At 32.8% G+C, this 144,179-nt stretch overlaps 2 protein-coding genes across 3 annotated transcripts; one reads left to right on the forward strand and one right to left on the reverse strand.

Moving 5' to 3' along the window:
• The first annotated feature begins 42,676 nt into the window (after window positions 1–42,676).
• Window positions 42,677–90,721, forward strand: LOC129225656 (dual serine/threonine and tyrosine protein kinase-like). Of its 2 annotated transcripts, XM_054860129.1 has the most exons (18): window positions 42,683–42,980; window positions 59,111–59,310; window positions 60,934–61,062; window positions 62,791–62,991; window positions 64,341–64,720; window positions 67,191–67,489; window positions 68,690–68,842; window positions 70,434–70,537; window positions 71,235–71,297; window positions 75,817–75,951; window positions 76,604–76,834; window positions 77,315–77,390; window positions 82,481–82,637; window positions 83,465–83,627; window positions 84,727–84,810; window positions 85,538–85,787; window positions 87,452–87,607; window positions 90,188–90,715. In XM_054860129.1, the coding sequence occupies exons 1-18, from the start codon at window positions 42,857–42,859 to the stop codon at window positions 90,262–90,264; spliced, it is 2,982 nt and encodes a 993-aa protein (XP_054716104.1). In that variant the 5' UTR covers window positions 42,683–42,856; the 3' UTR covers window positions 90,265–90,715. The 2 variants fall into 2 exon arrangements, with proteins under 2 accessions (XP_054716105.1, XP_054716104.1); XM_054860130.1 differs by lacking the exon at window positions 75,817–75,951 and having other exon boundaries at window positions 42,677–42,980; window positions 90,188–90,721.
• A 1,857-nt stretch (window positions 90,722–92,578) lies between these two features.
• LOC129226190 (probable NADH dehydrogenase [ubiquinone] 1 alpha subcomplex subunit 12) lies at window positions 92,579–107,334 on the reverse strand. Its single transcript, XM_054860789.1, has 4 exons — window positions 107,177–107,334; window positions 97,180–97,262; window positions 95,624–95,696; window positions 92,579–92,878 (listed from the first exon to the last, which is right to left on the reverse strand). The coding sequence occupies exons 1-4, from the start codon at window positions 107,269–107,271 to the stop codon at window positions 92,713–92,715; spliced, it is 417 nt and encodes a 138-aa protein (XP_054716764.1). The 5' UTR covers window positions 107,272–107,334; the 3' UTR covers window positions 92,579–92,712.
• Between the last annotated feature and the right edge of the window lie 36,845 nt (window positions 107,335–144,179).

A 144,179-nucleotide genomic window follows, 5' to 3' on the forward strand; every position in this document is an offset into this window, starting at 1 on the left:
TGTTATCTAAAAGTCTTCAGATGAATCTTAATTTATAAAGCTATTTGATTAACATGAAAAGAGTTTTAAAACTTCATGCAGGTTTGGCTTTCTGGCGGCAGAAACTAGTTTTTGCCGTGCCAGTGGCAGAAACTGGTTATAACCAGTAAAAACTGGCAGGATCTTGCAAAAACTGAAAAATCTTTAATAACTCAATTAATTACTAAATGATATTTGTTTAAGTAAACTAAAAATAAAAAAAAAAAAACTTGATTTCATCATTTGAAAAAAAAAAAAATCTTATGCTATTGCCCTTGATTTAGTTTGGAAAGGGAACTTTTCAATTGCAGATGCTATAATGTTTGGATTAATGTAACAAAGGACGAAAAATCATATGGGTGCTTAAGAAAGAGGAGTGAAATACAAAATTAAACAGGCATTACTGATTGTAATTTGCTTGCTTATATGCTTCATCTGAATTGCTTGGGGTTGAAATTATCTCGTGCTTCAAGAAGAAAGTGCCAGAATTTTACTTGCCAATATTGAAGTAGATTTTGTACCTAATGTCACAGCTTTGCAAAACAAACTGACCCCATCTCTCCAAACTTATTTTTCCGGTCAAATTTTTACCACTACCCCAGTTCCTACATGGTGAACCAGTTTAAAAAAATATACTATTGATGAAAGTTTCATGAACATTGCTTGTTCCTTGATGCATTGCCTGCTAGCTCTTCTGTTGCAAGAATATTCTAAAGTTTCTCATTTGTGCATATTAAATTGAGAAACTTTAGATTTTAGAAAACATCTTTTCTAAAAGGTAACTGCAGTATCCAAACAATGAAACATTTGCATGAAATACACCGCCAGCTCAGTCAATTCCAGCCGAGGATTGCAGTTTCGTGCTTATTAGCACTCATCAGCCCGGCATAGGAGTGACTGAGCTGGAGGTGGAAAACCTCTTAAGGAAGCCTAGAGTGCCAAACAAACTGGTAGCTAATATAGAATCAGCACTGACCAGACGAGTGACCGAAACAATGGTTCGGTTCAACTCGAAAATTGAAGACAAGGCAGGTATATTCACTAAGATACCACCATAGCCAGGGCTAAGGTAGAAATACATGAAATACACCACCAGCTCAGTCAATTCCAGCCGAGGACTGCAGTTTCGTGCTCATTAGCACTCATCAGCCCGGCATAGGAGTGACTGAGCTGGTTCATAATGAAACATTTGATTTTGAATTGTGATAATGTTGTAATTAAATTGTGCTTTGGTTAAAAGTTAATTATTTTTTCCATGCATTTTCTATTGAAGGTCAAAAATTAATTTTTTGTCATTTTGTGAGTATTTGCCAGTTTCTGCTGCAAATGTGACAGAAAGTGGTTTTTGCCATTCCGGTTTTAACCGGTTTCTATCAGTGGTTTTAACCGCCTCGGCAGAAACTTGCCAACCCTAACTTCATGACATGTTGAGGCTTTTTTTGAAAATGAAATTATTCGTCACCTTGCCCCTTATGCGTGGCAAGATGAAGATTTCATTTCAGAATGAAATAAATATATTTGCAATAATGGAGCATCTTGCATGCAAAATAATAGTTTCGCGTTTTATCGAATACAAATCACAACAGTAAGCAATAGCTGAGAAATACGTCGAAAAAGCGTTATCGAGGGCATGACGGGAAAAAAAGTTTTTAGTGGTCTGAAAAATGCTAAATCCAATGCTTGCAATCGATGAGTGATGAGCTTTATAAACCCTACCAGGGCAATATAATTTCCTGTGCAATTTGCAATAGATGCCGAGTTCGTCAAGAAGTTGGTCTCCAGAACGGATCCTTAAAAGGTAAGGAGCTGTGTTTAAAAATCTGAGAAAAATACTTTTAGAAAAGTTCAATTTTTCGTCAATATAAATGTATTTTCTAGAGCTAGAGGTTTTCTATGACAAGAGAAATCCATTACTTATCTAAAATTGTGGTACCCCTTGTAACTTTTTTTTCGTCTTGTTGCATTAAAACAGCCATCGAAGCGTTATTATTATTTAACAAAAATCGATCGAATTTTCCATTTTGTCGAATTTTTAGGCTCATTGCGTGATTGGAAAGTACTATCCGATTTCAAATCTTTACTAGTTGTATCTTTTAAATCTGTACTATAGTTCAGTTGTAACTTTTCCGCCTTGTAGCATTGAAAACAGCATTGAAGCAAAAAAATTTTTTAAGCGCAAAGAAATGGTGAAATTTTCTATTTGCTTACATCTTCAGGCTTGTTTATTATATCATCCAATTTCAATATTAAAATAATATTAATAATAATACTAATAATAATAATCTTTACTAGGGAAATAATAATTTTCTTTCCACCGTCCACCCTAATATGTATCCTAGTAGCAGCTGTTTTATCATTCTTTCTCTCCAACCAAAAGGTATTTGTTTTTCCTGTAAAAATGGCTTGGTATACAGGGATGTCCACGAGGGGGGGGGGCAGTGACGTAACTACAGTATTTGCCGCCCTGGGCGGCTCCTCAATTGGCAGCCCTTTCAGTTTGAAGCAGCGAATACATTAAACTGTAAAAGGTGTTGACAATAAAACTAGAGAAACTTTACTCAAGAAAAGACTTATTTTTATTCCATATTCTTGCAAAAGAAAAATAAAGTGAAGGGGGGGGGGGGGTCAGAACCCATACTTGAAAAAAATTGCTACATTTAGGTAAAAAATCCCAATTTCGGGCAATTTTAATTTTAGCTACGTTAAGTGAAAAGGCGGGTTGGAGTTAGCTCCTGTTTTTTTTTTTTTTTCTTAAAATTAAACTCTCTTAGTGTTTCTTGGTTGACTTTAGAGGGTCGGAGGCACCGCAAGGAGATTTTCTGAAATTAAAGTTTTAAAATGCAAGCTTATATAAACTATTTTGGAGACGTTTAGGAAATTGGGAATGTTTAGACACTTAGATTGAAAATTTTAAGGTCTGAAATATGCAATTTTCAGCCATCTTCGACCACGCAATTATAAGCGTACTAGCAAAAATACTCGGCGTTGCCTGGGTCAGTAATAATTATTAGAAAAAATTGTTACTTGCTTTTGTTTTCTGTTTTAAGTGAAAGAATTTAAAACACATCTTTTTGACGTGATTAAAAATCGAGTTTCTTCCTTACCCATAAAACTAAAATAGCAATAAGTATAAAGAACAAAGTAGTATTGATTTAGAAACGAAAGCACTATATTTAAGCATATACAAATTTAAAAAACATGAAATTAATCTTCTCATGTTTAAAAAGATTAATCTGTTGATACTTTTTTTTTAACATGGAGTCTAAAACCTTCTCTGTATGGCTAATGAAGTACGAAGTGATAAAAAAAAAAGTAGCTGCGCTCGTAATCCCATTATACTTGCTTTAGTTATTTCGGGAAATTTCAATCATTGTGGCTCTTGGTACGATTTTACCGAATTTGCGAAAGTCGTTTCGGGGTACCTTCGATGATGCTCCCCCATTCTTTCCTTACTTTGTATAACGATATGATATTAATTTTCCTTACAGAGATATCGTCGCCAGATGCTGAGATACTTTTGGTCACCATAAAATGGCGCTAAACAGTTTCATCCGAAATGTTACCAAAATAAGTAATAAAATTTGGTGATTGTTTGAAATTGTGCAAAAAGGAAAATTAATGGAAGTTTTTGTACTGTTTATGGATTTGCCTAATTTAGTTGCTGGATTATTTAACACAGTAAAAAAAGTCTTTTGAAAATTCTTTGATTGGCGATATTTTGTTTACATGGTGAAAGCTGAGAAACATTATGACGTAGTCTTCGGCTTCAAAAACAGCAACGTTGAAAAAACTGCCAAATGCATCAGCTACGGAAATCTTTCTGCATAAATTTGGCGATCTGCTGGTTGTTTGGATAATGAGTAAGTGTTCAATCAGCATAAATAATAATAAAAACCATTAATTACATTGAAGTTCCGTTTAAATGGAAAATCATCAGCCAAATCATGTATTATTTGCGAATCTTGTGCAAAAATCTTACTTCAAGATTTTACTTGAGAAAAGCCTTGAACAATCACGAAAAGCAAAGAAAGTCAACAATACAACAATTGTCGCTATCGACAGGGAGTTGAGATGATATACTAAATACTGTATTGAGTTGAGGAAATAAGCCTTCGAACATGGATCTGAAAAGCTCATAATTCGTTTTTTATTCTACTTAGAAATTTCGAACAGGTGCCATCTTCAGCAGAAAAATCAGAGCTTTCGATGGACATATAATGTAAATATGTGCAAGTATTTTTTCATCCCAATATTAGAGAATTTATACAAAAATTGTGTTTTATTGCCCCCCTAAGGGGCTTTGCCCCCCATAACGGGACGAAAACTACCCTATGTGTTATTCTGATGCATAAGCTATATTATTGTAAAGTTTCATCAAAATCCGTTCAGTAGTTTTTGCGTGAAAGAGTAACAAACATCCATGCATCCATACATCCATGCATCCATACATCCATACATCCATACAGACAAACTTTCGCATATATAATATTAGTAAGATTCTAACGCAGTTGTAGGCGCTAAGCGAGAGAGTGGCACCGGAGTTTCTTATTCAAATAATTTTCTAAGTTGATTTTCAGGGAAACTTTTGGTGGAATGGGGAGGGTTCGGGTGCTTTTTTTTTTTTTTTTTGGAAATTTTCGGCACCATACTTTTAAAGACGCATTTGCAAGCTATCTCTGCACCAAAAATGCTGTGGAGTTAGGTGGCTCTCTCCTGGAATTTTTCTGTAATTGACGTCCGACTTCGGGCTTTGTTTGATAATGCTAGAAAGAAGAAGGGGCAGAGAAAGGTTCACCTCCCAAAATCTTTCCTGAAGGTTAAATCTATTTTAAACTACCTTCGAGAAGGAAAAGTTAGTGGGCTCGCCTACTGAAATTTCAAAGAACGAAATTTTATGCTACCTTTGGGGACGTTAGGAAATGGTGTGAGGAGTTCAGAGTCCTTATTGCAAAAATTTTCGAAATCAAAGTTTTAATCTTTAGAGACAATATTTGAGAAGGGGGGTGGAGGTATTGCGGAATCTCTCTCGGAAAAATTCCGAAATTGAAGTTTCAAAACACATTTTCGGTTATCTTTGATCACGTTAGGAGATCAAGGTCAGACAGGGTTCAAGTGTCGTTTTCACAAATTCATATTGCAGTTTTCAAAACATAATTTTAGGACATATATTGAGACTTTAGAGGAGAAGGTGGGCTTTTGTTCCAGAAATGTTTTCGGAATTTAAAACCTAAATATGTACTTTTAAGCTGTGTTTGCTGACGTCGGAGAAAAGGGCAGGTTTTGGGCTCTTCCCGGAAATTTTTCGACATTGAGGTTTAAAAACGTATTTCTGGGATATCTTTGGCAATGTTCGGGAAAGGGATGAGAAATTCGAGAACTCTCTGGTCTAAAAACACATTTTGAAGCTCTCTTTCGCGATGTCAGGCAACAGAATGGAAGAGGGAGAGGTCCCCATCGGCGAATTATTTGAAGCTTAACAAACTAAAACGCAAGACTGTGGTTGGCCAAGTTAACGAAACCAAATGATATGGTGAAAGATTTTCTACTCTCTAATGCGAGAAAACAGAAATCCTTCTCTGCTTCCTTACAAAGTAGAGAACTCTTGTATTGAATGAGAAATCAAAGCAAACTCTGAAATATATCAAGTTGCTCTTGTAAATGGGCAAGTTTCGTGTACCATTTTACGCCTCCCCCTCCCCTTCTTACTGTTGTCACCATTTTCCTGAAGTAAACAAAGAGGAATTTTTTGTTTTATGAGGAAGTTTTCAAAAAAATCTTTTAAAATCAAGTACTAACCTTTTTTTATAACTATAACCTAACTATATAACGAAAATTCGAAAAAATGCATTGTCTTCTTCCTCTAGGAGCTAATCTCTACAGTATGAAAAAACATTGGTCCCATGATTTTCCACTGTCCGCTCCCCCCCCCCATCCCCGGAGAAAACAAGGAATTGTACTGATATGCTACCAAGAAAAACTCTAGCTTTGTATCTGGTAGTAATTTTACTCTGGTAGTAATACGAAAGTCTTACATTTCAAAGATATTTTATTTTGCTTACAGTAAGAGATTAAACTCATAATTTACTTATTAGGAAAATATGTTTATGTTCTACCAAATCAAATGGGTCAATTTGCCGCCTCTATAAAAGTGCTGCCCGGCGTGGACCGCCATCTCCGCCCCACCCTAGCTACGCCATTGGGGGGGGGGGGGTGTATGTGTATGAAATATGTGTATGAAAAACAGGGTAAAATATGACAAGGGGGGTGGGTAAGGTAAAGTTCGGACATCATTTATGGACAACCCCTTTAAAGAAAAGGTTGATGATCCCGGTTTACGTATTTTTGCAGCACATTGTGGCAGCACGTGTTTCTGTGTTCCTTGTCGCTCGCTGTGTGTCCGAGATTTGAAGCACATTGTAAAACATGTTATTCCTTATTTACTAAACGTGTTCTTATCTATATATTCCCCCGATAGGCAAAACGATGACAGAATCCACTTTAACCAAGATAAAAGGCCCTTTAATCAAAAGGTTATCATCATATCTCAGGAAATTTGAGAGTCCTTCACAAAATTGGCTTGAAAAACGTGTAATGGATTCCGAAAAGCTAAGAAATGACAAGATTGTTTGTCATCCAACCCTTTTTCTTTGATATTTCGAAAACATATTTATTTGTTTAATGAATCTTCTGGTTAAGATATTTGTTCTTAAGTTAGAAAAAGGACCAAATAAAATTCAATCAAACTTTGCAAGAAATGGAGATATGTTCTTAGTAATGTGAGTCAATTTGCTCATTTAAGATAACTTATCACATGACAGAGCTGAATTAAGTTGTGAGCGAATTTAAGATAGATAGGGATCTATTTCGAAACAATAACTAATGCTTAGAGCTGGGGATGAGCGTTCTTGCATCATTACATTTTTAGAAACCTTCACCGTTAAAAATAGTTCGAAATTTAACATTAACGTACAATAATATTTGTCAAGGATGCCTAGTTTCACGAATGTTTCAAAAGATTTAAGAGGTTCGCTCGAAATGTATCAAGTATTTATGTATTTTCGTTCCCTAACTGGAAAATCGATTTACAACTCAAGCGAAGGAAATAATTCTCAGAAATCGAACCCATGACTTTCGGCTTGGAAGATGAAGCTTCTACCACGGAGCCACGGAAATCCCCCTATTTCAACAATGAAATCATTATGGGTAGCTTGAATAAAGGCTTAGAAGTATATTGTAAATTTAGTATTTTAAAATGTTAATGCAGTCCCAATTCTATGGAAGTTCCAAACGAACTTTATCTATCAGATGCAGGAAAAATTCGTTTGGTACTAATATTTTAAATGTGCGAGTGAGTTTTCACTACCAAAATTGCAAAGAAGGGCTTATGTTTGTGGTTTTTAAAGGATAACTTCAGTAATTTGAGTCTCACAGAGATGAGCCCGAGCTAAGAACACTTTCGATTAAGTCTTTCGAACAAAAAAGGATTGATCAAAATCGGTTCATCAGTTTAGGAGTTACGGTGCCACAGACAGATCAACACCACCTTAAATACAATGTTTGTGTTTCTAGAGTGGTGTTGGACAGATACTGTAAAAGCACTTATGGGCATTCCACGAAAAAGTGAACCCTTTATCCCGCACGTGACGGTTCATATATATTTCATTAAAAAGTAATAATTTTAAAGGGTAATGACCAAATTTCTTGCTTAAGAAATCACATATAAGTTTGTAATTTTTAAGCAGAAAAAAATCAGTTCATTAACATTTTAAAGTACTATTTGTGATGAAATATATGAGGCGTCACGTGCGGTACCAAAATGACCGTTTTCCGAGGAATAGTCCGTATATTTTCGTGAACTGTAAGTTCCGCAAAAATAAAGACATCTGATTTCAGGAGCTGAAAACTTTACGAATTTTATGTATGAAGTGAATTTTCTGTATGGCAAATACTTTGCGATGCTAAAATTTTTACGACCATGACAGGCTCGCGAAAATAAGTCACAAATACACAAATCAAACTTATCACCCCCTTCCTTGTTGTGTCAGGGGCTAAAAATAAGAAAACTAGTTTCAGGTAGAGTTTTGCAGGTAGAGTTTTGATCTTACTACATGCTAGGTGTAAAATGGGATAGTTCTGAGGAGGTATTGCTCAACTGCAGAATGCAATGTAAACACGTGATTTTGAAAATCCCCACTATTGGTTAAAAGTCGGCTCATTGTATTTCCATCGTAAACGCTCAATGTGTTTCTATCATGCTATTTATTCTTTAAGTTTCAATTGCTTTATCTAATATTAAAGCGGAAACTTCAAAACAATTGTAGTTTGATTAAAATATAAAGTATTGCAAAAAAGCAGCAAGTCTATCCGAAATTTATTTTTGGTTTTCCATTCTTAATCTTTCTACTTCATTTAAATGCAATTAGCTATCACTGTTATTTATTTGTTAAGTTCAAGTCTGTTTTAAGTTTTTTATCTAGTTGCTATAACCTCGAACAAAGAGTTGGCCCTATCTTCATTTAAGATTGCCCCCAAAAGATTATCATTCCTGAAACACGATATGATTGCATTTTTCAGCAATGTCTCCCCATTCATATGCCCTGGTTTTGAAAGTCTGAATTGTATTTGAAGGTATTCTAGTGCAACGTCTACACGTTTCTGTGCTATAAATTTATATAATAGTAGTACAAAGTGAGGCCTGCTGGGGCGGCTCGAACATAAATTTTTGGGAGGGCGGAAATTCTCTATTAGACGAATGATGATAATTTTGCTGAATGGAACTCCGAATTTCGCCAAATGATAATTTTGCCGAACAGAACTCCAAATTTTGCCGAATCATCAGATAAAACTTGCCGAATATGAAAATTTGTGGAAGGTCAGTGACCTCCTGTGACTTCCCATTGGGCACCCCTAAGGGAGGCGTTTGATATGAAAAATAGCTCAACCTATGAATTTTCAAAGTTTTTTTAAATTTTTTTAAAAATAATAAGTATGATAATTTGCTGCCAATACTATCAAGTCACCAAGTATTTTTAACCCCCGATACACAAAGGAAGAGGGTTATAAGTTTGACGTGTCTGTGTATCTGTGTATCTGTGGGTCTGTCTGTAGCACTCTAGCGCCTAAACGGATGGACCGATTAAAAAAAAAATGTTCGAAAGAAGAGCTTATCGAGAGTGTTCTTAGCTAGGTTGAATCTTTGGATGACATCAATTAACGAAGATATTAATTAAAACCTCTAAAAGGTTTTACAAGATTTTTGCAGTGAAAACAGTTGAAAAATTTTAAATTTAATACTAAAATAAAGAGAATTTTTTTCTGGGTCTGATAGAATGTGTTTGGAACTTTCATGTTACATATAATTCGAATTATAACGTTTTTTAAAGCAGATTTTAATAACGGCTAAGCCTTTATTCACGCGATTGATATCCGAATTAATTGTTGGCTGACAAGGAAATTAAAAGCACAGTGATTTAAAATTTTTATCTGTTGCCAGTTTCTATTTAATAGGAAATAAAATACTTGACATTGATTTTTAATAATATTAGGCTTTTGAAAGAATTTTCAATTTTCCCTCTTGATTCTTCAGTTGCGTCTCAATCCACCACCACACTAGAGTGACTAGTGTGGTGGTGGATTGAGTGGTGACTAGTGTGGTGGCGGGCCCCGGATAATGTAGTAGTGCTCAGTCGGGGGGTTTTAAAATTTTTAATTTTACCGTTGTGGAAGAAATTACTTTCTATCAGGTCGGAAATAAAATTGTTGTATCTATGTATGTTTGAATCTATCTATCCAATTCTGCCATCGTTTCTCCTGGTGAACGACAAGGAACTGATAATCGAACCAGGTATCGATAGATTCGTAATTTTTTACGCAACATGTTTGGCTACGTTGCATAATTATACGATTTTAATTAGCGGAGACATGTATTAATTAAAAATGTTTTTCTCCCTCCGTTTTTCCTAGGAAATCCATTGGTAGTTCGCCTTTTTCGCTTCTCCTTTCCTTACTTTTCAAGGCTTTATCACTGGCAGGGTGCCTGTTTTTGGCGGAAGTGGAAAATCAAAAAGGTGCGTTTTTTGTATGCTTTTGAATTGCCTCATCCAATCTGTTAGAAGAAAATTAAAGACGAGCAAAACTTGGAAGGACTCCGACGAAAGTAGGCCCAGATAGAGTCATGCCCGCGCCGAAAATTAATGTACTGCCTAATAATTATTGTACTACCGCAGGCAGCAAGGAAAGGGCGAAGTTCCCAGAGTACACCACCTTCAGCGGTGTACACTAACGGGCTACAGGCGAGTCACACGAGCCGCCGCTGTAGGCTGCGAGGTCAAGGCGGCTAATCTATTCACCCTGGCGGCTAGTAAGGTTTTAAAAGTCTGCCAAAATTTTAAGAAAAGCTTCAAATTTCAAGACTTTGCGAGAAATTGATCATGCAATTTCTCCGTCTGCATCCATATCTACAAACTGTGAGAAAAATATATAGCGTCTTTCATTGCTAACTGAAAGACGCTAAATTTGACTACTTTTAGCTAAATTTCGACAACATTAAGACCTCCTATTTCGATAACGGGAACACGAGGGCAAATGCGTCCAGAAGCAATGTTTAACAATGCCCTTTCGGTTGCACATATTTATTTATTTATTTATTTTTCACTACTACATCCTCGTGTGGTTTTCTGGTCAGTTGTGAAAAGCCTGAGAACCACTGGGAAAGAGCATGGTGTAAAAGTGAGATTAGTTTAACGATGTTACTTTTAGTTACACGATGAGTTTAATTGAAATTTGAGTAGAGCATAAAAAAATTAAAAATGAGATAAGATCGATTTACTTCTAAGCCAGCTCAATCCATGTTATGTTTATCTGTAACTAATTTGACTAGACTGTTAATTTAAAAAAGAAAACACAAATGAAGTACACTGCAAAAAAAAAAAAAAACTGCAGTACTACTAGAAAATTTCTAGGGAGCTGAGATTCCATAAACTTTTCTAGAAACAAAACATGGTCATTCTACGGGAAATGATAACTTTGTCCCGCACATGACGCTTCATATATTTTATTAAAATAATCATTTTAAAATGCAATGAAATTTTTTTTTACTGCTTTCCAAACTACAAACATATGTATGATTCCTTTAGCAAAAGATTTCGTCGTTACCTCTTGAAATTTTTACTATTTTTTTATGAAATACTAGAGGACCCGACAGACGTTGTTCTGTTCAAACTTTAAATTGAAAAGTTAAAAAAATTCAACAAACTATCAAGTGTTTGAACCGTTCTGTTGAAAAAAAATAAGTAATAATTTTTTTAAAAGCTGATTTGGTGTCAGAATGCGTATTTTATTACAACTTGATTTATCTAATGCCTACTGAGCAGTTGTTTTATTAACAATTTTTTCTCCCGTACTTGATGGTTTGTTCCTTCAGCCATACTCAAAGGCTAAAAAGCTTCCTCAGATATTAAGTGTAAAAAAACTAATTATCCGTCTAGAACAAAGCGGAAACCCCGCTGCAACACATCCCATTTGAAAAAGAATAAAACAATCGAAAGGATATCGTTTAAAAAAATGATAAAGGTAAAAACAGTTCTCTGAATAAGCGAAAATCACTCATTTTCCCCCTCCCGATGTAAAACAAACATATTCGTCAAGTAAAATGATTAAATACTCGGTATAACTATGATATCCCCCCCCCCAAAAAAAAAAAATTAAGCGCCAAATCTGGCACTCCCTACGGACTTTTTAGGGTTGCTGTTTCTTATTTTGGTGTTGCCAATTTCGTTTTTTTTCAGCCTTTAGGTTTTTGCTGTTACCAAATTTAGTACTTTCTTATATTTTGTACCATTTTTTGAGTTTTTTTTTAACGTTTTGTGTCAACAATTTTTGGATTTCATATATGTTTTAGCGCCATTCCATTCATTCGCCATTTCTTTATGAAGTGATCAAGCAGATGCTTGACTTGACTTGCTGTATTTTGCTGCAAATATATTGTATTTTCCAATTATGTTTTTTTTCTATTAATTATTTTTATCTTTTAGTTTTCAATATGCCTACTGTATATAGTGTTGTTGAAAAGTTTCAGGGAGTTTTGAGTCGGAAAATTGATAGTTGTTCTTCATTTTCGTGGGGTAGACCGACAGTTGGAAGGCCAGGTATTGTTAATTGTTTATTTGTTCATTTGGCTCAGGATATGCAGATGTTAATTGATTTTTTGATGGAGGTTGGATTGTTGAAGGCTGCAGTGCGTAAGAAATGTGAGTCTGGTATGAAACAGAAGTTGAAGAAGTTGAAGTATTTTGCTTGGCGAGAAAAAAAAAGTCGCCAAATTTCTGATTTGGGGGGGGGGGGGTATATCAAAGTAGTTCCAAATACTCTTTAAAAACGCAAAACAGTTCTTTGCAATTTGAAATATTTCAACAAACAAACAAAAAATACAATAAATTACATTAACAGTAGCTTCAAAATGTAAACAAAGGATCACGCAACTCTATTGTTTATAGCCAAAGTCGCCAAGCCACCACGTTACTGTAATCCAGCCGATCAGTGAGCGAAGCGAACTCCGACCGATTAGCGGTTCGATCTTTTGAACGGAAACTTTTTAAACTTCATATATTGCCAAATTTGTTCTTTTCACCAAACTTTCCATTTCACTGATCTTTTGTGTACAGAACTACCCTGTTGTAATTTATCTGGACGAAAATAAAATTCGTTTCGTCTTTATATTCCATCATCTTTTCCTTTAATAATATACTGATAGTCGACCCGTGCGGAACTCCGCATTGAGCTTCGAATCGTTTCATAAGGCATTTCGCTCTTCAAAAATTTCAAAGAAAGAACATTATGAAGAAGAACCGAAAAAAAATAAGCGCAGAAGAGAAGGTATGTAATTTAAAGACATCAGTAACAAAACCTCGTTAAATACAACGTTGTGATAATTTGATCATCGCTCACCTTTTGGTCGTACATATTTTCAATGCAAACATAAATATCATTAAAAGTGGCTGAGTAATGACTCGTGAAAAAGCAATAATTGTGCATGTGAAAAAAAACAGGTTGTGGCAAATACAGTCCTGCCCATGTGAGCATCTGACAGGAAAAAAAGAAACATTAAAGAGATATTTATTGGCACGGATTTGAATTGGCGCCATTCTGATTAACAGCCCGACACCCCAACAAACCTAGCAATTGCGCCTTCCTTTTCGAAAGCTATTCATTGAAGGAATGCGTAGTAAGAAACAGCAAAAAAAGCTTTTGGCCAAAAAAAAAAAAATAATGATAATAATAATAATAAGGTCATGCTTCTATATTTTGTCATTAACCAGCATACGATTTAAAATTATTCGTAAAGCATGGAATTTGATTAAAGAATGACGAATGTCTCACGTAGGGATAGAAATAAACATTTTAGAAAAGTAAAAAATTAGATTGAAAATAAGTGTTCTTATCTTTGAATATTGAACTATTTCACATAGAAGGTTGCTTTAATCGTTACGGCTTAAATGTACGCACATGTTTCTCTTTTAATCGAACACTTAAAATTCAAAACCAAAACCAGTTGAACTGAGTCCGTTTTTTTAAGTGTAATTTTTCGAACGTAGACAAAATGTATTTTTTGGGTGAAACTCGGAGTTTTAATTTGGCGCAGAATTTTTTTCATTTGTATAAAAGGTCGAACACTGCTATTAGAAAAATCTACATTTCAGCTTACAAAGAAAATGTTTTTCTGCACAAAAAGGATTCCCTTGAGGTAAATCTTATACTTTTTTATGCTTACATTACGTTTAGTGGTCTGGACGGAGTCAAAGCTTAAAAAAAGGAAGAACATCCTTCGATTAACAGTCAACTTATCCGAATAATAACTGTAGCCTGCATAAAGGAATCGAAACACCAAGTAGCATTCCCACTGCAGTTATTTTATTACGTGTGTATGTTATGAGTACATGCAATGCGTAATACTAATATAAATTTAATATTATGTCGGACAGCCCAAGCTTACCCGAAGTTCAAACAGTTTATAGCCGAACGCTCTACCGAAAAAAATTTATCAATTTAACCGAACAACTAAGTCCAGTGCTTTTAAGCTTTATTAAAATATAAACACACACACACAGGCTTTTTTTTTTTTTTTTTTTTTGCCGAAAGCGACGTAAAAAATTGGAAAACTGCATTAGAAACTTTGCTTTAAAAAAAAAATGCATAAGAACTACAGGCTGCATCAAGGTTTTGAAACAGCAAGGGGCGTTTTCAAAAACTTGATTTTTCGACCGTAAGTCTATTTTTCTTCGTTAGCCAGCCTGATAAATTTTAAAATGAGAGGGGAATAATATATAAGGTAACATATTGAAGGGAAATGTTTTTATTTTTGAAAATTTTTACAATTTGTTACCGCAGGCTGCTTGAACCGTTATGACTTAGATGGCAGCACGTGTTCATCATTTAACAGCACGGTTAAAATACAAAATAAATTGAACTACGCTCTTTTTTAAGAGTAGCTTTTCAAATGTAGTAAAAATGTGATAAGCTTTTTTTTTTTTTTTTTTTTTTTTTGCACCAAAAAGAAAAAAATATGTATTTTACCCATCAAAATGAGGTAGTAATTTTTTTTATTTGTACAATGAGTCAAAAACTCATTAGAAGAATATATATTTCAATATACGATTTATTATTTTTTTCTGAACAAAAAACAATTCTATTGTAGTCTGAAATCTTGAACCTGTTATTTATATTTTCACTTACATTATGCTTTAATTTTCTTATCAGAGCCAAAGCTTCTAAAAAAAAAAAAAACCCGTACAATTCAGAAGTACTTTACCACAAAACCACAACACTTTTTCATAACAGTAAAGTGCGTTTCCGACTCACTTATTCTATTCCTCATATTTGTTATTCACTTAATTAAGTATTCGTGTAATGCACGATATTTCTCTAATTTTTTGATGCAGATTGTCCGGACGTGGGGCCCGAACACGCATTCTCCTGGTTACGAGGAGATCGCTCTGCCGATCAAGCTATTCAGCTCTGTAGGTCATAGTGCAAGTTAAAGTTATAAGTTTAACCGAAAGTCTCATTCTGGTTCTTTAAAACAGGTTTTTCGGCTCAAAAAACAATTTTTTAAACCGTGGGTCTATTTTTCGTCAGTAGCCAGCACCATAAACTTTAAAATAAGGTGTAAATCAAAGAAATCGATCAAGAATTGAGGAAAATCTGGCGTAGAAACCAAAAACAGGCTACAGAAATAATATATAAGGATAAACTTTAAAATAAGGTGTAAATCAAAGAAATCGATCAAGAATTGAGGAAAATCTGGCGTAGAAACCAAAAACAGGCTACAGAAATAATATATAAGGATTAGTTTCATAATCCTTGAAGTATTCTTGACTTTGGTGCCAAAACTCAGATGGATTTCAGCCGAGAAACAAATGTTGCTAAGTACGGTACTTTCTGATCATTTGGTTAGGAAAACCTAAAACACCGATCCGGTCCCATAGTTCAACTACGACGACAGAACACACGTTTTAAGTGTACCTTCCAGTACTTTACTTTAAAATATATCTCGGGACCTAAAATTGCTGCTTTCAAGAAATGTGAACGCTTCACCTCTTTCTCTAAGTTTTATCTCTTCTCACACACAATTCAGTCTTCAATATTACAGTAGGAAATTTCATTACGAAAAGCAGAGTTAGCTTTCTTATTGTCCTTTGGCAACGGGTGAAATATTTATTTCAATTCTCGCTCAACAATAGGTTAAAATAAATATTTATCATTTGAAAGACAAAACCATCCAATGTTTAAATTAATTAATTAATTAACAAAAACGTTTCCGATTCGATCTATCGCGCTTCGAAACCATGCTTGCCACAACTTAATTGCACATAAAAAATTTGATCAAAATCGGTCCAGCCGTTAAAAAGCCTTATGGTGACAAACGTCCGCACAGAAGATTTTTATATATTAAGATAAGAACCGTCACATGCGGGACAAAATTAATTTAATTTGGATTAAAGTAAATTTTTTATTGAAAAATTTCGTTGACAGCAATTTTTCTTCTTTGTATTGCGCACCTTACATAAGGGGCTCACAAAAATCATAAGGGCTTTTGAATGTTTTGTGTTTAGCATGTCCGGTGAAGCTACGCATGTACTGTTAGCTGAATTGGACCAGATGGTTATTAGAACCAAAATGGACCCGTCCCAATGTAGTCCTATTAACCAGAATCGAATGTATTTAAATTAAAATGTATTCTGGCTCGCGGGGGGGGGGGGGGGAGGGAGAAAGATTCGTCTTAATATGAGATAAAAGGCCCTCGAATAAAATAAAATAAAAGGTTGGGCACTACTGAGTTAGACCAATATTCAAATATTCTTTGTTGATTACTAATTTGAACTATGTCACAAACACAAACTGGAAAAATAATTATAGCAGCTGTTCCATAAAATTTTATTATTTTTATGGCATATTTAGTTTATGAAAAATAGATAATAAATATAGGTATAGCATGATGTAATGCAGGAGTGCCTACTTAAGGCAGGAGGTCATGGTGCAGACTGCTCCATTAAAATGTTTGGGGCAGGTATTTTGAGGGGCATTTTTCTATTTTGGGGGAGGGTGGTCTTCTGGATCTTGGGGCGAAGGATGGGCAATTCCTGTACAATGCCTAACTTATGATGAGTGCCGACTTAGACCATTTTTCGACTTTTTTAACCGGGTGTTATTGATAAGATTTACGAAAAAGGATTCCTGCTATTTTTTTCAAAACATAGTAAAATGTATCGTATTATGAAGTGCTTTCTTATTGCATCATGAATAGGCACTCAAAAGTTTATCTTGCAGGACAATTGGAGAATAAGAAACATATTATCAATTCAAAATGACGTTTTCCCTCATTCCACCAAAATATTTTCAAGAATAGCAGTTCTTTTGCGAAAGTCTCAATCTATTAAGATTATTGTATTTTTTCGTTTTTGAGATGATAAATTGATTTTGATAAAAGAATAGAACTGTGATATTTGATAAAAAGTGTTTGATTGACAAAGAGTAAACTCGTCGAGATCAATAATTAAAGAGTTGTGAAGTTCATCGAGCTTTGTGTTTGGAATTTATACCCAAAAATGCTTAAAAGACGCGTTGGAAAAAAAAAATGTGCGCCGTAAAGATACACGTTCTTTTATCTTTTTTTTTTACATTCTGAACGTTTACTTCACCCGCACGTTTTCTCTCACGCCACGCTCTTGTTTTTTCTGCGCCTGACTTAAACATATTCACAGTAAAATAGTATATATTAGTGCAGAAAATAGATTATAACTAGCAAACAATACTTGAAATCTTGATAACTAAATAATACCTGAAACCATTGAGCAAAAATAAGATAGTATTGATATAATCGATACACTATAATACCATTTATATAATTGATAGTAAAACTATTACATATCGATACTCGAAATCCGCCTTTTATTTGTACCTATAAACGATGAAAATAATAGTAATTATAAAATTAATTTTGTTAAAATTTCTATAGAGTTCAAGCAAAATGATAAGTCTAAACTCCTTAAAGCAAGTGATGCCGTTTTTTTTTTAAATTTATTATTTGTAGTTAGAGAAGTAATGAAAAATTACTTAATTTGTGGACGTCAAGGTTGTCACTTCCGAGATACTTGTTTCCAATTATATTGCATCTCAAATTCAAATGCAAAAATCAATGAAAGCGATGTTAATGATAAAAAAAAAAAAAAATGTGAAAAATTTGGATCTGAACTACCATTAACGTACACTATGTCTTTTGATGTGGAAAAAAGCTTCAACCGCTTTTTGAAGGTGAAACGACGATATTATGACCAATGAATATTCTCCGAAAGACATAAAACGAAAGAAAGACGATTCGACAGTTCAAAGGAATTTAACAACTTTTTTGGCATTTTAGAGAAATTAAAAACAGGCAAAGCAAGTATTTAATGATTTTTTTTCTTTTCACAAACCCACGATTGCTAATTGTTTTCACTTGACCGTCCTTGATGTTTGGTTCCTTTTTCAAGCCGTACTGTCCTCTGCAGTCGCGACTCCTGGTCGGTAGCACCATGTCCTACACACGCCACGCTCATACCCATGCACAATCACACACAAACACACACGCACACACACAAACCTACACATACACACACTTAACCGCCCAAGAGGAGGGACTTGGGCCGTTTCTCGAAACAAGTGAGTAGGGTAGTAACCAATAAGTAAGGTCATGTCGCAACTCGTGATTGCGAAAAACATAAGTTGAATTAAAAGTTTCAGAATTCAAATTCATTATGAGCTAAAACAGTTTTGTTTTAATACATCTGCTAGTTTTGTCCCTAGTCAAAAAAGAAAATTAGTTTCTTGCAAAAACACTGGTTTGTGTAATCTATTGATTTTCAGTTAGCGTTACTTTAATGAACCCAAGTAATCTAAAGCCTGAGTTTCTTCGTGCAACACCAATTCATGCTTTTTTCTATGTTTCTATTAATCAGCAGCATTTCATCGAACTTCCTATGAACCCGTAAGAATGTATGAGTCCCAAAAGGATTAATCTGACATTAATTGTTACGAAAGTGAGCATAAACATCTGACATGGATGTTACTTTCTTTGTAAAAAGAATGAATGTCTCGCTTTTTTTTTTGAGCACTCGGTTATAACGAGCAAATTTCTCGATCCCTTTGTGCTCGCTGTAAGCGAGTTCGTCTGTCTTACTGAAAGAACGTTCAGAAATTAATAACGAGCTCGATGTTCATAGTTCATAGATCGTTTCGTGGACTATGAATAGGGAGGTTCTTCTTCATTTTTATTAAATTTTAATCCTTCGTAATTATAAGAACTCGAGTCTCCTACCTTTGTATGCACCAGACAAAAGGTTTTTACTCTCTCCAAACGAGCTGATGTGTGCATCACATGACTTCCTTTTACTCCAATTTAATGACAATAGTGCCTTGGAGTAAGCAAAAAAAACACTTTAAATATTTTCACCCAAAGTTTATTGCGAACCGAAGTAAAGAAAACGTTTTATACAGATAAATTTCACCAACACTGGCAGTTTTAATGTGATTCAATGGTTAACTCTCTAAATATCTGCAATAGAGACCACATTAAAGCCAGATTTAAAAAAAAAAAAAAAAAAAAAAAACCCGCCAAATTTGGCGACAAAAGTTGGCAATCAATAGCTTGGCGTCATATCGCCAAGTGTGCATTGAAATTAACAATGATTTTACCTCAAAAAGGTGTAAAAAAAACCCCTTTGGAACATCCGAATGCAACCAAAAGAAGAGGTTCACAACTAGACCCCACGAGGAGTCTACGTTCCAAATGCGTTTTTTTTTATTTTTTAATGTCGTTTTTTCTTTCTTTTTGGTAGTTAACTTTTTTTTTCTTTACAAGATGAAGCTTGTTCCAATCTTCTTAATTAATTAAAACAGGAGGTATTAGCGTTTCTGCTTTAGCAAAAATGTCAATCTAAACGTAGTTCCAGCCTGGAGATAAGAGCAAATATGTATTTGGAGTCTACGAATTCGAAAGCGACTATTCAAATGTACAAAATGACTGCTTTGCTTTGCTCAGTAACAACTCAGCACCTATAGCAGTGGATTTTGACACAAGTTAGTCTAGACCTCGAGTAAGAGGGAGCTCCAAAGCGTTTTTTTTCTCTCTCTTGTTTCCGTGTGTTTTTTTTTTTTTTTTACGATAATCTTATAATGCTTATTTTTATCAAGTTCCTTTTGTCTTCGGAGTGGGCTGGAATTTTAATTTTTTTCTTATTATAATGAGCTTTTGACTTATAAATTTTAATTCTACGGGGGTGCGAAATTTTCATTTTGTTCTATCGTAACGCGTGTTTTAATTTGATTCTTCCCAACAGACCTTTTAAATATTCGCGAACCAAATTTGAGTGCGAAACAATCTTCGGGGGTTGGTAAGAGTCAACGAGAAGGAGCTACGAGTTATTGGTAGGTCGAGTAATTTGAAGTTCCGACGGCCTTTTCAAGAGTTTGAAACCCAATTAAAACTTCGAGATAAAGGAATATTCGAGGAAAAGGCTTTGTGTTTTCGAGTGTCGACTGTTATTGTTATTTTTGAAATATTAGGGTAGACCGGGCGGGTTTACGCAGTGCCCTTTCTGCAAAACGAACTGGACAGCCAGCAGTCATAACTGATTGATTGAAGCTGCTCTCAAGCACATTCTCACAAGTGTTTGAGCATCAGTCGAACTTCGGTTTAGCATGCAGAAATAATAATCTGTTTTCTACCAAGCTGAGTAGGTTTTGAGTTGAACGTTTTGAAGCTTATTGTGAGTAAATAATACTTAGTTAAGATAGAACAAATATATAAAAATGCGCAGAATTTTATCTTTTTTGAGAATTGTACTAGGGATAAACTGAAATGTTAAAATTTTCACATTAAAAATAAACCCAAACTTGCCGACGGGGCAAGTTTACGCGTTGAGTTCGGAGCACCTTTAAGCACGTTCTTGCGGTGTCTTATTTCTAAACGTGCCCTGACGCTTTTTTCGCTCTGAACTGTCTCAAACTTTTTTAGTATTTTCAGGCATTTTAGTTTTGAAAATCACCATTTATTTTTCATTTGAGTTAAAAATTCGTATCTCATAGGTTACAATCATGTATTGCTGTCTTCATGCCCATTCAGCTTTTACTTTATACACTCTTCAGTCTGTAATAAATTTGCTTTATTTTAACGATGATAAGACATTATGTTCAAAACAATAACAAAACCACTCTAGGTTTCAAAATAAATATGCGTAAACGTGCCCCGTCTCCGTGCAAGTTTACGCAACCGACTTGGATTCAAAAATAATTTTTTTAACGGTTAAAAACACGAGCTGAGCAACAACTAACTATACCAATTTCAACTCCATTAATTGCTTTATAAAATCGCCATGTCTAAAATGTCCTAAGTTAAAACATAAAAATTGGAACATTCATTGAAAAAAAATCCGCGTAAACGTGCCCCAGTCTACTATACATTGAAATGCAGTTTTTTTTTTTTTTTTTTCATTTTCTAAATACAAAATATCAAACATTAACGTTTAAAACCACGATAGAAGTTCTCTCGCAGACAACTTTCATTACATCCACGTTCTTCTTCTTAAGCTACAGCCTGCAACAGGCCAAGGCCGTCTGTAGAAGTAAGAACCTTCCAACAGACCCGATCCGATACCATCCTTCGAAAGTTTTTTTTTTTTTTTTTTTTTTCATGAAAATGATCACTATTCTACCGCGGGCAGGTCAATGGCAGTAGATTCACAAAAAAAAAAAAAAAAAAAAGTTTTAGAGATACATTTGAGGAAATGAAAGGCTTTTTCTGCTTCTCAATAACGTCAATAAAATGTTGAAATATCGTCGCCTCAGAGCAACAGTAAGATATCTAACTCCAGATATAACACTAAGATATTTTACTGTTGCTATGCGGTGACGATATGAAAGAAAAAAAAAATGAAGAGAGAAAAAAAGAACTTTTCAACAAAAATAAATAAGGGGTCGTCCAATGATTTCACTCTTTGAGGGGAGAGAAGGGATCGTGAAAGTGTGCCAGTTTGTAACAAGGGAGAGGAAAGTGGTAAGGGGCCATTCATTAATTACGTAAGGATGATTTTGGCAATTTTTGACCCCCTTCCCCAGGGGCGACATTTCAACATTTCATTGGGGGGTCGAGTTTTTTAAACATGAATTTTTCTCAGTGTGGAATAAAATGCGAGTACTTTTTTTTTTAAGTAAAGTCATTAAAGAAATTCAAATTTTAATATCCACACTTTTAATTTATTTTATAGTCAACTATAACAGAAAAGATCTTGATACTACCGTTTCTGAAGTAAATTTTTAATACACGATTTTTGGAATCCAGAAGAAGAGGAAATCTTGGTACTATATTCCGTCAATATCCAGTGGCATGCTCTTGGCAGTATAGCTGAAGATGAAAGTCTTGCTTGACCCATCATGCACCAAAAAAAAAAAAAAAAATCTCTAACCTTCTGAGACACGAAAATGACCTTTCACAGTTGATTGGAATCGGTGAAAAAATAATTGAAGCTACAAAGTTATGTTAGAAAACGCATCTTTAAAATTTTTTTCTTAAAAAAAAAACCACGCAAGTTTAAAATTTGTGCTCTAGTCTTCATTTTTCATCATTAAAGTACACTGGCTCTTCGCAAAACAATTCTATTTGCTTCGTTCAACAACTTTTACTTGTAACTGAAATACTTTATTTATCTTTTTCAATAACCTGCACATTAAATATTGAACTTAGATTTATCACTAAATCTTGTGTTAATTTCATTAGAAACTGAGTGAATCTATTATTTGATACAAAATATTGAGTCAATCATTTGACTTTGCATCACCATGTGGATTTTTGTCACTTTTTTATTTATTTATTTTTAATATGTCCAATAAATCCAAATTAACAAGAAGCTCTTAATAGGAGCTCAATCAAAAGTTCTAACTTTAACTTTTGAAGACCATTTTGTACCTCACCCAGCAAAAGTATCTGTTGATGCACGAATTTTTTTCAAAAATAGCGTGCCTTTTGTAAGAAGTTTCTATGAAAGTATGCAATGTATTGAACTGCTCAAATATGCCTCTTAACAGGTGGAATCAATGTTCACTCACTAACTGAACGTATATTTAAAATATGAACGCAACAATGAACTCAAAATACCAAGAAACTTCTCGTAAAAATCGGGCCAGTCACACTGCACTGCCCTTTCACATTAGAAGCAGAAGCATCATCTTAACACTGCACTTACAAGTATGAGGCATTTAAACCATATGAGGAAATTTCTTCTTTAGTTGAAACAAACTTATTCACCATCTATTTTTTTTATTATGAAAGTTCTGAAAATGATTCATGAATTTCAAAGTTTTTATCCAAATAGCGAAAAACACTTGCTCGTGGCTGGACAGGTCTCGAGTTTCATCAACTTTTACTAAAGATATTCTGCAGATTTTTTTTTTTTTAACTTCCTATTGCATATGATCACTGATTTGAACGTTAGGTAAATTGAATTTCCTGATTTCTTAATATTCTGCGCAAAATATTTGGGGGTGCAACCGCCCCCTCTTGCTCCCCCTATTTGCCGCCCCTGCCCTCCCCCCATTTAAGGGCACGTAAGAGTTTTCAAACACCTCCCCCCTATTCTTACGTAAGATTCCATTTCGTTTTTCAAAATAATAAAATAACGAATCTTACATCACTGGAATCGTTATTAAATTCCTATTATTTTATAAAACCTTTTTGTGTAAAGAAATATTTACTAAAAGGTTAAATCTAAACTTTAATAATTTTTCGACATTGTTTTTTTTTTTTTTTGTATATGATGCGATACTAATTAAAAATAAAGCATTCCATACATAGTGCGATTCTTTTATTGTATTTTACACTATTCATTCTTTGTAAAACAAGTAAAAAACAGCTCCTCTTAACGCGCGTTTTTTACCTTCCAGACTCAAATAAAATATGACCCCTGCCAAACCACTTGGCCGCACGGCTTCTAATATCGACTAGGAAAATATTACGTAAGAATGGGTTTGACCCCTGCCCCCCCCCCCCAAATAAGGGTATGTAGAGATTTTTCCAGCTCCCCCTCGGGACCCTTACTTAATTAATGAATGACTCCTAATAACAAGGGTGATACGGGGAGAGGGTCAAAAGGCAGAAAGAGAGAAAAAAATGACATCATTTAAAGATAGCCCGTATAGTAAGCATGTTTGCAAAATAAAACTGAAGTTAAACATAACAAGGATGCAAAAAAGTGAAATGCGAATCATTCGTTAGATATTGCCGTTTACCTGGCCAGAGCCATCACCGTACTAGAGTCTAGTGCGGTGATGCCTGAGCAGTATTATGATCTCCATTGTTCTCGTTTCTTTCACTCGTCCGAAATGAATTTAACTGCTCTAAAAATGTCGAGGAGTATTTTCACGCCTTAAAAAAATTCCTATAGTTAAGGCAAACTGGCAGCATCGTAAATGCTGTGATTAAGATCTGCGTAGCCTTCACAATCAATTCTGCTCAGTAAAGTTTGCTAGGCCGACGCATCAGCTTAAATTTAGCCATTTTGGATCGGATTTTTCATTGTTGCGGAGCAAGGGTTACCACAGTAAAGTTTCGTGTTTCGCCAAATTTGCCGTAAATAATATTTTATTTAGTAAACAATTCACGTGTGTGTAGCTAAATTGCTCGCAGTGAACAACCAGCAAACAATCACCAAACGCAATAATTCACCAGAAAAGGCAACCACTCAAACACGCGCTCCGATCCAAAATGGCTGATCTTAAGCTGATGCGCCAGCTCGTATATGTAGGGGGCTACATAATTTTTTTATAAAATAAAATATTATTTTTGGAAAATTTGGTGAAATCCAAAACTTTGCTGTGGTAACCCAAGCAGTGCAACAATGAAAAATCCGATCCAAAATGGCTAAGCTTAAGCTGATGCATCATCCTATCTATATAGCGGCTCTAGCTCTAACTGTAGATATGTCTCTGGTATTGAGTTTTTCAATGTTGATTGCAAAGTAGTAACGTTGTTTTCGTTTCTTTTACTCCGAAATGAATTCAACTCCTCTAAAAATGTCGAGGAATGTTTTCACGCCTTGAAAAAAAAAGAAAAAAAAAAAAAACTAGCTATATTTCCAGTTAGAGGCATAGTGAATTTTGCAATGTTGATTGCAAAGGTAGCAATGTTGTATACATTGCTGCCTTTTTATCCACTTCTAAATTTTATAGACTCGCTATTTGAGTGCTTTTGTACCGTAGTCTGTGTTGTATGACGAAATTTTTACTTGTTTATGCAGCTGCGAATGATGAGAATTGAGATGGTTTCTGATATTTGTCGAGCATTACACAAATGCAGAAGTTGAATTTGTGACTGAAATCGAAGCTGAAATGAATCTGTTAGTCTTGAAGTTCATATGAAATACGGAAACTGCTGAAAGGCAAAATGAAATTCAGGTAGAAATGAACAAGCCTACTTTTCTGCAAGTCAACATGGAATTTGTGGACCACCGGACCTCAGCTTCGAATCGTTTTAAAAAATCTTTTGTATTAAATTTTAAAAAGGAAAATAATAGATAATAAAAAAGCAATAATACATAAAATACATATTTCGTTTTTTTCGTTAAAAAAAAGCAAACAAAAACTATTTAAGAACTGAACCGTTTATTTCAAAAACCAGTCAAGCCACACACACACACAAATTTCGAAAAAACATTTTTACCTTCGTATTAAACTTTTTATATGATGATTACAATGTTTTAAACTAAAAGGGATACATATTAAGATATATTTCCTTCAATAAACAATGTTGTAATCATTATTGAGTTTTATATTCGTAGATGCTTTCCTAAAATTAGCAATTTTGTCGATTGACTGTTTTTTGAAATAAACGATTCAATTATTACTTCTAACGCACGTAAGTACATATACCATTTTTTCTTTTTCCTTTTTTTTGTGAGATATTAAAAACCTCTAATTATTTGATAGACGTCTAAGGAAGTTGTTTCCAAATCAGATTTTTTATTTGGGAAATTCATAAATGACTTTATACGCATCACTGATTTGGTGATTTCTAAGCTCAGTAAAAGAGTGAAAACTGCTATAACCAAACAACCTGCTCAACCTAAAACTGCACTTTGATGTCTGAATCTTCTTTGAGATTCTTTCTTCAACATTCGATAACAAAGGAAGCTACCTTTTGAAGAAGAATCTTTGATTACAATCTAATCTGAAATTTCAGATTCCGAAAGAAGAGTTACTGCAACTTCTCTTACCAGTGCATGTTGTATCAGATTACTGAAACAACTACCGCATCACGTTTGAGTTTCCATTTTGTTCAAGTGTTGATTGCTTGATGCCTGCAATACCAGTAGTTTTATATCTTTTTTTTTTTTATTGGCTGCATCTGGAAAATTTTTATTTTATTTCTTGTTTTTCTTATTATTACTATTATTAGTATTTTTTAGTGATTATTATTATTATTATTATTATTATTATTATTATTACTATTATTATTATTGTTATTGTTATTATTATTATTATTATTATTACTATTACTATTATTATTATTGTTATTATTACTATTATTATTATTATTATTATTATTACTATTAATATTATTTCATATTATTATTATTAATATTATTCCATATTATTATTATTGTTTTGAAATTACAAAAGAATAAACTCGTTATTTCAATGTAAGATAATCAAACAATAAAAATTAATAATTTTTAAAGTAATTACGAGAAATAGCTGTCTTTTGGACTGAATATTTTAATTTGTACGCATTTCGTTCCAGAGCTTATTCTCATTTAAAATAAAAATTATCAATACTTATGAGGGATGCTTTTTTAAAATTTTTACTATGCATATGAAACACGTATCGTTTCCTACTAATGTAGGTGAAACACAATATTTTGCATCTTATCATCACCTAATGCGTTTGATGAACTGAGCTGCAGTAAGTCACACACATGCAGATGAATAAATAATTACACACATATACATATATGAATAAAAGTTAATTGCATCTTTATATGCACTATATGACCAAAAGTATTGGGACACTTTCAAATATTCACATTTTAAAGAGACTCTCAAGAAATAATTGACCAATTGCTTTGTAACTTTTGTCACATGAAAGGTATGCTCCAGCTGTCATTTTCCAATAAAAGTTACATCACCCGCGCGTTTCAGGGATCAGTAACAAATTGAGGAAAACAAAAATGGTTTTTGATCATCATTCATCGTAAAAAGATGGGAATAAACTGTAAATTATACAAATAGTTAACAATACAATAGTTAACAATATACAATTATTCTACATATTTTTCAGCAAGTATCACTGATGTTCACGAAGATATGAGCATTTCTTTCAAAACTAAGAATTTTATTTGAAGGTTTTTGGCTCATAACACGCAAAGTTTTTCATCAAAGCTTACCAAACTTTCGAAAAACTTGACAGCATATACAAGAGAAGCGTAGTACTAAAATTTGAAGTTAAAATGTTGAAAATTTGATAAAATATGGACACATTTAAAATAATTAATTTTTCAGCGAAGGATAGCAATTTGTAACTTTTTTAAGAATCTAAAACCCTCATTTAGATTTTTCAACTCATAATAAAGTTCCAGTTCAATATCTTAAAACTACAGAAAGTTATCAACGATCTAATGAGCCGAATTTCAAAAATTCTTGGATCGGCGACGATCGCGAGGGGTCGATCGCAAATAATCTGTTTTTATAATGAATTACAATGGAACGATTGCAAGCAAATGTTGCAAACTTGCAAACGACCCCTCACGAATAGTCGCCTATCCAGGAATTGTTGAAATTCGGCTCATTAGATCGCTGATAACTTTCTGAATTTTTAAGATATTGGACTGGAATTTTATTATGAGTTGCAAAATCTGAATGGGTTTTAGACTGTTAAAGTTACAAATTGCTATACTTCGCGCATTCGCATTGAAAAATTAATTGTTTTAAATGTCCATATTTTATCAAATCGGTACGGATCTGCGTACCCGCAGACCTCGCAGTGCAGGGGGGCCCTCTATCTAAAGAGGCTCAACGGCCCAAGTAATTGGTTTAAAAAGCTAGCACTAAGACTTATAGCGTTGCAAATATACACTACAGAGTTTGTTGCAGGGGGGCCCGAAATTTATAGATCCAGGCCTGGCCATGGCCTAGTTAGCCTATTCAGTAACGAGACCCTGTGAATTTTTTTGTTACATAAGTGAAATTAATGATAGCGAGGAAGAAATAGAACTTGAAAATGAAGATTTGTGGTCACTATTTTTCTGCTTATAATGCAGGTTCCCATGTGCCTCGGAATCGAATTGCTTCTAAACGACTCTCTCGACTTCACATAATCCTTTTTACGAGAAAACAGTATCCAGCAAAAAACATCTAGCATCCAGCACATAACATCCAGCATCCAGTCCCTGACATTTATTTGAATTTTGAAGACTTGATTTCAAATTATGGTTGCGATAAAAGCCATTAGTAGAAACAATAAACCCAACAATTAGGGCCCTGTCGCAATTCGTAATTTCAAAAAAACATTATTTGAATTCAAGATATCAAAATTCATTTTTTAAAATAAACAACTACACTTTCAGGGCTTTTTTAACTGAAGTGTAATTATGTTTCAAAGATTACTAGGAAAAATTATCTTTTAATTTTATTCAATAATAAATCTGACACAACAAAATTGATTTTTTAAAAATATGTATTCATGTGCACGCAAAAATCAATTTTATTGCTTAACTGCGTAATATCTTTCATTCTTGATTGCATGCTCTAAAATTTTACAAATGGATCCTTCATTTATGTTTCATCACATTTGGAGCCTGAAAATCTAGAAACTACTTATCTACTTTTGAGTTATTTCTGTTTAACATATTTGATTAACTTAACCAAAAGTAAAGAGTACACAGCTAAGATCATTACACAATGAAGGAAATACGTTTTCCTTGACTCGGAATTGCACTCGCGTTGACAGACCTCAATTTATTAGCACACTGCGCTTCCTCATAATCGAAGAAAAATGTGTTTCCTCACCAAACCAGCGTCTGATTGCTGATGTGTTTATTGTTTTCAAAAATAGATGAAAGATTTGCCAATTATCGGCGACTATGCAAGATATTTTTCCTTTTCAGCATAAAAATAGATTTAAACGTAACTCACCCTTCGTCTCAAGTACAGAGTATCGGAAAAAGATCTTTATTAGCTTTCAACGAGTTTTGATAATGAGTTTATCAGACATTTTGAAGAAACTAACAAGATGATTTTTTTTATATATGGAACTGCACGTCAGAAATTCATATAGTGTTTAGTTCCTCAAAAAGATAACGAAGCGTTTCTTACATGTTAGCGAAACGGAAAGAATTTTTTGAAGTTGCACGTATCCTTGGTTACTTATAGAAAGTTTGCTAACTCAACTATCCTCTGAAAGATAAAATATGAATTCAGAATTTTATCTGATTGCAACTAATTCTCGTATGAAGAGGTGTGTTGGAAATCAAGATACAAGTGAATAGAAACCGCTGGCACAATTGCCCCGATGGGAGGTCACGGGAGGTCACTGTGACCTTCCAAAATTTTCCATATTCGGCAACTTTTGAATGACGATTCGACAAAATTTGGAGTTTTATTCGGCAAAATTATCATCATTCGTCGAAAATCAGAGTTACGTTTGGCGAAATTATCATAATTCGGCGAAATTTGGAGTTCCATTCTGCAAAATTGTCATCATTCAGCAAAATTTGGAGTTCCAATGAGAATTTTCCGCCTTCCCAAAAATTTAAGTTCGGGGATCCCCTGGGCGCTGGATGCTCCCGATATCGATATTTGCTTTTGTTGTTCATAACAGGAGACTGGAATTATACATTGAGTCCCATGGGCCATGACGCAGAGTACGCCATTGAATTTTTTTAAGAGGATAGGGGAGGGGATTTGAGAGAGGTTTTGATATCATTTGGAAAAGGGGGGGGGGGGATCCTCGTTCGATGTTTGGAGCTCAATAAAATTTGAGAGAGGTGCGCCATCACCCTGGAGGAGGGGGGAATGAGCATCCCTGGAAAATTACTCATGTTTCGTAGTTAACTTCCCAAGTAAGATCGACTCAAGGTTTGTCCAACTTCCTAAGCTCAACTTTTAAGCAGAGCCTGAATACTGAATAGGAGAACTAGAGCCCACGTTTTTAGGAGCCGCTAAATGCCTAAAATTAATTTAGCCAATGGCTAAAACTGTTAGGTTTGGCTACCGGGGCCCCGGAAAAAGGATTGGCCTAGGGCCCTCGAATATCTTAATCGCATACTCTTAAGAAGGAGATACTTCCATATCCTTAAGATAGCTGTTTATTTATATGCATCTTTTAACTTCATGATTGATTGGATCAGTTGGTGGAAAAGGAAACAGAATATCAATGGAACAAATCTAGATGCTTCTCCTTTCTTTTGGATGAATTGAGCTGTAAAATTTTGTCCATTGCTGCTAAAAAATATGGCCTGAAAAAGACAGCATTGCTTAGACCAGTGGTGCCGAACCTACTTCCCGCGGACCAAGCGTGGCCAAGCACGGCCCGTGAAGCTGATCCATGGGGCCCGTTGTTATGTTAAATATTGCGAATGGGAATATTTTGGAACTTTCCAAAGCAGCCGATTATCTTCATTTTGCATCGTTACAAATTTAGAGTCAGATTTAGTCAGAAATTAATTTCTAAAAATCAAATGGGAACTTCGTTAAGCATGTAGTAATGACAACAGCAATTCTGGGTTTGTCATTTTCTTTCCATGAGATGTGGCCCTCGGGTAAAGAAGGTTGAGCGTGCGATAAGGAAACTCTTTTCCAAACCCTAGATGTGTTCCAGACCAGGTATTTACATTTGAACAAGAAAAATCTTTGGCAGAATATTTGATTATTGTCTCCAAATTGTATCATGGATTAATAAATGTTGGGTGCAGAAAATTGGCATATCAATATGTAAAAGCTTCAGAAATTACCAATATACCAAACGGTTGGAATGAAAACTGTCAGGCTTGACCTGACTGATAGTGCAGATTCATGAAACGAATGATTTTGAAACTGCTTAGAGGCCATTCATTAATTACGTAAGGATGATTTTGGCATTTTTTTGATGTAAGGGTACATAAGATTTTTTACACGCTTACCCCCCCCCCCCCCCATTCTTACGTTTGATTCCATTTTGTTTTTCAAAATAATAAAATAACGAATCTTACATCACTGGAATCGAAATTAAATTCACTATTATTGAATGAAACCTTTTTGCATAAAGAAATATTTACTAAAAAGTTGGAATCGAGACTGAATGTTTTTTCGACATATTTTTGTATATGATGCGATAATAATTAAAAATAAAACGTGCCACGTGTACCTTTATGTAATTAATGAATAGCTCCTGACACCATATGACATTGACCATGTCACACTGCGAAGTGCATATTGTATTGATTTTTTGGAATGTCTTTCAAAATATAATGTTCACTGCTTGGCAACTGCTAAGGAACAATTACGTTTTTTGGAATAATTAAGAATAGATAATGATTACAGAAACAGAACGAAGTATGTAGTTAGAAGGAATGATACGCCTTTATTATAAGTACAAAATAATACAGATATTACTGCATTAATGAAGTGAAAACTTAAAAAAAAAAAAAAAAACACTTAGATGATTTTCAAACAACCACAAAAAAAAAATTATCTAGGTCAGAATGAAGGAGACATGAGAACCTTAATATGATGCATGATTACCAGGGACACTAATGCACATCTTACATCTTTTCCACTCTCCCCACTAATTATTGAGGAGTGCTTGGGGGATGTTTTCCCATTCCTCTCTCAAGGCGGATTTGAGTTCTTGTACTGTTTTGGGAGGGACGGTTCTTCGCGCAACACGTCTGCCAAGATCCTCCCAGGCAAGTTCAATAGGGAAGTTTTCGATTATTCAATTTTATTTTTATATGATAGAGTAACATGTATGAACATCATAGGTGAAAAAAAATTTGCGATACGATAAGTGGTTTTTTTTAAATTAATTTTTAAAATTCAAGCTCTTGTGACGTCAAATGGCATAGGAAGTGACGTCATCCCCTCTTCCGATAGGGGAGAAGCGAAGGTCACGGATTCGACTTCGAAGACGAAACGTAAAAGGCTTTCTCCTCACATTTAACTCCTCGCGTTTCTGGAACATTAAACCTCTCATCCTCTCGAAAATATTCGAATAGTCTCATTGTGTTACTTGAGTAAGATTATTTAGATTGTGCTTTAACGATTCCGGCCTCCATAGTGTGTTCAAAAGGATTATTGAATTTCTAAAAAATAAAAATATCAGCGCGCTCAAAATGTTCCTAGCGAAAACAAGGGATCTTTGGCGGAAGGCTGCCCATTCGCGCCCTGTGACGTAGGCTCGTGACGTTTCAGAAGCGCGCACTTTTGCACGTGGATTTTTAAAAATTCATTAAAAATCAACCACGGTGTTTTAAAATTCGGCGATGGTGAATTTTTTTAGTTTTGAGGGTCAATTAAAAATATCCAATAGCCAAAATATGAACATTTAATAGGTCGCAACTTCCCTATTGGATTTAAGTCGGGAAGTAAGCAGGCCATTGCATATGGAGAATGTTTTCACTTTGCAGTGTATCTGACAATTCAATGCTCCTGTGTGACCGTGTATCGTCGTTCGTAAAGAGAAAGTCTGGACCTACAGCCCCCCTAAAAAGACGAACATGGTCCAGCATAACTTCTCTGCAATACATTTGCGACGTAACGCTTTAATGTGAAGCGGTGTTCTGCCATTGTGCATGATGCCCGTCCACACCATCACGCCTGGGCCGTACCGATCATGTTCGCAAACAAATTTTTGTGCATAACGTGTTCCACGCTCTCTCCACAGTAGTTGATGACCAGAATCACTTGTCACACTGAAACGAGATTCGGTCTGAGAACATCACTCTAGACCAATTTTGACGATCTCAACCAACATGTTCCTTACACCAGCGTAATCTCTCTTGACGATGGCGTGATTGAACTTGGATGCAACGTATGGGCCAGTGTTGCCAGATGGTCAAATCCAGATTTCCCCAATTCGCTTCCAACTTTTCCCAAAAAAGCGGTGTTTTCTATCAAAATTCCCCAAATTCAAAATTTTTTTTCAAACTAATATTTTCATAAAATGAATCGATTTCCTCCAATATTTTTGTCTCTTGAAAAATTTTTTTCCCCCAAATAGACAAATTTTCTTATAAAATTCCCCAACTTTTTTTTCTTCCCATTTTCGCTTTTTTTTTTTTGTCTTCTTTATCTTTCTTTATCTTCACTAATAATAAAGCTAAATCCTCTCTGTCTGGATATCTCTCTGTCTGTCAGGATCTTTCTGACGCGCATAGCGCCTAGACCGTTCTGCCGATTTTTTTGAAATTTGGCACAAAGTTAGTTTGCAGCATGGAGGTGTGCACCTTGAAGCGATTTTTCGAAAATTCGATTTTGTTCTTTTTTATTCCAATTTTAAGAACATTTTCCCGAGCAAAATCATCATAAGATGGACGAGTAAATTACCAAGCTATCACAACATGGAACCGTTGCGTGGGCAAGCCAATTAGAGAGAAGTTCATCATGCATTATTTGTAAATATACAGGGGAAACAAAAGACCTTTTAATTTTCTACTGCGGGCAAAGCGTGCGGATACCACTAGTCACAAATACAAGAGCCTGACCGAAAGATAAGAAATAGACAATTTTTTTTTTTTTTTTTTTTTGCTTGCATTGACTACTCTGCTTCTTTATGTACATTTAAACTATGATTTTTGTACATATTTATCCAAGAACATTCTTTATCACATTTTTACCCGTTTCACGTATCAACTTGTTACTCACGCAGAACATTAATGCGAATTCCATAGCATAGGTAATATTCCGCATAATGCGAAATGCGAATTCCATAAAGTTGAGCAAAGCTAAACCAACGCAGTTTGATACAAACAATGTAACTACTACTTCTTGACTCGAATCCAAATACGAAAAAAATTCTTCCCCCCTCCCCGAGGTTTTTTTTCCCCAGGTTTTCCCCAAGAAAAAAATTTTTCCCCAAAGAATTCCCCTCAAAACCCATTTCCCCAAAATTTCCCCAGAGAGCACCAGATTTCCCCAAAATGGGGAAATTTCCCCCAATCTGGCAACACTGGTATGAGCTTCCGTTCATACAAACCAACATTATTTACTCACCGTGAGCGTGAGATGGTTCTTGCAGAAACATGCGTACCGGTAGCGGTTGTAAGATTTGCAGCTATATGTCCAGGAGTGAAATTTCTGTTCCTTTTTACCACGAGGGATTCATAGCAATCCTCGGAAGGTGTAGTGTTCCTACCACGACCCCCGTCATGCTTTTGCAAAACATTTCCACCTTCAGCGGCCTTCTTTAATTCGGAGATGGCACTTTTTGATACACCCCTTACAGCAGCCACAGTGGTGACACTTTGACCTACTTCCAATCGTCCAACCGCTCGTCCATGATCATAGGTACTCAAATGATGTCTTGCTGACATTTTACTCTTAAATATTTCAAGAACCAAACAGAATTTCAGAGAAAAACCTTTTTTAACATCCGCACTATTTTTGTTGAAAACCAAACAGCGTGAATTTTCGTACGAATCTTGAGCGTGCATGCACTTTCTTTTATACAGATAACGAGTCCTGTGGGCGGTGATTCCAAGCTCGTCAGCTTGCGAGATCGAGATTTTCGGTCACGTGATGAGTTGTGACGTAGAAATGTCGCAAAATAGTATTCTGATCTACTCAAACATATCCGCAAGTTAAGTTCGAGTAGATTAGAAAACTACTTTGCGACATTTCTACATCACAGCCAATCACGTGAGCGAGAATCTCGATCTCGCAAGCTGGCGAGCTTGGAATGACCGCTCTGATCTACCACGCCATCTGAACTTGAATTTGTTTCCATTGGCCAGCTGGTTGAGGTACAAATTTGCATAAATCACTTGTTCCTTAGCAATTGTCAAGCAGGGTAGTATAGTGGTTTTTGTAATTATTTCCAACTGTGAAGCAATAAATGCAACTGATTTCGTATACAATAGTTTGACTCTGACTCATTTGACTCATTATTAGACCCTTGGCAAGTCTCACTTGACCCTGGAGTTGGGGTCCAGTGGGACAAAATGTATTTAGCAAAATAGGTTCAAATTCATATCGAAAAAAACGGTTATATTTTCAATTTTTTATCCCTCAATTGAGACATGTTTGCATTTTCTGTACAAAACAGATTTAAAGAACCTGATAATGTTTAATCGTTTTATTAGGTACTAGTAGTACCCGCACGGCTTTGCCCGTAGTTGAAAATTAAAAGGTCATTCGGTTCGCCTGTATATTTACAAATAATGGATGACGAATTTCTCGCCAATTGGCTATGTTCATTCGCTCTCCCATTCCACGTCATGATAATTTCGTAATTTACTCATCCATCTTATAATAATTTTGCTCCGGAAAATGTCCTTAAAATTGAAATAGAAAAGGAACAAAATCGAATTTTCAAAAAATCGCTTCGAGGGGCACACCCCCATGCTTGCAAACTAACTTTGTGCCAAATTTCATGAAAATCGGCCGAACGGTCTAGGCGCTATGCGCGTCACAGAGATCCAAACATCCTACAGACATCCAGACATCCTCCAGACAGAGAGACTTTGAGCTTTATTATTAGTAAAGAAAATGCAGAATGTGTCCTGTTAGCCATCAGTTTACCAGCCTTTGTCAACCTTTTTTGACCCGCGAACCGGATTTTTTTTTTCCGCCATGCTTTTTTTTTTCGTTTGCGAGGGGAAAAAACTTTGCAATGCATATCTTTAAAAAAAATATGTGGACTTTTTTACAGACCAGTGAGATTTTTTTTTATTCTTTTCTTTCTTTTTTTGAAAAAAAAAAAAAAAAATTTTTTTGACTTGAAGACCGTTAAATGCAAGTGAAATTTTTTTGCAAACAACTGAGGTTTTTTTTAAAACAAAGTATAGAAATAATAAAAAATGAATAATACATAAATAAAGCTTTAATTAATGTAAAAGATCTGTTACAAAAATGCTTTAATGTTAAGAATAAGATACATTTTTGTTCTAATTTTACAGAAGTAATAAACATTGCTGAAAAATCATAGAAAGGTACAAAAATTACTCGCAAAATTCAAATGGTGTATAGAATATTTGGTTTTTTATCATCATAGTGTTTTTTAGAGAAAGAAATATTTTTACCGTGGACGAGCGAAAAATCTCTGAGAACCGGTCAAATAGGCGGACCGATGCCGGTCCGCCGGACCTCAGGTTAATAAGAATCGCTGGTTTACCTTATCCATTAAGATTTATTACATAAAGAAGTTAAATACGTGCACTATTTTTGGACTTCAAAGCTACAATAAAAGTCACTGACTCAACTGTAAACATATTTTCAATGGAAATGTTACGTTAGGTAGAAGGAATTGGCGGAAAACATAAGCTGTGTAACGAAAGTTCGGAAACCAATTCGCGGCTAACTCAAAGAAAATGCATGATGTCACAACAAGCGTATGGATATTGTCAATGTGCGTATGAGATCAACATTAGAATCTTTTTACTTCACTAGTTCGTGACTCAAGCGGACATCGGCTTTCCCGAATATCTTTTTCTTAGAATATTCATAAAATGTGAACTGAGCGAAAGACAAAGAAGCTGAAAAGAGCAATTGCTTTTGGAATATTTATTTTGTAATACAATGTGTCAACATCTCATAAAAATGAGTAACACATACTTAACTAGTTATATTGCCAGCTCTTTCGGAGAAAAAAACTAAAAAAAAAAAAGATAGACATTTCTTCTCCTTTTTTTGTTGAGCAGTTCTCCAACACTAGTGTTGAGTTCATATTTATGTTTGTTTCTACTCTTTTGCTATTTTGTGGTTTGGAAATAATTGCAGTTTTTATTGAACGACTAGGGGGTTCCTCCCACTGCTCGCCAACCCCCGTTCGCCACCTGCAGTGCCTCAGTGCCGCCTGCGGCGGGTGACAATTGAGTTTTTCAATGTTTTTTACAGGGCTGCCGAGTCAGACAGGAAAGGAACGACTCCGAATGCTAGATTTTGTAACCTGCGACTCCTACTCCAACTCCGGATTTTTTTTCTTTCATTTTTCCACCTCATGGGAGTGGGGAAAAACCCCTCCCTAAACACAGATAGACATATTAATTCTTTTCATGAACTTTTCGTGTCGTATTTTATTGTAAGCCTAAGATGCATGCAATCCTAGAAATTCAATTTTAAAATCAATTTTTACAATAGTTGCAATTTTGTAATTACTCAAATATCCTTTCTTTTTTTCTGTAATTTAAGGAAGGATTAATTGGCACCTTTTTCAATGTTTAACAAAAAGTTATCCATCAAATTACGTGCTCTCAATTTTTTTTTAAGTGTAGCACTGGAGGAAAAAGCTTTCCTGCGAGGTCAAAGAACCTTTTTTGCGAGAGGGCAGCCCGGAGAAACGCATTCCGGAAGGGGGTGACACTCTAAGTTAATTTAAGAGTCCATAAAAAAAACAATTTAATTCTGAAATTTTTAACCAATAAATCTTAAATTATATTTCAGACATAAAATTTCGACAGCAATTGAGCACAACATTACGAGGAGAGGCCGGGTAGCATTTAAGCATACGGTACTCGAATTTGGACATGTCAATAACACGCGCTCTTCATTGGTCGAATCCTCTGCCAATCAATTGCCGTTCACTGGAAGTGATGCGAGAACGTTAAGTCCGAATGTAAACATCGTGTTATAAACTGTTTATTTTTCATTTTTGAGAAATAAATTGTTTTGTTGAGAAATAAATTGTTTTGCTATCTTTTTATGTTTCTCGAAAGCATAATGGCCGCAATTTTGTTCTGATTTTAAAAAGAAGGTTATGTTTGAGTGGCAACTATTTTGTTGTTTACATTGTGGATTTCTGTTGCTTGCGATTCGAGTATACTTCTTCATTACTTTTTTCTTTAATGAATTTTATGCATAAGTGGCGTTTTGTTTTATGCATGGATTGGATCATTGAGAATATTCATTTTTATCTTATTGTTCAATCATTGCTAAAGTGAAATTTTCTAGAAAATAATCTTATTATAATTATTTTTCAACGTTACTACGAATCGTTATACCAACTGAAACTCGAGTGATGCAATAACTAGAAGCAAACTTAAAAGAGACATTAAAAAGAAGATGATTTAAAGGTCAGCAAAATAGCTCAGAAAAGGTTTTTTGGAATAGTTTGCTAGACATATTCTTTATACTATATTTAATTTCTGTTCCATGCTGTCACAAACTTTAACGGCTAGAATTGTGTCATCATTGTGTGCTAGTAGGGGCTTGTGTGTATCCGCGTTTTGTATCGCGGGGGCGGCTACAGAAGAGGCCATAGGGCATGCCCACCCCTCCAATTGACCACAATACTATCCATCCTTTGTGTTGAAATATTTTATGAATAAAGTGTAAAGAATTACAATAATTGATTCAATTCATGAATTATCTTGAGTTGTAACGGTTACCTTTTCTTTTTTTTTAATTGTTCATAAAATTCATTCGTAAAGTTATTTGGTGCCTTATTGCTAACTAATTTGGTGCTTTTTATTGATACCTAAGCAGTTTCAAAATTTTTTTGTGGTCAAAACTCTAAAAATTTGTCAGCATCATCCTCCACCCCCCCCCCCAAAAAAAGGTAGTTAGTAGCCGCCCTTGGGTATGTGTTTTCTGAAATCCTGTGATTTGACACAAATTAACTCGTTTTTTTAAAGTAAGGTTTAGTTAAGCTTTGAAAAAAAAAAAAAAAAAGGTACGCAACCACAGATAACTTGTAACCATCCTAACGAAAATTAATCTTTCTTAATAAGGCTTTAAAACAACAAGCTACAGCTATTATTATTATCATAGTTATTATTTTCATAGGAACATTTTTTTCAGTCAAGCATAAGCAAAAAATAACCACAATTGCTTAAATGTAAAAAAATAAAAAATAACTCCTTTTCCGGTTTTAATTTCATTTTATAAGAAATTTTATACATAATTTTGATGTTTAGCTGTGTTTCCTTTTGTCAATTCAAACATTTTGCAATTGATTGATTCAACAATAATTTAAAATATTTTAACACCAATGGCAAGTTTTGTACTAATAAATCCTGGAATACATGACTCTGTAGTTCAACAGTTTAATTAATCAAAATTTACTTTGAAATATATATATATATATATATATATATATATATATATATATATATATATAAATTAGCAAAAAATAATTGTTCTTTAATCATTTATTAACACTACAAATCTATAAAAAACATAGCTGCACAATTTGATTTAAAAGTTCATAACATATTTAAAAAAATCTTTGAAAAAAAAATCAAGGTATTCAAAGTTAAATTAAATATTTTAAAAAAAGGAGGAAGGAAAAAAAAACTTACCAGCAAACGAACTTTTGACCTGATAGGCATAAATTTCTCGTGTTCCACTTAGTATTTGTTTTCTTTCAAAACTCTTGGACCCAAGTATCTATGTCTACCTCGGACGTGACGTTGCTTCTTATTAAGATCTTTTCATCATTTTCTACAATAATATTGCAAAACTTAGCAGGTAGATGTTCGCTTTTTATTTTCATGGAGAACGAGAGCGAATCCATATCCAGCCATCTCAGAACAACATGGCGCGCGTTTCAGTGGCGGCGGAGCGAAAGGCAATTGATTGACAGACGATTCGACCAATGAAGAGCGCGTGTTATTCACATGTCCAAACTTGAGTACAGTATGCTTAAATGCGGCCGGCATTACATGCGTCAGGGGCGAATTTTCCACAAAATGCGGCGGTGTACAGCGTCGCACGAATCAAAGGACGCGTAAGCGTCCCACCCGCGAAGAAAACCAAATGTCCACAGCCAAGAAAAACGAAATAAAAAAAATGCACGACTAAGGACAGTGTACACGACAGAACAAGTTGAATTTTTAACCCCTCTGTATCATAGCCCCATGGAGACTTTCGGGGTGAATTTTGGTATAGTCAATCTCAAGTATCCGAAATCATGAGGGGAAAGATATTACAATTGCTATTCTCCAGGTTTTTTGCGTTATTTTTTGACAGGATTATTGCCGAAACGAAAGAAACGGATCGAGTTGAAATTTCGCACACACATAAAGCAGATCCAACAGTTGCATAGATCTTCTGATAGATCTAAATTTTATATATATTTAATGCAAAGTTCATTGTTTCGGTGGAACTTTTTCCATTTTTTTGTAACTATTAGTCTTATTTAATGGAGTGCTGTATTCAACTAGGGGCCTCCGCCCCCTGTTCGCTGACGCTCACCAGTCCCGAAAGATTGCTGCGCAATCTTATTTGTTTCTCTGAGGTTTTATTTGTTTCTCTGTATCGTCTTTTAGGGGACTCAGATTTAAAACATGCTGCGGTTAGAACAAAATGAAAATCATGCGGCTCCCGCAACAAATAGAATTTTTAGTAATGAGCGCATTATAATTAGAACAATATAAAATTATGAACCCAGACGAAAACAAAAGAAACGTGATGAAGATACGTAAAACAAAATTATTAATTAACTGTTTAAAAAGTAGTTTGAAATCCAAATTCTAATCTATTGTGTCTCATAAATCTTCTCGCAGTTATGATTTTGTAGTTTTCATTGTATAAAGGGAATGGATTAATTTCAGCGGACGTGACTCGTATCTAGGCATAAAATTCAGTTATCTTTGTTTAAAGGTCCGGGCAGGGCCTGATCACCCAAAAGGCTCAGGAAGCTTGAGTTTTCCTTCGGTATTAACAGAGGGCCCAAAAATGACTTACAAATTTCACTTTATGCTTTTGAATGTATTTTTAAAAATATTCAAACATTAGGACTTGATAAATAAAAATTTTGAAAAAATTTTAAAAAGCGAAGACACAGTTCATAAAATGTGGTAGCAAGCTATTTTCATCTGTGGAATTTCCCCAACGTGATACAATATACTTTTAAGACGCTTGATAAATTTTATAAAGTGATAAATCTGAAACAACTAACCACCCTTATATCCTACGAGTGGGAGTACAAAAATATGTAATGTCCAAAAGTGCAATATGACGGGGAGGGGGGATTGTTAAACTTTAATTGGAAGTCTGCTTGGACCGTTTTGTTAAATAATACCTATAGCATTATTGAGTTTTGTTTCAATATGCGTAGAATTTTTAGAAAATATGTACTGAAAACAAAAGGTGTGGGGCCCTGAAATGAGACGAAGCTTCCCCTAACTTCAGAGGTTAATATGGTCCGGGACACATTTTTCAATAGAAATTTGTTTAATAGTTCAGAAGTTCTGAGTTTTGAAATTTTTTCCACTAATTCACCATCTAGCAAATCCTAGCCATAAGCAAAATCATGACATAAATATTTAAAAAAAATGTTTTATTTAAATTTAACTTTTTTTTAAATATTATTTTCAATTTTTTTCAAAAAATCATGCAAAAATATTATTTTTATCGGTTTTTGACTTATAAGAGTTTGCATGCCAAAAATCGGGAAAAATTGGATTATGGAGAAACGCGTTTAAAGTTTCAAAGTTAAATATATAACATTTGTTAAATGCATGAGACAAAAATAATTATATCTTTTGTTCTAATTAAGATAGAAACAAGACTCAAAGGTCCTTTTAGGCAGAAAAAAACGGAGAAGTTTCTTAAATGATTAAAAAAAGGGGCAAAAAATGACGAATTTTGTGCTGCGGATCCCTTAAAACTCTTTATCATTTATCATATTGTTCTGTTTTCTATTTTTTTTTTCTAATGGTATTGTCTTTTGAGTCCTCTGATTCCTGTAATCCAAATCAGAGTCTGCCGCACGTTTGGAGGAACTATCATAATGAAAAATAATTCATATTATTTTGATCCTTTTTTGAAGTTTTTTGCTTCCGTCCCTACGATGTGATTTCTTTCCCCAAATACTCCAGAGTAATTCACAATTTTCCATAAATTAAAAAAATATTGCTATGATTTTTTTTTAAACAATTAGGTTCATAACTTCGCATTTCATTTCATTTAATACTTTTGCAAACCTATCTCTCATGTTTGGCAAGGACAGCGAGCTATACAGTAGACCTTCGTTATCGGCGGGTTTATTTTACGCGGTTTCGGTTATGCCCGGTTTAAGATTTGACACCTTTCTACACCTTTATTTAATTTTACGCGGATGAGTTTCGGTTTTACGCGGATGCGGCAATGCAAACAGATAAAATTCTCCCTTCTTTCATAATCCAAACTCCTAAAGACTGCAGATTACGCGTAATCAACTGCATTTTGGCTTGCTAATAATCGAGCTTGGGCCACTGGAGACATTTTATGCGATTGTTTCCAGAGCTCTTTCCAGAAGTAAAGTTATTAAACGCACACAGTTCAGAATTCACTGGAAGAAGAGCTTTTTGGAGTGACAAAGGAGGTCAAAATCAACGAGGATATCGACGTCGGGGACGCACAACCAAAAATGTTCACATTGAAAATTTTGAGCCATTCCTAGACAATAGAAATGGTTTTTCTGATTTATTAGTGAAGGAAGATTCTAACATGGAAATGACGCAAGTGATCATGGATGCGTTAATGCTCTGCAAAGAATTACAGAGAAAAATTCTAAATGACGGCCAAAAGACTATCATAGCCAGCTCCTCTTTACAAGCAAGACACAAAATTAATATGTGTTTTCTTTATGCATGTTGTGCATAAAAGTCGATATAAGTACACATTAAACTTATTTATACTATTAATCATCACTAGAATGAAGTATTTTGTTATCTACGGAACCAAACGCCTATTTTAACACTAGTATTAGGTCTCAATTACGCAGTTTCGATTTACGCGGCATTTCCGTGGAACGTAACCCTGGCGTAAATCGAGGATCTTCTGTAATAGTTTCTGCCTTCCTTTATAACATGAATCCCTGCTTGAACAATAATCTATGGAGGACGGAGATAGTCCTCCTCTTATGGCGAGCCACTGATTAATTGTATTTCAAAATAGTACCTTAACTTTAACCGCGTAGCAGAAAAAAAAAAAAAAATTCAGCTGATAACTTTTCAGTGTACTTGTTTGTTATGCACTTGTGAAAGCGGGGAAGATAAAGGAATTTTAGTCTATGAAAATCAAACTGTTGGAGAATGTAACCTTTAATACATGGACTAATGCTGGAATATAGCTTCTTTTGCTTTAACTACGTTATTCTAAAATTTGTGGTAATTGCTTGAATTGAATTTTTTTTCGAGATATGGCAGCTAGCTTACCTTACGAAATCTCTAAATTCAGAAACCATTGTCGACAGCTAAGAAGAATTCTGCGAGATACTAAACAATCTTTAGAAGACATAGAAAAAAGTGGATATTTTAATCCAGGTAATTACATAAAAATATTTTCTGGGCTTTTGTAGATGTTCCCAATGTTGAGTTCAGTGTCTTAATATTTTGGTTTCATTTTCTGCGTTTTGTAATTTAGTACAATATCATGCAAATTTTATTTTAAGTATCAATTTTCATAATTGTGGCTCTGAAAAAACTCTTCAAAGTCTACATTTTAAGTCGCCTCCGTAAGGACACGTTCATCTTTGAAATATATCTATTTTTTACTTGATTCGTAAATGGTATTGTGTGTCAAAAATGTCAGTAAGGTCTGTTGTTTCTTTAAATACTTCTGCTCTTTGTTACGGAGGGGAGAGGGGAGAAAAACAACATGATATATTAATGGGGTGCCCACTCCCTAAGAGCAAGGGCACACCCCCCTAAAGATTTCAAGACCCCTAAAAGAAAGAGCCCCCCCCAAAAAGGTAAAAACACCCCCCTGAAAATTTCATTGGCGCAGTCAGAGCCATGACCCCTCCCCATAGGTATGCGCCCCTGTAGATTAAATAAATCAATCTTCGTAAAAAATTGTTTCCAAGCAGAGGTCTCTTTGGGTGTTTTTAAAGAGGTACCTATTTTGTGAAAATTTAAGAAGGATTTGAAAACTCTTGAAATTAAACAAGAACAAGTAAATAAGAACAAGTGAACAAGTAAAGTAAACAAGAACAGCTTATATAACTTCACGATAAAATATATTTTAAGGATGAGTTAATATTTTTTTTTTTGAAAAATAATTGCAAAAAATGAGTAAACCACCTTTACCCAAAGTTTTAGCTCTTATTAATAATCTTTCCAACAAAGTTAAGTTAGATCTGTATATTGATATAGAAAGGAAGGATTATGTACACTTAACATGTTTTACATCCAGGGTTGGCAAGTTTCTGCCGAGGTGGTTAAAACCACTGGTAGAAACCGATTAAAACCGGCATGGCAGAACGCCCAATCCAAAGTTGCGGGTGTGACATTTACACTAACTAAATTAGTCATCAGCAAAAATATTTTAGAGTATAGGTTTCAATTTTTATATTTTTCAATAAAGATTACTTGCAGGTACATTGATGCCAATTTGCAAGTTGATTGATATTTTATTTATTTTTTAAAAAATTAATTTCTACCCGTTGCGGGTGTGACATAAAAAGGACATGCATTTTCACCTTGCGATCAAAACATTCAAAACTCTGTGAATTATATCAACTGATCAAACTGTTTTTTTTTATGTTAGACAGTAATACTTAACTAATTATTCTATACAAAAATTTAGATACTCACTCAATTAGTTTCACTGTAAAAAATATTCAAAGTTGCCGTTGCGGGTGTGACACCCCGTTGCGGGTGTGACTTGTGTGGCCAATAAAATAACAACATACACAAATAGTTATCAATCAGACATTTTATGATTAGCACAGTAATAAATAAGAGAAATTGCAAATAACTAAGGAATTTTTTTTTACATAAATCTCATTTCCAATCTAGGATTGATGATTTCAGGGGGTGTTAGTTTTCTTATTACAATGTTCTGTTTCTCCCATGATATGTCTGACTGATTGGGCCAGATGTATACATGTTCTGAAGGGTTTTTTTTCCAAGTATTCTACTTGTATGTCTTCTCCATCTATTTGCTTGATTTGACCTTTTTATTTATTTATTATTTTTTTTTTGAGGTAGAAAACAAAACTAATTCTACAAAATCTCCAATAGCATTTATATTACCAAGGGAAATCGTTTCCGACTGAGGCAGCAATGAAACTATCTTCAGTGCACTTTCTGCAGTTAGTGCCTGCCACTTGAATTGTACCCATATCGATCGGTACAACATGGTGTACCGATTGTAAGTTTGGTATAGCTTTGTACAAGGCAGCAGCGTGCGTGAAGCATTTTTGCAACTTCTTTTGTGATGTCACTCTCCACAGAATCAAGTACTCTGATTTTTTTAAGAGCCTTTTCTGCTCAAATGGCAAAATCCGATGCAGAATTGACTGTTGCTCTACGCCATTTTTTTTTTGTTACCGCACCAACACCATCCACAGCTCCTTATCTATGAGTCCTTGCAAAGTATGACCATGCAATTTTAATGTTGTAGTCTTTATGGTTGTATGACATTAACAGAAGATTGTACCTGTCTATGGATTGCATTACCAAAGGTTTGAGCTCTTCAAAAAATTGCCATCGACTCCGTTTCTACAGCTGGAGATGGTGTGGCCCCTTTTGTCGAAGATTTCTTTCTCTCTCTACACTTTCTCTGCCTCTCATTCTGGTTTTGCCTCTACATTTTCTTTTTTTTCATGGCCACAGATGTAATTTTTTAAAGTAGTTTCTTCGTAATTTCTATTCTTGCTTTGTTTCTTTCCCTTTCTTTTAGAAAATATTCCGAGTATTTAGCCGAGTTTTCTTTCATCTTTTTACGATGATTTCGGAATCTTTCAGTGCTGTTCATTCTTCTGCAAAAAAAAAAAAAAAAATGTGTAAAGTGAATAAATATAACACTACAAGTCCCAGAATATATTGTTGAACATGTTTTTTTTTTTTTGAAGTTCTTTGAATTTTTTAACCCCAAATGAAATTAAAAACATTAAGTTTTGATTCATTTAAAACTTTAACTGACTGAATTTTATACAAAGTTTTTTTTAATAAATATTTTAATAAAAGTTTCATTACTATTTTTATTATTTCTTTATATTTTTTTTTGAATTTGAAGTAAAAAATAATCTGTCCCTAATATTACATTATTTGTTTTAAAAAGTAAAGGGGGGAAAAGTCAAATGCTGAAAGCAAAATTATACATTTTTATACATATTAAAAAAGATAAAATATTGTTTTGGTTTTTTAAAGTTTTATTTAAAAAAAACAAAACAAATCTTACCTTATTGAATAGTTGCCTTAATTATAAATCAAGAAATACAAAAATGTTTCTTAGGAGAACCAATAATATAGAATACCAAACTAAATAAATCAACTGCACATGCTCTAAAGATACTAATTTTGAATTAACTGGGGTCTAGACAAATAAGTCAAAAGGCCAAAGGTTAGGTCAAAGGTTAAAACATTAGTGCTGTCATCTACATGCATTCCAGAATTACATTTGTGTTTAATTTAAAAAGATGTTGCGGGTGTGACTTTAACTAAATGTCACACCCGCAACAGGAACACGTCACACCCGCAACGCTTAATCACTCCAATTAAAACATTAATTAATTTTTTTTCTGTTTGTTATTCAAAGTACTTTAGTAAACTATTTTAGAATACAAAGTTTCAAAACTTTTAGGCAAATAAATTTTTCTGTGGAAATATAAATGCATTTTTTTGTTGCGGGTGTGACACAATAATTAAGAATAATTAAATATGCTTACCTTTTGTAGTGAAGATTAGTAGACATTTCTCTTCAAAAAAAAACTGTTGCTAATGAATGTCAGATTATGTGTGAAACTTTATAGATTTCTAGAATTATTTGTTCAGCTGTAATAGACCATGCAACATAAGCAGTTTTGGTGCAGTCTAGTTCGTACTGATATAGTTCCACTTTAGTAATTAAAATAAGAATGTTAATGACATAAATGAAATTTTTTTTCAATAAAATATGAAATAGTATACTTTTAACAGTGTGTATGCAAAATTTCAGCCATATTGAATGAAATTTGAATTTTCATCCTCATGTCCACTTTTTTTTGGATTGGGCGAGAAACCACTTTCTGCCACATTTGCGGCAGAAACTGGCAAAAACTCACAAAATGAAAAAAAAATTAAATTATTGACATGCAATAGGAAGTGCACAGGAAAAATAATTATTAACCAAAGCACAATTTAATTACGATATTACCACAATTTAAAATCAAATATTACATTGTTTGGACCCTGCAGTTGCTTCTTAGAAAAGGTGGTTTCTAAAATCTAAACAGTTTCTCAATCTAATATGTACAAATGAGAAACTTTAGAATATTCCTGAAACAGAAGAGCTAGCAAGCAATGCATGAAGGAACAAGCAATGTTCGTGAAACTTTCATCTATTGTTTTTTTTTTTTTTTTTAACTGATCCACCATGTAGCAACTGGGGTAGTGGGAGAAATTTAACTGGAAAAATAAGTTTCGAGAAATAGGGCCAATATGTTTTGCAAAGCTATGACATTAGGTACAAAATCTATGTTAATATTGGCAAGTAAAATTCTGGAACTTTCTTCTTGAAGCACGTGATAATTTCGATCACAAACAATTTGGATGAAGCATATAAGTGTGAGCAAATTAAAATCAGAAATGCCTTTTAATTCTGTATGTCACTCCTCTTTCCTAAGCACCTAGTATACGTTTTTTTGTCCTTTGTTAGATTAATCCAAACATTACGAGCATCTGCAATTGAAAAGTTCCTTTCTCGAACTAAATCAAGGGCATTAGCATAGGATTTTATTTTTTTAAATCATGAAATGAAGTTTAATTTTTTAGTTTACTTAAACGAATATCATTTAGCAATCACTTAAGTAATTAAAGATGCTTTTAAGTTTTTGCCAGTTTCTGCCGGTTTTTAAGGTTATAACCAGTTTCTGCCACTGGCACGGCAGAAAGCCAACCCTGTTTACATCTTTATTTTACAAAATACTTTTTAATAGCTGCTTTTCTTTCGCTGTTAGTTGTAAAAAGACATTCAACTATTCTGGTAAAGTTGTAGCTAAAGTGAAAAAAAGAAAAAGAAAATGTGCAATTTTCAAATTTTAAAAAAATCATTGTTTTCTCAATTTGGATTTGCATTGATTGTTGCTTAAAAGAGCATTGCACTTTTTAATTGTTTATAGCTTTACTACATCATTATTTATGTTTTAAACAAGTGCTAATTTCCACTCGATCAAGTGTTGCTGATACTTGGCCAATCTAGTTTCTCGCATTTTTTGTGCTGACAATCTTTTATTGTAATTAGATTTCAACTGTCAGACAATATAAGATTATATCTGAATGAACCAGTATTTATTTCATTTATGATGATTTAGGATAATTTGGAAATATGCAGAGTTAAAATTAACAGTAGGGAAAACTCTCCAGATTTTTAAGAATTTGTGTAGAAAATTTTCCTGAAAAATCCGAGTTTAAGTTGACCCCAACTTCGAACTTTTTTTAAACTAAATTTGCTCTATTCTTATAAATTCGATGTACCTACATTTCCTATCCCCTCTCCCCTCCAAAATTGTTTTCTAATGCTATAAAAATGTTTGTCTATTTTACATAATGAGGTTCCGAGTAACAGTGGGGTTATTTTGGGCCCCTCATGGGAGGCACTCAAGGCATTGTTTGCACTGCTCCACCACCCAACTTCTGGGAGTGCAATCATTTCCGTGAAAACTGAATTTCTGGATTGCTGTGTTATCGAATGGGTATCTTTAACATTAACAGCTGGACTCTTGTAAGTTATACAAATTTTAATTCAAAGTAAACATTTTGAGAAATTTATGTAAAACATGAATAGGTAGCTAACATATTTGCTTAGTAAGTTATTTAAATTTATGAAATTTTATCTCCGCTTAGTGGAAAATTTGCACGTTAAAAACAGTGCATCAGTTGTGTTCCCATAGGGTATTACTCCATATAAGCCGTATACTCTCAAACATTTTTTAGACATATAGCGTATACCCTCAAACTTAAAAAAATTTCATATTAATGACATATTATCTATATGATCGCATACACATATTGTGCATATTAGCTGATCACTGGGAGTATACCCTCAGAAAAATTGATGGGAACATCACTGAATAGCATATCTATAAAAGAAATCAAAATTGTTCTGCAACACAACTTTAGGGCTGTAGCATAATAATATAACCTTGTGGATTATGAGACTGACGCTCTGCCATCTGCACTACCGAGGCACTACACCCTTGTTTTTAAGAGAAAATGTTATTGACAATCATCTTGAAAAAATTCTCATTTGGTCTCGAAAACGTTATCTTTATGCAAAGCTTTGAAAGCATAAAATGCTAAGATCTTATGCTAAAATAATAAATGCTAATTAATTTGCAATATCCTCGCTAAACATAATATAACAAAGCTTTTAGTGTCAAATAATTGAATAACGACAGTTATAAATGGTGCTCACTTAGCGGGTGTCATGGGACAGTGTGCGCCATTGAAATTTTTAAGTATTTTTGATGGGTATTTTTTCATTTTTTAGGGGGGGCCACGCTTGCTCTTGGGGGGGGGGGGAGGGCACCCCTGAAAGTACAAAGGAGTAGATTTCATCAAAAAAAAAAAAGCTGCATCTTGTGCTCTACAGGGAAAATAAAGCCTTTCTATATTCCTGTGCCTAGTATCCCCTAATTTTAGGGTTCAATATTAGACAAAATATTTTTCAAAACCTTTCATAATTTTAGTAGTTTAAGCAGATTACACTTAATCATTCTTTTTATGCCTTTTTTTCTGCATAGCTTATTTATTACTTTATATTAATCATTGTTTATGTAATATAACACTTGTTAAAAATTTCATATACAGTGAAATCTCTCAACCACCCGTCCGTTCCGCACAATTTCGGCTGTTGAGAAGAGGTGGCCGTTTTAAAGGGTTTTCGTTACAGTTGCAATATAATTCTATAATACACAATATAAGCAAGTGTAATACATAGAATGAAGTTTAAGATCATTTTAAAAGGGAAAGAGTATATTATTTAAGTATATTATTCACATTTTTCAAAGAAGGAATACAGTTTGCGATTTAAATTTTTAATTTTCTCCAACAATTGTTTTCACAATCAAATTCAAAATGTTTTTAAATTCAAAATGACAAATTGCTCTAACTAATTTGTCATTGAATCAGAATATCTGATGACTTTCTTTATTATCCCCAAAATCACTTCAGTTGAAAGTTTAGGTTGCTCATGATTACAAAATGTATTAGTAAATTGATTGTCAGAGGCTGAATTAGTGCCTGCAAGGTAAAAAATGTATTTGCTCAAAAGATGTTAATAATACACATAACAAACTGATTAGTTAATTTAAATCAATCCCACACTAATAGATATGATTGAAAAACGTTTATTTTCGCTAACTCGTTATTCAGAAAATGTTTCTCTCAGTCGGCAGTGTAACTGTCAAAGCTCTCCATTGTCTCCATTGCTGTTTCTTGCTGGAAAGAATTCAAAATCGTACTCGATTAATTCTCTCCATCAGTATTAATGATCTCCAGCAGTATTGTTTACAACCCAGATTACACATGTGTAATCTGACTGACCAACTAGTAAAATAAACATGTGTGACATTTTTACTCCAAAATTTATCGGAATTTGTTAAGGTAAATTTCATAAAAATGCAACATAGATATCATTTTTTAAATTTAAACTAAATCAACTGTTTTTTGTTCTAGTTGATAGAAAGTTGTAAGTCAAATTTTTAGAAAATAACAAATATGATAAAATAATAGTGTCAGTACTACTGTTACAATAAGTTTTTAAGCAACTTTGCCTGAATGCTTTGCTTTTAAAGTTATTATTATTATTATTTAGCTCTGTATTGGTAGAAGAGAGAGCAGTATTTTATACTACTAAACTAAATAAAAAAGCTTTTGAGATGTGATAGACAGTAGATCCTAGGTGTGACGACAGCCAAGTTACCATTATTGGGACAGAACCCTAACTGGGCCATTTTGACCAAGTTTGTTTTAACTGCTTGTACACCTGCTTTACTAATAAGAAGGTAGATTATGTTGCACCATAAATGAATAGCTATATTTTGAAGCTATGGGAGTTAAACTTTGCTGCTTTAGCAGTTATATGGGCAAAGTTGAATTAGTTTTCAAACTTCGACAAAATATGATTTTTACTTTCTTCTATATCTAATATATAGAAGAAAGTATTGGATTCGTGCAAATTTTCGAATTTCGAATTTTGACGGATTCGAACGTTTTGAGGTGTGCTGAGTCCATTTCGACCATTTTTGGAAAATGTCTGTCTGTCTGTGTGTGTGTGTGTATGTATGTGTGTATGTATGTATGTGTGTGTGTATGTATGTGTGTCACGTCTGTGTGTGACCAGTTTTTTGTGGCCGCTCTACAACAAAAACTACCGCATGAAATCGAACGAAATTTAGTACACATATGTGCCCCTATGTGAACTTGTGCCCATTAGTTTTTGGCGCGAATTCCTCCAAGGGGGGTGGAGCAATGGGACGTTTTTCGAGTTACGCGTGCTTGCTATTCCTCAGGAAGTTACTGGCGGAATCAAACAAAATTTGGTCCACATGTTGGTATTAACAAGAACAGGTGCTGATTCAATTTTGGTGTCAATAACTCAAACGGGGGTTGAGCTATAGAACGTTTTTTGTCGTCAATTGTGACTGCTGTATCTCAAGAAATAATGAACGGAATGAAAGAAAAATTTATCGGCAAGTAGCCCTTAGTGGGTATAAGAACTGATTTTATTTTTGTGTCAACAGCTAGAAAGGGGGGGTAGCGCAATCACCCGTTCTTTTTTTCCATTTTGAGTGCCCTATCTCAAGAAGTAATGCTACGTTCTGGTTGAAATTTGGAATATATGTGAATCCATATGTAAACAGGCTTTGGTTCTATTTTGACGCCGATCGCTCCAAGAGGTGTTGATTTTTTTTTTTTTTTGCGAATAAAAATATTTTTATTAATGCAACAATAAGAAAGATAAATCGTAATAGATTGTCGTCTGCGTATTTCTCGTGATTTTAATTGTATGGAAATGATAGGAAATATTATCTCAATGATTTAAAATTTTTAACTGTTGCCATCTTATGTTTGTTAACAAATAAAATATTTGTAATTCATTCAAGCAAGGCTTTTAAAATAACTTTCAATTTTCGCTCTTTGCTTTGCTTTTGCAATAATTCAGACATTGGGTCAAGTTTTTGCATGTGTAATTTTGTTTTTGTTGGGAATATTGCTTCCTCGTCAAGCATGGGGATGGATCAGAAAAAAAAAGAAAAAGAAAAATATAGAAGAAAGTTTCGTGATGGCCACAACATACTAGTTATGTATGGAAATAATTTTAATTACCTACGTTGACTGAGCAGCATTTTGAATTGAATTTTTGTTACATTTCTTGGCTATGTGCTAGTGCATTATTTGTGCACATTCATCTTCACTTAACTATATAATTCAGTTTCACTTATTTATTTATATATTTAAAAAATTGCAAATACATTCCAAACTTGGCACAATTCTAATTTTGGGTCTTCAGAGTCTAATAGTCTATCCTCTTCAATTTTGACAAAAATAATCTCTTGGAAAAAGCAACATATACAAATACAAATGTGACGACCAGCAACAGGCTCCGGGCCCAGCTAGGCTGCTCCTAGTCAATTAGTCCCCAATGAAGATCAATGGCCCTCTTAAAGCTATCCACCCCCTTGCTCATTACCGCCTCTTCCGGTGAGCTATTCCAAGTGCCCATGACCCTGCTAAAGTAGTAGTTTTTCTTAATTTCCAAGTTAGCCTGAGATTTAAATAGCTTAAAACAATGACCCCTTGTCCTGCTTTCCCCGCAAAAATTTAATCCATTTACTTCTTTCATTTTGATAAATTTAAATAACTGAATCATGTCCCCTCTGACTCTCCTTTGCTCCAGGCTATACATGTCAAGCCTATTAAGTCTGTTATCATAATCTAAATCTGAGAGTCCCCTTACTAATTTAGTTGCCCTTCTTTGACCCTTTCCAATACAAAAATATCTTTCTTCAGATAAGGCTACCAAAATTGAACAGAGTACTCCAAATGAGATCTTACTAAACTCCTATATAAAGGCAGAAGAACCTTCTTAGATTTGTTTGAAATAGATCTATTGATAAACCCAAGCATTTTGTTGGCTTTGTTACTAGCAATATTGCACTGTTGACTAAACTTGAAGTCCTGATTAGAGACGTACCGAGTACTCGGTACTCGGCCTACTCGGCCAATTTGCCGAGTACTCGGTACTCGGCCAAATTCTGATCAGAAACTCGGCCAATACCGAGTAGTTGCAAAAAATTGAATATTGTCCAAGACAGATATTAAAATTTATAAAGAAAGAGCAAGCATTATATTCTGCAATCATTTACAATTAAAATTTATAAGTCGAATTCAAATTCTGAGAATATTGAAGTTTGTAATGCTTCATTGGAATAAATCTTTATTTTAATGTCTCCAAAGTTAATAAAACTTATTTATTAAAAAATATGCAAAAAAAGTAAGTATAGAAAATATGGAATTTTTATATTAAAAATGGATTTTTGCTTCAACTAAAAATTAGTTATAAAAAATATAAAAATATCTTTGCTTAAAAAATAAAAGGAAATAAAACAACGTTAAAAATACAGTGCAGAAGTACTGCAGACACATGTTTTGGCGTTACAAGGAATTCTTTTTTCAATGTACAAACTGGGAGCTTGTGGATTTAAAGACAAAACTCGGATTTTTTTGTCGAATGTCTTTACATTCTTTAGCTCACATGTTATGCACTGAAAAAGACGTTCCTTGTAATGGGGGGGGGGGGGGGGCAGAAACACGTGTCTGCAGTGTTCCTGCACATTTGTTTTATCTGCTTTTAAAAATTATTTTATATTTGGCTGACTAGAACTATAATTGATGGTATACAGTGAAAACCCTCCTAACGTACACCCCTCAAAGGCAGCCACCCCTCTTATGCGGACAATTTTTAATTCCCCAGTTCCAATGCAAAGTTCCAATGCAGTTTCCAATGCAGTCCCGTCCTGCAAACATCTCTCTATTGCGGACAAAAAAAATTGTCCTGTTAGTGTCTGCATTAGAGGGATTTTACTGTAATTTGTTTTAATTCCAGCTTGATTAATCATACCTTTTATTTATTTATTTTTAATTTTAAAAATAATTTTTTTGTAAAATTTTTGACGCAAACAAAATTGTTTATGTAATGCGTAATTGAGTTTCAGCAGGAATTTAGTTTTAAAAACTATCATATGGACAAGGAGGTCTATACTACTATTCCAATAAGTTCAAAATTTATCACATGTGTTTCGGCGGTTCTTCTTAAAACATAATTGGTACTTGGTAACTCGGCCGAGTAGTGAAAGGCCGAGAACTCGGTACTCGGCCGAGTAGTGAAAGGCCGAGTACTCGGTACTCGGCCAAAGTGCTACTCGGTACGTCTCTAGTCCTGATTTATTAAGATACCCAGATCCATGACATTTTCTGCCTGATTTATGACTGAACCCTGTAAACGATATCTCATACGCTTATTTCCATGACCTAAATGTAGCACTTGACATTTCCCTTCATTAACTGCCATACCCCGTTTATCTGCCCACTTAGTAATATGATCTAAATCCTCTTGAAGCTGTTTTACTTGTTCTTCATTTTCGACAACCCCCATAACTTTTACATCATCAGCAAAACAATTCATGCTTCCAGAAATATTTTCATTGATGTCATTCATAAATATAATAAACAAAAGAGGCCCTAAAACTGATCCCTGAGGAACCCCACTTAAAACATCACTCCAATTAGAATGATTTCCTCTCACAACTACACTTTGCTTCCTACCAGTGAGCCAATTTCTAACCCAAAGTAAAGTTTTTCCTCCTATTCCTATGTCAGCTAACTTGCTGAGAAGAGCAACATGCGGTACGTTGTCAAAAGCTTTTTGAAAATCAATATAAACAACATCCACACATTTTTTGTTATCTAAAGCTGAGGTAACCTTGTCATAGAAATGCAATAATTAATTATAATTATTGCATTTCTATGACATGACATATGATATAACAAATTATATCACAATACCTATCAATATAGCAAATGTACAATACGATATTTTTTGTGGAATAATAATCACAATTTGGGCAGAACGGATAAATAAAATTAATGCTTTGTGCCAACTAAAATAAACAACCTGTTTAAATGAAAACCTGAAGATCCTGTTGTCTGGTATGAGAGGCAACAAATATTAGCAATTGTTACTGCTTCCACACTAGTCAATTCCAAGGTTTTTTTTTCCTCCAAGTTTTGAATTTTTTTTTCGTTTATTTTGCCTCTAATATGACATAATATATCATTATTTGATCATATATAATCCATAGGTTGTAGTGAAAAATAAGAGAGTGGTATTTAAAGAATAAATTGTAAGGTTATATAAAAATGCACATGCGTCATCTCTGTCGCAAAACTTTGTCTTGTCTGTCATGCTGATAAATATTTAATATTATTTTACTGACTACAAATTTCTTAATACTTTTCTTTCTGCTTCACACATCCAAGTTCAACCTTGATTCCCCAAAAAATTTAGACTTGCCATACATACCAATTAAGAGCAAATGGTAATAACATATGGTCACTCAAAATCTATGTCGCAACTTTGTCATGTCTATCACAGCAGGTTTTAACCCAATAAATTTCAAATATTTTTTATTCAGTCAAAATTTTAGTGTTTATTACAACTGAGGTCAATTTTCACATCACCCCATGGCATGTTTTTCCTAATCAATTAATATTTACTACTTGAAAATCAAACAGTTGTCTTATGTCATGTCTGTCATAAATGGAATTTACCTTAATGGCAAATAAGAATTCTCTTGTTTGAACTGAAAAGCTGTAGATTAGAAACAGAAAGTGAATAGATTTTCCTGTAAAATAGAATTGACGCATTCACACGGCGGCTGTTCAGAAGGGGTGGGTGGCCGTTGCTAAGGGTGTTTTAACATTAAGTTTATAGGCCAAAAAATCTGTGCCGCAAAAAAGTGGCCGTTAAGAGGGGTGGTCGCTTAAGACAGGTGGTCGCTCGAAGAGGTTTCACTGTATAATATTTGTATAATTTTATATTTTAGTACTTATGTAATAATATGAGATGGGATTTTATTTATAACAATTTATTTCCTGTTGAGATGGTGCCTTAGGTCAAACTTTGTTTTAGTCAGGCCATTTCTTTTTTTAGTTTATTTCTTGTCTAATATAAGGTGTTAAATGCTTATTATGCACCCTCCTCCCCTAAATTACCATGATCAGGTACTGTGTATGCAGATATTTTATATCAATAGTCTTTGAAAGTTGATTGGGAAAATATTCTGAATTCTTTCATTGCAACTCCTTAGTCTAAAAATCTATTTAAGGGAGCATGTCATGTTAGAATTTTGCATTCTGCATTTATATCAAAGAACAGCAAAAACCATGCCTATGCGAGGCGGGGGGGGGGGGGGGGGGGGGGGAGGCACATTTGAACACAGGCATATATAGACAGCTCAATTTTCCAAAAATGTGAATTTTATGGGGGGGGGGGGGACTTCAATCGCATCACTATGATCCATTTCCTTAAAAAATTCAAAGCAATTGGCAGTTAAACTAATTCCGAGTTAGGTCAATTAAACAGTTTTGAAACTCATAAGTAATTTATGCTCAATTTGTTTGATTGCTATTGCTAATTAATACACTTTTATATTCCATTATAAAAATTAATTATATAAAAGTGCATAATAGTAGCTTATTTATTGAATCTAATGATTTATTAATAAAATTTATCTGGGGAAAAAAAATTCTACCAGGCTAGGTTTAACAAAATGATAAACACATCTAGCTGTGGGGCACGTATTTAAGTGCTGTTTTATTGGCACATATGGGGGAAGTCTAATTGTACGCCTTATTTTTTTAATCAATAAGTTATTACCAAAATTGAATATTTTCAACTTGGTAAAATGTCGTCTGTCCTATTTTTAAGCGAAAATGCTTGTATTACTATGCAGGAGCTTTAAATGGACTGATAAAGAAAGACAATAGAGACAGTATCCAAACCTTTCTATTTCATGACATCATTTCTCAAAGCTAGGAACATAGCCTAGCCAGATAATATAGATGCATGCCGTGTGTGGATACATTTGCTAATTACTACTCTATGTATCCATTGCCAGATAAAATTATTGAAGTTCTCTCCCTTTACTTCCAGTTTGTTTTAATTTAATATTATATTTTTAATATGTTATGATAAGTAAAACCTCAACCTCAATTAAATGTTATTTCCCATATGCAGAGCAGTTGCATGGCAAGACCGAGTTTTAAGAATATGACGTTCATTAGCTAGGACATAATTTCCTCTCTGCTATTGCTGTGAAATGTTTCCTGTCCCCCTCGTTTGCTGGAAATGTTTTGGGTTTGTTGAATTTATGCCATTCTCTTGTCACGGACTATTATGCGTAGGCAGGTGAAGGGCAGTAATTGCAAATTTTTCATTCTTTTGCTCTGTTATCATCAGGGTTGGGTTTTGGACTGTCCAAAACTAGTTTAGGACAGGACAGGTGGTTTTTTACCGTCCAAAACTGTCTAAAACTGTCCAAAAGTGTCCGAAACTGTCTTAAACTGTCCAAAACTATGATAAAGTTAAAGGGGTGTAATCTAATCAAGTCGTATTGACTGCAGTATTCATAATGAATAAATATAGACCTAACCAAGGTTTAATTAATGAGCTTACATAATATTTTTTTTCTAAAATGTCATTTTAAAAATATTTTACTTGAAAAAATTGGCAATAAAACTACTGCATAAAATCTTCCTTATGTAACAGTTGGTAGAGTTATGAGAGGAAATTCACAACACTACCAAGACAACTAATTTCAGTTCCATTTATAATTGAAAGGAATGTTATTAAATGTGTGCAATATTTAGGTGAGAAAAAAAAGCTTAATTTTTAAAATGATTTTTGCAAATAAGTTTTGCATGATGTTTTAACGAAAATTATTTTTTTTAATCATAGATTAAAGAACAAGAAATTGATGATTAAACACTTATATTGTAAAACTTGTGTTATTCTCTTTTTTAGATCATATAATTTCAATAAATTGTGAAACAAAAAATTGTAACTTATTGCATTTAAGTCAATTATTGCATTGTGTTTTGAATATTTTCTTTTGCACACGTTCATAAATGTCGAAAAATTTGGTTTATGGAAAAAAAAACTCCTGCACACAAATTGAAATGTTTAATGGAGAATTTAATTTCTACATAATTAGATTAAAATCAGCTGCATAAATAAGCTACATATATATTTATACTTGAATGTTCACATTGAATATATATATTAAATAGTCAAAAAAAAAATTTTTTTTTTTACACATTTTGTTCTGTTTTCGATATTTTCTCACAAAATATAGTTTCTCAAGAAATAGTTTTGGACACTTTCGGACACAAGGGCTTTGAACAGGATGATAAAAAACTTGCCAGCCCTGCTTTAATTTGCACACATGCATAAACATAGGGAAATTTGGTTGCTATTATCAAAAAAAAAAAAACTAATGCGAAGAAATTGAAATTTTGATCAAGAATCTTCTATGTAACTAGATTCAAATCAGCTGCATAAATTAATTGAATGTTCTCCATTGAATAAATGTTCAATATAAAAAATTACTTCAATACATTTTATTCTGTTTTTGATGCTTCCTCACATAATGAAATTTTTCTAAAAAATATAGTTTTGGACACTTTCGGACAGTTTTGGACACAAGGGTTTTGGACAAGACGGTAAAAACCAGGGTTTTTACCCTGGTTTTTACCGTAGTGTCCAAAACCTTGCCAACCCTGGTTATCATCTGTTCTTCGTTAGCTTTATTGTACAAGTTTGCTTATTTGGTTTCCGCTGAAAAAAAGCGTGAAAAACAACTCCAACATTTCCCTATTGTTAATATTGAACCCAAAACAAAACGTTTCAAACATCTTGGAAACTTGTTTCTGCAGATACTACCAATTACTTGACCATGGCAGTATTGTGAGTTTGTGGATAGTTTTGAGTTGTGTGTGCAGGATACTTTATGGAGTAAATTTGTAATAACTCAAAGCTTGATAATGTTGAAACTTTAAATTCGGTCCAAAACTCTTGAGAAGACTGTGGGAACTTCCCATAACTTGAAGGATTTACCCGGTCCCTTGGGAGTTGACTGTATTTTTATCTTACTAGGGTTAGGGCACCCTTGGTATAGGGTAGTTGCTCCTTGATGATCCCCCCCCCCCCTAAATGTTTGGCTGTATTTAAGATAAATTTAAGCAAAATGTATGTTACTCTAACTGCAGAAATTCTTCGCTCGCACAGAATTAAATTCATATTAGGTTATTTTTAGTTCCTTACTGAAGTTTATTTTTGTTGTGCTTATATGTTTTATGTCCTATTTTTATAATATAATTTTAATATTCTCTCTTTCCAATTTTAGATCAAGTTACCAGTATTCAGTTTAAGCCTGAAGTCGAACAATCTGTCAATGATATTATTTACAATGCAATTGGTATAACTGTGCTCGGCCATGATTGTTGGGCAAAAGCTGCTGTTGTGAATGAGTTGTTTGGGCAAAAGATACTCCCTACAGAGCCACAGGACGCAGAGAGTGAAAATTCAAAATTGACTTGGCGTATGGTAAAGTATAAAGAAATTTGTTTTTGTAACTAGATTAAGTTCTGAGAAATATTGGTTTATATTTAACCATTGAAACCCCGATTTTACTTCCCCTGAATCTACGCTTTTCCTGCATATAAAATTTTTTTATCGAGCCTTATCATCAGATTTGCTGCTATGTATTTCCCGTATTTTGCATTTTTAAAACCCAGTCCAATGAGAAACATAAAATCGGGGTTCCACTGTATTTAAAGATTAGTGTTTTCTATTCATGTTTCAAGAATTTTACTGATATCAGTGCATGGTATAAATGTTTATTTTCATAAGATTACTCAAATTTTGTGTAACATTTTTAATGTAATACCCCCAACTATTTTGTTATTAAGTTTTGTTATTCTTGTGAATGACATATTATACAAATATATGTACATATGTATATACAGTAGAGGGTCAAAAATCTGCAGAACTTTGGAGAAGTCGTTGTGCGGAGTTCTGGCCACAAAGACACTTAACTGTAAGCTGCATTGTAAAATTGGAAAAATAAAAGCACAATATAAAAACAACATTTATGATTGATTTCATTAGAGAATCAAGTATTTAGAAAAATTTATGATTGAATTTAATTCTTTTAACTGTTGTTTAAAGAACTCTTAAATCCAAAAGTAATAATTGTTCTTGTAACCACTACCGTGAGGAAACAAAAGCGAATCAACTGTACAATTTTGAAAATACTCTACTCATTTTATTTTCAATAGTTAAGACATTTGTTTTCAATTTTACTGTTCATAATCATTCACACTCTCCTTTTACATGCTGAATGTTTTGCATTTTTAGCTTATTTTTGTGTATATTTCATAGGGCATGTCATGTGCAACATTAACGTTTTGCTGTAACTCTACAGCAATCTTTTAACATCTGCTTTCGATTTATATTATTTCTTCAGTAGTATTTCTTGGAATAAATGTTATTATTTGAAGAAATTGTGTTATGTATGGTTTAGTTCTTTGCTTCTTTGTAAGTAAGATACCTTAACAACGCTGACCTATATAGCACAATTCTTTATAAGCCACACAACTTTTCAGAAATAAACAATTAAGTTTTGCAGTTTATAATACTCTCTGTTCCGTCTTGCAAACAAAAGTTGTTAAGCAAATTAAGTTTTGAAACAGTTTTTCATCTCTCCCTCTTAATTCAAAGCTTTAAAATGAAAATTTGTTTTTAAAGTAAAAATAAAATAAAAAATAATAAATAAACTATGTTGCTCTTGAAAATGCAGTTGTTATGCAAACCATGAAGCTAGCAGAAGTGCAAGATAATTTGCTTTCTTTACATTGTGATACATATTTATTTTTGAATGACAATATATACATTATATTGCATAACTAGTGCTTTAATAAATACTCATTGCAGTAAAACATATTCTGAAGTGCAATTATACAGTTACATTATAATAATTATTTTTAAAATTTGTGTAGTAATCTACGTCAAGCCAAAACCTGTATAATGCAAAAGCTCTGGTCCCGAGCTGTGTGTTATAACAGTCTTCTACTACTAACTAAATAAAAATTGAAAATGTGTTAAATTTTATAATATTTTTTGCTTGATTTGTTGTATTTTGATTTAGTAATTTATTTCATATTTTAGGTGCGATTTATGTATGGTGTCCAGACACAAGTAACGTTAGCCCTTCCAAATAGTTATGAATTGCTTGAGCATCTTGTTTCTCATGAGCAACAGTGGAACACGGTACCTTTAGAAGATTTGGAATTAAATGTAAGTTGTGTTTAACCATATTTCTAAATCCTTGTGACTGTATGTATATCCTGAAGTTTGTATCAAAAGTTTAAAACTTTATCATTTTGTTCTTAACCTTTTCTTTCAAACTGACGTGCTTTCATGTAAAACATACATTGGTTAATTGGTATTTCTATAATAACTGTATCAGGGGTGCCCAACCCCCTAATAGCAAGGTTGTACCCACCCTAAATATTGCAAAGACCCCGCCCCCCGAAAAGTAAGAGCCCCCCTCCCCACAAACAATGAGAAAAATATAATAAGAAGTTAATTAGATTGAAGCGTGATCAGAAATAAATTCATCGTCATCATTGGTGGTACTACTGCCCTTTTGTTGACCGGAACCTTTTCCCTGCGGTTTTCTCCTTCCAAAGTCCTAGAAATAGATTGCTTTGAGAAATAATATTGGTGATTGATTTTCATTGGCAGCCAGGGCCGCGCCGTCCCTATGTGCAAGATTGTGCGGTGCATGACGATGCCAGAGTCAAAAAGACGCACAGCTTTACCAATCAAAAATGCTCCAAATGATGGGGGGGGGGGGGGGGGGGGGATTTTGAGGAAAAAATAAATAAACTTTTAATTATATATAAATTAGTGGCGGTGAAATTATACTGCTCATTAAAAAAAGCAATCTTCCTTGCTGCCTATCTATCAAGAAAAATTATTTCCTTGTTGTGCCTAAATATAATAGTCAAAAGCAGTCTTTTACACTGAAAACACATGATGCTAATTAATGCATATATAATCATTTTTCTTCATATGTGGAGCCATGAAAGTTATTTCGGTGTGTCTATAATTTCACAAGTTTGAGCACATGAAGCAGAGCATGAAATTTGCTATTCCTCATTTTGGTTCTTGCGGTGAATATGTTGTATTATATTTCGTGCAATATGTCTTTTTGGGATTTTTAACTATTGCTCGTGGTAATTTCGCTGCATCATGTTATGAATGAGACTATAACACAGGGAAACAGTCATTTTGGTGCACGGGTATTTGGAGCTGATTTCGTATTAATTTGGTACCCTGAGCTCAAATATGACGTTAGTTTTTGCACAGGAGCTCAAATTTCTAAGATATAACATTAAAATATCTGTGATATGGGTTTAAGTTACATCCATAGATCAAATAAAAAAACTGCATATTTTGGGTAAAACAGCAGCACTTATCGGTAAAAGTAGAGCTGCTAGAGAAAAACTAATTTTATATTTCGATTTAGAACCCCAAACATATCTAAAAACCGTTCTCAAACTCTGGGCACCAAAAACAAATTCCCATGTGTAATCATTGAAGTGCTCTATTTCATTTTAAAGTGAGAGTTGCGATAGTTTTTTTAGTACTTCATCCTCTTATACTATTCATTAACACCCCCACCCTATTTATTAAACATTTAATATGACATTAAAACACCAGTATTTTGCATTCATAATTTTTTTTAAAACTTATTTTTCTCAAATTACTATGTAAAAGATATAAAAATACTATAGTTATTGTAGTGTTGTAATGATCTTTTTCTAACTCACAAATGTCAAGTGCTTCAATGAGGTAGTGGCATTCACATAAAAGGTTTTTATTGATGACACTTTATTCCAAAAGTAAGCAAGTATTCTAGTATCTATAATATCTTCTCCTTGAGGTCTATGATGGTTTAATTCTATAAGAAGTTATGGGTGATTTCCTGTAGTTAAATTACATGCATATTTCTTTCAGGGTAAGGATTCTGAAGATCCTGCATTTGAAACAGCTGTTTTAGATATAAAATTAAGGCATCAGTTGCTTCGAGATGATGTGGTTGTAATGGTTTCTCCCTCCAACATGAATGTTCATTTTGAGCAAGTTCTATCTGTGTGTATGGAAGGTTACACACCTATCATAATTTATGCCATAGCAAATAATACTTTGTCTCAAAAGGTATGTTATCATTTTTGATCTGCTCCGGTACTTGTTACTTAAGAGATTTCCGCTGCAGATGAACTCATCTCAAAGCAGCTATATCTTTTTATTTGGCTTTTTTAGTTTTATGAACTACAATTTTCTATCAAGTTTTTAGTTTTTTTTTTATTGGTTTGATGCTTATTTTTTTTAAGCCTAATTATATATATATGAATTTTAGCTTAGAACTTGGAAATTACAAAAATCAACCACTATTTGAAAGGTATTTAGTCTCAGTGCATTAACCCTGAAGTTTAATTTTATTCCAAGAAGTTTTAAGTTATTCAAGTCCGAGAGTCATATTTAGTTTTAGAAAAAGTGTCTTATGGACACACATATTTATATCTTTGTGTGTTCATTACTGTAAAAAACTGGTTGGTTGTATTGGGTTTTCGGACGCAAGACCCTTAACAGGCTATACTGCTCCAAATGATTGCTTTGAAGTGGCCAAAGAGTGAAAATGTGAAAGACTGAAACCTGGTGAATGTCGACATTCACATAGCCAAGACATTTGGAAGAGACCAAATAGTTCCTGTGAATGTTGACATTCTCAAATTTCGAACTATCACAGTTACATATTGTTGCCTCAGAACAACAGTAGGATATCTTTCTGTTGTGTCTAGGCTTGGATATCTTACTGTTACTCTGAAGCAACGGTATGTACAGTTGCACAGAGTAATTACATTTTATTTTAATTTTATTAAATGTACTTTCAAGAATTAGTGATGCTTAGCCTTTTTTGCCACATCAATTAATAACAAAATAACATTAAAATTTTATTCTAAAGGGGAAAAAATTTTTTTTTTGGTTCATTAAGTCACATGGCGGGCATGGCGTATGAAATGATTTGATTTGTAACATAGCAATAATTTTTAGCTAAATTGAAAGTAACAAGAAACGGTATTTTGAATGAGAAATAATTAACAAACTCATTTAACAACAGTGTGAGCTTGTAGACAGTGAAAAATATTTAAAAAAAAAATGTGTTTATGATTTTTTAGGAGTATAATGATCACTGTTTTAAAAACTCTGAGAAGTGAGATATAAAATTACATATCCAATGTTAAAGGGATTAATCAAAACCTTTCTCAATGATGGGTATGTTTTAGCTCCAATTTTAATACTAATGAAGACCTATTTTCCATTTAATTCATGTTCATGATTCTTAAGCATATTTTAACTTTTAAAGTTGCTAGTTTAAAGTTATTCATTTCATCAAAATATCTTATAAAATGGTTGTCTTATTTCAGAAAAATTAAAACACATAATGATATTGTTAAGTTTGTTAATTGTCAAGTTATAATTTTATTATTTTAATATTCCCTTAGGAAATATCTGAATTAATGGAACTGAAAAGGAAATATCCTAAACTTCCTTTGTTTTTCACTTGTGTCACCCCACCTTCTTCAGAATTAACAGAGTCTGAACAGCATGCTAGAAATTTCATGATTGGAAGTCTTAAACTTCCTATGTTCAAACCTCACTCATATCATGATACATCTCCAATTCATCAGACTTCTATTCTGAAGAGGAGAGAATCTTTGGACTCGAAAATTGGTTCCACTCCAATGACCCTTTGTCAGCAGCTTAGTGGTCTCGGCTTCCTCAGTGCACTCTCACCGAACTTAAAGAAAAAACTGTCTCGACAGCAAAGTGGATCTTTAGAAGTGGAGAGTAAACTAATTGATGATTTTGAAAATTTCTCAAGGTATTTTGCCTAAGAATTAATTTGTAGAATTTATTCTATGTTTTGTTCTATATATTATGTTGTATAGTTAATTATATTTAAAGTTTGTGTTTGATTTTAGAAGATTAAGGTACACATTATGCTAATTTAATTATTTATGAATAGAGCCAGTTCTTAAATGTGTCGAGAGAACATGCATTCTGTTTATTAGTGATATGGACCCAGCTTCTTGTTTTGGAAGGTACCATTAGTAATACAATTATAATAATCTTTATTTAATTATTGGTTGTCAGATTACTTTACATTCTATTGAAAGTTTCAAGCTTGACCTCTTACAACATTTAAAATTGATCAAAAATTAGAAAAAAATCTTTACCAAATATTTTTCAAATTGTTCCCCCCCCCCCCCTTGTTCCCTTTAGTTGGCAAATTATGGACGATGATTTTTTTTGATGCATCGACAAAATTGTAAAACATTAGTGCATAGTCTTTGGTAGTCAAAACATTTGTTGACGTTTGGAATAATTTTTTAAAGTCTTAGTTATTGAAATCTTCCTGCTGCAGGGTTAACTGAGTAATAAATACGTGAAGGTAAGGGTGAGATGGAAAAAGTGTTGATACATGCATTTATGCTTTTTTCTTTTTTAAGTTTAATATAAGCTGAAGACTTTCCCTTTTCAACGTTGAAACAATAGGTCTGTTCTGGTCTATAAAAGAAATTGTAGTCAGTAATTATGAATCTGGTGCAAGATAAACTTGGCAACTTGTTTAGAAGACGATTTATATTTTCCAAAATCGCTGCGATTCAATCCTAAATTATATTGCATCTATTGCATGCAAGGTAATAAATTAATCCTTTAAAAGTTAAAAACAATTTGTATCAGACTCATTGGTTTGATTCTAAAAGAGTGGTCATGCATTTGTTTTCAGCAAAATATGTCACTTTGGTGACAAAATGATCACCTGTCTTAGCGAAAACACGTCGCAATATAAGTGTTGAGACTCGTAAATACTGAAAACAGACAAATGAGTTTGAATGTATATTAACAAATGAGAATGTGTACAAATGCTTGGTTATAATAGGTACATCTAAAAGAGGAATATCGAAACTTATATAACTCTCTTATCCAACGTTAAGTATCTATAGTTTAAAATACTTTTTTTCTGGATAAAAGGTACCCTATGTTCTATTCTGCACCCCTGACAATGTATATAAAAAATTTCATGATAATCGGTTGAGTAGTTAAAGCGTGAAAGAATTAAACAGTCACTTTCGCATTTATAATATTAGTAAGGATTATTTATTACTAGAAAGTCGCCGGTCAAGGTATGGCAGATGAAAATTGCTTCTACTCTTCTACATTTGAACCAAGCAATTGCCTGTTTGATGATATTTTGATAGTTGAAATTTTAACCCTAACTCCAGTGGATTGACCCTAAACTCCAGTAGGTAGCGTTCGTTGCTGACCATTTTTTCGTTTCTTTATTCCCCTGAAATGTCACAGTCTTCCTAGTAAAACAGTTAAGTTACTGAATCGAGTTCAGCCTTGTCACAATAAAGCCTTTCCCTGCATGTTAAACATTACCAAAAGATATTATCAAATTATCATGCCATGGCAACAAATTTCATTGTTGAAACACGCGGGTTACTCAATCATCGGCTAATATTCATATGAGGATGTGATTAAATACTTTATGTATATAAACTGTATTTATCTTTACTAATAATAAAGCTGAATGTCCTCTGTCCGGATCTCTGTCTGTCAGGATCTCTGTGACGCGCATAGCGCCTGGACCGTTCGGCCGATTTTCATGAAATTTGGCACAAAGTTACTTTGTAGCATGGGGGTGTGCACCTCGAAGCAATTTTTCAAAAATTCGATTTTGTTCTTTTTCTGATTCAATTTTAAGAACATTTTCCGGAGCAAAATTATCATAAGATGGACAAGTAAATTACGAAATTATCATGACGTGGAATGTGAGAGCGAATGAACGTAGCCAATTGGCGAGAAATTCGTCATCCATTATTTGTAAATATACAGGCGACCCGAATGACCTTTTAATTTTCAACTACGGGCAAAGCCGCGCGGGTACCACTAGTTTGTAATAAATAAAATGCATGAAAATTGTTTAACATTTGAAAGTTATAAAAAGTAATTATTTGAAAATAATTACTTTTTATAACTTTCTACTTTTTATTACTTTTTATAACTTTATAATAAAAGTATTATTTGAAAATAAAAAAATCGTTTTAAATATTTAAAATATTTTCTTAACAACAAATATTTGTTTGTAAAATGAATGTAAGTGCATAACAACTTTTTTGATTTTGATTCTGAATTATTTAGAATAAAGAATGAAAGTTTTTGTGACCTTTTTTGAGATTCTATTTCCCAAATTTTTCAAAAACTTATTGATTTATCTGAATGCTCTGCATCCGTAAAACTTTCAATTTCATGAATCTGAAGCAAATGTTTCAATGTATTTCTAGTATTTTGCTCCACATCAGACAAATTCTTCAAGCAGAGCTTGTGCAAGTTGCAACGAATTTGAATGAAGCACATAACACTTGCTTAAGGATGTTCATTCTCAGTGCCTTCGATATGACATGGGACATGCTAATAACTCCTAAACGTATTGCATATGCTAGACAAAGAGAAACTGAACTTTATGAATCTTTAATGTCAATAGCCAACTGTAAACAAGAAGAAATAAGGCAACTAATTGTCGAAACTATAAATAGCATGACAGATGAACTTTTACAAAAGGCGTCTGAATATGAATTCCAAGGTAAATAACTTATCATAAGAAACTTTTGATGCATGTATCTAATTAAAAATATTTGTACTACATGGGGGCTTCCTTGATACTTCATAATGCTTTTTAAAACAAGGTATCATTTTAAAAGTTTTTTTTTTCTATCGCCTACAGCAAAAATAAACAATTCACATTTTGACTATTCTTGGAATACTTAATGTAAAAAAAAATATTGATACTTTTAAATTACCTCTGTGAGCACAGATGCTTTGCACAGGTCAGCTTTTGGAACAGTGGAGTGCCATAAATTCGTCAACATTTGAAATCCGTGTTGATTTTGTCCAAAACTGATTTTGCTGTAAAGTCATTTTTGCGAACTTCGGCCATATTTTGCGCCATAATTCACTAATGAATTTTGACATATGCTAAACCATTAGTCAAGGAAAATATCATAAAATATCCTCTCGTTGCCAAAAAAGGTATATAAATTTTTTTTGAATAAATTATCAGGCACATTTTATTTCTAACTTTTCTTTTCTGCACTACAAATTCACTTTCTAGGTTTTAGTGCACAGTCTGCAGGTAATATGTTTTGCTGCATCATTATACATTATATGCTGTGCCGATCGATGCAATCAAATAAAAATACTTATACAAAAATGCATCTGTATTTTTGTCTCAATATTCTCTGTATTGTGTGCTATTGAAGAAGTAATGAGAAATGTAGTAAACTAAAGACAAATGCTAAAAGATTGATGCACAGCTACAGCTTGTAATTTTGTTACAGGTAATTTTGCTATGTAATTTCAATCATTGTTTTTACTACCCATATTATCCAGATTTTCAATTTAGCGGGTTGCCTTTGGCTCCAGTTATTGTCCGTGTATTTAGAATCTTCGTGTCTAGGCCAAGTAACTTTTCCCACTCTCCATTCTTTTCCCCTTCTAGTTGTCATGGTTACGACAGTATCAACTTTTCCCAACATTGCAGCTGCAACGCATAACATTTGCAGAAGCAACATGGGTAAAAAGTTTGTTGTGCCATAACCATGATTACTAGAAGGGGGGGGGGGGGAGAAAGGATCGAAAGTGAGAAAGTTATTTGACCTTGACATACAGGTTCTAAATACTTACCCTGTATATACTTATCTTGTATAATACTTAAAAATATCTTGTGAACATCCTCAAATACCTATTAAATCATTTTTACTGAAATCTTTCCTCTCTTTATCAGGAGTCCAGCTGCCTGAGGAAGGGGAATCACCATCTGCTCGAGAGCTTCAGATCTGTACAAATGAAATTCAGGCTCTTGTTTTGAATTCTTTAAATAGTGCTGTTGCAGGAAAATTGATCGGATCTGTTGATTACTTAAGAGATAGCTTTGTTGGTTAGTAGTTTTTTCACAGTTTTCTTTTTAATTGATGTGCCAAACTTTTTGCTTTTTAATGATGGGAGTTTGAAGCTCTAAATTTAGCCCTGGCTATAGGGCTGTAACTTATTGAACTAACTAAATTTTTGAATTTTTAGGCGTACCAATAGTATTAAATGCAGATTTGATCAAGCAAACCATTTACAGTAGAGATGCACTGAATATTCAGTTGGCATTTGGTCTACCGCCTATTTGGCAGGCAGACCGAATATTCAGTTTGGCTGAATAATTTAATATTCAGCAACCAAATAGTAAACAAATTAAGATATTTGGCACTTGGTAGACACACACATTTTTTTAGACTATAAAATTTCTTCGTTTTCTTAAATTTTATGACATGTATCATCAACCTTACTATAACAAACTCATTTATTAAATACAGTACCAGAAAAAAAAATGAATTATGACATCTTGAATTCAAATTATGTTTTTCGCAATCACGAATGTGTGTATGTAGGGGTGTGTGTTTGTGTGTGGAGGGGTATGTGTATTTGTGTTTAGGGGGTATGTGTGTGTAGGCATATGTGTTTGTGTCTTTGTGCAGGCATGAATGTGTGGGTAGTTGTGTGTATGTTTGTCTTTGTGTGTAGGTGTATGTGTGTATGTAGTTGTGTGTATGTTTGTCTATGTCAACAGTGGTGCTGCAGAGGGTGCTGGTGGGGAAATAAAATCAAAGGACATCAAAACAGTCAAATGAAAGCAATAAGCAATCGTGCAATAAGCAAACTTATTGAGTGTTCATGAATATATCACATTTTTTAAAAATATGCAGATGAAAGAAAAACTTTCACCATTTCAGTAATCATTTTAAAGGCGATGAATAAAAACATATAAAAGAAATAATTGAATATTAAATTTTCCAGCATTTTAATTTCTGAAGTTTTGTACCTTATGAAATATAAATTAAATATTTTTTAAAAGCAGTCTAATTAAACAAATAATTTGTAATCAAAGTTTAATTATGGTAAATTATGTTGCTGGGATATTAAGGGTTCTACAATGTTATTTATCACATATGTTACCATAATTATCAGCTATAAAATCATACATTAGGAAAGAGACTAATTATCAATTTATGCAGAATTTCAGATAAACATAACCAAATTACCCACTTGCTATATTAATTTGCTTTTGGAATGATTTATTTAATTTTTTAAATTTATTTTTAAACTAATAATTATACTTTTAATGTAGATAATTTTAGGATTTTGAATGGAAATGCATTTACTTTTCACAAAAGGCACAAAATAAACTATTTTAAATTGGCATAAAATAAAATCAAGTATTACAGTTAAAAACTTTAATCAGATATTCAGTGTTAGGCCCAATATTCGCTTAGAATTTTAATTGAGTATTCAGTATGTGGCACAATACGGTATTTGGTGTATCTCTAATTTACTGTTAACTTATATTTGGAAATTTTCAATTAATGAACTCTTTGGTCATTGCTATTATGATGAGAGGTTTTGTAATTTATTTTATAGGTTTGAAAGTATTATGTGCAAAACACCTCTCAAAGATTTCTGATACAATGTTGTAATAATTTCAGGAACTCTAGAAAGGTGTCTCAGCAGTTTGGAAAGTTTGAAAGATTCATCAGAACACTCTCAAGCAAGCAATGCATTGAAGCAAATTCTAACTGCAGCTTATCAGGTAATGCAACATTACGGTGCAAGGATTGCTGTGGTTGGGGAAGAAATATTGTGGCATATTTTATATGGTAGATATCATAATTGACGGATTTTTGTTAAGCCAAAAAAGGTCTGTTTAGATTTCTTAGTCAGCTTTGATTTAAAAAGCAATATTTTTTCTTCTAATAGTGGGAAGATACCGATTGACATTAAATTTGCAATAAGAAACCAAATATTTCTTAGAACGGACGTCTCTTGCTTTCCCTCCAATTACAGTACTGATAACGAAAGAAATGTATATTGAAGTAAAATAAATGACTTTTTAAAATTTTGATTTTTCTACACATACTTTTTTTTTCACCATTCAAAAATTTCCATGTTCAAAAGGCAACGACTAGCTGTCAGGAATTCTTTTTACTTAAAAATTAACTTTGTGGAAAGTACAATTGTTTTGATTGTTATTCAAGAACCAAGCAAACTTTTATGAATTATACATTTCTTGTACATCTCTTAGAGAATTGAAGAGATTCAAAGCTTTGTTTCTTTTGCATTTCTTTAATGAACTGGATCAAGCTTCAATATTTAGGCGTAGTCCTATCAACTAAGCATTTGTACTAGTTTTTGTTTTATCAATTCATTGCTTTACATTTGGTATGTTCTTATGAAATTCATTATTCTGAAATGATAATTTAGTAATTTTTTGAAAAATTTCATTTCAGGTTGAAGTAACTGTTAAAACAAGTTCATCTCTTTTGAGGGTATTATTTGAAAAAATGAAACAGGTACTATATTGAGTCAATTTTTTTTAATCCCTCGAAAAAAATTATTTTAATGTATTTAAATTTTCTTTTCAAATTCTTGCCAAAAGTATTTTATACTAGGTTCTCTTGTCAACTATTCATTTCTTAAATTTAAGTAATGTATGTTTTTAGAGATATGAATATTTTTTCTTATTGACTTGTATTTCAAGTCAAGTTTCAACTTAAATCTTTATTTATTTTATTTTTTATTTTTTGTAAAATTTTTTTTTTTTAACTTAATGGACCTTCATGTATCACAAATATATGCATGTGATAGGAAAAGATCATGTGACAGAAAAGTTTCCCTTATATTTCTTCATGGTAGATACTTTAAATTCGCCTTTCCCGATTTTCGTATTTTTTCCAGGGTATACCCTGTAAATGTATTTCACAGCTACATAGTCCTCGCAATGAAACCCCCAACATTAATCTTATGACTCTGAGTCCCTACGACCTTTTTCTTGTTTGAGTCTTTCACACCAACCTCACATTGCAAAGGCAAAATTCCATCTTCTTCATCATCACTATTTATACGCAGATCACTCTGGGCTTGTGTCGAACGCGTGGACGAGGTGTATTTTGCGGGAAAGCAAGCTTCGGCGATCGTCCGTGACGAGATTGCATGCGTGTTATGAACATAAGTCTTTTTTAAAAGCGATTCAATATTTCTTGTCTTACTGATTTCAAAATGCTTTAAAACTGCAAACAAACTTGTTTTTTTTTCTCTATTCATGTTGAGTAATTCAATTCGAAATTGTCGAACTCTGTTCTCGACAGTGGTTAGTTACGTGACATTGATAGCTTAGAAAAAAAAAAAATAATTCCGATATATGAATGGTTAGCAGAACCAGTTCCTTTTACATTAAGCTAAAAAGAGAAATTAGACATGTTAATGTGTATCAAAAATATCGGTTGTTCATTGGGTTTGTGGACAATTTCTGCAAATGTGGGTGCACATGTTAAAGGAAACTTAAAAATAATTTAACACTGCTTTTTCATTAAAAAAAATATTCTGTATTCAGATATAATAAATTTAAGAAAAAAAAATTATTTAAACAAAAGTTTGATTGTATTTATGACTGAGTCCATTACCATCTGAAGTTTCTAAAATCTTTGAAAAAATAAAATTGAAAAAAAAAAATGTAATTGAATTTTAAAAAATAGATAGCTCCCTGTTTGAAAGCATATTAATTACTCTCAAATGTTAATTTCTAAGGTTTTATTTGTTATGCATGAAGTTCAGCTTTTTTCTTCATCAAACTGTAGCATGTCTGAACTTATCCGCTGTTGCAAGGTTAGTTGGCATACCCAGTCAGCTTATGTCAACAAGTCCCCGAGTACATATGCCAACTAAAACCAACACGACAAATAAAATAAACATGGCAACCAAAACAAATGTTCATCAACTACAGCAGAAATGGACTTATAACCCCTTAGCTAAATGCCCAACGAAACTAAAAACTTGTAAATGTTACCTCTGTGTGAATACGCTACTATACAAAACGACAAATACTGAATGATCAAAATTTCACTTACCGAAACGAAAATCACGTTTTCAATCCTTCCACTCAAAGCAATGGCTGGATCCATGATGATCACGTGATGGGCTCAGGGACGCTCTGAATCAACCGTGGAGTTTTTTAAAATCACAATGCTAACTAACCCCCGGGCTTCCTTACAATTTTTAAAAATATGATGTAATGCAAAGTTATTCGGACTGGCTCAAAGATACCCTAGATGACTAACAATTTCAAATCTATCACATTGTTGTTCACTATTGTTACTGAATTGAGAACAACTTGAGGGTTGTGATCCATAAGGGCCCCTTTATTGTGTAGAAGCTTAACTCACCAATATAGCAATGTTGCTCTTTGACTTTAGTTTGGATTTTAATTTGAGCACCTATGTTAAAACAAGTAACTGTTTAGGCTCTAACAAAACAGCACCATTAGAAAGAATAACAACAAAAAGAGGTTTTTAGCTGAAAGCTAATTCACAAGCTGCTCATGACTGTGAATCAGCTCCCCCTTTTTTTTTCTTTTTAAATACAAATCTTAATTATTCTAAGTAAATCATAAATTCCAAAGTGAGTATGTGTTATTTCTTATAGGTGGGTAACTTGAAGACAATAAATAAATAAATAAATGAATAAAAAAAATAAAAAGTCCTCAGTTTCCTTATGAAGAATTTGGTATGTACTGGAGAATTCATAGCTATGTTACAGTAATATGCATCAAGGTGTGAAACCTAACAAAAAGTCTACATCTAGTGTTTTTTTTTTTTTTTTTTTAAGATGAATATTAGATATAAACTCTTCTGAAGATGAGGAAACATTTAATTTGTATGTTTAACCACAAATAGTCAACTGGAGCATTTTCTTAATGAATCAACTCTATCAAAATCTTTTTCAGCAAATATTTTTTGAGGCATTAAATAGCCTTGTTTGTGCATGTGTAATTTAAATTACTATGGTAGCAGTAAAAACCAATATTACTAAACATTTTTGGAATGCGAAACTTAATATAGTCCTCTTGTTCCAGTTTGATTTCTTTAAAAAATGTTTATATTGCATGTTTCATTGCATTGTTTCTCCAAAGAATTTATTGCATTTCATAGCCAGCCAATTTTCGAACTCCTCCCCCCCACCCCCTCATATGGTATTATAAAGTAAATTTAAATTTTATAATTTATTAGCTATATTTTCATTTTGTTAGTTTTTATAATATACTTTGTAATCTGTTTTAAATGGTTGTAAAATACATTCGAATTGGAAACTGTTGCATTTTGTTAGTTTTGAACAAATATTTGTCTTCTAATAAACTAACCCATTCAATCAATTTTGGCTTTTTTTCATCCTGCTATCTCCCTTTTAGTTTTATTGTAAAGGTATTTCGTTTTCCTTTTCACTGTAGTAGCCTTTTTCAAACTATTATGCTATGAAAAGTTTTTGCACAAAACTAAATTTATTTTCTGATACAAACTTAAGGTAACAAAAGCTGCTGTGTAGCTGCTTCAATTTTAGGATTTAATGAATTAAAAAAATGGCTTGTTTGAATTGTGTTTAATTATATATTAAGGAAATAAATCAAAGTCTCTATATGTTGCATTATAGCCAGAACCTGATTCAGATCTACCGTCTGAATTGCAAAATTTACTTAATAAATACATATTTTTAACAGTTCTTAAAAAACATAATAGAATTACTATTGCAACCTGCTGTTGTAAACTTTTAAAAATATATCTGCTAAAGGTTTGAATTCATGTGTATGGGTTTTGTCTGAAAAGATAAATGAAAAATTTAAAAGATTTGTTTTTTCAGTAAGAATAAAAAAAGCCATATTTATTTTAGAAAAGATGATTGTAAAGTTGTTCTAGTCTTAGTTCTTTGTTCTATTTTGTATAGTGTAGCTGCCCTGTGAGATAAAAAATTACGCTTCAAAAAATTGTTTTCAATATAACCTTACATCTGATTTTGATTTTTTTCAATTTTAGTATGCTATTTTCAATTCTTACTATGAAAATTAAACTAAGTTGTAAAAATAAGGAGTAAAAGTTTGCTATTTTTTTTCTTAAAAGTTTTCTGTGAAATCAGTAGTTTAACTTTTGTTTTGCATTTCTAATGGTTTCTGTTAACCTGAGTGGTATTTTTGTGAGAAAAATCTGATTAAACAACAGCTTTGTTGAAAATATGTTTTTTTTTTTTCAACTTTTTTTTCTTTGATAAAAATCATTTCTCAGAGCACATTTTATTTATCTCCATACATCTCTCAATTAATGCCTACTTTTCTCCAAACATAGCCTTTTTTCCTTGGCTAATGAGGTGGGTCTTTTTTCAGACAAAGTGGAACCTCATTCTTAGGGTCTTTTTCTTGCTTTAAGTTTGACCAAGTGAGAATATGTTATTTCCACCTTTTCAAATGCTTTTATCTGTCATTATGGATTTTCTAAATATTTGTTTCAGGGGCGCCCTGAATTTAAATTTTCAGGAAGGGGGAATTTCTGAATTTAAATCCAAATTTTGCCGAATGATAAAATGTAATATGCACTCCTTAGAGCAGGAATTAGTAAATGGAGGGAGCAAGTCCAATCATTGGCTTAACAAAAGCTGACCCAAAGATCCCAAGTGGCTTGACTCAACAGTGATGAATGGTTGGCACATTTTGCCTGAAACAAGCAAAAGAAACCTGATTTCTTCCAATGCTTTGCTTTAAAATCTATCACTTGACTTGGGGTCTTGACTTAACGAATGAAAGTCTTCACTCCCTTCATTTTATCGCTTCTCAATGATGCACACATAGGTTCATCTAACAAAAAGGGACAAATTGGACATTAAAAAATAGCAATGTATTTCAATTATGTTGCCAAACTTTCTAAATCATTTGATAAAATTTGCTGAATGAGGAAATTTTTCGGATGTCACACTGAACTTTCATAACCTCCCATCGGGGCGCCCCTGATTTATTTATTCGAGCTCGTCATTAAAATCTATATTTCCCTCTAGAAAGTAACTTCACTTCAGTTAGCTAAAGTATCCCCTCAACATAACAAATCTTGGGGCTTTGAGTTCCATGATGTCAAGATGTTTTCTGATTATCCATTTTTAAGGAAATCTGCATCAGAAAATTTCCTCTCCCTGGTAAGCCGTGCAGAGTTGTAAATACTAACGATGTCCGCCTACTAATGCTTGATTTTAATGCTTCATTGTAGTGCTAGATTGAATTTTAGTGGTAAATATTGGCTGGCTGTGAAAATTTCGCCGATTGATGTGCTTAGTAATGCTTAGCTTCAACTCAGTAGATTACTAACATGCTTAATTACTAATATTAGTGTAAAATGTGTTAACGAACATTAATGGCTTAGAATAGCAATTTTAAGTACCTTATTTCTTCTGGAAAAAAATTTGATTTATGTAAGCAATAAAACCCAAAAGAATTTAAATTTATTAGGTTAATTTCTAACGGAATAATATAGCCTATTTTTGGCTAAAAATATAAAACTTATGTTTTTTTGTTCAAAAATAGAAATTACGTCAAAGTAATTTCAATAAACAGTTTAAAATATGATTTTGTTTTTACATTTGCCAAGTCTGTTGCATCTGTACTTGAAAATGCATTGATTTAAATGTTTTCTAGACAACAATACAAAATTATCCTGTTAGAGTATTGATTCAAGTTTTAAAGCAATTTGAAATACTGAGTTTTTATGTGATCTAATAATTTAAAACTAAAATAGTTATATTTTAACACTAACAATTTAAATTTTTTATCCTGTTGATCTCTAACCTGTAGTTGGTTCAAACACTTCCTTGGAAAGCACCTCCAGTAATTGATGCTGAATGGAAAAGGCGTGTGGCTTATGATATGCTTGTAAGCCTCAGTGAATCCAGGCTAGCTCGTTCTATCTGTTCCCAGTTTCGAGAGCGGCTAAAAGCCTCACATGAGCAATTTGCTGCATCTTTGAGACATCTGGAAGCCTTGCATTCTGGGAGATTAGAAAGAACCGAGGAACAACGTCTTAAGGTGAATATTTGGTTTTAACAATTTTAGGCATGGTTTTTCAAATCATTTTTGAGGTCTTCTCGAAACATTTAAAATGCTTTTTGGTGGTAGAAAAGAGGGTTTTATCTCTTTCTTACTGTTATCAGTGATCTGCTTTATATTTCATCGTCCACCATTTCTTTCTCTTTCTGTTGTTTAAGCTTTGAGCATATTTCTTTGACTAGATAAATAACTCCAGCATATTTTTGTATGATGTCCGACTGGTGCATTTATAAACTTTTATCAAGTAGAGTCATTCAATTGTCTATTGTTTTGTTAATTATACTTAATATCATAAGGCATTGAGGTTATTGTACTCTTAAATTAAATTTAAGGCAGTTAAATTTATCTTTTTGAAAAAATTCTTTTTATGAATCCAATTCTGAAAAAGTACCTTGTTCTGTTTTCTTCTGAATTATGTTGATGTAAAGAATGAACATTAATACATAAATGGATTTTTAGGTGAGGAAACTACACGCTCCTAGAATTGCAAAATTTGCCTTAGAAAGTACTTCACTTAGAGACATCATACTTTATGGTGAGTCTTTAAAACAAAGTTTAAATTAATTCATCTTATATCCTTTAGTACAGAGGTTCTAGAAAACAAGAACCTTGCTTTAATATAATAAGTCTTGAAGCAAAATATTTTGTCAAAATAATTTGTCTCTGGGTACAAGCTGCAACATTTTTCTAAGTCACTTATCATATTTACGGTACCAAAGTAAGACTTCTCTGCAACTAATGCGTTATAGTATCTTATAACACTGGAATTTAATTGTATCTGATTCTTTTCAAATAGTTTTAAAATGAACACCTGACATCTATCAAATGCTGACTCAGATGACATTCAAAAAATACTTACAGTTAGAACAATTTCTTTTTGATTAATTAATGTGCATATTTTTATTGGTAATATTTAAAAAATTTTAAAAATATATTTGCAATACAATTTATTGTCCAAACGGAAAATGCACCCCTGTCTTTTTTTTCTTCCTAATAACTGCCAATGTTTACTTTAAAAACATTGTTTGCAATCAAGCATTAAATTTTCAAGTTTTTGATGAAAATTTTTATGTACCAAAAATTTTTACTCCCATATCAGTTGCAGCTGGATTTTTGGTCCATAAAAATAGGAATAAAGTGTTAGTTTAAAACTGTAATCAAACTTTTTTTTTTTCAAAAGTATGTGCTGTATCAAATAGGGGAGACTGGGGATACTTGATCCCTAGGGATACATGATCCCATAGCCAAAAATGTACCAAAATCATTAAGTAGAAATTTGAAACCTGACAATTATATTAAAGTTATACTTGTACATAAAAACTGGCAACATTTTGTTTTTGTTTTAGCTCATGAAATGATCGTCTGAATGTGTGAAGGAAAACTTTTTTTTAGGAAAGCATTCCAAAGTTTACATTATCCATTAAATACAACTTAAAAAAAATTCCGAACTGTAATGTTCAAGTATAGACAGTATTACAGTCTTTAATTATTGAGACATATTTTTAGTAAATTGCCACTGATTGTTAATAATAGAACAAGTATGTTTGTAAAAATCGCATATTAGGCATACTTGATCCCTTTGTTTAGACTTTAGAGGGTATATGATCCCAGGGATCAAGCATCCATCTGACAGTACAAACACAATGAAAACAATATAAATGTTACATGAAATACACCGCCAGCTCAGTCATTTCCAACCGAAGAATGCATTAGCCCTGGCTAATGGGCGGTAATTTACTGAATATAAATGTTGTTTACTTAGTTGACATTAACTTTAAACATACAAAACCATACATGAAATACACCGCCAGCTCAGTCATTTCCAGCCGAGGACTGCAGTTTCGTGCTTATTAGCACTCATCTGCCAGGCATAGGAAAGTGACTGAGCTGGAGATGGGAAACCTCTTAAGAAAGCCAAGAGTGCCAAACAAACTGGTAGCTAATATAGAATTAGCGGACTAGACGAGTGATCGAAGCAATGGTTCGATTCAACTCGAATATTGAAGGCAAGGCATGGTATATTCATATAGGCCATGGCAAGGCATATGAATATACCATGTCTTGCCTTGCCTTCAATATTCGAGTTGAACCAAACCATTGCTTCGGTCACTCGTCTAGTCTGCTAATTCTATATTAGCTACCAGTTTGTTTGGCACTCTTGGCTTTCTTAAGAGGTTTCCCATCTCCAGCTCAGTCACTTTCCTATGCCGGGCTGATGAGTGCTAATAAGCACGAAACTGCAGTCCTCGGCTGGAAATGACTGAGCTGGCGGTGTATTTCATGTATTTCTGCTTTAGCCCTGGCTAATGGACGGTAATTTACTGAATATACAAAACCATGTTAACATAATAAAATTTATCATAGTTTGAGTGATAGATTTAAACAATCACTTCAGTAAATATGCTAAACAATCAAAATATCAGTTCACACTTGTAACCCACATAACACCTCAAACATTTAAACATAAACTAACTGTACTGATAAATTATGTTCTGATCAGCCAAATGAGCTTGAACAAGTTGAAATAGATGTCAAATCTTTGTTTGAAAGAAATAAAATGATTTTGCTATACAGTAGCCCCTCGTTTTATCAGTGCTGCGCTGATAGGACCTCGCAAAATTCTCAGAAGTAAATTCCCAAAAGTTTTAAGAAATTTCCATGTTTTCAATTGCAGCTCTTATTAAATGCAACAGACACAAAAGTAATCAAAATAGTGCTTGCAGCAGAGACTGCACAGAGCCAGCCTTAGCAAATGCAGGGCCCAATTCTGTCGGGACCTGAATTTAAAATATTCAGTAGCTACAGGTTATTGATCAGCGAACTCTATTCCCACTCCCGTCCTATTTCTTTTCTTTTTCTCTTGTTTCCTAAGTTTGTCTAAAAATAAAAAAATATTCAAAATGCTGCTCTTCCGAACACACACCCCTCCCCTATCTCCCTACACACCTCTCCATACATGCACACCGAAAGCATTATGGAGCATCTGAAATTTCGTTTCCAGATCTTAAATTTTGCGATATTTCCAGCTTAAATCCCCCAAATACTAAACAACATCGAAAATCGCTTAAAATTGTGTTTTTGTAGCTTGAATTTCAAAAATTACTGAGCCTAATATTACAAAATATTGCCTTACAATCGCATTTTTAAGGCTTGAATTTCAGAAAATATTCGGGCAAGGGTCCCCATACCGCCTTTCTTTTATATCATTAGCAATTAGGTTTTTTAAACTACATTAACAAAAAGTTTAAGTGGACTAGCTCCTGAATATGAAATATTGCTAAAGTTTTTAGGAGCATAATTTTCAAAATTTTTTGAGGGAAGAGCTCACTTCCTTCCCGTAAAATCTTCAAAGTTTGTCTAAAATTCTGTTTTTGAAACTTCAATTTTGAGAATTTGCAGGGGATTTATTTTGACTTATTTTTCTTAAACAAAAGAATTGATCTGGGACAGTCTCTGACCCTAAAGTCAATAAATATGGCCTATAATTGCGTTTTTAAGGCTTCAATTTCTAGAAATTTCTACCGAGACCTCTGTAAATTTTTTCCCCTTACATCAGCAAAGAAAGCCTAAAATGGCGTTTTTAAACTACAAATTTTAAAATTTTTACGGGAGAGGACCCCCGAACCCTCCCTTTCCTATCAGGTTTTTTTTTTTTTTTTCCTTCAATGTGCCACCCCCTCCCCCACCACCAAAATAACTTTTTGATTGTGCTACTAGTCAGGAAATTTTTTTGTCCTAGCAATTAAATGAACTGTGAACTCTAAGTGCCAATAGTTAGTACAAAAATTAATTCCATGAATTCAATGATTTGTCTTAAAATATTTTATGATTAAAAGGGCCTCGCAAAACTACATCGCCGATGTCTACTTTTGCTCTCGCGCCCCCACTGCGTTTTACGCGGGTTTATTTTACACGGATGAGTTTCGGTTTTACGCGGATGGGGTAATGCAAACAAATAACATTTTCCTCTCTTTTAAAATCCAAACTCCTAAAAATTGCAGATTACACGTAATAAACTGCATTTTGGCATGCTAATAATCGAGCTTGGGCCACTGGAGACATTTTTATGCGATTAGTTTCAGAGCTCTTTCCAGAAGTAAAGTTATTAAGATTGCACAATTCAGAACTCACGGGAAGAAGAGCTTTTAGGAGTGACCAACGAGGATACCGACTTTGGTGACACACAACCAAAAACGTTCACATTGAAAATTTTGAGCCATTCCTAGACATTAGAAATGATCTTTCTGATTTGTGAGTGAAGGAATATTCTATCATGGAAATGACATAAGTGATCATGGATGCGTTAATGCTCTGTAAAGAATTACAGAGAAAAATTCTTAATGACTGCCAAAGGACTATCATTACATCACAGCCAGCTCTTCTTTATAAACAGAGCAGGAAATTAGTTTGTTTTCTTTTTGCATGATGTGGATAAAAATCGATATAAGTACACATTAAACTTATTATACAATTAGTCATCACTAGAATGAAGTATTTTTTTATCCACAAAACCTAACCCCTATTTTAACACTACTATTAGGTCTCAATTTACGCGGTTTCGATTTACGCGACATTTCCGTGGAACTTAACCCCCGCTTAAAACGAGGGTCTACTTAGATTTACAACAAAAAAGTGAGTTGCCCGTTATGTAGACCCATTAGCAGATAGAATGCAAAGTTGGATTTCTAGAGTTTAAAATAAGTTTTCTGAAGCGAAAAGGTAATATGCTTAATCTATTTTTCCTGAAAAATTGACCAAATGTTAAGCTGCACACATCCAGTTGAGTTGAGCAGAACTTTAAGAACTACAACAAATGAATTGTTTGCATTTGACTTTTTAGGTTTTGAAAACATATAAGCTAGACTTTCTTTTTTATAAGTACACTGATACTTACATTTTTCTTCCCTCTTTTTAAAAATTAATTCAATTGATGAAATTCTTAATTTTATTATTGCAAGACAAGAAGCAAATAAGATGATTTTCGTGCTTGTCATCCTATTTTTTTCATTTGTTGTAGTTTTTTAAATTGTTGGTTTTATTTATAAAGTATAGTATTTTTTTTTTTGTTCACAACTGCATTGGATAATAAGTAACTGATCAAAAGCATCATAAGTTCATGAAAGTTGTGTGCATTCTTTTACAAATATCTAGTGAAATTTTACTGTTATTTTGTGTTCACATTATTATAATCTAATAAAGAAAATTAGAAACGGTGTTATTTTTTAGAAACATTATGTAGAAAACTAAAATCTATAAATAAATTGCCGATTAATGAAAAGTCTATGTATTTTCTCAGTGGGATCAAATATCATACCCCCCATGTGAGGATCATGTATCCCTTGATGTGGGGATACATTATCCCTTTATGAAATTATTTTACCAAAACTATCTGTTTAATTCAAAAAAAAAAAAAAAACTGATAATTTGCAGCAGAGAAAAAATTGAAAACTAAAGTGAGGATCAAGTATCCTCAGTCTCCCCTACTTTTTCGAAACAATCTAGGATTTTTTAAAAATGTATGTGTTTGTATGTGTGTATTTATGGTCATTAAAAATATTTAGCTAGGTATTTTCTTTGCATTCATATTTTTTCATCATTGATTTATATTATATTTATAATTTTTAGGAATGCCTCAGATTGGTCGTGAGATTGGAAGAGGCCAGTATGGTGTTGTTTATGCTTGTGATTCATGGGCAGGTTGTTCCCCTTGTGCAATTAAATCAGTTGTTCCTCCAGATGAAAGACATTGGAATGATCTTGCTATGGAATTTTACTACACTCGGTAAGTTATTCTTCTTTGAAGTGAGAAAAAATATTAGTAATAATAAGCGTAATAAATGTGTTTTGTAAGAGTTGGTATATGTTTTAACTGGTGCGTTTTGGTTTAACTATAAAAGTCGTAAGTTTTTATTACTAGTATACTTGTAAAACTTTTGGTGTACCTATGTTTTGCTAAATCATTTATAATTTGATGCTTTCCAGGGATTTTATTTTTTTGGTTCTGTTTCCATGCATTTGATTTTTAATCTTGTAGCTCTTGAATCCAAGTTTTGGATAATGTAAAAGCACATATTTTCACGAGCTATAACTTTCCTGAAAACAAAGATATCAGTGATTTTGCGAGTTGAAAATTTCACAGATATATGAACAGAGCTGAAAGTTGAAAAATCCGCCACAGAAAAATATTTTGTGAGGCTTAAATTTTTGCGACTAGGATGAGCTCGCAAAAATTGAAACCTTGCAAAAATAAGTGCTTTTACAGTCTATAAAACCCATTACATTACAATGTTTATTTTATGAATGCTTTCATAAATGTGTTTTTGGAATAATTTAATAATTGAAAAAAAGGAAAAAAAAAATTTTTTCTTTTGTCTTTCAAAAATAAAATTTTAATAAAAAAAACACATAAAATTTATGTGCATATTTATTTAAAAATTTTCACTAGTCTCCTGATTTGTCATAAATTGTCAGTAACATTTATTCTATGCAACAATTGAATTAAGTTTTTTTTCTTTCTTGTAATTTTTTTAAAAAGTTAAATTCACATTGAAACTTGATTTTTTAACTAAAATATGACTTATTCTGTCTCCATGCAATTTTTACTAACAGGAGCATCCCAGAACATGATCGCATTGTACAAATCAAAGGTTCTGTAATTGATCTCACTTATGCTGGAGGTAGTACGCCAGCTGTTCTGCTGGTGATGGACAGACTACAGAGGGATCTCTACTCAGCACTGAAGATGAGTTTGCCTTGGAAATGCAGGTTACAGGTAAAGTTTTTGCTTGCATTAACATATCGCCCAAGGTCAGTAACGTCACTAGGGGATGGGGAGATGGTCGGCCGCTTAAGAGTTTATAATAAATATTAAAACTTTTATTCTGAAAACTTCCCCATATATCCTAGATTATATTTTACTAAATTTCAACTAAAATAGAGTACAATGTTGCAGGGAGGGAGTAGTTGTATTAATATATCTCGGCAAATTGTACATGAAATGCATTCATAATTTATACTTTTTTAATTTAACAAGAATAAGAAACCAACTTCATGTTTGTATAAAACGAAAATATTTTTTTGTTGGTGGGATGGGGGTAACACTACAAATTTCGGACCCCCCCCTTTACACTTGTGCTAGGAATTCCATGGCCTAAGTATATATATACATGCATGAGTTTATTTCCTTTCTTTTTTTTGCAAAAGTAGAAGTAAAAATTTGTATTATGGCCACTGATCTATATAACCGAGGGGAAAGTAATCTTACCAGTTTGTTGTTGTCAGCTTCCTACGTGTAACAACTCGGAGTAAATGAGTCCTCAGAAAATCATAAAGTTTTAATAGAATTGACATTTCATTTTAAAACTACCACTCTTGCATGTATAATGTGTTAATTATATCATAAAGAATGAAAAGCTTACATTGTGAATTTTGTAAATTCGTTCACAATTCAAATAAAATAACAAGTTGGAACAATGTCTCTAATTAAATCATGTAAAATATCTTACTTGCAAAATGTTTACTTTCTGTGTTTACCCGTTTAAACAGCATTATGCAGTGCATAGTAAAAAAAAAAGCTCTTATGGGCATCAGTCAAAGGTCGCTCTTGCAGAATTCCTGTCTGGAGGGGAAGGGGTATGTGTCCTTCTATTGTGCTATATACTCTACCCTCTATGGCAGAAAATGGTACACGTGCTAATAATATAGCTCAGTAATCATGATTGTTTTTTTATGTTATGCTTGAAAATTTTCAAAAATGTTGACTGATATGAACTTTCCTTGTAGCAGCTTGATAACATTCATTAAAACCTTTATTCATACATATGATTTTCCATTTTCATACAAATTTGCAATGACTATTCTTTATTTTGCAGGTTGCTTTGGATGTTGTGCAAGGTATACGTTTTCTGCATGGTCAAGGTTTAGTGCATAGAGACATCAAACTGAAAAATGTTTTGGTAAGGAATGTTAAAAAATGTTAGGTCTCCTTTTGTACTTAGCAAGCTTTAAAAAAATATTTTTCCTCATAGTTTATTTTGCTACTTCCAAAACAGTTTAATAATTTTTCTGTCTGTTACATGGCAGTTCCAGATAGCATCCTTTCATTTTTATGCCAAACAAAGGGGGGAAAGCGAACAAAAGTTCATTGAAAGTTATTAGGCTGGACATTTAAAGTCCCGTGCTTGAGAGATGAATAAGGACTTTATTTAATGGCAAGAACAGATCCAGAAATGTTTCAAGGGAGGGGCGGATTGATTTTTGTTTCTTACTTTTATTATGTAAAATGTATATAGACTGACAATAATGATCACAAAGGTTTCAGACTTCAATTCCAAAACATTTCCGGGGTAGAACCCCAAACCTCTCTTCCCAAAATCATTAAAACTCGCCTAAAAATGCATTTTTTGAACTTAAATATAAAAACATATTTGTGGAAAGTCCCTCAAGGGAGGGGCAACGGCCCCCATCGCCCCTCCCTTGTATCCATCCATCCATGTTTAATGGAAATTTTGGCGTGAAACTGGATAACATAGAATATGTTATAGTTCCTTATTTGGGGGTGGGGGGGGGGACTCCTTTCCTGGGGAACCATCTGTGTTGCAGTTCTGATAATTGAAGTAGATTAAAAATCAAAATGTTCTTTTTTATTTTATGTTTTCATGAAATTAACCTTTTCTTTTCTAGTTGGACAAGCATAATCGTGCCAAAATCACTGATCTTGGGTTTTGCAAACCTGAAGCAATGATGTCTGGTAGTGTAGTTGGAACGCCTGTACACATGGCTCCAGAGCTTTTCAGTGGACGCTATGATAACAGCGTGGATGTATATGCATTTGGAATTCTCTTTTGGTACATATGTGCTGACCATGTCAGATTGCCTTACGTTTATGAGCAGTGCCAGAGTAAAGACCACCTTTGGAACTCTGTTAAAAAGGGTAGGAAATATTTTTATACATTTATGTAAATCAAGGTATTGTAAAAATTATTTTCTCTGAAAAATGTCTTCTGTTTAGATTTCAATGTCATATTGTCATGGTATCCAGTATTCGGTTTTAGGAATTGGAAACTTAATTATTAATAACACGTGTCTGTGAGATTACAAAAATGTTTCCATGTTATAATAATTAAAATCTACAGTACTGTTATTCTTTCAAGAATTGAAATTTAGTGGGGTGAATATTAAATTAGTGAAAGAGCAATCTAAACATACAGTTCGATATCTGAATTGAAAATTCTAGGTATTAAAAAGGAAATTTAAATACAATGGTATACAATGGCCTGGCTTACTTTAAGTATGTAATTTCAATGATTAAAACTGGAATTGTTTTCTATGAGTTGGCAAGTTCATTCATTAAAAAAAACAAAAAGGTATGTGATATTGATTGACATTAAAAAGCAAAACCTGATGAATATTTAGGATGCATATACATGAATGCTGATTTAAGTGTCTGGTCAACAATTGATGAAATATTATCCTAAGTTCAAAATTCACAAATAAGAATGTATGAGATGAAGTGGAATGGCGTGTTAAACTGCGATATTGGCATTTTGAATGTAATGCACATACTGTTTCAATTCATTTGATTATTTTTACTTCTTTCATTTTTTGAAAAATAATTTTCTAAGATTCAAGAAAAATCACAATATGTAATTGCAAAAATGAAGTAATTTAATTACAGTCCACACACCTGGAAAATCATGGAAAAGGGGCCATGGATTTCGGCCATGATCGAATTTGGTCGTATAAAAAAAAGTTGTGATTTTCAGCAAAAAAATTCATAAAACATGAGCACTTACTGTTGGTCATAGATTTTGGGTTCCAGAACATACTTACTTAGCAAATTTATGGGTAAAATTAATGCATTTTAGTCCTTTTTTAACCCTTTAATGCACCAGTCACGATTATTCACTCATTTCAAAATCGTTTACTATCTTATTCTACCTCAAGGAAATTAACAGTTTTGAGGTTATCACTATTTTTAACCCTTCTTAAGTTAAAATTTTGTAATTGAAGACTTCACTCTCATCATTTTGCCACTGCCACTTGAAAGTTTGAATTTGTCTCTGAACCGATTCCACAAGTTAAACTATCATTAAGTTTTACCAGGGTTTATCTTAAGTTTATGAACAGTTTAAAGAACAAAGTGAATCAAAAAAGTTAAGTATGTTTAGAATAAAGATAAAATATGTAAATCATTGAATTTTCATTAGTTGTCTGCAACCTTTCCTAAAAATTTTGGCGATATTATCTTGTAAGTTTGTTATTAAATGTCTGTTGTCTTTTCAAAAACATAATAATCATCAAATGGCAACATTTTTTAAATGGTTATTTTTGAAGATTTCAGTTGTTTTACATCCTATTAATATTTCAATTGTTTTAAATAACAGATGCCTAGATTAATTATTTTTTCTGTAATTTATTTATTTATCATGAATTTAATTGTAGTATTTAAAACTAATTGGTAATTGCATATTTTCGTGGAAAAATGCTAACTTTTAAAACTTTACATAATATTATAATTTCACAACATTTTATTCACAATTTTCTGTAAAATGAAGTTAGAAATAGTTTCCCATTCTAAATTTTTCATTCAACCAGGGGCAAGGCCGGAACGTTTACCTCAATTTGATGAAAACTGTTGGCGATTGATGGAGGAATGTTGGAATGGTGATCCTTCAAAACGACCCCTCTTGGGCGAGGTCGAGCCTCGACTGATGGAGATCATACAGCATTATGAGCAGAATCCCCTTCTCAGTGCGTATTCTCTTGTTAAATCCTCTTCTTACGCAAAGCTACGTAACAAGCGTACTAGCGCTAAAAATAACGTTCAGGCTCGACATAGAGCGACTACTCACCCACAACAAGCATGACTCTTGCGGCTGCCCGATCGCTTAGCGCTGTCGGACAGCTGCCCTTTTCATGAACTTCTACGCGAAGTCTCTGCTCAACTTGACTCAATTTCTGACAGGCTTGCTTCTCGAGAACGAAATGCCTTAACTGATTAACACCAGCTTGCTGAGCAAAAGTCATCTAACTGTTTTTACTTTTTTTTTTGCTTTAAAAAATGTGCTTAACATTCCTTCCATATCTAAAGAATTCAAATTTGACTTCTTTTTCCAAAGATGCTGTGTTTCTAATATGAACATTTTAAATTTGATAGTTTCTCAGTTTGCTAACACTACTCTTATTTTTAGCTATACAAAATGCTATGTATTTATAAATTGCATTTCTATGTTTATTAGGAGTAATTTTTAAGCTAATTTGTGTTTGATATTAATCTTTGAAGGTATTTAATAAGTTTTAATCTTGAACTTGATTTGTTTATGTTTTGAAGTATTTTGTGTGGGAGAGAAAAATCCTTATTGTGTCAATTTTGAGATTTGAGTGAAATATCAATTGATACTTCATATTGTGATACATGATGGTTCCTTATATTCAAATACATCACAATCAAAGACCAAAGTTTAAAATCTCCAGAATAAAGTGCAAATATAATCAACTCTCAATAACTCGAAGCCTTATAATTCGAATATTCCTTAATCTTGAAGTTTTCATTGGGTCCCAAACTCTTGAGAAGGCTTTGGGAACTTCCTTTAACTCGAATTACAAATAACTTCAAGGTTTTAGCCGGTCCCTTGGGACATCAAGTTATCGAGAGTTGACGGTACGTGCATAAAAATGTCATGTCTGTGCAAATGGATTGAGCAATATAATTTCAAGACTGTTGAAAATTATTGTATTTTAACTTAAAAACCAAAAACTTTTATTTTTAAGTTTTAGTGGAGGAAACTAGTTCAATGTCTTCTATTTTCAAATTATTTTTAACAACATTACATATTTAGATTTTTTTTAAAGCACCTTTAAATTACAACAGATTTTGTCTAATTTAGCTAATGTATCTCAAATGTGTATTATTGCACCTACTCATGGCGATAACAAATACTTCTTTTCCCATGCTGAAATATCCATTTCCCCCCTCAATATTACAGCATAATCACTAGTTTTGAATATGTACAAAACATTGTTTTACTTTTGGTCAGATACTTCATTGTTTAAACTTTGCTAAATAATGTGTACTAAATTAATGTGAAACTTTAGAATTATTTAGAAAAGTACTCAAGAGACAAATAAAGTGAGATATTTTCTTCAGCTCTCTTATAATCAAGCTTTCTCCTTTTGCTTATGTTAAATGTTAAGCTTTGCTTTCTTACAAAAATATTTTTTTTTCTGAAGATGAAACTAGCTATGTTTAGTGCACTATTGTTTATAGTCACAATACATATATGATGGATCTCTTTAATTGCTGAATGTAAATTAAATTTCTTACGTTTGTTGCATTCAGGTTATTTCTGTTTGTTCTAGCATTTCATTTACAAAACATCAAGATACCTCCTTGACAAGTATCTATAGTTGAGGCAAACCTAATTTTGCAGCATCGTGAAAGCTACGCAGATCCTAATCCTCTCATTACTATTAGGAGCAGTCAATAAATAACAAGACAGAGGCTATAAAACAGATTTTATTTGACATTCTTCAAAAATTCTGACCAAAATTGTTTTAACACTTATCCAACTGGAAAATTAGTTGCATAGTTCCGTGCTCATAAAAGTCCTTTGGCTGCTGCCGGCAAAAAATTACGCACACTCCTTTACTTCATCGTCCAAACGGAATAGTTGTACCCGAAGTGCCTTCTCGAGTTCCCCAAAGATGTAGTGATAGATCTGGACTATAAGGGGGGTGGCTCAAGATTTCTCACTTAAATTTCCATTAAAGTTCTTTTTTTGCTTTGGGTTGTGTAAGGTCCTGGTGAACTTTCACGTGCTGTCATCCTGTTTGCAGACAGCAAACGCAAAAAAAAAAAAAACTTTTACGGAAATTTAAGTGGGAGATCTTTCCCTATGTGATCCCACATCTTTGGAGAACTCAAGAAGGCCCTTCGGGAACGACGATTTCATTTGGACGATAAACTAAAGGAGTGTGTGTGTAATTGATGCCAGCAGCAGCCAAAAGACTCTTAAAGCACGAAACACTGCAACTAATTTCCCAGTGGGGTAGGTGTTTAAACATTTCGATCAGTACTTTTTAAGAATGTCGAATAAAATCTGTTTTAGTCTCTGTCTTGTTATTTATTGACTGTCTCTAATACACTGCCAGGTTAGGGTTGCCCCAACTATAATTACTTTAGTTTAACTGTTATAAGACATACCTTTGCAAGTTATTTATTCCCATCTTTTGTAGCTGCTTATTAGTGCTATCTCTCTCCCCCCTTCTTAGCCTTGTGTTTGTCAGTTTTGGTGTGTTTGTCTAATGTGATCTTTCCGTTATGCTATTTAGGCAGAGTCTTGGAACAGAAAGAAGTGAAACTCTTTTCAACCAGTCCTTATGTCAATTTGGAATTTGCACCTGCGTGAGCAATGTTAAGAATAATTTTATTTCATACAATTTTTTTCTGGCAAATCTATCTTTGTAAGCGCCAACTATATGCTCAGATGGTATAGAGATGGAGACAACTCAATGTTTACTATGCAGTTTTGTGATTAGAAAAGTATTTTTTTATGACTGCAAGTTTTGTACATTTATCTGCAGATATACTGGTATTTTTCAAAAAAATATCCCGTGTTTTGTGTAAAATATGACTTTTATAATCTACCCTTTTTTTTGTTGATTTGAATTTTTACCATGTATAAATGTAAATTTTGTAAAATATGTAAATAATAATTATAGGCTAATGTAAGCAAATTAGTTTTGTTTTAGATATTTTATCTATGTTAAAGAATCAAAACTCTTTTATGTACTGTTTAGATGTACAATTTGTAATGGAACATTTAATTTTTCAAACCACATGAACTTATTTTTAATACATATTTTAACTGATAATTATTTTTTTGATCATTTTAATGTCTTAAACTTTTTCAATTTCTAATTGCAGAATGTACTTCATTTATTCTTGTTAAAAATTTTAAATAAATTTTTTTTCAAAACTACTCTTGTTAATTTCACTTCTTATCAGTTTTATACACCATGACAAGACTTTTTTTTATTTCGAAGAATCTCTCTCTCTGTTTGATTCCTTGAAAGCTTTGTCTGAAGGAAATAAGCAACACCCCGTAGAGCTTTTATAACATGTTAATGTTGAATTAGAGTTAAAATTTTCTTTTACTATCAACTTTGTTAAAAACTCGTGATTTAGTTTTTATGAGTTGATTTGAGCTTATCTATATATCCCAGTAGAGGAATTTGTTTCAGCAATCTGCAATGCAGATCAAAAAAAAAAAAGTCCGCAACATAAGCTGACAGATTAATCACAAAATCTGAATCATTATCAAGAAATGCTTGAAAAGAATTAGCTAACACAAGTACTCAATAGCAACGGATTATATCCCAGAAAATACGCTACAAATCTTCATTAGCTGAAAGTTAAGATTTTTGTTCTTTATAATATTCAGGTCCCCTGCCCGCTCCCCATAACTTAGAAATAGTCTGCAGACTCTCTCAAGCAACTGAGTTATGCATGCCTGTTAATTTTTTTTTTAAATGACTCATATTTTTAATGGGAAATTGTAATTGAATTGTAATACAGCAGAATTTTTTCCGTACTTGTTTTTAAACAACTAGGAGCCTCTGCCCCCTGCTCGCTAACGCTCGCCAACCACCAAAGATTGCTTGCGAATCTCATTTGATTTGCAAAGATTTAAATCGTCAATTAGAAAGAAACAGATTAAAAATGCATTATGAGCTCTCTTTGGATCAAAAAGCACCCCTTCCCGGGGTTTCAAAATAACTTGTACCAATTTGCAGAGCCGTAAGGGCTAAGGGGCTCATGAGTATTGCAAAACTGCAGTTTTGTACCTTTGAAAAGTTGCTTTCATATTCGTGGTCTCTAGTAATATATTTTGCTCTTTAGCTCGGGGCTTGAATTGAGTTGACCCTAAGATTTTCTGTTAAAATTGAAACCCTTAAAGTTTGTGAATAAGTAAGAAACATGCAAATCGAAAAGACGTAACTATGGCAACGCCAAATAAAACACCAATAACTTTAATGCGCATGAGATTATTCAAACTTAAATTTTTAATGGCTTGTAGCTTTTTTCCCTTAGAGATAGAAGCTAAGTTTCTCGACCATAGGTCGAGTTAAATCTGGAGTTTAAAAAAAAAAGCGTGCTTTAGAGTTGTGTCAAAAAGAAAACTGTGGGACAATTCCTTCGCTTTTTATTGATAGCTAAAATTCAGACACTACTTCATTAAATCTAAGCCTAAAAATGTTCGAGCTAAAAACACAAATAACTACCGCGGTATTTAAGTTAGTGCATTGAAACAAATTGCGTAGAACACAGAAAATTCTTCCCTTTCCAACAATATATAATGTGAGCAAGTAGTTTTTCACCCCTTTAATAGGCAACTTATGCAAAATTTGAGCTTAAATTAATTACAAAAAATCTAATTCGAATTTTAAGAAATAAAACCCCAAGTGCAAATCACTGGGGCTCGAAGTAATTTTGTACAAAATTTCAAGGCTGTAGGTGCTATGGGGTCTCCTGGATACAGGGAGGCCACAGACTTCCTTCCAGAATTTCTTTGAAAAACCTTACTTTTATTTACTATAAAGAGATAAAACTAATGACATACAAGCTTGGGACATCAATTTGGCCTACTTGGAGATAATCAAGCCGATACAGATTAGTTTTCCTGACAAGTTTACAGTTTTTGATAGCAATCATTTCATAAATAAAAACATTTCATGTTCCAAAACATTTTTTCTTTATCATACAGTATTTATACATAAATGTTAATTCATTTTTATAATCTGTTCTAAATGACAGAGACTGCCAATAAAATACAAACAAAACAAGCTTATCACATTTATTTTGGTGGAACCCATGCTTGAACCTTTGGTTGTGTAGTTGAATATGGCATGTATGCTTTATTTGTGCCAGACATATTTGCAGTATGGTCCATCAACCATTTATGTTCAACAGGTTTCTTTATAGTAGGTGGATCATCAGTCATGTAATGTAACCAGCGGTGCCTGTGAGAAAGAAAGGGAAATATTTATATCGTTTGTGAGAGAGTTAGCTACTCAAACTGGCAATAGCATAGATGCCAACACTCCCGATTTGTTCGCGAGAGACTCCCTAACTGTATTAAATTTCTCCTGAATTTTCACCAAAACAAGGAAACCTTTTCATACATGAGTATGAAAACTGTATGAGTCCAATTATTTTTGAAGCATGTTTCTAGCATTTTTCTTTCACAAAAAAATTCAGTAAAACATTCCGATTTTTCTCTGAACTTCCCGAATTTTCACCTGCTGCAAGGAATATTTATTATCACTTTTATGAAAAAACAAACGTATGATTATTTTAAAACTTTTTTTATCACTTAAAAGTTGTAGGTTTTCACTTCTAAATATCAATAACAGTCATCTGAAATTTCAAATTTTAGGTCAAAAAAGGCTTAATTAAAAAAATTGATACTTATAAATTTGAAATTCCTTTCACACACAGATTTTGTCAAATTTATTCGTGTGAAGTATCTCGAATTTTATGCTTTTTACTTAAAAATTTTCAGCTTTCAATGTCGGCAGCTATGCAATAGGAGTCGACTTCTCTAGCGTGCATTATTCAGCACATGAATTATCTGATTATTAGATTCGAGGGGAAAGGAAACTAATTTGTGACACACTTTCAGATTCAAAGTCCCTCTTACTGTTTGCCAAATAATAAAATGAAAAAAACTAGTATGTTGTGGCCATTACGAAACTTTCTTCTATATTTTTCTTTTTTTTCCTGATCCCTTCCCATGCTTGACGAGGAAGCAATATTCCCAACAAAAACAAAATTACACATGCAAAAACTTGACGACCATCCCAATGTCTGAATTATTACAAAAGCAAAGCAAAGATCGAAAATTGAAAGTTATTTTAAAAGCCTTGCTTGAATTAATTACAAATATTTTATTTGTTAACAAACATAAGATGGCAACAGTTAAAAATTTTAAATCATTGAGATAATATTTCCGATCATTTCCATACAATTAAAATCACGAGAAATATGCAGACGACAATCTATTACGATTTATCTTTCGTATTGTCGCATTAATAAAGCTATTTTTATTCGCAAAAAAAAAATCAACACCTCTTGGTGCGCTTGGCGTCACAATTGCACCAAAACCTGTTTCACATATATTCCTAATTTCAACCAGAACGTAGCATTACTTCTTGAAATAGGACACTCACAATGGAAAAAAAGAACTTGCGATTGCGCTACCCCCCTTTTTAGCTGTTGACACCAAAATAAAATCAGCTCTTATACCCACTAAGGGCTACTTGCCGATAAATTTTTCTTTCATTCTGTTCATTATTTCTTGAGATATACAGCAGTCACAATTAACGACGAAAAACGTTCTATAGCTCAACCCCCGTTTGAGTTATTGACACTAAAATTGAATCAGCACCTGTTCCTGTTAATGGCAACATATGGACCAAATTTTGTTTGATTCCGCCAGTTATTTCCTGAGGAACAGCAAGCACGCGTAACTCAAAAAACGTCCCATTGCTCCACCCCCCTTGGAGGAGTTCGCGCTAAAAACCAATGGGCACAAGTTCACATAGGGGCACAAATGTGTACCGAATTTCGTTCGATTTCATGCGGTAGTTTTTGCTGTAGAGCGGCCACAAAAAACTGGTCACACACACAGACAGACAGACAGACATTTTCCAAAAATAGTCGAAATGGACTCAGCACACCTCAAAACGTTCGAATCCGTCAAAATTCGAAAATTTGCACGAATCCATCCAATACTTTCTTCTATATATTAGATATAGAAGAAAGTAAAAAAGGAATTCGCCGAGTGCCATACTTTGCTGAATACTGAATATTCAGTTAAATAATTTTCACTCTAATATTTGATTTTTTGTTTTATGCTGATTTTAAATGCAAAATGTTTATCTATTTTTTTTCGAAATGCAAAAATTTGTTTTGAAAATAACAGTACATAAAGAAAGAGCATTGTATATTGCAATAAAACTTGCATTGAAACTTTATATTTTTGGCAGTAAAACTGTTCCTTCAAAAGAAAGTGGAAAATTTTTACTTTTTTTTTTCATGGGGCAAAGTCGAAAATGAAATATTTTTGAGCAAATTAATGAGTAAATAAAAGGATAATTGGATACATGAAAAGATAACGAAACAATAAACTAATAAATAAATTAACACATAAGGAAAAATAAATGAATGAATAAATTAGTGATGAATGAATTAATAAGAGAGTTATTAAATGAAGAATTGGGGGGGGAGGGGGGTAAATAAACTAGTTAAAAAATGAATACACAAGTGATTTAGTACATGATTGAATGAGTAAATAAAATGAACTATTTCACTTTGCCCTGCATGCACTTGACCAATTGTGTAAAGTATTAAAAATAAATATAAGCTAAATATTAACTATAAATAAACAATGCACCGAATATTAGAGAATCAATCCCAATTAATATTTAAAATGTTAGTAACAAGAACTTTATCATTTGATAATATCAAAATAATTTTTGAAAATTGCTTGTATTATGCAATGCTTTGATTTTCAGAGGTAATTTTTTCAAGACTGGAATAGACTACATATACTACTACATAGTTAAAATAATACTAGGTTAGTGGCACTAAAAGTGGAGGAAATATTTCACCATTTCACTTTGCCCCACATTCCCCATCTTTACTTTAAAATATAAGTTGCTTATGAAGCAAAATATATAATTTAGAAAAAAAAAAAACCTTACCATTCAGCAGGGACTTGACTACCATCATAATCCAAATTCACAGCTTCTGTATAATCCACCCAACGGTTTCGAGCTGTTAAGAAGAAATATTAAAGAAAAATTAATTTTTTGAATCACTTAATAAACAGACACAGGGAGTTTTTGAGCTTTACATTCTGGTTTAAAAAACGAAACAATTATGATGCAACAGCAAATCTCATTAAAAAGAACTGAAGCGTTTATTCTAGAGGTAATGTGAACGAACAAAAGTCATTCTTCCCTCCTAAGAAAGAAAGGTATATCTTAAAAAGCTATCTTTTAACAATAAGCATGTTACTTAATATTTATTTCACACCATTCTTAAGATTACATTTTTTTATCTTTGCAATTGTTATTTCCATTGTAGGTTCTTAGCTGTATGCACTTAAATACCGAAATCCTGGATTATATGTATAACACAAATGCAATTAAGTATTTGAGGAGTTTGTTTACTTTCAAAACGGATTATATCCTCTTTTTAAAAAAACCTTTTTTTTTTTGTTTTTAGAATCTCTAATACAGTAAAACCCCTCCTAGCGGACACCCCTCTAATGTGGACAATTTTTAATTCCCTAGTTCCAATGCAAATAACCCGTCCTGTGGACACCTCTCTATTGCGGACAAAAAATTTTGTCCTGTTAGTGTCCACATTAGAGGGATTTTACTGTATAAGGGCTATCGACCCATGAATTTCTTTCTGGTAGAAGTGTTTTATATTTACTGTTAAAAAATGCGTAAACATTGGTTTTACCACCGAAACGGTGTATATCCATCCCCTTATTTCTCGTCAGGTCTTTTACAGCAAAGTGGAACTTAACCCTTATTTGCCGGAATCCACTCATTCATTTTCATATCAAAAGGGCACATATCCAAATTTGAATTTTCCACTTCTAATTCAAAACTAGTTCACAAATAAAATAGCTGAGCGAGGCACCAGCTGAGCATTTCCAATCAAGCATGATACCCGTCCGTATTAAGAAATCGCAGCACCTTGTGCCTTGTGCAAGCCTGTTATCAGTTAGACAAGCGCAACCTCAAATTATAATTACTAAATTAATATTAAATAATTGATATTGCGTTTTAACCGGATATTGGATATTCGACAAAAGTAACAACCTAAAAATTTATCGTGACACCTTATTAAACATTTTTAAGTTCTGCATTGCTTTGTATTACTATTGGTAAATTACATTCAGAAAAAAAGAAACATGTTTAAAATTACTGCAGTTATGTTACCATGTAAAGCAGGTGTTGAACATGTCACCCAATTCTTGCATTATTAATGGGGTTCTACTGTATTTTGAAAGTAAGACTCTAAGAAACTGAAATAAGGTATAGTATTATAAACAAAACAATAAATACTTTTGTGCCAACAACTTCAAAATATAATTAACAGTTAAAAAGAGAAAAATTTTAAGCGGGGCAGCAAAGAACAGAGTTGCAAAGAACTTTTTTTTCATTGCAAAAGCATATGAGCTTTAGGATGAAAAGACATCCGAAAAGATATATTTACTGGTTTTTAAATTGTATTTACTTACAATAAAAGTACATTTTATTCTCATAATATTTGTTTCCAAACTTGTCAACACCCACAAGTGTTCCAATTTTCAGCTCGTCAGTTCTGTAATTAGAAAACTCTTATTTAGTTTCGAGCATAGAACATTTAGTCATGCAAACATTTAATAATATATAGAGAGCAAAATTTATAATATTTAATATTAATGTTCATTGCAAGTTTCAATATGTAAAAAGCAAGTTCATCGATTGTTCATTTTATAAAAAGCAGTAAATTGATTTAAAACTGTTGTAAAGACACACGATAGAAGTGTGAAACTTTTTTCTTCTCTCTTTTTTTACATTCTGAACTGTCACTTCACATGTACATTTTCTCTCACGCCATGCTCTTTTTCTTTCTGCGCCTGACCTGTGTATACTCCCAACAGAATCGTTGATTTTAATGAAAAAAAGATAACAACAAACAGCAAGAAAACTAAACAATACTTGGAATATCTTTTTTAATTGCTGTCAAAAACAATGAAAAGTATTAGCAAAACAAGCTGCCAGGGCGGCTAAATTAGCTGCATCGATCTCACCAGCTTGTACAACCAACCAGCTGTTGCACATTTTTTCCCCATGGGCGCCCATCAAGGGGGGGGGGGGGCAAGTGTGGGTTTACGCCCTCCTCCAGAAATGAGAACTCCCTTGCTTTCAGTACTTTTTTCTTTGCAAAAATGTAAAAACATTTCTTTTTCAGTCATTAATGAATTTAAGTTATTAAAAACTTCAAACTTTAGTATCTCTAATCTACTGAGAATGATTACTGAATGACGTACTGAAATCGGTTTCCATGGGAGAAATATCCTGCTAAACCATGGGGAAAATATCTGAGCCCCCCCCCTAAAATTTTGTATATGGCTATAAATTTTGCCATGCTGTTCCCCCACTGAAGTACACACAAAGTAACCAGCGGTGTACAGAGGCTTTGCCCTTCTTGATCCAAGGTCAAATATTCTGTAGGTTTGTTACCTTCCAAGAAAGTTTTTTAGGATTCCAGCTACAGACAATCGTAATTTTGAAGCAAATGAAACGTCACTAAGAATTGATGTTTTAACTATGCACTAACTAAAGTCATAGAGAAACAAAAACTGCCTAAAAACATGATGCCCAAAAAATTACGAATCTATCGATACCTGGTTCGATCATCAATTCTCTGGAGTTCGGAAGATGTTAGAGTGATATAGATAGATACACTTTCTAATATTTAAGATTATTAAGTTTAGAAAAATCGCCCGCCCATGATGGGTGAAAATTGCGTCTACATTTGACGAAGCAATTGCCTGTTAGGTGATATTCTCTGATAGTTGAAATTTTATTCCTAACTCCAGTGGATAAACTCAAAACACCAGTAGAATAGCGTTCATTGTCGATCACTTTTTCGTTTCTTCATTCTCCAAAATGAGTCTTACCAGTAAAACAGTTAAGTTACCGGATCCATTTCCGCCTTGTCACAATAAAGCATTTCTCTACATGTAGAGATGTAAAATTTCCGGAAATTTTGAAATGGTGGAAAAAAACTGGTTTTTTACCAGTTTTTTTCGGGAAAAATTGGAAAATTTCATTTTAAATGAATAAAATTAGGGTTTCTTAATAGCTCTGTGTTTCTTGGAACATATACAGGGTTAAGCATTAAGAAATATATGCTATCCACACATCTGCTTGACAGAAATACACATAAAGGTAAGATTAATTAGAACAAAAAAAAAACTTTTTGTTTTATAACTGAGAGCTTTCACGATCAAACACCAGAAATAAGTCAAGTCGTCATTCAACCAATAAAATTGGGTAATATGTGTCTAATCGTAACAATTACATTTTCTATTTTAGATTGCCTTTGAAACTTGAATATTAATTGAAAATTTCGACCTTCAAACATGATTGGTTTTTTTTTTGAAAGAAAAACAATACAATGTAACTTTGCTGTCTGAAAATGAAAGCTATTGATTTTTTTTTTCCAATCCAGTCTCAGACCAAATCAAAACTAAATTGGTGTTTCTTAAGCTGAACCAAAATTACAGTTTCAGTTTATTCATACGGCCGTGCTAAGCACAGTAGTAAAAGTAGTCATACTAGCACTTAAAGACATCTGAATCAAATATATGGAAGAGCCACACTTTAAAATACAATATCTCAGCTTGAGCACAGCTGCAATTTCCCCCTTTTTGCTTAGCACGGCAGTGTACAGGGTGCGGCAAAAAAAAAATATCGGACAAAAATTGTATCGTGGAATGGAAGAAATGTAATTTCATTTTAATGAGTGCCTAATTTATTTTTGTTTCTTACTTTGTTAGAAAATAATTTACAATATATTACCTAGTTTATGTATTGTTTTTCGGTTTTCTTACCATTTTAAGCAAAATAACTGCTATTTTAAGTTGTTTAACCAAGTAGAACGACAGTTCGTTTACTTGTTGTCCCTCGACAAACAGTATTTGAAACAGCATGCCGTTTCAAGTGGCTTGGAAATGGTAGTCGGGAATGTGTACAAAAATGAACAGTGAACATTTCAGTTAATCGTCAGGTCATCCAAAAGTGAGTTCAATGAAATACTTGGGTTTCCACGAGAGAAGTCGTTCATAAGATGGAAATTTGTGACCGATAAGTCGAACTAAGGGAAAAAACAGCTCAAACAGAAGTTTACGAGTTCCAAAAAGTTCAGGCATTTGTATGACTCCAAAGATGCCAGAAACTTTTGAGACGGGCCGCAAGTCCACGCTGGAAGAGATACCTTTCACTGATTTACCGTTCAACCGGCTCACATCCCACAGAACCTTTAGGATTTGATCTGTAGACACTCCAAGCACCTTAGAAAGTGTTAGATATCGCCAAAATCGGAAGTCAGGCTTGGTCTGAGATGGAATCAGCACAAGTGACAAACAATCTCTAGTTTTTGTGAATGAGGGCCGTAAAATGAATCAAAAAGTGAACCAGAAGGACATTTTAGAAGTTATTGTACTTCTGTGGGCCTAAGAGCACTTCAGCATTGAAGACTGGACATTTTTCTTTTACTCCACACCGATTCATATGCCCAAAAAGACAAGAGTGGTGCAAGGTGCATTGTTTTTGACATGATATCTTTAGAGTGGACGCTCTACTCGCTCGACCTCAATCCCATTTATTACACTGTATGGCCTATTTTGGAGTCAAAGGTCTACCCTAAACACACATAAAATTGAACTTTCTAAACCAATTGCTTTATAGGGAATAGGATTGATTAAAGGACTTGCAGAGAGCCCTTGAATGAAAATTTCAACAAGCAGTTGTGTCTCTGTATTACTACAAAAGGCTGCCAATTTGAAACCAATAAATTTATTGATTGCTAAAGGTCTATCCATATTATTGTGTTTTGTTACTTTATTTTTAATAAAATTTCATGGAAAATTGCTTGCCTGGGTTTTTTTTTTTTTTTTTTTGCTGCACTTTGTACATTTGGTTCGTACAGTCAGCAGAAACTAGTTTTGTGATTAAAGTTATGCTTGTTTGTTTTATGAAGAAGGAAAATAAATTCTTCACTAAGGTTATTGGTTTACGCTTTTGCAAAAATTATTATTAAACATTTTTTGATCTATATGCAAATTATATTGTCATACAACAACTTGCATCAATGTTAGACAGTATTTTATCATAAAACGGGGGGGGGGGGGGGAGGGGGGAAATTGCATTAGAATTTAAGCGTAAGAAATTTCTAGTCGCTTTTTGCTGAAAATTTCAATTAAAACCCTGAAAAGTTGAAAAAATTCATTTTTATTTTTTCAATTTTTCCGAAGTGGAAATTTACTCCTTATAGTCTATGGGCCGAGCGCAAATATCGTTCAAGTTCGTTTACCAATCTTAGGGACTACGTGAACTTGCTTGAAACCTATTATAAATGATGAACTCAATAGAAAAATACAATGTTCACACGCTGGAACTGTCTCATTAAGTTTTAATTAGTAATCGAAATAGGAACTATGTTCCGTGGACTGTTAGCACTTACACAAAAAAATTTGTCTCTAGATGGCGCTATTAAACACAATATTTATAATCTAAAAATTTAATAAACAGTTTTTCAACCGAAATTTTGCTGTTTTACTCAATTTTTCGTTGCAAAATATATTAATACGTTTTAAATTACTTACTTTTGCTTAGAAATTTTGTAACTAAAAGGAAATCAATAATTGTATCAATCCGCAGCTCTGAATGCTCTTATTCTCAAGATTTCGTTTATTGCACTAGAGCCAGCGCACATAGACATTGTTAAGTACAAAACATTAGAAGGCACTTTACTTCGCAAAAAAAATATTAATGAATCACCGAATAGCAATAATTTACCTACAAAATCTTAAAAGAACATAAACAACTCTAACAATGCCAATACATGTTTAAAAATATTATAAAATTAAACATTAGCAGACGATAAATTAAAAATTAAAAAGTATATTTCACTTTTATATCACGATGTTTTATCTTTTTTTTTTTTTAATAACATTGCTTTTTGATTACAGACGATATTTTGAGTTCATTTTTAGCCTACTTTCTCGTCAAAGTAATGTAAAATAAATAATGACTTAAAAGGTGGTTTAGTGGGCTAAGGTTAATGTATTGTAAAAATATTGCTTAGTACAAAAAAAATTAATTTGAATTTTGGCATTTTTAATTCAAATTATGTTTTTCGCAATCACGAGCTGCGACAAGTCCCTACTCATTGGAGTTATCGATTCTAGAAACGGCTCCTGTCCCTCTAAACCTGCCCCTCCTCCTGGGTGGTTACGTGTGTATAGTTGCGTGTGTGTGTGTGGAGGCGCGCTTGCGTGCATGTGTAGGCTTGTGTGTGTGCGTATACCTGTGTGTATGCATGTAAGCGTGTGTGTGTGTGTGTATACATGCGTGCGCGTGTGTGTGTAGGATATGGACGCAACCTGGAGACGGTTTCCCCTAGAGAAGAATCATCGGGAATAGAGAAAAGGCATCGGGAGGGGCCGGTCGACGGTGGTGCTGCAGAGGGAGGTGAGGCAAAAATAAAATCATAGGAATTCAAAACAGTCAAATGAGAACAATAAGCAATTCGTGATTGCTCAAAGAAAATAGATAAAATAATTAAATAAATATCAAATTCAAGAGTAGGGGTTTGAGATGGGGAAAATATGTGTCTGTCGGTCGAGCTATGTGCTCCCCCCTCCCCCCCCACAAAAAAAATTAACACTTCCCGAAGTTTGATCCAAACAAACTTTTTTTTTTTTAAAGATCTCCCCGATGACACACCTCCTTCCGGTATTTCGTTTTTTGATTTGAATAATTTTTCGTTCAACTTTGAACAGTTCAAAGCACTTTATATTAGCGCTTGCGGGAAAAATTTTAAGCAAATATAAAATGCGAACTTAAAGGAGGATTTGTTTAAGAAAAACTTTGTTGGAAAAAGCTCTTGATCAGAATATTTTTACAAAAGATTTTTTAATTAGCCATTTTAAGGACATTTTTTCGACAATTAAATTTTTTTTAACATTAACGACAGCGCGAAAAATTATTTTATGTCACCAAAAATTGACAAAATGGTGTAGATTCTGAATACATTCTCAATTTTTATGTTAAAAAAAAAGTTATTAATAAATATAGAAATACCAAATCTCATATACTTAACATTGACGAAAGTCGGAGATTAATATAACTGAATCAAAATGAAATGACATTAAAGAGCAAATGTTTTTACCAGGGCTGCGGAGCTGGAGTGAAAAAGAACCAATTCCGAACTCTGACTCTTACCCTATCCCCTCGTTTGTGCAATAAGTATCAAGCAAATATTCATTGCTGATGCTTAAATAATTTAACCCAGTGGTGAATAACCTTTTTTTACCTGCTGCCCACAACTCACATTAATAAGAATAACGTGGGCCAGAACAAATATCAAATTTATTTACATAATTCAAGTTTTTCTAGATAGCATAGGAAAACAAGGGAAACGAAAGACAATTACAAACCGAAATTGCTGTCATTATTACAACATGCTTATTCTATCGCATCTGTGTTTCAGAAATCAATTTATGACTACTTGACTTCAAAATTCATAACACCGAAAGAAGATTACTAGTATTTTTGGAAGGTTTTAGAATATATATTTCATTTTTTAACACTGAATACAATGAGGGGGTACATGGGTCAGCTTCAAAGGGCAGATTTGATCCGCGGGCTGTAGGTTTAGCACCAATGATTTAATCAATGCCCCCAGTTCATCAGAACATTGGATGGATTATAAATGCGGGCAGTATTGAAATACAATGGAGCACTATTTCCATTGCATCAGATAATGTTCAAAAACTAGTCTCCTGTGCATGCCCGAAAACTCGGTGTTTTTCGAAGAGATGTAGTACATGCAACACGTAAAATTGTTCATTTACATAATTTTCCTCTGTTGACTGTAGCTGTATAAACTCTCAAGAGGAAAATAACTCTATACGCAAAAACAGGAGAGATGAATTCAGTGATTCTGACGATGATACTTCAGAATGAAGAGTTTGCTTCTTGAAAAAAAAACTATTTTTTGATATACATGCATAAGGTTTTTAACGTACATGCGTAATATTTTAAATGTACAAGTACAATATTTTTTATTATTTAAAATTTGTCCACCCCTTGCTTGTCAGTTTCACTCCTTTTCATGTATCTTTAATGGTCTGTAAAAAAATTATGAGACACTATTTTTTTGTGAACATTGGGTTTTTTTCATCTGTAGACACTAAGGATTCAGAAAAATATCACTTTTTGTAGTCCCCGAAGTTGGTAAACGAAACCATGTTTTTACGCATCTTTTATTCCTTCGTCCCACAGCTTGTTAGGAAAAAAACATTTTTTTCTGTTTTTTTTCTGACTGTTTTCATCTCTATCTGCATGTCAAACATTACCAAAAAAAATTATCAAATTATCATGCCGTGGCGCGAGTTTTATTGTTGGTGACGTCAGAAGCGTTACTCAATCAGTGAATTCGGTATTATATGTATGAGGATTTTGTCAATAAAAGTTAACAAACTAATTTCAAGGCTGAACTTAAGCAATGTGGATTACGGTATTAAACTGATAAATTGACCCTAAATATATGCTTGTTTAAGTTAAGTCTTGAAATTAAATTGTTTAATTTATCAACAAAACTAACTTTATAATTATTATTATTTTTCATTGTTTTTGGCAACAATTAAAATACAACTACGTCATTTTCGTCCATAGAGTAAAGACATTTAAATAGAGATTCTATGGTAAAAAGGAGATGAAATTGAAGCCGGAATTATAGGATGCATCAATGCGAAGATGAGCAGGGTTATGATAACATGGTCGCTTCCCGAAAATGATTTTCACCAATCTCGTGAAGCGCCTGAATAAAGTAGCTTGGGGATTGGCTTGCATTTTAACTCGTGTTTTAATGCAAATTTCAAAAATGTGCTTCATAAACTTGCAACAGTATCAACATTTAAATTAACTACCAATTTAAATTCAGTAATGTAATGTTTTGAATTGAAATGTATCCCAAGATTTTTAGTGAGAAGCTAAGGAACTTGGGATACAGCAGTGCAACTTCTATCTTCAATTTCTTAGTATAGCGGGGCCTCTCTATTCAAATTTATTTACTCTCTGCTTCTATCACACAAAAAGATAACAGATCAGAATTTCAAAGACCTAGTGTGATAAGTTTCACTCCAAAAAGGCCTTTTCCAATTCTCTAGTTCATGGGAATGCCTCTGTCCATGGAAGCTTCACCATAGGAAAAAGTAATGACAAACCTTACAAATTTCATCAAAGGAGGATATGCAGCTTTACATTTGCATTTTTATGTTTAAAAATAAAATCCCAATATTTACTGGTGAGGTTATATGCTCATGAACAGCTACATCATCAATGGCACATATGTGCATCAGCCAGTCAAATAAGACATCACAAGTCACAAAATAGAAACAATGACAATATTGGATTTGTTGTAATACAGTTGGACCCCGGCTCAAGCAAGGGGTATGTTCTAAGACTCCTCGCGTCAGTGGCGGATCTAGCCAATCATTTTGAGGGGGCCCATTCAAATTTTTTTAAAGCCCTCCAGAAATTTTATCAAAAAAAAGTTTTAAATATACTCCATTTTAGGCTATGTTTAGAGACGTTAGGTGAGGGGAACAGATTTAGGAATCTCCGTCAAAAATGCTTCAAAATTGAAACTTCCGAGTAATTTTTGAAAATTAGGGTCCTAAAAATGCATTTTGACTATTTTTGATGATGTAAGAAGTAAGGTCAGTGTTAAGATGCTGACCCCAAAATACTTTTTTGAAATGAAGTTTTGAAACCGGAATATTCTGACATTATGTTGAGAAATGAGGAGAGAAGGTGGGTGCTTTTCTAGTTCTTCAGCTGTCAAGCCTAAAAATGCATCTTTAGACAATGTTTGCTGACATTAAACGTGGTTCTCCCCCAGTTTCAAAATTAAAGCCATAAAAATGCAAATTTAGGCTCTCTTTGGTCTCGTGAGCAATAGGTGAGTGTACTCTGAAGGCAGCAGCATTTAGGGATTATCCAAGTGCCTGAAGTTGATATCAAGAAATGATGTAAACAATGGAGGAAAATTTTGATAATAAAATTTCTGTTTTGAGGAGAGTGATATAATTTTTCCCCCAATTTATCTCCTCTTTTTTGTTCAGGATACAGGATTTCTTTTTTGTCCTAGATGTACCGTGCTTTTTAATCACAATTGCTTATTGGCCAGAGTTTGTTTCACTCGCTAATTGGGTGGGTTACTATAGCCAAGGTTTCAATTTTGGTGTAAAAAGGTGAATGACACAAAACGCAACTGGAAATAGGTATAGAAAATACGAAAAAGATAGATATTGATTAATTAATACCTTTGCCAAATTTATTTAAACAGCTGCTGTAGGCGGCGAACTTGGCGTGAAAACAGGGGGGAGGGGCATGGATTTTTTTTTATTCAACGGACTTCCTTTAAATTTTTAGCACAGGCATCGACGTGTGAGTACAGCTAATTCAACATAAAATACTGTTACAATGTAGAAAACCAGTGATCAATGGGAGAGAAAGAGAGACATAAATACAAAACAGTACAGCACTTACAGCATGTAGTAATAATCAAGCGCTGAACTACAACAGTTCTGTACAGCATATCAAGGATGAATAGAAGCGAGGGGTGATCCCCCCTCCCTTGGGGAAACCCTGAAAGGTTATTTTTTCGAATTGGAAGCTCTAAGACGAAAGTCCTAAGCCTTTTTTGATGATGTTAAGGGAAGGAATTTGGTTCAAATCTCGCTCTCAGAAACTTTTCGGAATTGAAGATCCAGAAACGCAATTTCAGCCGATCTTCGTCGATGTTAGGAGGAGGCATTTGGAAGTCTTCATCGGACATTTTGCATACTTTAAGTTTTAAAGACATGACTGCAGACATCTTAGGTAGTGTATGGGGAAAAAATGGGTTCAGCAATTCTTTTCTCCGGAAACTGAAGTCTCAAAAAGTGCAATTTTAGTCGACCTTCGATGATGTTAGAAGAAGGGAGTTTCGAAACATTCCCTCAGAGTTATTATGAAATTGACAACTTTGATCCCAGGCAATACTGTACTGAGCAATCATAGAAATATGTTGCGTAATCTAATTTGTTAAACAGTTCTAGAAATACTCGAGCTTTCAAAGAAAATTCCAAATTTTTGCAGCAAATTATTTTGTCTAATGGGAGCACACATCGGTCAATCTGGTAACATAATAATTTTCCTGTTTATTTTTAGATGTCATGCACTTTATAACAATTTACACAACATCCTCCAGCCTTTTTGGTTCGTAAAATTATAAAACGAAGAGGCAATACTTTCTTTAAAAAATACACAAAGCATCAAAAAAAATTTTTTTTTGAAACGTATGCTGACAAGAGAGATTAATAGAAAAATACTCCTTAATACATTCATCGAGATACATGTTTAACATAAGATTATTTCGCTTGTGCATAAAGAATAAAGTCTTAAAAATTTTACCGATAAGCAGTACGCAGCGAATTCAATACACCTCCATTGTGCTTTATGATGCTGAAAATTCTAGCTATTTTATCTAAACCTAGATATTTTGCCATTATTTATTTAAATTTAAGTTCAACTTTTAACTCCATACAAAATTTGTTTACACTTTTTGACCTCTCTGCTGTTGCCAGATTCAGATCCCATAATTTTTCCACAAAGCTTAAGAGTATGATTAAAAAGGAGTAAAAATAAAATGCTGGATCCTATAATTAGTACCGTGACGTCAATGATTGTCCTGCGACTAGAGTCCCTATATGAAAACGTAGTTTTCAGAGTTGCGACAACAGCTACGCTCGGAAAGCGCAACTGGTTACGGGAGAAAGATAGGGTTGCCGCCGAGCTGCAAGATTGGCTCCTTGTTCGCTTTCGAGTTTCATTACAAAAATAGTCACAATCGGGAGCGGGAAGAGTGGCTGAAACGGGTTCTGAAGTATGTAAGCACGCGGATTCGAAAATGCATGCTGTCAATAAATGAAACGCTCGATTTTGATTCAAACATTAGAAAAAGACAAAATGGCCCTGTGTTAGCAGAAGTAAAAGCAGATTTTTTCTTTAACCTTATTCTCTTTAATACGATTAATTTTAAATTAATCAAAAGATTCTGAGACAACGAAAATTATATTATAGTTTGAATTGATTCAAAATGAATGAAGGAATAAAAACTGATTAAGAAAATGAAAATAAATAAATAAGCAACAAATAACGAACATAAAAAATTGCTTGTTTTTGCTACATTAATTAAGTTTTATAAAGATTTTTGAACATAGAAATATTTCTTGAATTGATATCAAAAGCATTGCTTATTTATTTATTTTTTCTATAAAAGGAAAAAAAAAATACAATTTTCTGATTTAAATGGAAAAGTTTAGCATTAGCTTAAAAATTCCGAAAGGAAATATATGCCTGGGATGTCCACCTACGGGGGGGGGGGGGGGCACCCATGTATATGCAAAGGAAAGTTTGAAAGAGTAATACTAGAAATATGCAGAAGCTTAAAACAAGTTATCCTATCCAGGCCCGGATCTATATATTTTGGGCCTCCCTGCAACAAAATCTCTATAATCCCTTCCCAGAGGCCATCAGTGTGTATTTGTAACATTAAATAAGTCTTAGTGCTAGGTTTTTTTCAATTTTTTTTCTTCAATTTCATAGGCCGTTGGACCCCTTAAGACCTGGGACACCCCACACTGCGGGGATCCTATCTCGCTCCCCCCCACTCCAAAAAAAAAAAAAAAAAAAATTAAGAACCTCTGAATATTTGAATGGTTTAGTGGGCACACCTAGTTAATAGATTAATTTGTATTTAGTTGAAAACGAAATTATATTAATCAGAGGTCGTTTTTATTTGAAACTAGATGCAGATAGAAATATTCAGAAATGAATTGGGAAGTTAAGGGAGGGGGGCGTGTATTTTGACATATATTTTTTTAACATTTGTATATGCATAAGAAACAGATGTCTTCATTGTTTTATATTTATTTCTTGAAAGTACACTATCTATTATTTAAAATTTTCAACAACATTTTTATACCAAAACAATTCTAGAATGAAAGGTAGTAGACATTTTTTTAATGAAACAAAATTAAAACAATTCAGAGCACCAAAAAAGGACTTGTACTTATTTTGAATTTTTATGAGAAAACAAAAACTAAAAATTAAAAACAATTTAGCATGAGGAAAACTCATTTATTTCATGCTAAGTTTTCAGATCAATAGCATGATCTTATAGTTGTTATCTTGTTGTTGTTATTTCATGCTAAGTTTTCAGATCAATAGCATGATCTTATAGTTGTTATCTTGTTGTTGTTGTAAACAACATAGATCTCTGTTGTTCAATTTATTTTTTGGTGTTATTGTATCTATAAACTTTATTTAAAACACAAAATGTCCAGCATTTTCATCCGAAAAAGAAAACATTAGTTTAATTAAAAACTTCAGTCACTAATGGGCTAATCTTCAAAAAGTGCAACTTTGATGTCACATGCCTTTTACAGTTAAAACTAAGGAATAGTTTATTAGTTTTTAATTTCAGCAAAAATATATCCATTTAGATCTGCCGACAGTTTTTTTTTTTTTTGTAATAATTTTTATTTATTTATTTATTTATTTTTGGGAGTTTGCAGCGTGTGAATTCTTACCTCCATGTATTAGAATTTAATTAATTCAAAATAAATGAAGTGATAAAAAAAGGTAAGAAAATGAAAATAAATAAATGAACGACAGATAATGCATGTTAGAAATTGCTTGTTTTTGTTTCGGAAAGGCAAGCGTTATAAAGAGTTTTAAATCTAAAAATATTTCCTGTAACCATCTAAAAAGCAATATTACAAATAAAAATGGTTTGCTATTAAAAAAATTGCATGTTTAAGTTTACCCTGTACAATTTTCTGATTTAAATGTGATTAAGTTAAACATTAAATTAAAAATCTGAAAGGTAAATATGCAAAGGAAAATTTGAAAGCTTAATACTAGAAATAGGTAGATGGTTAAAACGAGGTAACCCCCCCCCCCCAAAAAAAAGAAAGAAAAAATACCAAGAACTTCTAAATATTTTAGTGGTTCAGTAGGTAATCATGGTTAAAATATTAATTTGAATAAAATTTAAAATTATTACTTTAATTTGATATAGATAGAAATATTCAGAAATAAATTGAGGAGTTGAGGGGGTGTAATTTTAAACATTACTTATTTTCAACTCATATGAATAAGAAACAAATGTATCTATTGTTATTTATTTATTTCTCTGCATCCAGGGGTCTGGCCAGAGGATATTTGGGTCCGTTAACGGACGCTTCACAAAAATCCGATCAACCAAAACGGACCTTTCACAAAATCCCGATCAAACAAAACGGACCCTTCACAAAATTCTGATAAACAAGATCGAATCTTTCACAAATTGTTTATTGAAAGAGCAAATCTGAAAGTAAAATAACGCATATTTCTGTGTATAAACCGATAATTTTTTGAACCTTTTTTCAAGTCAAATTACAGGGATCAGATTATACAAAATCGGCTAATTTTGAAAAATTAAAAAAAAAAAAAAAAAAAAAATCGACACTCTTGCGATGCTCCTTCAAGCGATAAATAATTGCAACTGCCAAATAAATATAATGGTTGTTTGTTTTATGACAGCTAATTAGCAGCGGTCCTGTTGTAAGCTTTTCTGAAAAGGCATTGGTAAGCACTTTTCTCCCCTCTCATGATTTAATAAACAATAATAATATATATCTGCGAAATGAACTTAGAACTGCAAAGGGATAGTAAGGGTGGGGGAAAAATATGATCGCTTCAGATAGGGTTACCAACTTCAAAATTATCACCACTTAGCGTCTGGCGTTGAACCTTTATAATGACTCGATTAGAAAATATTCTCATCATTTTACCAGCTTGTCAATATTTGCGTTTTTACGGTGATTGCAGTGCGATGTTTAATTGTTATTTTGGGAGAAAATTATATGGGTTTTGATTTTTCGATGCTAACAAGGATGATTAACTTTAAATAAACTCTTTTAATTACCGTTTTTTTTTATTTTAGAAGTCTACATTTTGAAAAATGCAATCTTTTAACATCCGATATGAGAATCATATTTTGTTCTTTTTTCAAGCTGACTTCGCTTTATTAGGATGCAAATAAATGAAAAGTCTTTTTATTTCTGTTAGAACTTTTATTTCAAATTTTTAAAGCAAAATTCCATTTTCTGTTATTAAGTCAAAATTAAAATGCTGAATAGATGGTTTATTTTATTTTATTTATTTATGTATTTATTTATTATTATTATTATTATTTTTTTTTTTTTTTGCTTCAACTGTTTCCACAGATATTAATGAAATGTTTATCATAGGACTCTAAAATGCAATTTTAAAATAATTTTATCAAAAATATTTCTTTCACAAGCCGTTTTTATACTTTTGATGCCTTCACTTTGAGAATTGCGATCTCTTTGCATCCGCTACGGGAATCCGATTTTTAGAATTTTTGATGATTGTTACGCTTTGTTAAGAGGTAAACAATTAAAATATCTTTTTATTTTTGTTAAAATCACGGAATTTATAAGTTTTAAACGAAATTCTGTGCTTTTTAAGAGTGTCTTGGGTCAAAAAGTAAAATGCTGAACCCTATTCTGAATTTTATTTTTTTAATTTATTTTTTTGTTACAATTATTTTAAATGCTGTACCGAAATATTTCTAGTATAATTTAATATAATGTAGAATGGTAGATAAATATTGATACTTGAGAGAGCGATGTCCCCCCCCCCCCCGCCAAATATTAGACCACTCCAGAATGATTTTCTCGACGTAGAAGAGGAAAACACTCAACTTTAAGTTTAATTGATGCAGTTTGTGCCATCATTCTAAAATTTCGTTTTAACAAAAAAAAAAAAAAAAAAATTGCGAAATTAATTGATTTTTCACAAAATTAATTGATTTTTCACAAAATTAATTCATTTTTCACAAAATTATTTGATTTTTCACAAAAAACGGACCCTGTGAAAAATCCTGGACAGACCCCTGGCATCATACATCTATTACTTAAATTTTGAACAATATTTTCACATCAAAACAATATTACAAAGAAAAAATCATTCACAGCACCAGTAGAGGACTTGTACTTATTTTCAATTTTTGTGGAAAAGCAATGTTTACATTTAATTTTGACAGATATTTTAAATACAACTTAGCATGAAGAAAACTCATTAATTCCATACTAAGTCTTCAGGTCATTACCACATAAAAATTACAACCAAAGTATCTAATGTTCAATTTATTTTTTGGTGTTGTTACATCTGTAAACTTTATTTCAAACACAGAATTTCCAACATTTTTACACGAGGAAAAAAAGAGGAAACAAAGACATTTTTCTCAACTAGGCAATCAAACTCAAATTGAGGGTACCGAAACAGGATTTGTAGTTTTTATAGATTTTGGGACACACTATTATTATCAATAACTGCTTAAGTAACAAAATAGGCAAAGATTAATCTTTGTGTTTTCTGAAATGCAACGTAACCTCAAAATATTTAGATGTTCAAAATGTAGTTATTATTACCAAATTTTTAAAAATTCCTTACTCCAAAGTATCATTTCCTAAAATTAATAATTATGGACAAAACATTAGTTTAATCAAAATTTTCAGTCACTTATAAACATAAAGAAAATAAATTTTGTTATAGGTTTTTTCCCATTTACTCAATCAGGGAGTTTCGATTAGACAGGGCAAAATATACTGATGCTTGTAATTTATTTTCTCTTATACTATTCGTGAAGTGAATTTTTATGAAAAAAAAAAAACTCCCTTGATTGAAATAAATTGAATTTTTTGTTCAGATTTTTTCATATAGATTGTTATTCCATTCATTACCCCATATCATGGATGGATGAACATGACGTATGTTCTAATATCCTGAAAAATACTTCCAGAACTCAGTCAGAAACAGAACAGGTGCACTGACAGTCAAAAGTGGACTAAGATAACAGTTGCTACCAATCCCTTCCAAAATTGGAGCTATTTGCAGTTATTCAAATTCTGTCCTGTAGTTTAAGTGGGGCGAAAAATCTCTTTTTGAGAGGGGGGAGGTTCTGGATAATTACAGGAACAGAATAAGCAGAAATGAACTGTTTATTTAATGCTGAAATAAGGTATAACAATAAACAAACCTAAATACATCTTTCATAATTTTATGTATATCTAAATTTTTTAGCCTTGCTTTAAATACCAAAAAATTTATTATAAATCTGAATTGAAAACAATATTTTTACATGACAAACAAGCATAAACCTAAAGACAGCACTTGATTTACAAAACAAATTCAAAACTCTAAATTTAGAGAATCAAAACAGAACACCAGCTACTATTTCAAAATTTCTGTTGCAAAAGTATTGTTTGTTTAACCTCTTTACATTTCAATATATTTATACTAATGAATGATAATAAATTGGATAATAAGTGTAACAAATCAGAAATACAGCATTGTCTGTATGAAGAAGATCAAAATTTCATTTAATTACACTATTTAGCATTTAAACACAAAATTTTCGTTGGTTTGTATGTCGTTGTTGAAAATCCAAAGACCATTTCGGCAACAAATTTCCTGAAGTTTACAACATAACAAACATGAATGGCATATTATACATGGAAATTTATTATTATTTTTTAAACAACTTCATTAAAATTAGTTTTGATAAAGCTGTCAAGCTAAGAAAACTTCGAAAATGATTTCTGGACATCCTTGTAAACTTAATACTGGAGATCATTCTATTATACAACTTTTTAAGCAAACAGTACAATATTATCATGAGTTATCTAGAACATCTGCATCAGGGCTACATATCAATTAGTAGTTGAGCTTTCTTTAAGTTGCAGAATATCTGGAAGAAACTTAAAAAACATTAAGGGCAAATAAATTTTAAAGCTGAAGTAAAACTCTTCAAATGTGCTAAATCATCAGTACAGCTGATGTTTTGAATTGGCAGGAATGTTTTTTAAAGTAGTTCATAAAATTATAAATGGAAAATAAATAAACACACTTTAATTGAAATAGAGCTGTATTTCAACTACTTTGCATTAAGTGTGTTGTAAAGTTTAATTTCAAATAACAGGGTGTTCTAAAAACACATGAAAAAGTAAAACACATATTACAGGGAATATTTTAATTCATCAATCTCTTTTGACTAGCATAGATTATGTTTTTCATTCATTTATGTACATAATATTATGTACATATTTTTTAGTGTGCATCATCTTTGCTCTTAAGAAGGGAAATCATCAGTTTATGATGACTAAAATAAGTAATGATTGTTCGTGATTCCAAATTTTATCGGAACCGTGAGAAAACTTGCTTGTTTCTTCTGCATTTCACTTAGGAATATCCACAGCAAAATTGTAGGGGTTAGGTGGGGTATGTTGGACAGTGGGGCACGTTGTTCAAGTCCCAATTATTTTAATAATAGGGGAGATAAGGGATGGATGGGACAGTTCTCACAAAAATATTTCTTATAAATTATTTTCTACTGGCATAACACTAAAAGTTTCAGACATGAAAGTTGAAACATTTTAATATATTTAAAAAATATAAATTTCATGGTAATTATTAAAATGGTCATTTCTGAAGACAATTACAATAGCAGTAAAAATGTCCCATCCCTCCCTCATGTAAGGGAGGGATGGGACATTTTTGGAAGTTAAAATACATATACATAGTTTTCAAAAATATTATGAAAAATGACAAAGACAGTATGTCATTTATTTATGTAAGGTTTATCGAACATTGGGAACATCTATTTTATCTAACATTATACTTTAATAAATCAGCATCAAATGAAAAAATTTTGTGCTCGACTAGTTCCACCAACCATCTTTGGTGGGGGCAACTTGGCAATAATGTCTATTTTATCAATCACAGAACTATCTGTTGTTTGTGGAAAGATAAAGTTTCCTTTTTCATTTTTCCTCATAAAGAGTACTTGAAAGGTATCATCATTCTCCTTGCTTTCAACTCTTCCAACATAATTGAAATTCTTAGAGTTCTATTATCAGGGCCCGATTTAATTCATAAAATACATTCATCAATTATTTTTATTTATTAGTGTTTTAAAATGTCTAATCAGAAAAACAAAATTAATTAGTCTGAAACTTTAACACGAGTCATTAAAAAGGTACTTATTTTATGGTTTATATTTGAGTAACTGGATGTTATTTTCCAATATAAAATTTCATTTTACAAAAATACACTACATTTTGGTAAACAATATGTTTTTTCTTCGCATAATGTGCTTCATGAGAAAACAACCTGTAATGAAACCACTGTTATACTTCTTACAAGGAAGTACAGCTAACCAATTGATTGAAAGTATATTATATAGTACATAAAAGTAATAATTACATTGATAAATATTACAGGAGTAAGCAAAACTTAGTCATACTACTGTAAACTTTCAATGTAAAGAAATTAGTTTCGAAAAAAATCATAGAAGTTGATAATATTCTTATATATCAAGTTGATAATTTCAATGGCTTTTTATTCTGCAACTCAATTCCAAAACAAGATAGTATGCCAAAAATAAAATATTAAAAAATTTGGACAATCAGTATAATTATTTAGCTGCAGATATTAAAAGGGAGGGATGTCCCATCCCTCCCTAAACCATACTGTCCCATCCCTCCCTTTACACAACATTTCAGTAAAATATCTTGTTACTAGAAGCATGCTACTTTTAGGTTTAACTTAACTATGACTTTATAAAAGCTGTATTATTAGGTGTATAAAACAGCAAAAAGAATTATGCTAACATCAATTAATAAGATTGAAAACTTACCTTGAAAACAAAGTAGTTATTTACTTTTGGTGCTGTAAAATAGCTTTTTTCTGGTATACATTCATAGAACTCTGCAACTAAAATGATTTATAGCAACAAACATGGTTTTATGATTGCTCCATTTAGTGGAAGAGTCGAAAATCGAAAACAATGTTTATTTTAAGAATAATTGAAGGAGTCCCATCCATCCCAGTGTCCCATCCATCCCTAATCTCCCCTATTAATATTTTTTATTTTATTTTCTGACCAACAAATAGCTCCTATGGTCCTACAAATCCTATCAGAAAATCACATGGCACAGTTATATTGAACAAATTTTTTTCCAGAAAGTGTTATTTCAGCAGTCCTGAGTAATTTTCAGAAAACTAAAAATTAATTTTTTTAATGGTTTTAGTCAAGATTGAGGAGAAAAAAAATTAAACTCCTGTCTTAAACTTTTACGTGAATGCACTACCTCATCAAAGAGCTTACTTGTGCTTGTGATTGAAAAAATGTGAGTGCATACTGTAGAAACTATTTATAAACTGTTCTTGTTTGGCTTTAACATATAAATTTAAGTGAAGTAAAAATATAGAGAATGCAATATAACTGATGCTTAAATTTATTCTTTAAAATAAAGCCACATTTTTCAGTAAATTCATTTATCTATACCAGATATTTCAGCTGGCCACATGAATCAGTTTTGAAAGCCATATGTTTTCAAAATTGTCCATTTTCACCATTGTCTTAGAGCATTTGAATTCCCCTTTATTTCAATGTTCTATTTCCTGACAAAAGTATTGATTTTCTAAAGCCTTTAACAAATTAAGATAATCTCTGATGAATTGAATATTTTTTATTTATACATTTATTTTTATGAGTGGTTGAAATGAACTCAGATGCAATTGAATTACCTTTTGAGTGGGTGAGGCAAAATCACGAACATGTAATAAATGAATATAAATAATGAAAGAAACATTACTTTTAAAGTGGATGCATTTATAATAATAATAATATAAGAGAAATAAACAACTCTGATTTAAGGAAGCAGTTACTAAAGACTTTATTTTGCATTGATTGAAAACATCGGATAAATATAAAAATATCTAATATATATCAAAATATCGGATATTTTCGAACCCTGATCTTTACGGATAATCTCAAAAACCCATTATGACAGCCTTTATTTTAAAATGCCACACTAGTTAAAATTTAACTCCACATTAATCGAGATAGGATTATTTAAAAATCATTTTTCCACCAAATATCGAAATTTTTACGAAATTGATGTGGGGTGAGAGCTTTATGTACTTTATTTTTCTGCTGATCTAGAAGAGTAGAATTCTTCTAAAGTTTGATTCCAAGAAACGGGTTGTGTCATAATGACACACGATAGACGCGAAACATGTTAATTGTTCATCAAACACTTTTGAATAGATTGTATTTCTTATTCATTTTCTTACATAAAATTACATACATGTGTCCACTTATAATGATCATCTTCTTCCTTTTTAAGAAGAGAAATAATCTGTTTACGATAACTAAAGTAAGTAATTACAAATGTACATATTGATCTCTGCGCTGCCTAAACGTAGTACATGCAACCATACAAAATGAGAAAGAAAGCGAGAAGAGCGGAAGGTCTAACTTTCCTCCAATATCTGAAGGCATTCAAGCCACTATTTTCCTTCTAACCGACATTGCTTATCCCCACCACTTTTCATCACACAAAAAGGTTGGATATAACTTCAAAGCCCTTGCATAAAAAGTTTCACTTAAAAAATCTTTGATTCAGCATTTTATTATAAAAGTATTGATATTTCAACTCGCAAAACTTTAAATGTACCTAATTTCTGACAAACAAGAGCTTTGTGGCTGGGAGGACTTTTACAATCTCAAAAACCCATGATAACAGTCCTTACCTCAAAGGTAATTCAAAACTTGTTAAAACTTAACTATGTATCAATCATGGCATAATTATTTAAAAATCATTTTCTCAATAAAAATAGAAATTTTTACGAACCTGAAGTGGGGTGATAGCATGCACTTCATTCTTCCGGTGATAAAGAAATAGCAGGTAAAGGAAATAACAAGGCAACCTAAAAATTAGTAAACCCTAATTAGAGCATAATAAAACGTACCAATACACTACTTGAACCGAACTTAGAACACCTCAGTTTTCTGTTTATGATGGAACACACAGCGACTGGCATGCTTGTTGAATAAAAAAGAGTAAAATACCAAAGTAACCAAAACTACCTACAATTCATTAAATTTTTAATTAAAATAATACATTTTAAATTGGCTCGCTCAACCTAAAAAATAGATAAAAACTGTACTGTGTGTCAAGCAAGTGTTGCACTTCATATCCACCTCAAACGCTTTGGCAAATTCATGTGGTCACATTAATTTCATAATCGAACTGACATTTTTTTTAACAAATTTTAACTAATAAACATTGAGCAGAATATCATAACAAAACGTTTCCATAAATCAAAATGTTATTAAAAGATACTGCCAGCAAGCACTGAAAGTCCTATAATTTATAAGCGTTTTATTGCCTCTGCATCTCCTTTCAAAAAACAAAAATTTGACACTGTAAATACTTACGTTGCATAAAGAGAAGATTTAACTTGGAGTTTTATAGCTTGAAGGAACATTAAAAAACGATACATTAGTCAATTTTTGTCTAAGAAATGATCAGGAAAAATAAAAACCTTAACATTAAAACATAAGTTAAAGCGGGTTTTAATATCAAGTCACATTCATTTAAAATAAAAATTTACGCAGCATAAGGCATTTATAATACAAATCACAAGTTAAGATCTCTTCACATCTCAAGTGTATGTTTTGTTTACTTCCACTCGTCGCCAAGCACGAAATTGATCGCGCCAAACCGAATACAGAGATGTATCGTTAAAAAAAATTTAATTTACACAATTTAAACATTTGCCTTGTCCTAAAGTGTTGTTTTTCAATAATGTTGTGATTGGAATCATCGATTTAACAGAAAAAATAACTATAAAAGACCCAAATAAAGTGTCATTATGGAATTTTAGCACACCGGAACACATGTTCTTGATATAATTACGCGATAGTTAAAGAAATAGGAATGGACTCACTCAAGTAAAGCTACACACGTATAATTTGAACATTGTAGAACAGTAATATGAGCATTAAAATCCTGGACTCACCTTTAATTTTTCAGATTCTGGGTTTTTCCACAGCACTGTCATACGCTCCATGTTAATCCTACGGGAGAAGAAGAAACCTTGCCTCAGGCGGTCTTCGACCAATAGGAAAATGATACCGCGTTGTCGCAACTCTGAAAACTACGTTTTCATATAGGGACTCTACTGCGACACATAAAGGTGAATCATTAATGCATTATTTTTTGGGGGCGGTAGCAGACAGAATTCCTAATCTACCATTCGCGAGAGTATTTTTATACTGTTCAACTCTTCTTTCTATTTTAGAAAAGGAACGCTGCAGTCACTATGGCTGATAAAAAAAGTAAAACAAACGCACGCCGTGACGCATAATTGCTTCTAAGCTTAGACAGAAATTTTTGTTCGTATGTATGATTTTTTTTTCTTCGAACATTCTTTTGAAAAGATTTTTCAAAGTCTTTTGGTTATTCTGACCCATGTAGAAAGAGATGAGAAATCAAAAAGTATTACGAAAGTAAAAAAATAATGCAAAACACACAGTAAAGTTGTTCTGAAGCAGCTATTTTCACGAAATGGGAAGATTGGGTGCGGCAGATTGGGCCCAAAATGTTCCCGGCACCCAATGTGCTCGGCGCCCATTGTTCCCGGCGGCCAAAATGCTCGGCGCCCAATTAGTAGAGGGGCTGTGGTAGAAAATATAGCCGGAAACTGCATTTTGTGATAAAAGCATGAAACTTGGCATGCATGTAGACAGTGTCCTTACAAACATTTTTAGAAGGGGAGGCAGTTCAAAATCCCCCCAAAACCCCCCTGGTGGCCATTTTTGGTCAAAAACACAAAACGACTTTTACTTTTTATTTTTAGTAAAACACCCACTGTATCTTCTTTTGTGAGTTCTATTGTGCTTACTAAAGCGTGAAACAGGGGCGGATCTAGAGGGGGGCCATGGGGGCCATGGCCCCTCCCAAAGCCTTGTGATTGTAGAAATTTTTTTAAGAAAAAAAAGGAAAAAAAATATGATGAGAAGATAACAAAATTTAACACATGTAAACTATTTAGCGTCAACCATTGTTACGGAAATAATTGAAGTTCTATCTGATAAAGTACAAGAAATGTATCCAAAGTCGAATAAAACCAAGATGCTTTGATTAACTATGATTTTACACCAGTGTTGAATTTTTTGTGCCAAACCCTTATTTTTGACGTGACATGTCAAGAATCTCTTGAATGTATGTTCAACACCATGACGTTTTTCATATTTCAAGTTAGAACTTTTTTCTAGAAATTTCGTAGGTTTTTTAATTGTTTCTACATGCATAAGTATTGAGCAAAAAAAAGGCTCTGTTTATCTAGAAAATCTGAACTTTTATTGCTAAATGTTGTGCAAATTCTAGGTCCAACACCGTGGAATTGTCCATTTGCTTTACAAATAATTCTATTTATACTGTTGCCTGTATCAAACTGTTCTCGTGAATGTTCCTTTTCAAAGTTAAAACAAATTATAAATTGTTCCACATCATCTCTTTTGCACAAAAAAATTACATGTTCATACTCTTTCGTCTATTAAAAGTGATATCAAATAGATTAAAATTTAATAATGTTGAAGAATTTGGAAATTTAAAGGTGAGGGGAAAAACATCTAAAGTAAGCCGTAAGTTCTTTTGCATTATGTTTGGAATATTTATTTGTTTATAAATAAAAATAAATGTTTTTATTTTTTATAAAAACTAAGACAATACAGAGCTAAAAAGTGATGTCAAAAGTTAAGCCAAAATGCAAAGGGTTTAATAATCATTTTCAACTTTTTAAATTTTCCTTTCATTATGGTAAGTGGAAGTAGTTTTTTATGTGTTTTAGTTTTCAAACATATGTACTAGACAGCTAACTGCTTGTACATTATTTCATTGCAATAAGTGCAACCTACATTTGCATCAATAATAAATGATTTTCAGATTATTCTTTGTTCATTGTCACCTACATTACATCCATTTTAAAAAAGAAAAACTTAACAACTTTATTTGCAGTACACTCAAACCTGTTTCTGTGGGATCCTTTTTCTTTGTGGTACATGAAAATTTCAATCAAATTGTGACTCAATTGACTAACTTCTCTATAAAACAAGTGCTCGGTAGTATTTTTAAGTGATGAATCGTTCTCTGATGTATGTTTTAAAAGCGGATTTAAATGGTTGGCGAGATTCAAAGTAGTTGCAAAAGCAGAGCTGTCTTCAGGGTCCCATCTAACTGGTTAAGCCACAAAAAGTGGTAGGCACGGGGAACTCTGCAGTGAAAAGTGTCTTGAATTTGTTTAAAGAAGAAATTCCTGCAGTTGTTTCGTAAGTTTTGGGTTATTTTCAAGTGAGACTGTATTACGAAAGCATTTTTTTGTAGCTAATAGTGAAGTTTTGAGTGAATTTTTTTATGCAGTCCCTATCCACCACACAAAACTAGGTTTGAGTGTAGTTTGTTTCCACATTTATTATAATTAATGCCAATTTTGTGAAATAGATCTTATTATTTTTCTTTGACAATAATTGTTATTTCATTATTGAATACTTTTTGTTTATGTGAAAATATTAGACATATGCTGGAGTATTTGATAAAGAAATTTTAAAGATCTACTTACTTTATTTACATAAACATGGTCAAACATTTTACTGAAGGAGTTAATTCTTGCAAAATTAAGTTGCTATTTCTGAACTATCCGGGTCAAAGGAAAAGGTACTTAAAAATGATGTTCATATTTAATTTTTTTAAATAGGAATAAAAATTCCTACCATTAATTGTTCAATATTGCAAAATAACTTTACTAATCAGTTATTTCAAATTTAAAAGTTTATTATTAATTTGAATGACAATGAAAACGATCAAGCAAAGATTTTGAGCAACTTTTGCACTGTACTTCAATTACATTTACTTTCTGTGCAACCGTAGAATTGCAATGAAACCAAATGTGTACAAATTTTCTATTTGTTCGTCGAGGGAGAATTAACTCTAATCTGAATTCTGCTCAGGAACTTTTGTAACTAATATTTAGCAATGTTAGTAAAGTTTTGAGCAGAATTCGGAAATATCCGATATTTTCAATTAGCACAAATTAAAGTCCTTAAAATAGTAAATGCTTCCTCAAATCACTCTTTATTTTCTTATGTTATTATTACAATATGTAGAATTAAAATTAAGTTTTCTTTTTATTATATTTCATTTTACATTTTTATCAATTTTTATGGAGTTAGCATTGACTGTTTCATTTTTCTTCTGTTAGCTACTTTTACAGTTATATGATTCAAAAATAAAATATACATTAATTGGTGCACAGTCATAAGAAATCTCTTTTTTTCTGACCAACATTTAATAACTAGGCACTTTTAGTATGAATTGATGATGTTGTGAGATTTTGGGCTGTTCTGCTGTGGTCTGAGTGTTGTTACTACAAACGTTTCAACTGCATCTGCGGCAGTCATCTTCAGTGTTTACGTGGTCGAAGCTTCCAGGAAAGCGACTTTTAATTCCTTCTTCCTTTTCGTTGAAATTGTTGGAATCCTAACAATTTCAGTCCTGGTTAAACTGTAACAGCTACCTACACTGCTGGCCACACGAAATGCAACACCAAGAAGGATAGTAGTCAGAGTGAAATGAAATTTTATACATGTGATGGCAACCTTACTATCAGAAAGTGATTACAAAATGAGAACAAATTGATTACTGGAAAAGTCCCAAATGAATGGAGGTTTAAGTCTCCTGTCGAGCTACCTATTGCGTGAATGTACGAGGTAATACAGTCAAACATTGAAGCATATCAGTCTTGTAGGATATCCTACTGCAAAGGTACTAGAAATGTGCACCTAATTCCATCAAGCTCATAGCCTACGCAATTTACCATCTCAAGTGATCCCAGATATGCTCAATTTGTGACAAAGCAGGGTGACGCACTGGACATAGAAAGTGGAAAAGGAAGTCCCCTCACACCCTTGCTGTGTGTGATCAAGCAGTGTCTTCCTGGGAGCCCCGCCATGAGTGCCAACACATGTGACTGAATAATATTAACGCAGTTTGGTGTCATGGGGACCGCAGGGTGACCTGTCGTAGTGCTGTGGATCAATATTAGAAGTGACTATGTTTTGTACATGATTGCAACCCATAAAGGCATCCCAGCTGTGGGTGGGGTATGCCGCTGAAAAGCAAAAGCATTATTTGGTAGTTCACAACGTGTTCTCCATAACCTTACAAAAATGTTATTTTTGCGAACTTCGATCTGGATTCATCGCTATGAGAGCAATCAGGAACCATTCGGTTGCTAGCAAATCGATTTGAACTCGAACCTACTCCAAGTGTATGCGACCCTAATAAAGCCTGCTTTTTAGGAGCACACCACATCGACAGCTGTACTGATGCTATGGGGTGCTATATTGTGTGTGGGACAGGATCACCTCGAACATTGACTCGCTGCACTATCACAACCTAATGGTATATTTTTGTCATGTGTTGAGACTCGTGTTCAATGGGGCAATGCACCGTCACACACAGCAGGGAGGGGGGGGGGGGTTCCTCTCCCACATTATCACCTTTTCTGACCTGCGTGATGTCATGATTTGTCACAAGTTGAGCATATCTGGAATGACTTGGCGGTAAATTGAACAATCTATGAGTTTGATTGAATTAGTAGTGCTTTACATTAACTGATAGGAATTGACCTATTACATCATATGAGACTAGTATACCTCAATGTTCGACTGTATAGTGTTGTACATTCAAGCTAGAGTTGATTCAACAGGGTACTTAAACCTCCATTCATTTGGGATTTTTCCAGTAATAAATGTTCATTTTATTTTCATTTTGTAATCAATGTTGCCATCAAGTGTAAAATTTTGTATCATTCTGACTGCACCTTCTTGATGTCGCATTTTATGTAGACAGCAGTGTATATAACAATAACAATAATGGAAGCCACTATTTAACCAATATTGGCTTAAAATCGGCATGCAATAATGGCTCAAGTGTGTGATTGCAATATTGGCCAATATTGTCAAAATGTATCCCCTCCGTGCTTCAGCCAATATTGTGAGCCACTATTTAGTCAACGTAACGCAATATTGGCCTTAGATCGGCATGCAATAATGGCTCAAGATTGCAATAGCAATATTGGCCGATATTGTCAAAATGTATCCCCTACGAGCTTCAGCCAATATTGGGTGTAAATCGTACGCCAACATTCAGCCAACCAAGTACAATATTGCGCCAAGATTCAATGCTACTTGGGTTATACTGAAAAAGAAGCATAAGCCTTAATTGAGAGATAAATTATGTCCCTACCCTCAAAACAAAACTTTTATTTCCAAAATTTTTCTCCATCTTTAACATCATTTCTTGATTCCAACTACAGACACTTGTGGACGATCTCTAAATGCTGCTGTTCTCAGAGTATACTTATTGTTCACAAGACCAAAGAGTGCCTAAATTTTAATTTTTATGGCTTTAATTTCGAAACTTGGGAGAGAACCCCCTTTTTCCATGCCCTTTCCCAAATGCCTTGATATGTAGCAAAAAATTGCATTTTAAGTCTTTTATTTGGAAAAAAGTCAACGAAAACTAGCTTATCCAGCCCTTATCAGTTAACTTGCTTAAAAGCAACTTAAATGAAAATTTTTGGGACTTCAATTACAAACGATCTTTGATAGGACCCCCTCCCTCCCTAGTTTATATCTTGATGATAGCTTTAAAAGGAGGTTTTTGGAGGAGCTCACGAATTTTCCATCCCTTTCTAAAATATGTATAAAAAAGTTAAAAATCGAAATTTTAGTGCCTCAAATGCAAAATATTTCTAGGAAGGAAGGATTCTAAGCACCTTCACCCTTCCTCAAATGTAAGCAAACATTACCTAAAGGTGCATTTTTAGGATGGACAGCTGAAGAGCTAGAAGAGCATCCCTCCTCTTCTAGCTTCTCAATGTATAATGACAGAATATTTTGGTTTCTAAGCTTTATTTTCAAAAAGTATTTTGGGGCCAGCACCTGAAACCTGACATTTCTCGGTACATCATCAAAAATAGACAAAATGCGTTTTTAGTTTCCTAATTTTCAAAAATTACTCGGCAATTTAAATTTTGAAACATTTTCAAGGGAGATTCCTAAATCCCCCCCCTCACCTAATGTCCCGATACCCCGAAAATTGAGTTTTTAAAACTTCATTTTAATAAAATTTCTGGGGAGTTTGGAGTTTGTTCAAAAATTTCGGATGGCCCCTCCCAAAACAATCGGCTGGATCCGCCACTGGCGTGAAAAGCCATCAAAATATGTCTTAACCTCCTAATTTTCATTGTAATTTCAAAAATTTTGCTTTTTTTAAACGAAACTTTAACTAAAGTCTTTATAATAAACTTTCTTTCTCTTCTCTTAAAGATTCTATTCATCCTCTTAATTGTTGTGGGATCTATAAAATTGTTTGCAATTGCGGAATCGGATACATCGGACAGACACCCGCCGCTCTTTGAAATTTCGGTTAAAAGAACATCAAAGCTATGTCAGAAAACAACAGCTGAATAAATCCAGTATTGCTCAACACTGTTGGGAATCGAATCACTCTTTTGATTTTAACTCTTATCAAATTATCCAAAAATGCCCCAATTCGTTGGATCTTGATTTTTGGGAATCTTTCCACATTCTGAGGAACCGTTCTAATTTAGTTAACGATCTTACTGAAATTCCCTATTTTTCTTCTGTGTGGACTCCTTTGTTAAAATTGGTTTACTTTTTCTATTATTTTTATGTATACGTCGTACATTTCTTACTTTATTTATTTATTTATTTTTTTTTCATTTTTTGCTTTCTTATTTCGTTTTGTGATTAACTAATTCCAATATGTTTATCCTTCACTCTGTTTTTTCCTGCATTTCTCCATTTGATACATTGCTTCCATACATAGTTTTTCCCGCTGGTAAATTTATTGCTAATTTATTCAGAGTGGTTTCATTTTTGGACTTTTTGCATTGCTTATGGGTTTTCTTGGAAAATTTATTACTTAACGGTTTTTTCCTGATGGAATTATATAATAAATTATGCCTCCAGGTGTCATTTTATCTTTTTTGTTTTGTTTGATTTCTAGTTTTTTGATATTTATACTATCTCCTGTTCCACTGTGTTGCTTTTCTCGGATGACTTCTCATCCAGAAGCTCACACTTCTTAGCATTGAAAAAGGTGTTCCTTGTAACACCGAAACACGTGTCTGCAATCATTTTGCAATTTTTGTGCTTTATAACGTTGGATTACTAATCATTTTAATTTTCAGCACAAAGGTATTTATTCGTTATTCGTTATTTCTGGAGGGGTTGTTTGAAAAATGTTTCTTATGCATTTTAAAGCACTATGTTAAAAAAAAAAAAATTCATTCATAGTAGAATCCAGTTATCCGAGCCCCCGAAATCCGAAACATTTGGAAATCCGAACATATGTTTTAAAATTTACTGACAAAAACTGATTACAAAGCTAAGAATAAAACTAGAAATAAAAAATCACAAACAAAACTAATAATTTTTCAAAACTTGAAACAAACGTTTGAATTGTTATTTAAGAATGAATAAAATACCTTGATTAGTTAAAACGAAATCAATTTTCATTATCGGCAAAGAAAAAAAAAAAAAAAAAGTGAACTTCAAACACTTTTTTCGCAATTTTTTAGAAGTTTCACTCACTGTTTGATAAATCCTGTTTGCACTAGCAAAATGAGGGGGGGGGGGGCACGGATATTTTGTTCATAGAACTCCAAAACTTATTATTAAAAGCTTTAAAACAAATTTTAAGTTTTTTCTTTTCTCATTAGACGATTTGAAGCATATGTTCTATGTCTTAAACGATGTAAGAGGACTAACACTAATTACTGCAATAAGAAGTTGAGTGCTATGTTAATAAAGCTAACAATATTGTTATTATTAGTAAAATTATTATTTATTGAAATACAGTTAAGTCCCGACTTACGCGAGGGATGCGTTCCAAGACTCCTCGCATAAGTCGAAATTTCGCGTTGTAGAAAAATGTAGGTATATATATTTTTTTAGAAACAAGCCAAATTCTTTTAGACACTTATAAACACCCCTCAAACTGTTTTAAAGTATTCCTAAACAGTACATTACAATTTCTTACAAAAAGAACTGAACTTTTAATGTATTTGAAAAATAAAAAAAAGTGTTTTATTCAACATGAAATATTTTAAGATGCACACAATGAATGATCAAAGACTTAAATAAAGCAGCACGGTACGCACAGTATGTAGTAATAATAAAATGCTGCATTATAACAGTACTGCACAGTAGATACAGTAATAATATTTATGAGTTAAAAAATGAAGATGATGGTGATTTATGCTCCACGATCTCATATCGTTGCCTAATACATTTTTAAATTAGGTTGCTTTGCCTTTTCTTTTATAACGTATTTCTATTAACGGCAACAGCCTCTCTCTCTAATCTCTTAAATCCACAATGCAAGGGCAACTTCCATTTTCATAGTATTTACTTTGCTTAGATCTTACTCTGCAAGCTTCAATATTGAAACTGAGTTCTGAACTTTTACGGAGATCTTTTGGTTTTGATTTTTCAATTGTAGATATGGTAGATTCGCTGATACTTGTGTCGTGCTACCATCGACGTTTGATAGTTGTTCAAGCATATCGAGAATCTTAACCCTTTTTTTTTGTCAGAAAAACTTTCTTTATCCTCCCATCTTCACAAACTTTAGATGAAACAGTGCGCTAAGATACCATACTTATTTTCCGTTCAAAGAGCTCTATTTATTGAAATCGATGGAGGGTGAGGTTGATTTTCATAGAGGAAAAATTCATCCAGGTTTAAATGTACAATATTGCAAATAATGAAAAGCTTTGAAAATGAATCTGCATCGAATTTTAATCTTTTCATTAAACAGACTTACTGGTTTTTCTGTAAAAATGAAAGACTAAAAATGTTTCTTTTTTTTCTATCCGTGAATATGAAGTGAGTTTTGAGTCACAATTCTTTTCTCTATGAATTTGATGTAACTGTTTTTTTCCCCCAACTTGACCAATCTTCATGAGTTGCTCCACATATTCTTTGTCTACTGCTATATTCGTCTCTAATGAGAACAATTCTTTCGATGTTTCTAAAAATGGATTTCCATGTTCAGCTATTTCTCCTCAAGGCTGACTCATCAAGACCTTTCTTGACAACAGGCTTTGGAAACTTAACATTTCTTCATTGCGCATGTACAGCGTTTCTTTAAACGATTCGAGGTGTAACTTTTTCAAAATGTGTAACTAAATCGGTAACTTTAAGGTCAACCAATGTCCATCTTCTTAACGCAGTTGGATCTGTGATAGACGAATTACACCCCCGTTTCCTTTCACCACTGCATTGTTTTGCTTGTAAGCATGGTCCAATTTAATTACAGAAGACACGTTCATTGTCTTTTTTTACAACAAACATTCCTTCTTTGATTCTTTTGTGTACGTCTGGAAGGTTTGTGGATTAAAGAAGAAGATCTTTTACGGAAACTGGTTACCATCGAGCATAGTTACTGAAAATTATATGTACATCGTTTAGTATAGCGATAAAATGCGCAAAAAAACACAGAATCAACGCCTTCAAATTTTCAGTAAAGATATTAAAGTTCGTTAAAAGCTGTGATCTATTCAACATTAACATGAAAAGTCCCAGCTTCAATACGGTGCTCCAAAATTTGAACATTGGGGGATGGTGCTTTCTTTCTCAGATTTTTAAGTTATAAAAACTTCTCTATCAAAAGTGTCTTTATTGCATCGATGTGAATCTTTTTGTAAGAGAGGTAGTTAGAGACATTTTATTATACATTTCAGGTATGTTATTTTCTCATAAAATGAGTAAAAGCTTACTAGTGATCAATCGGGTAATGGAGAATTAACAACAACAACAATAGTAATAAGAAGAAGAAATTTAAAATTCAAACTTTAAATTTGTTTCTATTAGAAATATATTGTCTTGACATTAATTTCACCCATTTTCCTTCAAGTCCTCATTCTCTTATACCCTTTGGAAAAAGTTTCAATTATGCATGCTCAGTCATAAAAAACGAGGTGCATCATGGCCGGATAATTGGACAATTCGGACAATTAGAGTTCGAATAACTGAAACCCTTCTTTGATACAACCCTAATTAAATGTATCTTTAAATTCAGAAACCAGTAATTATGTTATGAGGGTGGAAAATTCACGTCTGAGAATTTATAGTTTAAAAATATCGATTTAAAAAAAAAAAAACTTTTTGTGAAGTTATTTCTCGAATTAGACGTTTAATGGAGCTTTAAACGGTAAAAAATATAGTAAACATCTATGGAGTGATACAACCAATGATTTAAAAAATTATAATAAATTTTTTAAAAAGTAAAATCGCCATTTTTGGTTTTGGACCAAAAATGGCCGCTAGGGGTTTTTTTTTGGGGGGGGGGGATTTTGGAATGCCTCCCCTTCCTAAAATATTTGTATATACAATGTCTACAAACATACCAAGTTTCAAAATTTTATCACAAAATGCAGTTTCTTCCCCCCTAGCCCCCCGACTAAATGTTCCCCGGCGTCCAATGTTCCCGGCGCCCAACTGACGGCGCCCGATCGACGGCGGCCAATCTGCGATGCTCAACCTTCCTAGACCGCCATTTTCACGATGTTGAATTCGATATTCATAAATTTTTGGTTCACTTCGAACAACATTTTCATGTTGTACTTTTTCTTTCTATACATTAGTACTTATAAAGTAAGAGAAACAACGTTAGAAAAAGCACAAATTGCCAATCACAGCAGACACGTGTTTCGGCGTTACAGGGAACGCCTTTTTCAATGGAAAAAATAATGAGCATATGGATGAAAAGACATCCGACAAGAAACACGTGTCTGCTGTGATTGGCAAATTTGTGCTTTTTCTAACGTTGTTTGTCTTACTTTACTGTTCAGCACAAAGGTATTTATTTATCTTATTAGTACTTATGTCCAATTTTGTGACATTTTCGGCATTTGTTGACATTTTTGTCACATAGTGCACATATGTGACAGTAAGACTCAAAAGTAACATTCAATAGTAGATAATTTATTTCTATGACTATATGATTGAATATCAAAAGAGAAAGGTGATATTTCATTCTTTTATTTAACTGGCGTAAATTGCTTTATTTATGTAATTGAGTTATTTCTTCGAATCGGTTTATTTTAATTTTCGCTGCTTCATATGTTTCTATTTCTAAACTGAATGATGAAATTCTGTCATGCAATGCTGTGTGAATCATCTACAAAATGCTTACAGATATGTAGTTTAAGTTCTGTTTTAAATCATCATGCATTTAATTCATTCGTAATGAAATGATTTAACTGATAAGCGAAACCTTGTCAAGATACATTATTCTTTCAAACAATACTCAAACCACAACCCTAGGCAGATTTGTGATGAAGTTCTTTCACCGATAATGACAGCCTTTGCAGAGCAATAAAGTAAAGTAGGCGCACTATTTTAGCGCGATAAAAATTCCAAGTTTTTATTTTTTATTGTTCAAATTCTTAACGTTCTTTCTGGATTTTTCAATCCGTTCTGCGATAAATATTTTCAAGAATATTTATTTGCATACTGTCCATTTCAGTTAGATGCTCTAGTAACAAGGTTATTCAAATCAATTATGTAAAATTAAGTTAATTAAAAGTAGTAATTTTTCAGCATGACCCTAGTGTCCAGCTAAGTCCGCTTTTTTTTCATCAAAATGAAAAACTAATATTTATTCAAATTCACTCAGACCAAGATAAATAAAATGTGTACTCACAGTTTTTTAGCAGATATTTTTGATGTTACGCTGTTGTGAATGACGATTCCAAATGATGAATTACGCAAATTAAAAAAAAAAAAAAAGAAAAAAAAATACACGTTACAAACTGCTTGTTTTGGCCAAAATGGAACACGTGGAACGCAATGTTTTACCTTTTTTGGCAATTTTATAAATCACCGCAAGGTAGCGTATTCAAGCTCTGGAGTTGCGAATGAACTGTTCATTAAGCACAATACAGGGGCGGACTAATCCATCGGGGGGGGGGGGGGGGAACGGGCCGATTCGCCTCCCGCTTGTGCGCCCTCGAACGTTCTCTGCACGCCTTTGTTCTTTCCCTTTCTTTGTTGCGTCATTAAACCTGTGTCACTTCGTTTTTTTTCTTTATTTCTTTCATTTTTTTGCACCCTTGAACCTGTGCGTCTTTGTTTTTTCTTTCGCACTCAAACCTATATGTGCCATCGGTTTATTTATTTTGCGACTTTGATTATGAGCGCTTTTTGCGCTTTCAAGCTTTACGACTTAGTTTTTTCCTTGCGCTCGCAAACCTGAGTGCCTTCGGTTTTTCATGCCCTTGAACCTGTGCACCTTCTGTTATTCCTTCTTTCTTTCTCTCTCTCTTTTTTTTTCGCCTTCAAACCTGTGCGCCTTAGTTTCTTTTTGCGCCCTCAGTTTTTTTTTTTTGCTTCAAACTTGTGCACCTCGTTTTTTTTTTCTTTTTGAGCCCTCAAACTACCTGTACGCTTACGTTTTTATTTTTATGTGACCTCAACCTGTGCGCTTTCATTTTTTTTTTGTTTGCGCTATCAAACTTGTGCACCTGTAGTGTCGTCGTGGCTTTTTTTTTTCCTTTCTTCTTTCTTTTTTTTTTGCACTTTCTTTCCTTCTTTCTTTCGTTCTTTTTTTGCGCTCTTTGGGAGTCAAGGCTGGCGCCCTCTTGGGGGATGCAGTTAGCCGCTGCGCACAAAGTTATTTATATCCTACTTTACTCTGCTTTTAAGCCTCTAGGTTCTTCACTAGTTAATCGGCGAAAACTCATTTTCTGTTCGCTTCTCGCTTTCCTCTGAATTCTGCACACAGATATCGTAAGTCTGCACAAAACAAACGCCAGTTCAGAATGTCTAAAAAGTCCGCTACTTTTTTAGAGCTTCATTGTAACCATTATCAGACAGTGGCGGCTTGTGGGAGGGGCCAGAGGGGGCCCGGGCCTCCTCACTTTTTTTCAGACAATGATTTACAACTTTTTATTTTCCTTTTTTTTTTTTTGTGCGTACATGCTTGAAATTCAAAAAAAAAAAAAAAAAAAACAAAAAAGATTGTACCGTACTTTCCTGCGTATAATCCGCGGATTATCTGTTAAAAAAGTAAAAAATTAATGCGACATAAAAATGGTGCGGCTTATACGCTGCCTCGGCTTGTCTGTTTTTTTGTTTTTCCTTAACACCAGCGCATTGAACCTCAATATTTACAGCAGAGATCGTTACTCTGCCTGTATGTTGTTGTTTATTTTACATAGCTTGAATGTTCTTTCTGCGCAATTCAGGCTATGTAAAATAAACGACATACAACAGTAAAGGAAGAAGCCTTCATTTGCAAAAGATCAGACCGTTTGTTCCTTTCTTGACTCTTTGTCTTCAATTAATTAGCTTACTATGATGACAATTTGGAGGAGAAATCATTTTTTAGATTGTTTTTTACATTAGATTTGAATATACCTTAAAAGCTATTACTTCTTCAAGTTTCTAATTTAGTTGCTAAAACTGTACGTAAATCAAAACTTTTTTTGCATCGTATTATCCGCGGATTATCGGAAGATTTTGTTTTTCTTCAGGTCGATTTTAGGATTTCAATTTTGAAAAAATATTAGGGGAGAGCTCAAGAACATCTTCTCGTAAAAATCTTCAAAGTTTGTCTACAATTGCGTTTTTGGAACTACAATTTTGAAAAATTGGAGGGGGGTGGGGGGGGGGGGGAGAAATAGATTTCTATTTATTTTTCAGAAAAAGAACAAGAAAAGAAAAATAAACTATCGGGGAGAGTCCCGGAGATTTATCCCTTACCCTGTCATCAATAAATATGACCTATAACCGCGTTTTAAGGCTTCAATTTCTACAAATTTTCGTTTATTCCTCTGTTGTACTCTTTTGCCTAACATCACCAAAAATAGTCTAAAATTGCGTTTTAAAACGACAAGTTACAAAATTGAGAGATTTGATGAGCAAATCAAATCAATTGAATTGATGAAAATTTTTTCCTATTGTGTCCTCCCCCCACCCCTTAAAAATTATTTTGCAGTTGCGCCACTGTTGTGTGTTGTATATACGAGTGTGCATATATGGTTACAAGGTTATTTTTTTATTAAAAAAATGTCTTCCCATTGTTACACAAAGATTATTACTTGTTTGAAATTACTGCTATTGTTGTTTTAAAGAAAATAAAAAGGGTTCGATTTTTTTTTCTTTGTCTGCATAAAAGTTCTGAATCTGACCCATGATCACCGGCAGATTCAAATGCAGAAGGATACATCCGCATGTGAATCGCTAAGATTTTTTGTAAATAGTTTTTTAGTTTAATTATTTTTAGGTTTTTTAAAATTTAGTTTATCTATTTTTATTTTATTTATTTTAAAGTGAATACTGTGATGTATTTTAATATTTGTTAAAGTTAATTAATTTATAACTTTACATATTTCTCTGATCGCAATATTTTTGCACTTTTGTAATTTGGCCTCTCTAAAATAAAGTTAATTTTACTAATGCGAAATAATTAGTTATTAAAAGATTAAACATAATATTACTTTTTAAAATTTATTTATTTTGAAAAGCCACGGGGTGAAACTTCCTCCACTTGCAGCTCTTAGCCAGTGCTGAAAGGCGTACTGCAGCACCGGAAAGCGTACTGGACATAAACGTGAGATTAAAAATTTTCGTCTTGTATTTTGTAGCTTTTCCCTATCTGATAAATTAAATTTTATTTTTGAAATCATGGGGTTATCATGATTCAAAATCATGATAACCCCAATCATGGACATAAACAATGATATTAATTTTTTCGTATTAATATTTACTTAGTAGTTTAAGTGTTTTGTAGCTAGTCCAGTGTTTAAAATGAATTTAATTTTATTTATTTTGCACAAATAATAATTTTAAGAAAGTTTAACTATCAAAAAAAGATTTATTTTTTTTTTATTTCAAAAATCGGAGGAGGGGGGCCGTGCGAGTGCACCCAAGATCTGGCCCCCTCACTTTATCAAGGCACTAGCCGCCACTGTTATCAGAGTAACATAAATGGACTCTATTCACATGAATCTAACGAGTTCATTATTATCCAGGACGTATGTATGGAAGAAACCCAAAAAGCCTTTCCCAAAATAAAAATAATGAAATTAAAGTCTTTACTACTAGTTGGTTGAAATTTTCTCCCAAGTAGTTTCTGTACTTTTAAGCTTCAAAAAAAAAAAAAAAAAAACACCCAGCATCTAGCCCTTGGCATTAATTTGAACTTTGACTGGAAAGCCTACTAGTTTTGTTTCTTGTTTCTGCAATTGGCTCCTATCGCAAACACTAGGATAAGAGGATTGTGTGAATTTGAAAGCATCGGGCATAAATAAGGTCGATTCCGAGGACATGGATATCCCCGCCTTAAAATACCGGACCAATATGGACCGGTGACACGCAGACAAGCCAACCATTTCCAGACGTTATCTATGAGAAATCCACTGGATGAACCAAGTAGATATTATCCAATGTACTGAACTTCCACGCTATGTCTACATATCGGCTACACGGGATGACTCACATTGTAAAAGGACACATTTTAACCCGTAACAGGGGAGGTGAAAAAGTAGGACGTAACAGGCAGGGCCGTCCGAAGAGCTGACGCCGCCCGTGGCGAGAGTTTCCTTGTGCCCCCCCCCTCCTCTTACATACAGAAAAATCAACTTAGTTATAACATCAGTGCATCATATGCGTGAACGCGTCATATTTGCATTTTTTAAATTTTAATGAATAAAAAATCCGACGGCTATGGATAATGCAAATTAAAACACTGTTTTTAATATTTATTATACATTGATGTTCCAAAAACTTTTCGAAAAAGAAAATGTTAAAAATCCAATTATGTATCTTGTAAAATGTTACCCTACAACATAAAAATCAGTTAAAACTGAATTAGTTACTCATATTGATCAAACTAAGAACACGAATAAATAATTTGTTGATTATAAAAAGAAAATGTTTTTATCGAAATAAATTACATCAAAATTAAATTTCGATCTGGACTCATCCAATGATTCTTTTCAAGAGGTTTTTGGTTTTACTTGTACCATCTTAATACCAGATTTCATATAGTATGTTAAAAACAAAGATGTCATTTTTTGCATCAAATTTTTGTAAGTTTTAGAGGAATATCTCTCAAATTCCAACAACATCGAAAATCGCTTAGAATTGCATTTTTGGAGCTTTAATTTCGGGAAATTACTGGCTGTAATCTTTAGTTTCAGAAAATATTCGGGCAAGGGTCTCCATACCACCTTTCTTTACTATCACAAGCAATGGGGTTTTTAATCATTTACAAAACATTTAAGTGGAATAGCCCCAGAATATGAAACATTGCTTAAGCTTTTAGGACAATAATTTTGCAAAATTTTCCATGGAAGGGCTTCAGATTCCCCTTCCCTTAAATCTTCAAAGTTTGTGTGAAATTGCGTTTTTGAAATTTTAATTTCGGGAGGAGGAATTGATTTCATTAAAAAAAAAAAAACGATCAGGGACAGTCCCTGAGCTCCATCCTTTACCCTAACGTCAATAAACATGGCCTATAATCGTGTTTTTAAGGCTTCAATTTCTAGAAATTTCTATTGAGACCTCTATACCTTTTTTTGCTGTAGCATCTGCAAAGAAAGTCTAAAATTGCGTTTTTAAAACTAATTGGCCTGAAGAAAAAAAAGCTTCGTATAATCCACGGATAGTACGATATAAAAAAAAAAGTTTGGATTTAACGTACCAATGAGCAACTGAACTAAAAACGTGAAAAAGTAATTACTGTGAAGTTATAATCAAAATTAATCTGAAATATAGTCTCAAAAAATGATTTCTTCTTGAAATCATGATTATAGTACGCTAATTACTATAAAAACAAAGAGTGAAGACAAAGGAGCAAACGGTCCTAATTCTTGTGAAAATGAAGGCTTCCTAATTCAATGTATTGTTGTTTACTTTACATGGCCTGAATCGTGTAAGAGAAACATTCAAGCAATGAAAAATGAGCTACTTACAGGCAACTTAAATTCTCTACCGGTGAATCCTACTGTAAAATATTGAGGTTTTTGCGTTGGTGTTGAGAAAAAAAAAAATCACAGATAATCCGCGGCAGCGTTATAATCAGCACCTCATTAACTTTGCAACTTATTAAACAGATAATCCACGAATTATTACGCAAGAAAATAATATGTTACATGAAATGAGGCGGCGCCCCCTCATTTCATGGCGCCCGGGGCGATTGCCCCGCTCGCCCCCCTCTTGGGACGGCACTGGTAACAGGGGACGCGAGGTCTCAGAGACCACTCTATTTACAAATTCTTTAAAAATCGTGTAATTAAGATACATTCCTGTAATTTTTCTTAGGTGTTCTTTGAATTTTTGTTAGCATGGAGAAAAAATATTTTTGAATTTTGAATCGAAATACTCCTTTTCCGAGGAAATTTTGCGAGTCTTAAGATTTTTCGAGAAAATCATATGCTGCAGTAAATAACTCACTACGCGTAATAAAAATGAATCTATTATTTATTAATGATTTCGTTCTAGTTCTTTAATATATGCAGAACATTTTAGTACCAGAAAATTGATTATATCACGTTAAGGGAAAAATTTTGACAGCCCTTTAACTATTAGTATTTTGTGTTGTATTTCGAGGAATAATTCAGTTTTCATTGTCCCTAGAACATCATTGTGTAACGTCTGTGGACATTTCAAACAACTCACAACCTCATCTACAATATTTTGCATCTTTTCCGCATAAAATGGAAAAAATAAAAGAACCTACAGTGGCTCCCAAAAGTGTTCGTACACCTACGACTTTCAATGAAATAGGCCCCTATGTATTGGTTAGAACTAATATTTCGGAATAGGTATTTAATTATAAGATCTATGATCTATTTTTAACAAAACTACACAAAAATTTTTAATAAAACATTAAAATTTATTTTTTTAAAAATACAAAATCAAAAAGTGCCGGAAATTTTATCTCACAAAAGTCTTTGTACACTTTGAAAAAATGTCAAAAAATTAGTAAATAATCTAACCTTTTACAAAATTATTATTTGGTAGAATATCATGTAGTATCAAGAACAGCTTTTAAACGTCTGGAAATAGATTACATTGTTTTTTCTTTCTTTTTTAATGCATTTTTCTGAATAAGTGTTCAGCCGCACTTCGAGTCCTTACTGTTTCTAGATCGCTTTTCGTTTCAATGGTGTATTTTCGTTATCTAGCCACCAGATATCTCCAAATATGTTCCATTAAGTTTAAATCTGGCGATTGAGGAGATATTTTTAAGTTTAAGGAGAATTTTTGATTCACCAAACGCAAACGTGTACTTCTTATCGTTATTTTGATAAAAAACAAAGTTGTTTCGATTAATAGTTTAAAATTGTTTTTTGAAATATTTAAATGAACAGCATGATTCATTATTTCATCAAAAAATTCCAAATTTCCAAGTCCTGATGCTGTTATGCACCCTCACACAAGAAAACCTTCACCGTCCTAATTAACTGATCTAACTAAGTTCTTAAGTATAAATTCCCCCATTTTTTCTTCTATCGACAATTATACAAAAATTTAACCCAAAAATATTGAATTTATTTTAATCTATAAGGTAAGACGTTCTTCCAAAACGTTTTGAGCTAATTTATCATTAATTTTACGATGGAAAACGTAAGCTTACGGTTTTTCGCACGAACAAGAAAATTTCTGCGGAAAGAAGTCCCATTTAATCCAGCTAATCAGAGAACTTGGCGAACAATTTTAGGTGAAAATTAAACGTAAAATGTTTCATTCAATTCTGCAGAAACTTTTTCAGCGCTCAAATGTGTATTTTTCATAATTTTTTTAACTGTAAACCTCCGATCATGCTTTGTTAACTTTGCCAGTTGACCTTTTCTTACCTTGTTTTCGATCCGATTCTTGTCTTTAAAGCATTATAGAATGGTATAAATTAACTAATTTAGAGACTTTTCAAACCAATTTATGGTTACTGTGAGGGGAAAAAAATCAAATTTCGAATCGTGTTTGTTGTTTTCTACGCATACCTGCCATTTTAAAATAATAAACAGAATATTAGGGAATAAATAAACAAAAACTTAAAGGCAAATGACTTTACAGTGACATTACAATGCAAAAATAATAAAAAAAAACCACATATGATGATTTTAATCATAAATTTATTCAAAATATTTCAGTGTACGATGACTTTTGTGGCGTATTTTTTCTCTGTCTCATCGTTTTTTGACAAATTTCAAAATAAAATCTGGCAATATTTTGAAAAAAATTACTAGGTTTTATTCAGAATGTCATAGGAATGGTGTGAAAAAAAATTGGACTTCATACTCGAATTCAGTTTTGCGTTATTTTGGTTTTACTACAAAATTTCAAGGTGTACGAACACTTTTGGGAGCCACTGTGTATCCGCGGTTCTAACGTTAAAAGCCATGTCTACTGCTGCCAAAAATTGTAACACTTAGAGGAGGTGCGGTCTCACAGGCCGCTTCTAAAGAATGCAATGAAATTTAAACCAGATGAAATTGCCTAAAGACACTGATAAGCAAAGGGAGGGGGGGTGTTCAAGGTCACAAAACAAAAAGCTATTGCGAAAAACTATTCAATCAGACTGAAAATGAAATAGGTGTGATCGTTTGAACTTTTGAGCGGTCTGTGAAACCGAACCTACCCTGTTAAGGGTTAAAAGTAAAAAACTTTTAACAGTTGCAGATTCTTGGTCTAATTTGTTCCGCCTCCCTTCTGAAAATAAGAAAGTTGTGCGTCAGTAGCTCCTCTCCCCTCCCCTATCCAAAATCATTACTGAGAGTCTCAAATTTTGTTTCCTGTTCTTTAATTTTGTAAATTATTCAGGCGGAAGAGCACCGCCATCTAGCGAGATTAAATCTTCAGTTTCGAAAAATAACCAGGCCCTTAACCTCATCAAATATGGCCTAAAACCGCATTTTTAAGATTTCAATTCCGAAAAATTTCTGGGGATCGCCCTAGAAACCCGTCTTTCTAATACCAAAAATAACGATGGAAATTATGTTTTAAAAACCCTTTTTAATTCAATTCAATTCAATTCAATTCAATTTATTTCAATCAGGGAATATATATACATATATATACACACACACACATATATATATACATATATATATACATATATATATATACATATATATACACATATACACACACATATATATATATTTTACAAATATGCATTTCACATATAAAATAAAAAGAAATTACAAACAGAAATATATTTCTCTCAGTCGAATTGAGAATCCCTGATTGAGTAGATGGGAGTAAAGGCTATACAATAGCCTGACTAGCTCCCACCACTCAGAGAAGAGCTTAATTTAGAGCCAGTTTATAACATAATATAAAATTAACAAAAAATAAATGCATAATCATACAAAGAACACATAAACACAACACAAGTAATTCAATTAAAGTACGTCTAATTTTATAACAGAACCGAGGCATACTATTACGAATATGCTGCTTTATCCTAAATTGACTGCAGTAGAATTGAGTATAAAATTTTTTAGCCTATTCTTAAACAAATTTCGATTATTAATGGTTTTTAAACAATTGGGTAAGGTGTTCCACAATCTTGGTCCGTAGGAGTTAATGCCATTAAACAATAGATTTGGTTTTTTGCGTTTATAGGTATAATATTTTCACGGTTTCTAGTGGGGTAGTTATGAACCAATTCACGGATTGTTACTATTTCTGAATTCAAACCATTTGTTACTAAATCATGCATAAAAATACCAACATTATATTTATAAATTTGTTCCACGGTCTTTAAAAAGCTCCTATTACTGTTACCCACCACATATTATCTCTATTAATTATTCTGTGAAATCTTTTTAATAAAATATTTATTCTATTTAGATTATTTTTAGTTGTTTGGCCCCAAGCAAGAACACCATAATTGAGAAATGAATATATCAAAGAAAAATATAAAATAAACAGAACATCAACAGGAAGGAAATTAGACACAAAATTAATTAAACCTAAATTACGAGAAATCTTTTTTGAGACAAACTCAATGTGATTGTCCCACCGTAAGTTATTTTGAAGATTTACCCCCAAAAAATTTATATTCTCAACATGTTGATAAGTTTTTCCAATTAATTTTAGTTCAAAATTGTCAATTTTTTTATTTTTCCAATGAAAAACAGTGTAATTAGTTTTTTCATAATTAATAAATAATTTATTGGTTAAAAACCATGTCATGACTTGCTCTAAAATTACCTGACATTTATTATATAAGGAAACTACATCTTTTTCTCCTATAAAAACAGATGTGTCATCAGCATAAGACAGTATTAATGAGTTATTTGCAATATAGAAAATGTCGTTTAGAAAAAATAATAAATAAACAGTGGGCCCAAAATTGATCCTTGAGGAACACCATGAGTAACAGTAAGTAATTTCGATTTTGTATTTTTAATATAAACATATTGTTTTCTATTTCTTAAATAACTCTGGAACAATTTAAATGGCCCCCCTCTTATACCATAAAACTTTAATTTGTGCAGCAAAATATTGTGATCAATAACGTCAAAAGCTTTTGTGAGATCTAGGAAAAAACCAAGTACAATATTTTTTTTAATATCAATCTCTTTCTGAATATAATCAATTGCTCGAACTATAGCTGCTTCTGTTGATTTATTTTTAGTGAAACCATACTGGTTATTAAATAATAACTTGTTATTATAAAAGTAGTTCCAAATCCTTGTATAAATTAATTTCTCAAGAATTTTAGTAAAATGTGCAAGCAATAGAAATTGGTCTATAATTTTTTAATATCCTTAGGGTTACCTTTTTTTTTGAAAATGGGAACAACTTTACAAATTTTTAAATTATTAGGTATATTAAACTCAGAAAAAACATTATTAAATAATATAGTAAGTACAGGAGAAATCTCATTATTAATGTATTTTATCACTCTAGGGTGTATTCCCATCATGACCTGCACTTTTTGAAGCATTCAATTTATTAATTGTCATATATATCTCAGTAGTAGTAATTTCATAAAGATAAAAGGAGTTAGGCACTGACTCCAAATTTTTTAAATACCCTTCGGAATGAAAGATCATTAGAAACATGAGTATCATTAGCATTGATTAAAATTATCAGTTATATTAAGAAAATAATTATTCAAGAGCTCGGCCTTATCTGCATCATTCACAACAATTACATCGCCATTGTTTAAATCTCCAATATCACACTGTTCCATTCCCTTAACTTTGACATTAATTTTCTTTAAATTATTCCATATAGCTTTAGTTGATTTATCAACGGAAAATAAATCGCAATAGAACCCGCCTTTTCACTCTTTTAATTTCCTTATTTATTCTATTTCTATAAGTCTTGTAGGTTAATAAATCGTCGTAGTTTCTAGTGTGAATGAATTTCTGATAGAGCTTATTTCTGTATTTAATCTTTTTTAGTAAGATACTGTTCATCCAACACTTTCTCATTTTTTTCTTCTTTTTAAAGGCAATAAAAGGGAAAAAAATATCATAGTACTCAGAAAATGTTTTTAAAAAAGCATTGTAGTTGTCATCAATGTTATTAAATGTTAAGATATCTTTCCAGTTTACTGTAGAAATAAAAAGTCTGAAATCTTCAAGAGATTGCGGATTATAAGACCGGATCATAGATTCAGCGCAAACATTATTTTCATTTAGAACTATATGATTATTAAAAATTAATTTCTGATTAATTTTGACAAAAACAGGTAGATGATCAGAAATATCTGAGATTATTATGCCAGCAAAAATTTCCCGATTAAAACCAACAGAACCAAAGTGATCGAAACTTGCAATGTCAAAATTGCCCAAGTTTTCGGGGGTTGAGATGAAAAAAATTATCATATACGTTTGTAGCAATTATATCAATTAAAGTAGAAGTACTATGAGTTATTCGAGTAGGTTTGTTAATGTAATTAATGCAGCAATGGGATCTGAATAAGTCTTCTATCCTATTAACATGGTCATTTTTTTCAAGAAAATTAATATTAAAATCTCCAAAAATGCATATTTTTTTTCTGACTTCTTTAGCATAATCACACAGAGATTCAATAACAGAAAAAAAGGCAGTAAAGTCACCTTTTGGAGGTTTATAAATAGTTGAAAACACAACTTTATCAGATTCAACAGTGACAATTTCACAAAATTCAGTTATAAAAGTAAATTTAACACATGTAAAAACATTATTAAAGTCTTGTTTTACAAAGAGCTACTCCTCCACCAATTTTATCTATTCTGTTAATAAAATGACAGTTGAAACCCGGAAAATATGTAAACCCATCCAAAATACCCCATGTTTCAGTGATTCCAATTATCATGATATCATCAATTTCATTAATTAATCTGTTTAATTCATCAACCTTAGATCCAATACTTCTTACATTTATGTGCAAAATAGTGCAGTATTTAAATTCCCCAAGTGTGTTAGTTTTGTGATTTGCTGTTTGAGAGTTCAGACAATCAATATTATAATATGCAGAGTTCATTTAGAAAAAATAAACAAAAAGGGAAAACGAAAGGTCAGTCGGAAAAAAATAGAACTATTGAAGGTGTCAAGAAAAAGAAAATCAGCAGACACAACCCATAATCCAATTAAATAAAATAACAGAAAAAAAAAATACATGAACCAGTGAAACACATAAAGCCATAAAGTAAATATCACCAAAAAAGACTTATAAATTAAAGCAAGTCAAATAGTAATCTAGACAAATGAGTAAACATAGAAAACCAAATATAATTACAAAAATAGTAACAATTAATGAACATTTTTATCAGATGCAAATGAATCAATATAACGTTGCATTTCGGATAATTTTCTTAAAACTTTAATGTGACCTTCATGCTGTACAAGTATATCCCCCCCTCTTGTCCAACAGTTGACTTGAAAACTTCTTAGTTGCTTGTAAAAAACACTTCTAGCTCTAGTTAAGTTCTCAAAAATAGATATACCTGTCGATTTCAAAAGTTTCTTGTTAGTAAACACTTTATCCCGATTTTGCATCCTTACAAACTTGACGATCAAAGGTCTTGTCATCAACGCTGCTCCTTCTGTGCTTTTAGTTAAAGATTCCCTTGGCCTGCCAATTCTGTGAATGTTGATGAAATCTGTATGTAGTAGGGATAGATTGAATTTTTCATTTAGAAAATCTATTGCAACATTGTACGGGTTTTCCTTACTAGATTCTACTAAACCATTTATTATTAGGGATTGTTTTCTATTATATTGTTCCATTACATCAACGTTATCTTCAAGGCAATTTAATCTGGAATGCATATTACTCACCTTATGATTAAGGTCACTGAAAAGGTCGTTCCATTTTGTTTCCATTTTCTTCAGCTCATCTTTTAACAAGTTATTTACGCGATTGCACAAACTTTCATCATTTTCTTGTGTAGAAATCATCAATTTCACATCGTTTTTTAACTTGCAACTTAAATCATCAAAATCACGTTTCCAAACCTCTTTTAGCTTCTTGAGTTCGCTTGTACCATCACCACAATTGGATGTCGTAGGTGTGGAGGCTGTTGTTAATTTCACCTTCGGAGGCATTTTGTTCAAAGAAAATGCAGTAATACTATCAATTATGTATAATAATGCCTCATGAGGTACTTATACAAAAAAATTGACCTCCATTTGCCCCAACTTAAAAAAAAAAAATTACATGTAAAACATATATTTAGCACAAGCAAAAAAATCAACACACAACATCTTCCAAAAAAGATTCATTTCCATCTTTTAGTAGGACAATGCTCCGTTATCCACAGCAAGGGTCTCAAGGAACTTCCTCTTCCACATTATCATTTTCACTGGCCTGCGAGACTCTTTGATTTGTCTGTATATCTGGGATTACTTGAGGCGGTAAGACAGCTTATAAGTTTAATTGAACTAGGGGCGTGTTTGCAATAACTGTGGTATGAGATGACGTCGGACATCGTACGAGACTGTGCTACGCCTCAATGCTTGAATGTATAGCCTCGTTTATTGACGCTAGAGGTGGTTTGTGCAGGGCAATTAAACCTCCATTCAATTCGGATTTTTCCAGTTATAAAAGATCATTTTACGATCATTTTGTAATCACTTTCTTATATCAATGTTGCAATTACGTGTGTAAAAATTTCGTTTCATTCTGACGACTCTTTCTCAGTGCCCCGTTTATTTTTTGGAAAAGAACATATCACTCGTTCGGAAGAAGAGTGCCACAATACGAAATTTTTAATTTTTTTTTCGCTTAAAGGGCTTTAAATGACGTTTTTTTCTTGGCAAAATAATGACAGATTTTTGTTTTAATATTAATCACTGGAGAGCACAGCAAATTTACTTTTCTTACAGCAATCTTCCTGAAGAGTTCAACTTCAAACGCTTCTTCTGTAAAATTTCATTTCCTCG

This window comes from Uloborus diversus, chromosome 7, assembly GCF_026930045.1.
Source record: "Uloborus diversus isolate 005 chromosome 7, Udiv.v.3.1, whole genome shotgun sequence".
In the NCBI taxonomy this organism is placed as follows: domain Eukaryota; kingdom Metazoa; phylum Arthropoda; class Arachnida; order Araneae; family Uloboridae; genus Uloborus; species Uloborus diversus.

Excerpts from the sequence above, each read along its gene's own strand:
- LOC129225656 (XM_054860129.1), top strand. The coding sequence starts at position 42,857 with ATGGCAGCTAGCTTACCTTACGAAATCTCTAAATTCAGAAACCATTGT. Across the intron at positions 62,992-64,340 it reads ATAATACTTTGTCTCAAAAG|GAAATATCTGAATTAATGGA; the intron begins GTATGTTATCAT and ends ATATTCCCTTAG. Across the intron at positions 75,952-76,603 it reads CAGAAAATTTCCTCTCCCTG|TTGGTTCAAACACTTCCTTG; the intron begins GTAAGCCGTGCA and ends TCTAACCTGTAG.
- LOC129226190 (XM_054860789.1), bottom strand. The coding sequence starts at position 107,271 with ATGGCAAAATATCTAGGTTTAGATAAAATAGCTAGAATTTTCAGCATC. Across the intron at positions 95,697-97,179 it reads GAATAAAATGTACTTTTATT|CTCGAAACCGTTGGGTGGAT; the intron begins GTAAGTAAATAC and ends TCTTCTTAACAG. Across the intron at positions 92,879-95,623 it reads AGTCAAGTCCCTGCTGAATG|GCACCGCTGGTTACATTACA; the intron begins GTAAGGTTTTTT and ends TCTTTCTCACAG.